The sequence below is a fragment of the Platalea leucorodia genome (genome assembly GCF_965183815.1).
Source record: "Platalea leucorodia genome assembly, chromosome: 6".
NCBI classification, from domain to species: Eukaryota; Metazoa; Chordata; class Aves; order Pelecaniformes; family Threskiornithidae; genus Platalea; species Platalea leucorodia.
In genome coordinates, this window is record NC_138828.1 from 3,339,724 (window position 1) to 3,482,819 (window position 143,096).

At 43.8% G+C, this 143,096-nt stretch overlaps 3 protein-coding genes across 6 annotated transcripts; 1 reads left to right on the forward strand and 2 right to left on the reverse strand.

The window, feature by feature from the left end:
* Positions 1 to 3,859: 3,859 nt before the first annotated feature.
* NEUROG2 (neurogenin 2) lies at positions 3,860 to 4,564 on the reverse strand (the record flags this gene model as incomplete). The annotated part of the gene is made up of 1 exon (XM_082315133.1): positions 3,860 to 4,564. The coding sequence occupies one exon, from the start codon at positions 4,562 to 4,564 to the stop codon at positions 3,860 to 3,862; it is 705 nt and encodes a 234-aa protein (XP_082171259.1).
* Positions 4,565 to 11,351: 6,787 nt separating this feature from the next.
* On the reverse strand, positions 11,352 to 36,476 carry ZGRF1 (zinc finger GRF-type containing 1; the record flags this gene model as incomplete). The annotated part of the gene is made up of 28 exons (XM_082315086.1): positions 36,401 to 36,476; positions 35,728 to 35,808; positions 35,529 to 35,609; positions 35,348 to 35,404; positions 34,698 to 34,883; positions 32,121 to 34,332; positions 31,720 to 31,802; positions 30,893 to 30,991; positions 29,464 to 29,569; positions 29,271 to 29,377; positions 28,914 to 29,064; positions 27,310 to 27,968; positions 25,964 to 26,102; positions 25,245 to 25,429; positions 24,582 to 24,769; positions 23,803 to 23,942; positions 22,466 to 22,612; positions 20,284 to 20,398; positions 19,217 to 19,476; positions 17,840 to 17,999; positions 17,099 to 17,176; positions 16,097 to 16,244; positions 14,978 to 15,105; positions 14,523 to 14,646; positions 13,911 to 14,087; positions 13,661 to 13,795; positions 13,027 to 13,288; positions 11,352 to 11,467 (listed from the first exon to the last, which is right to left on the reverse strand). Exons 2-28 carry the CDS (start codon positions 35,746 to 35,748, stop codon positions 11,352 to 11,354), a joined length of 6,264 nt encoding a protein of 2,087 aa, XP_082171212.1. The 5' UTR covers positions 35,749 to 35,808; positions 36,401 to 36,476.
* A 1,175-nt stretch (positions 36,477 to 37,651) lies between these two features.
* Positions 37,652 to 67,541, forward strand: LARP7 (La ribonucleoprotein 7, transcriptional regulator). Of its 4 annotated transcripts, none has more exons than XR_014228490.1 (14): positions 37,652 to 37,830; positions 42,436 to 42,651; positions 44,121 to 44,221; positions 44,335 to 44,418; positions 47,601 to 47,765; positions 48,234 to 48,342; positions 49,964 to 50,338; positions 51,407 to 51,536; positions 54,551 to 54,708; positions 55,637 to 55,755; positions 58,581 to 58,740; positions 61,099 to 61,190; positions 66,128 to 66,427; positions 66,820 to 67,541. XR_014228490.1 is itself a non-coding variant. In XM_082315104.1 (14 exons), the coding sequence occupies exons 1-13, from the start codon at positions 37,674 to 37,676 to the stop codon at positions 66,206 to 66,208; spliced, it is 1,947 nt and encodes a 648-aa protein (XP_082171230.1). In that variant the 5' UTR covers positions 37,652 to 37,673; the 3' UTR covers positions 66,209 to 66,241; positions 66,820 to 67,541. The 4 variants fall into 4 exon arrangements, 2 of the variants coding, with proteins under 2 accessions (XP_082171230.1, XP_082171229.1); XM_082315104.1 differs by having other exon boundaries at positions 66,128 to 66,241; XR_014228491.1 differs by lacking the exon at positions 37,652 to 37,830 and adding an exon at positions 37,960 to 38,276.
* The last annotated feature ends 75,555 nt before the right edge of the window (positions 67,542 to 143,096 follow it).

Genomic DNA, 143,096 nt, shown 5'->3' on the forward strand with positions numbered 1-143,096 from the left:
TAACAAAGCCATTAGAGCGCACCATAGGACGCCCCATAGCAGGTGAACCCTCAGCTAGTTGTTTCCCAGCGTCACGGCATTACTTTTCCACCGCCACGAAACCCAAGTACCACTGTGACAAGAAAATCATTTAATTAATAAAACCTGGGGGGAGCAGTGGACCCTGAACCCCCCAACCTGCGGCACCTGAATAAGGCTTTAGGAAATTTGGGGTTTTTTAGCTAGATCCTTCACGCTGAGCCTAAATGCCTTTAGATTTATCTAGAAAGCTACCTAAGTTGAAGTGACAGTCCTCCCGGCTTTTCTACCTTCATTTTGAATCTCGCTGAGCACCCAGGGGCTCAGCAGCGAGGTGCCCGAGCCCGAAAGGCCGCCTCTCTGCCTTGGCTCGGAGGTGTTCGCCTGAAAAGCTGCGCCGAAAACCCGCCAGCCAGATGAGGGCCGTGTCGGGAACGCTCTTTTTAATTATGGCGATCCGTTGCAAGATTTATGGCGATCCGTTGCAAGATTTATGTCTGACATGAAAGCGAGCAAGCGCAAGCCCTTGGGGTGCGGCTGCTGTCGCACCGGCACTAGTTTGGCTTCTCGTGGCTATTCTTATGCCAAGGAGGGCTGTAAACCCCCTCGGGGGCCACAGAGCTGCCCCTCCAGCTCTGACGGCGCGGAGAAGCTTTTATGCCAAAATACAATACACAGAAGGATCATAAACACGTGTTATTATGGGAAGGTGCTGCCATGGAAACCACCTCCTGGTTTTCCACTTCATCCGAAGAGGTGCTTGCCCATCCTGCAGCCCCCGGTCCACTTCCAGGTCGCTCTAATTGTTTCTGGAGCCGCGGGCTGATTTCGTGATGCTCTGGGGAGCCGCAGGTCAGCGCTGGGACATCCCATCACCTCCAAAAATCGGTCTTCTGAGAGAAAAGAGGGAAAGAAAAAGAAAAAAGGAAAGAGGGAAATAAACTCTTTCAAATTTAGAGGGAAGAAAGAGAGAAATCAACTCTTTTGGCCGCATTCAAAGGAAAAATGGGGGTGTGGGCGGATGGGTTGGGTAACAAACCCAGCCTCTCTGGCTCATCCTTTGCCGGCGCTGTCCTGCCTCCCCCTCCCCGCCTTCCCAGCTCCGGCCCGTCTCTTTCGAGGGCATCTCCAGCCCAGCCCGGCCGTGCCGGCAGCCCTGCCCGGGGACCAGGGAAGCTTTGGCTTGCATGGCTCCCACCCCAAACCCCGCAGAAAAAAAACCTCTCCCAAACCTCCCCCTCTCCATCCTCCAAAGCTCCGTGTGCTTGTCCCACGGTGGTTCCCGTTGCCGTAGCCCCAGCAGGACGAGGGATGCTCCTGCTAACAGGGTCTCTACCTGGGACGGAAGGAAATACCTCCGGGATGCCGAACCCGGCAAGAAGCGGCGTCCCTCCCCGAGGACTCTCGGAGGGAGCATCCCGGGAAGGAGCACGGCTCGCCATCGAGCGAGCAGAAGCGCATCCCATCCGTCCATCCCAGCCATTTGAAGAGCCGAAGGCACCTACTCCAGCGCCTCTTAGAAGCCAGAGAGAAACCGGGACGGACAATGAGACCCGACCAGAAAAGACGGAGAGGGCGAGCGAGGCGCTAGCCTTCTTTTTGGCATTCCTGGAGTTTAATCATTAAAAGGGGTCGTTAAAAGAGAGCGAGAGTGAAAAAAACCCGCTCCCGACGGGCTGCCCCACACACCGCCAGCGGATTGAAAGGCTCCCTCTTGTTTTGTTCCTCCTGGCCCATGGCAGATTTGGGGGGACACAGCTTCATCTTGCTGGCCACATCAAAGCAGTGATTATGCAAATGCGGCCACTTTTTTTTTTTTTTTTTTTTTTTTTTTTTAAGGAATTATTTATCACACAATAACCCCCCTGCCAGGGGGGGAAACAATAGATCAGGCTAGATAGCGCTGCTCGCCCGAGGCTGCGGGGCTGGGGGGGCGAACCCCCGCACGTTTTATTGGCCTAACCTAATTTCACTAATTCTCTTTTCACACGTTTTGTTGGGGTTTTTTCTCTCCCCCCCCCCCGCCCCTTTCAGGGACGTGGCTCCGAGGGCCGGGTTTCACGCTCCCAGGATGCTAGGGGGATTCATGTGCCGCGTATTTTATTTAATTAATACATTCAGGCGCCTCCGCTGGTTTTTAATGATTTCCAGGTGTTTGTACCCAGAAGTCACAAAGTGCTCCCAGGCGCACGGGGGGCGATGATTGAAGGGCCTTGGTGGCCTCCGGCATCTCCCCCTCCGCGGTGACATCCCTGGCCGTGCGCTGTCGGTACCCGCGCTGTGACGGTCCCCTGGGACAGCCGAGGGGTGCTCCCAGCCGTTGGCCCTCACCCCCTGCACTTGCCTCTGACTTGGGCTTCACCTGTCCCTCAGAGAGACAGAGAAAGGAAATTCTTCATCTTAAAACCCAGGCATATTTTTTTTTATTATTTTCTCAGTAACGTTTATTTCCTACGGCCTTCTCTGCGACATCCAGGAGCCGTCAGCCTGAGGAAGCGCGATAATTATCCCTCCGTCACGCGTTTGCCGTGCGGCATCTTCTGTACCGTTAGGGAAACGCAAACGATCAGTAAACTTCCACCAAACTTTTATATATATATATATATATATATACTGTGCTTAATGCTGTTTTCCTTCGCGACGTTATCAGCCACACGAGGAACCCCAGAACAGAAACGAAACGCCGTGAAGGGAGGCAGAGGCCGAGTCGTGCGCGCGTTTCTGATGGCGCCTGTCGCCTCTAGATCCGCTCCGAGGCTTTACCTGGCTGGAAAAATAAAGCGGTTTTGCGTGGCTGGGACCCGCTTCCCCCCCGAGCAGCTTTTCACCCCCCAGCCCCGCCCCGGAGCATCCCCAAGAGTTCAGTCTTATTCCACAGGGAAAAAAAAGGAGTTTTCTTTAAAGAAGCACGAGGCGGTTTTCGGACACCGGCTCTGCCTGCAGAAGCGGCTGTTGGCCGTGTAGCCGGTGCCGGCAGCGTTCGTCACCGTAAGGACCCCGGTTTCGCCGGAGGCGAGGAGGGGCGCCGGCCCCCCAGCCCCGTGATTCCCGGTAGACGACACGCGAACCCGAAAAAGCAGCAACCCGCAAGTTACGAAAATTAGAGATTTTTATTTATATTTTATCACAAGAACAATCCCTTTGCTCTGCAGCTGTAAATACATACTAGATAAACTCTGTAAATTATACAAAAAAATACATATTTCCCATGAAATCTTTCTTTATAATAAATAAATGTGAACACGTGTGTGGCTGATCGCTGTAATGTTCCGTGTCTGTTGAGGTTTTCAGTCTGTTGATTTATTTTTAATCTCCTGAAAGAAGGGGGGAGTTCCTCGTCCCCTAAAGGTCGAAATAAATAATGCATGAGGAGGTCCTCCCTCCCCGTTCCCCCCTCGCTTCCCTCTATGGGGTTTTTTTTTTTCCCTTTTGATAGAGAGTTCAGCCTAAATTTCCACGCTTGCATTCAGCCCTCACAAAGCCTACAAATTATACAATGACTTCTAACCTGCGCCTCTAACAAAACAATTTATTTTTTCTTGCTTTCTTGCTTTCTTTCTTTCTCCCCGCTGTAAATCGTAAGGGACAGATGGCAAAAGGGGGAGCGGGCAGAGGAAGGGGGCGGGGGGGGGGACACACAAAAGCCTCGGTGACCGAGCTGGGAAACCGGACAAAGTGCACGTCGGAGCGGCCGGTTTGGCCGGGCAGGTGACGCTGCCGCCGCCGGCCGTGGGAAGCGGGCAGATGCCGCTGCCCCCGGGGGCTGGGGGCTCGGCGACCCCCGAGGGCTGGGGGCTCCGCTGCCCCCGGGGCCGGGGGCTCCGCTGCCCCCGGGGCCGGGCTAAAGGCAGCGGCGGGGCTGGGGAGGCGGCGGCGGCGGGGGGAAGCGAGGCGGCGGGGGCGGCCAGTGCTCGGCCTCCGAGGCGGAACCGGCGGGGCTGGCGGGGGATAAAGTGCAGGCGTACGGGGAGGCGGAGGGAGCGGGGCTGGCGGTGCCGCCGCTCCAGGAGGAGCCGGGCGAGGGGCTGCCCTCGCCGGGAGCGGGACCGGTGCCCGCCGCCGCCCCGTCGGGGCCGAGCCGCGCCGCCCCGGCCAGCCGCAGGGTTTCGGTCAGGGCCCAGATGTAATTGTGGGCGAAACGGAGGGTCTCGATCTTGGTGAGCTTGGCGTCCTCCGGGAAGGTGGGCAGGACGTCGCGGAGGGCGTCCAGGGCCGCGTTCAGGTTGTGCATGCGGTTGCGCTCCCGGTTGTTGGCCTTCAGCCGCCGGCTCCGCTTGATGCGCTGCGCCGTCTCCGCCGTCCGCACCGGCCGCGGCGTCCCGCGGCACCGGCCCGTCCGCCTCTTCCCCTCCAGCCGCCGCAGCCCCCGCGGGCCCGCTGCTTCGGGGGGTCGCACCGGCGAGGCGGCCCGCAGCTCCTCTTCCTCCTCCTCCTCCTCCTCCTCCTCCTCGGTGCTGGACGGCAGCGAGGGGGCGGGCGAGGCCAAGCCCAGCAGCACCAGCTCCTCCTCGGCCGGCGCCGCCAGCCCCTCCGCCTTCACCAGCATCCTGCGGGACGGTTTAACGGTTCGCCGGTTTGACGGGGCGGGGGGGGGGTGGGGGAAAAGTACCGGGGGAAAGGGGGGGTGGGGGGAACGGGGGGGTGGGGGGGCGCGGCGCTGGCACGCGCCCCGGGGCGGCGGCGACGGCGGCGGGAGCTGCCCGCGGCCCCGGCGGCTGCGTGTCTGGCACACGACCCTCCTTAACACCCCTTATATACCCGGCGGGGAACAATCAAACCGACCCCCGGGGTCTGTCCGTCCGTCCGTCCCCTCCCGCCGCCGCCTCCCGCTTCCCCCCCCCCCCCCCCCCTTTGAGGGGGGCCCGGGGCCGCCGCCGCCGCCATTGGTGCCTCGCGCTCGGCTGGAGCGTGCCGCTAATTTATTAATGAATGGCGGGGTAAGGGGAGGGGAGGGGCGGAGGGGAGGGGGGGTGGCGGGGCGCAGCTGGCCAATCAGGGCGCCCCGCGCGCCACGCGCGCCGGAGCCGGCTCCCTTTCAGTCGCTCATTAAGAAGAAGAAGAAGCGGCGGCGGCGGCGGTTGCGATCGTTCCCGGCCTCCCCTCGCCTCCCCCTTCGGGGGGAAGCCCCTTCGCTGCCCTCCCCACGTCCCCCCGCGGGGGGAATCGAGGGCAATAAGGCGTTGTGCTGGGAGCTGGTCTCCCGTGGTTTGCAGCCCCCGCGGGGCGGGGGGGAAGGAGGAGGTGGGTGCTGGAGGGAGACCCCCGAGGGGATGGGAAAGTGGGGGGCTTTGGTAATACACGGCTTTGGGGGGGAAAAGCTACTTTTTGGGGCTGCAAGCAGGGATACCGGACCCCCCAGAGGCAGCGTGCTCCGGGGGTGCGTCTGATCCCTAAGGGTGGGTGCTGGCCTTGCCTTTTTCCTTGCATTTTCAGCAAATTTTGCAAGGCCAGGGAGGGAGAAGCCACGCGCCTCTGACGTCTCTGTTTTGGCAGCCAGGAAAGCTGCAGTCCCGGCACACGGGCTGCCGTTCTTGCTCAGCGCTGACAAATACAACACTTGGATGCAAACATAGGCTCAAGAAGACTTTAAAAAAAAAACAACAAACCCCTAACTTGTCAATCCACCAGGAAAGCCTTCCTCCCCCTTGCTTCTCCTCCAGACCACCCTCTGGGGCAGAAAGCCCCAGTGAATAGCTGGGCCTGGCGACATGCCCCCGGGGTCAGCAGGCTGGCTCTGCCTGACAGACCCACGGGGAAGGAATGACGGCCAGGACCTACAAACCGAAAACCGTAGCGCGGCGCCCTCCCCCTGCAGAAACTCCGTCGCCGAGGCGCTTTGGGGGAGTCGGGTTTTGAAACAGAATTTTATTTGCGGAAAAAGCCCCAAATAGATAAAAGAGTTAAAATCTCAGCGAAAAGGGTCTGGTAAAGGCTGGGCTCCTGCCCTCCTGCCACCCCCCTAGCACCACAGCTGCCTTCCCCACCACTTCACCGCCTCCGCCTAACCCCTCCGTCACTGTCACGGCGAGGATGGAAGGACGGAAATCTCGGTGAAGGGGGTGGGGGGCATCGGGGTGCCTTTTTGGGGTTTGGCCCGACTCCTGCCACCAGCCCCCTGCCCTGACGCAGCGGTTTTCTCCGCAGGGTTGAGCGCAAGGTGACGGAGGACGAGGCGGCTACCGAGCCCTCGCAACCCTCCCGGTGCGGCAGGTCCAAGAGGCGCTTGTGTGGTCCGCGAGCGAGGGCCGAGCTGCTCCGGCGAGAGCCGTGGGGCCGAGAGCGGTGGGGAGAGGGGGCGAGGGAACGCCGCCGCCGCTGCCCACCGCCTGAACTGTCCTCCAAGGGTCAAACTGTTCAACTTCAGCCCCTTTGCCAGACTCAATCCTACTTTACGGGAACAAAAGCCCAAAGTAGGCGACGATCAAGAAATGGGAGCACAATGATTTAAGCTTATCACACAGCCCAGAAATAAAGGACAGTGAGCTTGTGTGCGGGAGAGGGGGAGACCTTCAGAAAGGCTTTGTTTGCTGTAAGAAGATTGAACTCTGAGGTGACCCAATAGCCCTAAAAGTTTAGGGTCTGTGTTGCCGAGAGACCTTTGGATAGAGCCCATCCACACGTCGACCTCACAAGTTGTGAGCCGGCATTAATGGCTTGCCTGCCCCAGGTGAAGGGGGCTGCGACGGCCCCCGGGGAAAAGGGGGGACAAAGCCGCGGGGACAGGACCCCTCCCGGCTCTGCTCCCTCACGCCCGCCGCGTCTCCTGAGGGTTCGGGGGGCTGGGGTACCCCCTGCACCCCGAATCCTGGGGCGCCCAGCCCTACGGCAGCACCCCCAAACCCCACCAGCAGGATGGTTCTGCTCGTAAACTGGGGGGCCAGAATAGTTCCCTGGGGTGCTCTGTGCAGGGGGGGCAATCGGAGGCTGCTGCCGTGTCCCTCGCCCCGAGCCAGCTCCTTCCCGCACCCCCCGGGCAGGGAAAAGCGCTGCAGGGAGGGACGGGGACCGGATTCCCGAGCCGCACTAGCGAGTTTGGGGTTCGTTTTGGGATGGAGGCAAGGAGGGGTCGCCCCCCTCGCCCCCCCTCGGAGCGCTGCCTTCCCTGGCCCCCCCCCGGGGCGGACGAGCCCCTCGTCGGGGGCCGATTGTTCCTGGCGGATTTGCATGGCAGGTGCAGGCCTGCGGAGCGATTTTGCCGTCCCGAGCCCCCCCCCCTCCCCAAGAGGGTTTGCCTCCCTCCCCTCCCTTGTGAAAAAAGGCCGCCGGTGCCTTCCTTTCCCATGAAGAAGAGAAGAAGCTTGAGGATCGCGTGAACACGCTTCAGTTTTCTTATTCTTTTCTATAGATGTGGGGAAAAGAACAGCCGATTGTGTGAAAAACCCGGTGCCTGCAAAAAGGGACATTGGCCATCCAGGCGAAGGTGCGCGAGGGAGAGCACTAATCGCTGAACCAGGAGACAAATACGATTACCAGCTCCGAGCCTTGAGTCAGAAAGTCTCATAGACTTTAAGATGTTAATCCCCAACATAATCCTTCCTTTGGCGTGTAGGAATAGTGCAGCCACAAGAGTTGTTTTGTTATTTATATTGGCGTTTAATAAAACTCAGCCAGTGGTGAATGGGCTGCCCACTCTCCAATGGTAATTAATTCCCTATTTCAGTGACCCAATTGTGCTGGGATAGAGCAGTGGGACAGTCCCACTGCCCCAACCCGCCTTTGTGCAGCTACACGGCTCTCGTGCTTCAACAGCTATGGAAACTCATTCTTTTGATGTCATTCAATGAGTTTTCCTTGGGCATCTTCTAAACTTCAAGGACCCTTTTCTTTCTCCAACGCCTGAAAAGCAGGACTAGCTTGACCACCTCTGTAGAATTTAATGATTTGGTGAAAGGGCCTTTTTGGGGGTTTGTGTAAGGAAAGAGAGAAAAAGAAAATTTGGCAGGCTGCTATCAAACAGGGGGCTATCCAAACTCGAGCGCACCGAACTCATTCAGCTCCTAATTTATACAGGTCTTAAAAGCCACTCTGCCTTACTCAAAATTCTCGGGGGCTGCTCCTAGCCACGGCGTTTCGCGAAGGGTTTTGCTCGAAGCACACGCCGCAGATTCAAACCGGCCTGCGGACGGGTACGAACAACATAAATCGTGTTTTCAGAAGGCGTTTCCATCCACCGGAGGGAAAACCAACACGATCCCCGGAATCGGTTGTGTTATCGTTAAAAAGCGCGTCCGGGGTTGTCTCTTTTGGCCGGTCGGCAGAGCGGGAGCGGCGAGGTGGCTGCGGGAGGGACGTGTGTGAAACGAACACGTGAAGGACATGTAGGAACCCTGCAAAGCCGCTCGGGTACGGGCAGCCTCTTCTATGTCTTTATACACACTTCCCAAAAAAAAAAAAAAAACACCAGCCCCAAAAAACCCCCTTTCGCAAGTCACAAACAATTCAGGATTCAACTAAGAAAACACAGAGTGAACCATATGGCCGGGGTGGCTCGAGTTGGCTGCATTTTCCCCCAGACAAAGAAGGGATTGAGAGTTGAAGGAAAGGAGAAAAAAACCAACTTTCCGGCTGATGAAGCTGTTGTCTGGAGGCAATGATCCCAAATCTCAAGGCTTTATTCCAGGCTCCGACTGAGACGTGATATGTCATATGATTAGCATCTTTCATATTTACAAGAGTAGTACGGGCTGCCAGTCTTTAGAGAAAGGCGAGAGAAAGAAGGGGCATATGCTGAAATGGATTTAGCATTTGAAAGAGAGAAAAGAGAGCGGATAAATACACTTAAACGAGGATTTAGTTTTACTCCCGTCGCGTTCTAATGGGTTGTTGATTGAGATTTTAGGGAGCTGTAACAGAGGTGTCAGCAGTAATTTAAAGGCGCTATTCAACCCTCCGCTGCTCCTTCTTTTTCTCCCCCCTCCCCGCTTCGCTTCTCCGCGCCCCAGCGCTTCCCCAGGGCGAGGTACCGGTTACCGGGGCGGCCCCGGCCCCGCTCCCGGTTCCGCCGCCCCGGGCGGGCGGGCGGCGGCCGCCACCTGGCGGCGGCGGCGGGGGTGGAACCGGTCACCCCCGCTCCCGGGGCGGCTGAGAGGCGAAAAGCGAAGATTCCCGGTGTTTTTTACCTCGGGGCGGGGATATCTTGAAGTTGGAGCGAGGTGCTCGGAGCCCCGTCGGGTGTTCGCGGGGATGGGGCGCCGACCGCCGCGCCGGGCAACCTGGGCCAGCGCCTCGCCGCCCTCAGCCTAACCGATTGCGTCCTTGTATCTAGTCCAAATCTGCCCTCTTTGAGTTTAAAACCGTTACCCCCTGTCCTATCGCGACAGGCCCTGCTAAAAAGCCTGTCCCCATCTTTCTTATAAGTACCGAGAGGCCGCAATGAGGTCTCCCTTCTCCAGGCTGAACCACCCCAAACCTCTCAGCCTCTTCCTAGACACGTTCCGTCTCTCTGAGCGTTTTTGGTACAACAGGCAATGTTAAATCAGACTCAGATGTTAAATCAGGTGGTGAAAAATGGAAGAATTAGAGTTAACGAAGAGAAGGGCATAGTCTTTGGGAATACAGCATGTCAACAGAGCAGGCAGGTAAAGGTTTAGGAAGTTTTCTCACTGCAGAGCACTTTGGCATCTCACACTAACGCGAGCCTCCCGTGGGAACTGTAATTCAGTGCCAATTTGCTGTAGGAATTTTTCCCCCAGACTTTTTGCTTGTTCCAGGTGACAGCAAGACGGAGGACAGTCAGCAGGACCGCGTCTGTCCTGTGCTGGGGACCCCAGAGCTGGACGCAGCGCCCCAGGGGGGGGTCTGACCCGAGGGGCAGAATCGCCTCCCTCGACCTGCTGCTGGCCACGCTGCTCTTCATGCGACCCAGGGTAAGGTTGGCTTTCTTTTTTTATCTAATAAAATACGAGCATAAAGCAACGGGCTCTGTTTCCCAAAGGCAGCCTCTGCAAAAGCACCGGGGCAACAGCCTGAAAAAGCCGTCTCCGACTGCCAGCTCAGAGCGCAGACAGGGTTTCAGGCGGATACTAAACACCACGTTTTGCCTGTTTCCGAACACAGCGATGAGGTGGCTTAGGGTTTTTACACATCTGTTAGCCGTCGCGGAGAGTAGGTGTGAAATTAATGCCGAGAAGCTGACCCACGCAGTCCTCTTGGTCCTGCGGGTGGCAATTTTTATCCCGATTTTTTTGCTGTCCAGCATGAGCTGCGACTTCTCAGGGACAGGAACGGTGTGTTACGGCTCGTTACGAAGGGTAAATGCCACGCTGAGGAAGGCACGTTCTGCAAGAACTGCAGCCTTTCTAGCAAACGGCACGAAAGTGTCGGTTCACGGCTGGAAAAATACACTTGCACATCACGGGCATAAACTACATTTTTTTTCAAGGTAGGTACCACTGAATCCCTAGGAAACAACTACTGTCCGGGATCAAAACCATAACCTAACGACAATCCAGTATCCTCTCGCTCAGCCGAGGACCATCAAAACACAGAAAGAATTAAGGAACTCCGCAACAGGATACATATTTCGTCCCTCAGCGAGACTGCTCCCCGCCGGTCCGATTCACTGACCGCTCCATTTGAGTAGCCTCAGGGCTGTTGGGACGCCTGCTCTACGGCAGGCTCTCCCCAATGCCTCAAAATCTCTGGAAGAAGTTTAACAGCGTGGCAACACCTCGAAATTTTACAATGCCCGTGCTTAGCCTGCTTCTCCCCACCGTTCGTACGTTTGTGCCTCCTCTGCGCACCTTTAGGACAGCCTACGGCCAAACTTTTGCCGTGATAAAGATGAAGAACTGTTTTTCTTGTTGGAGTTTCTGACACAACAGCACTCTCCACACCCAAAATCATTCCGCTTTTTTGCCTTTTCAAGACACAGGTGAGTGATCTTATCCTAAAACCTGTAAAAAATCCGTTCTCGTTTCATTTTGTCGGCATCCAAAGAGTTAGTAGACCAAGGACATGTAATATTTCTTTGAAGAAATTACTCTATCCTTTTAATTGTTAATTTAATTCCCAGATGTCAGCGATTTGTAAACGCGCAAGATGACAGAATTGTTCTAAAATATGGTGCTCCATGTATATCTCATCTGAAGACTAATGAAACACTAATAATGCAATTGGGTACTTTGTAAGCAGAAAAGGATTTCAGTTATCGAGCAGATAAAGTCACTTTATTCATTTTTGGTCATACAAACAAGGGGTCAAAACAGAACTATCAGTGCACCGAGATACAAACAACAATTTCCCACAATAAATATTTATATTAGATTTGCAGTCGTTCTGATAATTTTTATAGACACGCAGGTCGTATTTTCTTCATAAAACAGGCACATGTGTTATTTTTCCTTTTTCTTATTCTGCTCCTCTTCTTTCCGTTTCTCCAAGTAACACTTAAGAATGTCGTTTAGCTGCCGCTCACACTGGCTTACGTGTTGCAATCCATTTTCCCATCCTAAAAGCAGCAATAAACAGGATAATTACCTCTCCCTTTAGAGCATCCACCACGGCATTAGTCGGTGGGGATGCCAACACCCATTTCCCCAAGCCTATCACATGGCTATAATATTTCTACTTGGAAAATTGTTCCTTCTTCAGAGCTCAGCCGTTAAGGAGACCCTTCCTTTGATATCAACCAAGCAGGTCGATAAAATAATGACTCTCTTGGCACCTCTTCTTGCAGTCATCTGTTGCTTTAGAGACTGAGCGCTACCCTTCGTAGTGTCTGCTAAGGCAAGGCCCTACCCCCTCCAAAAGGGGAGGCGCCCCGCCACGGAGGAGCCTCGGTGGGTACCGGGCAGTCGGATTCAGCCAGAATTTATTGAATGTGCTTCAGAGACGGGGAGGCTATTCCCTCTCTCGCTTCTCTAGTTCAAAGGGAATCACCACAGAAGGATTTCTGATGAAATATAACTGATGCTTTGAGATACGAACTGTTCCCCTTTCAACGGGGACTGATTCAAGTGCCGACCAAGGGAGAAACCACGACCTCTCCTTCCAAAGTACGCGTACCGCAGGGAGGGAGGAGACGCAGAACTAAGGGGCTGTTCGGGCACTTTACACCCCGCCTAGCAAAGCTGCAAGGGGTGGAAACAGGCACCATAAGGTTTTTTGGCTGTTTTTTTTTTAAAGCAGGATTAGCTTTTGGATGTGTAAATACTCAGCTGCGGTAAACTTCACAGCAAATACGTGGAAACTGTAAAAAACTGGATTTTCAAAAACTGGATTTTCAAAAACTGGATTTTCAAAAACTGGATTTTCAAAAACTGGATTTTCAAAAACTGGATTTTCAAAAACTGGATTTTCAAAAACTGGATTTTCAAAAACTGGATTTTCAAAAACTGGATTTCCCTCTGTGCTCCAATAAAACAAACACATGTATTCACAAGACAGTGACGTGTAAACAAAAGCGATCAGGAATTACTCGGCAGAGTTAGCTGATTTCCAATAGCACTGTGTTGTTTTTTTTTTCTAGCAGCTCAAAATTTATCTTCCAAAAGCAAGCAGCCCCTAGTTGCCGAAAGATGCTATGCATTTCTCTTCCTCTTATTTAAGTACTACCTATTCAGAAATACTGCTGTATAGAAGAATTGGTGTGTAATTTGTTTCTGCCGGGGTCTACCATGTCAAAGCAAACCGGGAAAGGACTAGAAACGCAGGAATGGGTTTCAGCTCTCCTTCCCAGCGTGCTCTTTGTGTAGCTATCGGATGGCATCACAAAAAGAAAAAACAAGTCCCATTACTGGATAACAAATACCCTTCAAGGGTAAAAACAGTTTGCAGGTGAAACTGCAAGCATGCAACTTGCACGCTTGCAAATACTTGCATTTTCCTGCAACATCCTGTATTTTATATGTAATAAATATACTGTTTTATATCATAAGCATACTATATACTTTATATATTATATAGTATGTCTAATACATACACACTATACTATATAAAGTGTATTATACGTCGTTTGATTAAAGATGAGCTGCCTGGTTTCAAAAATACAGGAAAAGTAAATATTACCTTTGCAGTGATGAATTACTCTTCCCCACAGCCTGCTCCTACTTAAACAGGCCAGGTTTCCAACAATCAACAAGTGCCTCCTCGCTCTCGTTAGCGCAACGTTCATTCTCTTTTCGGAGTCTATGAACCCAATTTGTCTTGTTCTGACACACGACAAAACAACGATCTCCTTCTCCGCTCCTTGGAAGGCGTCTACAGTGGACACCTGGACGGCTTTAATTTCCAGAGCCTCAGAGCGTACGTCAGTAAGCACATTCTGAATCTGTGGACAGAAGAACAGGGGTGGTGACGCGTTTCACACGCACCAGTTTGTAACAGCCCCTAACTGGTTTACGAAATTTATGTACTATTTAATTTGCCGATTTTCTGAGTGTGCGTGTGGAAGGAAAACAAATGGAAAGGGTTTTTTTTTGTTAATCATATGTTTGAATTAAAAGATTTTGACTAATTTTAGAGGACAAATACAGGGGGGTTTTTTGTTAATAAGAGAGTAATTATGGTAAACTCTAGTTCACCTTTCCAACATTTGTTTCTCACTTCTACTTGACTCTTCCCGGTTGAAATGGAATCCATGTTTAGAATAAACAAATACATTTTAGAAACCAGTTTTTTATTGATGATACATTCCACAAACCTTACACATCTGTGATTTATAAAGAGTGATCACACCAATTGCAGACCCTTCTATTCCACTTGCAATCAGAGACTGGATGAGCTTGACTGTAAAATGAACTTCTGCCATGTTATAAAAGCTGTTGTCTCTTTCAATCTGGAAATAGGGGAGAAGATTTCCAATTTAGCTCTCACAAAGAACAGAAGGCAAAAAGAAATGGAGGTAAAACGACAATATTGACTGTTCATATTAAAAATGTTTACAAACTTACTTGCTCGACTCCATTAACACTATAAAAACATAGTGTTGGAAGCCAATCCAACAGAGGACTTCTGTCGGTCGCGGAAACACCGTCTATCAGATTTCCTTCATAGAACAGCTCGTTGGCTATGGCACTAATAGCAGGGTGACATCGGTACTGCGTCCGAAGAAGTATTGGTTTATGTCCCTAAAGAATTACGGTGACGAGGAAAAAGAAGTACTAAATATTTTGCAACGCCAGCTAGGTCAAACAAGAAAGAAGTGGACACAATTCCCGCACTAAGCTGGCTTAACCTTCATACCTTCACTTCAACAGAAATTACAACAAATACTGTAGCCCCTGCTGCTTCTACCTGGCTTGAAAACGGCACAAAAAGATCAGCAGGCAGAATCCGTCCGTGTTTTTCAATCCATTCTTGTTTTACATTCGTTACGCTTACAAATTGCTGCCCACCGTGAAAATAACATTTACGGAGAAATGTGCTAGAAGGGAATCAGCTTAATTACAAAACAGGCCGAAACACCGAACCTCTGCCATCTAAATCAGAACTCTTTTAGTGACTTCAGCGGACCTACAGTTTCACCCTCCATCTTTCCTAACGCCGTGGTTACTAGTACCTACCATTAAGCAAAGCCGGTCAAAGAGCGTCTGCTCCAATCCCTTTTCGTGAATACTCTCAGACCCTTGAACAGTTGGTGGTAATTGCTTAGGGTCTCCGACGAGGACTAGCTTTTCGCACTGAAACCTAAATGAGAATGTTAAAAACTAAGAAAAAAAGGTTCTAAAAAGGATGTCAAACTATTCATAACAGAAGTGTGGGCTGTGTTTATATATCACAGATTGCTTTCCATCAGGCTCCCTTCTCCATCAGCCTCTTTCCACAGTTAAAAGAGCACGGTAACTCAAGAAAGACACCTAAAAGCAGGCCTCGATTTATAATTCTTCTTCTTGCTTTCTAAGGCGAGACCTCGGAGTTCACGTTCTTAAAAAGACGGGCAAGTTTGGCAATTATTTGCGCTTGTGTCGCTGCTAACGAAAAGCCACGCCTCTGCTGGAACACAAAAGGAAGGCCGTACCTTGCGATAGGAAGGAGCGAAGCGGGTTCAGTCATCTGACTGCACTCATCCAGCATCACTACGGGGAACTTGAGAGAGTTCAGACAAGGGAAGGGGCAGGCAGCACAGGTCACTCCAACCACTTTCACCTGTGTCGTTAGCGAGGGGAAAACGAGTAGATAAAAAAGTCAAGATCATTTAATAGTTCATCTCTGCGCAGTACATAACTATAGCTTCAGCAAGGAGAATACACCTACGTTCATTTTTAGCAGTTCTACAGCATGCTGCGTCGTACTCGCTGGGTCTCAAACAATTACATTCTAACTTCCAGTAAAAGGCACTGTGTATGCACGGCGATGGACCCAAGGTTACCATTTCTGATGGTGGTTATACATTAGAATCTTTCACAGATTCATGTATTTTAAGACCAGATCTGGTCTGATACAGAGAAAGTTCAGATTACACAATCCTCCAAAACCTTCTGAGCCCCAGCAGCCAAAGCGGCAGCCGTGACCACTAGGAATAAGCACAAGAAACAAATTGCTCCCATCTGCTTTGTTACAATTGCTCTCCAACAAGCTGGGATTTTTTGAGTCTAGGACTGAGGAGAAAAGGCAAATAACTGGAAAGACCAGAAATGGAGAATATTTTTCTACAGGAAGCAGTAATCTTAAAGTGTAATACTTTGATGAAAAATTACTTAAAATATATTGGAAATCTTCTTGGCAGTGGATACTCAACTCTAGGAGAGCTTTAGCTCAGTCCTTATCTTCGACCTTTATGACTACAGACATCTTTGTTTCAAGGCAACAGTGCAGACTAGCTGTGCTCAGAAGTTTTTCTCTCCCCACCTTGTAAACTAGATTGGTAATATTAAATCAGATTGCAGTAAAGTTCAAGAAGGGTTTCTGTCTCATATCACTCAACAGGAACTGCAAGTTCAACTCGGAGAAGTCCTACGCAGGTAAAGCAGTAAGCTATACCTGTGGAATCAAGCCTGTCCTAGTCATAACGTTCATTTTATTTTTCAAAACTAGGAGCTTGGTAGGTGTGCAAGGGGATTCCCCGTTCCCCTTTGCTGGGCCTTGTGGGTAAGATGTAGCGAATCCCCACTTTCCCATCCCGTCACTTTGACTGTACCTGTTGCAGTATAGTTTTATTGGTCCCCAGTTTGTGTTGCTCAATACTCTTCCTGACGTACATTTTTTCAACCGGAGTTAAATCTTCTTTCATGAGAGCAAGCAGCTCTTTTAACTGCTCGTTTTCATTTCCCGAGCCAGCGTGTAAACTTGAAAAAGATGTTACAACATGCATTACAATGACTGAAAATAACGGTGCTTTCAGTGTTGCGTGAACACCCAACATAAAAAAACAATCATACTTTACACGTAAGAGTACTTGACAGCAACGTGCTAACCTATCCCGAATCCAGCTGAGAGAGACTAGTCTAATACCTGTTTTAAAACAGCTCTTTATCCCACCAGCTGGGATCCTACCAGCCCAATCAGAGCCACACACGTAGGAAATGACTTCTCCAAGTACAAGCCTGATTTCAGAGTGGAGCAGAACCGAGGAGTTGTTTTTCGTTCTTAAACCATTTTATACCCTTGGGGTCCTACTACTACCAAGGAATGGAAATGGAATCTTTCTTCACCTCAAAATTTACTTTGTTCTCTCAAATTGCGTCTACAGTACTACGTAGATTGCTTACTTTTAAGTAGTTAAAGGGCAAACCCCAGAGCACTATAGCAAAGATAACTTGGGTCAGTAGTACAGAATTCATGAGCTGTTACCATTAATTCTCTGAACATCAAATTTATGATTACTTCCTCCTAGTTCTTATCGCTACAGCAGTACATATCTATTTCCAGGCTGTTTTGCTTTTCCTCCTTGTGTAAACTCCCAAATCTGTAACTGCCATTATTTTGTTCTCTTCTACTATTTCCCATTTAGCTCTCGTCAGCAACAAGTGACATTCCCAAATCGAAGTAAAATTCCTCCACTGTACAGAGGGAGGAGGAAAGCCTGGGACAGGCGTATTACAATCACATTTTGAATTACTTCAAAATAGTAATTTTACTGCATGCATACTATCATGAATCTTAGAATCGCCTCAGATCCCTCAAAGATGAGGATTCTTACCTGTGGGGAAGAATTGCTTTGGTGATTTTCCTAATACTTCCCACTCTGATAAAATCCTCAAATCCAAGATCAAGTAGACTTCAAAGAAAAAAGAGATGCTACATGTTACAGACACGTAAAAGGAAACTTTGAAAAATTTAAAAGTGGTCCTAAAAAGGCTAACGGACACATCAGAACACCAGCTTCTGCGATTAAGCAGATGAAGTAACTCAGGCCACAATTCCAGTAAATCGAAGTAATTGTGATTTGCCTCAAAGATGCTTAATGCCTTTCTGATTCTCCTCTCATAAGCAGTCTTCCATTTGTACTTTCCCTTCCTTCCTTTATCCTTCCAAACAATGCGTTTTATTTCATGTTAGCTTCACGCTGAAGCTTCCCAAGCCTGACTCTCTGCCTCTCCCTCTCTCTCCCCATCCCTCCTTCCCTTGCCCCTACTGCTACTTCCTAACCATTCCCGAGCAATACCACTTTCTGTCATGGTGGATTTTAAGCGTAAATTTGATGAGACTAGAGCCCAATAATAGTCTCATGTCAACCTGCGCAGCTAGGCTTAGAGTCTTTTAGCGCATGCGTGCTGTGCAAAGGAGCAAGGGTAAAATTAAAGCCCGCGTGTGACGCTTTCTAGGGGAAGAATGCAATCCGTTTGAAGTGCTATACTGGAAACATCGACGCAGTTATCTTTACCATAGAAGTGCGTTATTGTTTTTGGAACAATAGTCTGTAAAAATGTCTGTAACCTACCCCAGCAGTATCCTGTCAACAGCAACGTTAGTGGAAGAAGCGATCAGAAGTTTCCATGGAGCTGGCCTTGGACCCTCCGTAGCTTCGCTGCTTTCAAAGAGCTGCACTAGGAACAAGATCACAACAGACAGCAGATAGCTCTTCCCAGCTCCAAAAACCCCTGGTATATTGGAAGAAAAAGCCAAAGTTACAAGTGAAAATCTCCTAGAAAGTACAGTTTTAATCAATTGTTATAACTTCTCTTATCAAATATTATGCTGCGATCCCTGTAAAAACATTTCATGTGCTTGCTCAAGCAGCTCTAAGTATCCATGGGGAACCAGGTGCCTTGCGCCTCACATTTACTGCCTGCAGTAAGTTGATAAAAAACTACAGAAGAGGAGAAGCTAAGGTATTTTTCCTACATTTTCTGGTTGAATACATGCATTACTTGCTAAGGAGTCTCATCATCACATTAAATTACACAAGTATCTGCATGCACATCCCTCATACCATGTCCTCAGGTACAGAATAAGGAATTTGAGTGATGATTATTTTGGAATGACTAATAATTTTCACTAGATTAATATGCCTGACAGCCTAACAAAAGCTCAGGCAATTTAAGTCCAGTGGTATCTGTACTAAGAGTGTCATTATTGTCAACGTATTTGCTTTGACAGGATCTCAAAACTTACGTTTACGCTAACTGCTTTTCAATACCGATTTAAAAAAAAAAATATCTTTGACCTAAGATACTACTAGCCTTTTTGTACATGTTGAAAAGGGCTAAAACAAAGATAGAGGGAAGTATAAACCAGCAAGAAATAGTGTGTCATAGAAAAAAATGTTATATGATAATTTAGCAAAGCTGATACATGACAAAAAGTGGTTTTAATATGAAAAGAAACAAGCAGAAGACACCAAATAACTCTGATTTTGTGTATAAATCTTGCTGGGAAAGAACTCCCTACTTATGTAAAAGCCTGCAAAAGGCAGGATGCAAACTGAAGGATGAAAAGCTCTGTGCCGATAGAATGGATGTTATAATGTCAAGGTCATTAGCAGAGGGGCCTCATCCAAGAAATGAATTTTCAGGAAATGCATGAAGTAGGTGAGGACAGCAGTGTTACGAGAGAGTTTAAAAGGATATTCCATACACAGAGGCTGTTTATTCAAGCTCGTCTTTTGCGCTACGTTTAAAATAAGTCAACATTTACTTAGACCTAAGAATCTTCCTTTAAGTCTGCCTAGAATTGTAAATATATGATTAAGGAAACAAATCTACTGTTTCATCACTGAGAGAATTTAGGGATGTGTCACTAACACTGGCATTACATATTAATTAGCATTTTTGCAAAGATACAGTAGCAGCAAATGTCACAATTATTGGCTATATACCACGTATGATCGTGATAGGGAAGATCTGATGTTCTTCCACTGGTTGGATATTTCCACGTGAGGTCATCATCTGAGCTATCTGAATCAGTGACGTAGCTTGATCTGGGTTCAACGAGAACGTTTGGATCATCTTTGTCGCTAGTCCCATGGCCACTTCAGCGCCGACAGGCCCGTACGTCATCGTGCGTTTCAGGCTGATGGCAGGTGGAATAAATTTCCTTTTGTTGACTCTCTTAGCAGCATTTTCAGAATCAAAATTCCTAAGAAAAATACAACGGTCCAAAGTTGCGGTGTAATACTGCATACGTAGAATTTGTATGTCACGGTTCTGATAGTCTCACTCACCTGACATTGAAATGCTGAGGCTTTATGATTAACAGCTGACATAATTAAAAGTTGCTGCCCCTGCCCCCTGCCATACACCGGGGCTGTATATTCCTGCCCCTTACTACTTCCCTGGGTGCCAGCTGGATCATAGGAAACAGGCTTTTGGGTTTTCTCCTCCTTGCTGTATGTTAACGCTGTCAATCTGACTTCCTCCAAGGCCGCGAGACTGACAGAATTAAGGGCGGTAGCAGGACGTAGTCAGAGGTAGCAGGGATTCATTTAATCCCTTGTTTTATACAGTGAATCGTAAGCAGTCTTGGAAATATCCCTATATTGCTCCGATTCTCCAAGAAAACGTTTTATTTTTAGGTTGTGCCTCAAGTGACTCTAAAAATTGGGAAGGAAAAACAGTTCCGCTGAACCCCTGTGAAGCTACCAGTCTAACGGTCATAATAATGCCCGATATTAATGGCTAGGTTGTGAAACGTGGGCTGCAGGTAAGTTTTAAGAAAAACACCTTACGATCGACTTAGAGGTAAGCAACGTATATATTTTCATTTCCATATAAATGAAAATCGCATTGTCCACAGTTCATTCCTTGCACCGTTTTTCTGATTTTATTTTTCCTCATCCGCTTTTTAATCAGGCAAACTCAATGGTATTTTTGTCGTTTCTTGTTTTTTTTTCCTGTACCTATTGACACATTATAGGCTCACAGTATCACCGAAACAGCGACTTACATTTTTAGTAGATATGGTGTTAGTGGTAATGTAGATGGATTGAAGTGCTCCTCCATATTTCTTAAAGATGTAAGCTCACCACTAGCATTACAAACCAGCAAAGCATGAACAAACACTGAAAAGGCCACAGAAAAATACAATTAGGAAAAAATGAAAATAGCCAAAATTTCAAATCAGCTAGATAAAGGAATTACAAAATGCCAACAAAAGAGTAATTAGCCTCCTATAACAGAAAGCAAGCTAACCCGATTACCACTTCTGACTGAATGTTATAGATGAGGAGAGACCTATTAGCCTTTCTTTTCAAGGTGCGTTATTTCGAAGTATTTGTGAGCCCAACATTAGGAACCTTCTGGGAAGGAAGCTTAGAGAAAAATCCTTACTCACTTTAGAAACACTCGAGATATTTAGAGGGCTTTGGAATTTAGGAGGTGATTTTTTTTAAGTAAACCATCTGTATCACAATAGCTTAGCAGATGTTTAAAAAAGACAAGACGGGAACATAGGAACACCTCGAGTGGGCCAGACTCAAGTTCCATCTAACCTGTTTCCCAGGTGTACAGAAGCAGATGGTTCGGGGAGAGGATTAGAACAGAACAAGTATTCAATTATATTTTCCTGAATTCACTGCCAGTCTCCTAAGGTTCTGGGGCTCAGGGACTGCCTAAGTAACAGGTTTCTAATATGTTCAATAACCCCCGTACCTCTATTTTGCTGTTTTTTATCACTACCAACAACTAAACATTACCTAAAGCTTTATTTTCTTACAACTTAGGCGTCCAGTTTTGTACTGGCTCTAGAATTACGACATAATCTGTATTTATGATCACAAGGAAAGTTAGGAACCAACAATTTCCTAAGAAAAAATAAAATGCCGTGATTTGACAGCATTAAGACTGAAAAGCTATATATTAACTCTTCCAGACCCTGACTGCTCGAAAGATCCAGTCCTGCAATTCACACTCGGGGAACAAACAAAACTCAACCTCCCGTTGCATTTGAAGCCCAGGATTTTGCTAGCACGTACGCCCACAAAGAACTTGGGTGCCGTTGTATTTTTTTTTTCCCCCTGTATTTTTTAGTCTTCTGAAGGTAATTCAGAACAGGAGTTTAATGTAGTCTCACTGAATTGTGCTTTGCAGAACTCCCTCTCTAATGATTACACAGAAAGCCTAAAAAGACCAATTTGTTAACTTAAAACACTCAATTTACCTGCTTAAGTGCTACGAATAAAGCCTTCTGCGATTAAGCACACAATTTTCATATTGCATTAAAAGAACGTAAGCAGACGTATATCATTACTAGCTCCGGAATGACTACATAAAGCCTTCTTTCTCTCTTTTACCAAAAAACCCAAAACAAACCCAAAACTTCAGCTCAATTCAACAGCAAAAAATGAAACTTTTGCATTATGTTTGGCAGCACATTTGTCATTTTTCTGTGACATCTGTAGCAGACCCGCACTCTCTCTCTCTGCACTTAAGGCCTGCTAACCGTACTGTTTCCAAAACACTGGTGACAAAAATCTTACAAAAATACCCCAAACAAAAATGTTAAAACCAAAAATAAGGATGGCTGCAACGTAGTTGGGAACAGCTTGCTAATGAATAAAAAGGTCAGCGGTTCATTAAAAACCATCAGGGCTAGGCTTAGTAATATTTTCTTTTTAAAATACAATGACGAAAATAACTAAAACTAGACAGATTCGTTTCTTCTGAATTTTGAAACACCAATTTTTTTTGTCATTCTAGACTGTAGCAACAAAGGCACAGAAAGGAACGTCAGGACAGGCAAATCACAGACTTAATACGTGGCTTTTTATAGAAATACAAATTTTCCGTAGTGAGTTGTTTGGGGTTTCTGTTTATTTGTTTTCCAAGGACAGTAACAACATATTGCTGTTACCTATGCTCTGACAGTCAATTTGCATTATTTACTAGCTTATTTATATTATCCTCATTTCTTCATCGCCCATTTAGACTTTCTTACCCGCTACTTTGCGGGTTTAATTGCATTAGGTACTGTATTCAAATGACATAGTCCAAAACACAAGGGAAAAAAATACTGTGAATAAAATCAGATATTAGATTTCAGAAATTCTAATCTCATCCTTCATGGCTGGCCAGATTTTTCCCTCAATAGTTGTTTCCCACAGTTCTGACTTCTTTGGCGTAGAACTCACTATTTGATCGCCAGTTTGAGGGACAGTAGCCTTTCAGTGGTAGTAATTCTACTTCGTCGTTGGAGGATGGTCCAAAGAAAGCACTACTTGCAATGAAAGTATCAAGGGGATCGAAGTTCAGAGTCTTCGAAACAACCCAGATATCATCTGTCAAAAAAAAATACAGAGTTCTCATAAGCTGCTTTTACTGCCGTCTTGAAAGAAAATGAAGCTGGACAAAATAGCTCAGCATTTACCATGCTGCAAATTAAACCACCGCTAACGTGAAAGTAGGGAGGATTAGAAAGTCCTAAACAAGTGTTGGTTCAGTTCTAAAAGAATCAGTGAATAATTGGCAGTTCTTCTAGTACTGACTTGCTGAAATTGGGGGTAATTGTCAAGTTCTCTCCTGGTGCGCTTAGCCGCATTGGACTTCTGACAGAGCTGAAGTATTATCCATTTTGAGAGTATTTGGAACAAATCACTGAAGCGTACTACAAATCTGGTTAACCAGGCTTTTGCCAAAGAATAGCAAGTGCTGAAATAAAGGGACATTTTGCCTTCCCTTTCAAAACCAACACATACCGGCGCCCGCGAATGTTCCGTTTTATTTGGCACAGCCGATGAGACTAAAGCTCACTACCCTGCTCCTATTCCACATACTGCAGAGCGCAGCAAGGGAGATTTCAAAGCTAGGAGCAATAACGGTGCGTATATATTTGCCCCTAACAAAAATTATCGAAACCTATCATACACGAGGGAAAGTTTTGCCCATGCAGAGCTTCAGAATTTCAAGTGGCAAACCCCTGATTTGTTAGAACGTTTCAGCCTGCAGATAAAGTCTGCGCAGACAAACACGGTTGTTTCTGCCCAATTTCCTTCGTATCATTTTCAAGAGCCAAGTGAACAAACTAGGAAGATATGGGTATCAGTTCCAAAATTACTGAAGTCAAATGAACTATTGAGCCTGTCTGGATCAAATCACCGAATGTCCTCAACTCTGTGACATCTCAATAATTTAGAAGAGGCATGCAACAACTACTGAAACACCCATTTTTACATCAAGTTTTCCTTAAATATCATCTATTTGAACACTGGGCTTTCCTGAAGCGTCACGATTCACAAATTTAATACACTCCGAACCCAAGGACGTGGAATTTAGATTTTTCTAAGGTAGCTGAACATTTCCAAGAAAAGATGAATTAATGAGATACTTCGTTGCCCTTCTAGAATGAGAACTGAATTATCAGGGTTGCCAGGAGTTTAAAAATAGAATCCAGTTTTTAGGTTACAAATTAAAACTTGAAAAAAGCACAACACGACACGGACAATTCTTCTGATGCTTAAGATTTACTTACCTTTGCTATAGAGCGAATAATGCTCCTTTCTGCTTAGTTTGAGGTATAATTTTTTTTTGGAATCACCATCAAATCTGGCAGGCGTATTCATAAATTTCTTGAACTTACTACACCGCTGTGTTTGAATTTCAAAGGCTTTCCTGTTAAATTGTAATTTTAAGAAGTAGGATGTAAACAATTGGCACATTTTGGATTCACCACCAAAAATAAGAAAGCTCCACAGATTGGACCAAATTATACAGCGCAGATCTCGGTGGTGGTCCATCGTCTTACATTACCAAGTTTTAAATACATTTATCTTGACTGCAAAAATACTTCTCTTATATTCAGCCATAATTAAATTGTTTCCCCTACAGTTAAGCAGCACAGAATAGCCTTCAGTACAACTTCTAACATTGAAATTAGAATCAGTAAGAGAATAAATCAAATTCTCTTATGAAAGATTTAATGAACAGTAATTCAAACGCAAGAGTCATAAGGGATGTCGTGAATATCAAGTTGCTGGTAAGCAGTTTTGATTCTTGCTGAAAAGAGCGCCGACCTGAAATGCCATTGCTGATATTCACAGTAATATTCATAATATTCACAGTAATATTCACAGTAATATTCATACTCCTTCGCTAATTTGGCTTTTACATTTCTACAGGGAACTGTAGCCTCTTTAAACATAGTTAGTGAAAGCATCTGTTAAATGCTACTGCAATCCAGCGCTACTGGAATATGCATAAATCCTGCAATTCACACAACACTTGAGACAAGGGCACAGCGTTTCAGAATACCTCACCAAGAGCTGGCATCCCTCATAGAGAGAAATCTTTTGACTTCTGAGGTACGTCCCGATACTTTTTATATCGCGAAGCACTACGCTAGGTCTGCATTTTATCTGTGTGGGGTTCGCATCTTCTATCCACTGGAAAAACGAACACTGCTCAGCTTTTGGGGCATCACAGGTATAGAACAAACGACCCTAGGAAGGGAGGGGGGAAAAAACAAACAAAGATGACCATTAGTACATTAAAACAAACAAGCAAACCAAAAAAATGTAAAGCAATGGACCGGTACTCCCTGCTACAGAAATAATCAAATCAACACCTGTGTTTTCACTGAGTTTTTGGCTGAAAAACACAAGTGTGTTCTCAGAACTCTCAGCTTCTGAAGCCAGTGTATGTAATCATACCTTGCAGAAATCCCCTGCAACCTAGAAAATTATAAATTCAAGTCTTCCTGCATATCTAAAGCTGTCTCTGTATGGAGAAAACTATTACAGCAACAGTTCTGGACATTGGTGGATACCACAACTGATCTTAAAAGCCATCTCTCTAACACATCACTTTAACCTGCAATTGTAAATCCTACAGAGCTGCCCTGTAACTGTTCGCACAATACAGTCTATATGCCAAAGAAACACCCCAAACTGTAAACAAACAAGGAATAAACAGCACCTTGTTTTGACCTTCTTTTTTAACCATAACAAGCTTAGCAGGATGCATGTGACTGCAGAGCGGAACGCAGCTTTCTTTGCTCTCACTTTGCCCGTCTTTCAGTGAAGTGCAAAAGGATATATCCGCTTTTGAAAGAGCATTGTGTAATCTTTGTGACAACTCAAATAGCATTATGTTTAATTGCTCTTGACATAGAAAGGAGAACGAAAGAATAATTAGTACAGCCTTAAAATGGTTACGCAAGTACCTAACATTCAAACAAATACATTTTCATTTGAAACTTTCCATCCCAAACCTAAATCAAAATATTTCATGAGTCCTAAAAGAAACCATATGACCTGCAAAAATTCACCTATTGCACATGCAATTAATTTGTTCTAATTGCCTTATTTTCATTCAAATCACGTTGAAGTATAACGCCAAACGATCCAAACACTAAATAACTGTAAAAAAAAAAAAAGCTTAGATAGGAATCTAAAGACTGGTAAACAGGCACAAGGTTACACAGTTGAACAGAAGTGTACTGGTCTTTTGGTTTGTCTTTGCAATTTTGGGTATAGACTGAATATATTTCAGTATATATATCCAAAATCAAAAGCGCAGAGCTGTTGCAATAGATGATGTTTCTGTTTTCTCTCCCTCTCATTCTGCTTTGTGAAGCTTCAGAAATACACTGTTTAGAAGTGACAGCGTTTTACAGAGCGTGGCGTTAGACCTACCTGTCAGCGCAGCTTTAAAAACCTGTTTGTAGTGAACATGAGACTGAAACACCGTTGGTATGGAAATCTGTCTTTTAGGAAGGTTAGCGTATTTTACTTTATCCACATTAGGAAAAGACAACTCGGAAATCATGGTGTCCTAAAAAACAGAAAAATAAGCCATTAAAACTTGCAAAACCCTGATTGAGCCAAGTTTTGATAAATGGCTACTGTTACAGATATGCCAAAACCGATCCGTTTTTCTTCTCTTTTTCCTTTTTGCTTTTATATATTGTGCTCTCATTACTAAGTACAACTAAAGAGAAAAAATTCAGGGCCTCATTCTGCAACCAGAAGGTTCAACATGAAGACAGTCAACAAAGAATCAGTTTTCTAAAAGCAAAATACAAATCCCCTTCACGAAAAATGTTTGCGGGCTTTCTTACTGTAAGTACAGAAGCACGTATTCAATAGGACTGCTCACAGGAGTAAAATTAAGTACACCTGGAGCTACACCATAGAGCTTGGGCTGCCATTTAGGATGCTCCGTGAAGTTAGAATTTATATATATATATATATAAACACACACAATGTGTATACCAGTGTGTATATGAAATATACTAGTTATTTCCACACCTCTATTTCACATTAATATTTTATGGTACAAACAGTTTTAAAGAACTAGAAAACACAGCATACTAAGTTTGCATTGAAAAAAAAAGGGAAAAAAATCTAACATTTTCATTAACTCTCAAGCGCAGCCATTTGACAACTTTTAGAATTTGACTGTGGTTGGTTTGTGGTTTTTTGGGTTGTTTTTTTTTCTTCCAGTTGACTCCATTTGTTTAAGACAGTCTACTGGTCACAAACAGCTGTGCTAATTTTTTAGGTGCTTATTCAATGCTATAACTTACTTTTCCACAATGAAAACTGAAGAAATTTAAAATATTTTGAAATCAGAGACTATGCTTTGAAGCAAGATAGGAGTGTTCATAAAAACAATGCTGATTTCACAATTAAGAAAAAGACTTCTTGCAAATACGTTCTCACCAATTACAGGTGACAAAACAGCCCAACAGCTTTTATTTGATCTTCCTGCCATCAACATTCAGATTAAAAACCTAAATCTGGCACCGTGTGCGCCAAGGAATTACACCTTTGCAAAGGATTAGTCACGGCACTTCAAAAAAATACATTAACAGCTGCTGTTCTGTAGCTGAGACTCTTTTGTGTTACTACCTATGTGGAAACATTACATCCACTCATACAGATAATATCCTGCAGGAAATCAGATAAACGCAGTTACTTTGTCCAGAAAAATGCGTTTCTGTCAGTTATTAACTGTATTGGCTTGAACAGTTACGCACCTGGCCGTCTCCTGTTACGGTGCGGCAGCTCAGATGACTTAACACCTTTTGTGTCGCTTCAGCCAAAGGCGTCTGACTTAAGTGCAGAGAAAGTAACTTCCTCTCCGAAATCAAATCTGGGTTGCTGGTATTCGCACAGCGTTTACCAAGCACCCTCTTTGCTGTCAGGAGAGGCGCAGAGCCGGGAGCACTTTTATTCACAGCGCCGCTCTCTCCTATGTCGCCCGGCGGCATTCCGACGACGTTCTCGGCACAGATGTCATCAGTCACTTCGCTATCATCGCTGTTTTGAGTTACCAAGTCACTCTGAGCACTGTTTTGATACTTTAGCCACTTGCTTTGTCTATATTGTGAAGTCACATTAGGGAACAGTGGTTGCACAGATTCCCTTTGTCCGTCTTCCGTATACTCTCCAAACACAGAGGTTTCATAATTTCTGTCCTCGGGGCCAAAAGCACTAAGAGGAAATTCCGCTGACTCGTTGCATAAATCGAGTACTGAAGAGCCGAAAGATTGCCGGACCTCCTCGCTGTCAGTTGGATAAACTGCGTCAGGAATCCTCACAGTGGCAGGAAGAGTGACAAATGGAGTTCGTGGCTTAACTGCGGGTTCGAATCTTGAGAGGCTGCATTCCTCCGGAGAGCTGGATTTCTCCTGTGCTGTAGGGCAAACAGACCTTACAAGCAACTTGTAGCACTTAGGGATGGCACATTAACTTCGGGTGGACAAAAAACTAAGATAAGGAAAGAATTCCAAGTTCTTCCTTTTACATCCTGTCTAATTGGCAAGCTCTTTATATCATGTCTATGCAGTACCGCACTAGATTTCCATGACACGAGTGATTTCGACTGTGATTCTTTTAATACTTAAATCCCAATATTCAGAAGACATTTCTGTAGGCATTCTACTTGTATAACAGAAAATGTATAGTAGAAATTGTTTAAACGTTACTGTGTTTTGGAGGTCATGAATCTGATAATGCTTGGTAGGTCATTAACAGCTGCCAATGGGAAAACCAACAGCTTAACATTTGCTCCTTTCTCCAAAAAGATCGCCCATAAAACTCTGTCAATTAATATTAACCAATGTAGATAATCAGGCTTCCAGTACCACAAGCATCCTTTTGACTAAATTCACCATCAATAACAAACGAGTCATTGATAGGCGTCAGCTGGAAGTGGGTCAGAGGACAGCTGAATACGGAAGAAAACTAAAAGCCGGGAAATAAATGAAAACTTTAGTAGGAATTAGAAGCTTAACTTACAGCCTTTCCCGCCCCCCCCCAGACTAAAAGCTGATTTTTCTTTATAAAATTAAATCACTCTTTTGAAGTCCCTTTCAGGAGAATATAATTGGGGGGGGGCATGGAATTCAAAGCAAATTCAGCTGATTTGTAAACACTGCTTAAAATCTTGCTTCAAAAAAGTAACACACCCTCCTATGAAAAACGTGTGACAAACACAAATCAAACTCTGTAGCTACCCAGGCATATCTCAGCATATTTCAGCACCCAGGGTAACTTTTATAGCGCAACTCACTCTGCTTCAAAAATCCTCAAACATTTTCTAGCAAAAATATTGTAAAGTGCAATTATAATTTCTTACTGAAAAAAATTTCTGGAAGTTCCGGTTCGCTTGGCAAGATCCTGTGTATCAGGGGCTCCTGGATGTCTCCAACAGTTTCCTCACTTCCTGAAGCTGGAGAACTTGTAGAGTCTGGATCAAGTGCGGAAGCCAGTTCTACTGATGAAATCATCTACAGATGAAGAATTAACATGTCAAATGAACGACTGGAAAAAAAAACTTGATTATAGTTCTTCTGTCACTATTCTCTCTCTCATCATTCTAAACAACTGAAATGTCTCTCAGAGCCGAGAGAAAAGTTTCAAAAATAAGAAATGGCTACCACGAACACACAGGAAATAAAGCCAAAAAGCTCTAGAAGAGACAGTCAATACACACCTTGTCAGGTTCCCATGGAGTCCGCTGCGTTTGCCTCAACTCCGAACGTGAAGGCGCGCCTGACACCGTCCACGGTGGAACTTCAGAATACGCCTTCAATGCCAATGCTAGGAAAAATACGCGAAGGACAGGAGTCATGCAGAACAATCGTTCTGAGGCCAACTGCTGCCATTCTACTTTTACTTCCACTTACAGGACTCATCTATTCTTGACTTCTCCATAACATCAGACTTCTTTTGAAAATTCTCTTCTCTGATCAAGTTGATATCATCCTCATGAAGACTTCTTGAACCTGGAGACTTTACCAAAAAAGTTTAAGCAAAAACTTATTAGAAATTAAACCTCCATTTAAATATTATCTTTGTCTGAATCTCATTTCTAAATATCTTATTTCTAATTCTTTTCTCTAGATATAATTCTTCAATATCTCTAGCCCATTCCGGAAGTAAAAAATTAAATATCGATTTTCCTCCATTATTGTAAATACTAAAATATATACCGCATTAGAAAAAAATATTTTATTTAATGTTGCATGCCATGTTTCTTAGCATCCAGGAGGAACAAACTCATAACTCAAGAAAAAGTTTTAACCCTTGCTTTGGAACTCTCTAACAATTATATACCAAATTTCAAACCCAACTGAGGTGAATATTATACCGCTAACACCAGGAAACAATCATTATACAAGCCCTCTGCCACTCTTCTCTAGAAGAAATCTCTCTCCCTTTATTAGCACACGTTAAGACCATGTACGGTTTTCAAAGCAAAACTGATCAGAGGAAAAAAAAAACAAGTTACATCTTGCAAATGCATACTCCTATGACAAAGGTAAGTAAAAATAATGGTCTAACTGCCAAATTTTAACCACAAAGCACTACGTTTGGTTCTTACTGGTTTCGGTGTGATTGTAATATTCTAAAAACAAAGTCTCTTCTATCCTACGTTTACAGGATGCTTTCTGGCACTAAGGTTAATAAGAAGAATTTTGAAAAAAATTGTTACCTGTCTGAAGTCAGAAAGGACATAATCCCTTGAAAAGAGGGGTGAGAAAAATCTCTCAGCTGCAGACTCCATATGATCTGGGTACTGCTGCCATCCTAGCTGTGAGCAGGGAGCTCTCAACATTATCTCACTAGCTGCTGATCCCTTTACTTGGTGCCCTTGAAACGCAACAGGCTACGCAATACATTGGAATTATCATTAACTGAACATAAGTACTGTTCTGGAGCTATCTACAGGCAATACAGATACTTTTCATATATACAACAAAAATAATCTGTTGGAAACTGCAGAAGAGAAAATAAATATCTATGCTCTTTTCTCTTTCTTTCTCTTGCACCCCTGCAACTCGGCAGCAATAGTTTTTGCACAAATCTCTGTCAACCGAAAACTGATATTCCGATGTCGTATCTTTAGTCTTCTTTTTGTATTGTAAAATCTGAGTTTCCAACTCTCAGTGGGAAACTTCCCCCCGACCAACGTACTAACAACTGACGAGAACCCCGTTATGAGACTGGTTAAATAGTTCTTAGGACTTACTGTAATATACTGCAAATAGTAAACCATCGACTTGAAATTTAAGGAACATTATTCGTTATACTTCAGTTCCACAGCAACTGTACCTTCGGCTGGCAGTCAGATGTCCTAGCGCCTCTTCGGGCCGCTGCTACTGGTACAATACATGCCTCTCTCTTCTGAAATAAATTGTCCACACGGTTGGGCTGTGTATAAAAGTATCAAAAGCTAATTAGTCTAACAAATAAGTAACGACTTAAAGTGAAAAATTAAGCTAAGAAACCTCTTTTATTTATACAAGAGAAAGCATTTTCAATTACAGACTTTTTACTTGGAAGCCAGAACAATCCATGATCTGATCCAGGATCAGAAACTACGTTTGCTTTTCAAATGGGACAGGAAAAAGAGAAGAATTTAATTGAAAATCTTTCTTTCCTTTGGACAGATTGGAAGAAAAAAACCTATTAATAGCACTGGACAAAAATCAATACGAAGCATCAAGCACAAACAGATTTGCCAGGATGTTTCAACCCAAGTGCTAAAATTCCTAGGAAAGCCATGTATTCAGAAAGATAGTGAAAGAAAAGAAAAAATAAATGGTAAAAGAAGATGAGGTAGGGAAGTACCAGACATACTAATGTGGTATTAAACATAACTAAATATTACACCAGACATACTAATGTGGTATTAAACATAACTAAATATTACAATTGGCATTAAGTTTTTGTAATACACTAGGCCTCCTGAACATTTATTGGAGTTAGGGTCTGCCAAGAGGACTTCTTCTGTTTACTATCAGCTTCTTAGCTGATGCCTCTAAGCAATTCCTAGCTCCACCTCTACAGTTTCATAAAGCAATAATTTTATTCAAGAAGCCTGGTGGAAAATGAATTTATCTTGTACAGATAGATATACATAGTCAAAAACTGGTTACCATAAGGCCAGAAGAATCAAAGTATGAACAGGAAGATGCCTGTATACTTTCTGAGAAAGGCATTTCTGTCAACTGTTTTATAGCTACAAGAGATGGAAAAGCATAATAAGTTACAGTTAGAGCGTTCTTTTTACATGAAAACATCTGAATATTTACTGGGCTTGCAAACCTTACCCACGCATATAATTGCAGCCAGGATTTAACTGAACAAAAGCAAAGACACAGACTTGGAGGCCATGTTATTGCTTTAAACACTAAAAATTGCCTGAGGGACCCTTCGTAACACATCACTCCAAAAGTGGGATTTCTGAATACGAGTTGTCCAACAGGAGAGATCAAAGTACAGAAGTCAAATAAGTACAGTCATACAGAATTCACTTTAAAACAGAAGCTGACCTAACCTTCATCTTTCACAAGGGGTTCAAATATCTCTTTAGAAGTCTCTGCTTCACATAATACGCTATTATTTTCCTCCATCTTTTGTAAGCTTTCTAATGCTGTGCTATGTTGAGTCAAAGCTCTTAGAAGAGCGATATTGTTTACCCAATCCAGAAGATCTGATGAACTTTTTTCAGCCATTGCTGTGCATTTCAGGCCACCCAGTCCTATTCTTTCACTTTTGCAGGCTTCGTGAAAGGCATTTACGCTCTCTACTTTTTCAAACTCTGTTTCACCAATTGCTGGTTCCTCTGGAGATGAATGGCCTTTTCCTAACGGACAGATAGAACTTCTGGAAATGCGGCTATCTTCCTTATGTGAAATGCCAGATACCTTTTGATGGTCTTCTGCAATACGTCGGAATGAGCCATAGCGAGGGTCTGGTTTTTGTGACAAAGCCAGCAAAGGACTACCTGGTTTAACATCATCGCTTTTGGTACCCCCGAAGCGTTCCAAATGAACATCTGGGGATTTCACGCCTCCAAGCTGTATAACGTCGTCTTCAGTCCTTTTGTCCATTGCAGAAATTATTCTGCTGGTAGAAATAAATGAAGTACTTTCAGTTTTCTCAGACATGCTGCTTTTAGGGTGACCTTCATTAACATTTGTGTCACCAGGCCGAAGGTCAGTGTGCTTGCTTCTTATCCATGACATGCCATTAATGGTATGCGCTGCACAGCCGCCAAGATCCTTCTGATGGTTTGTGGCGTCGATACTTAATTGACTTTCATTCATCTCTTTTAGGTTGTGCCCATCGCCCACAAGTCCCACTTCAATTCTGCTCTGGTTTGCAGAGTCTTCTGCAGTTCTCCCTGCATCTCCGACACTGTTGTCACAAAGCTGAGATGGCATACCCTCAGCGCGGCCGTTTCCATCATTCTCTCCGACAAACGTTGAACATGTGGCTTCTTCGTTTTTACTGTGTGTCACTACTTCACAGCAAGAATAAAGTCTCAACGCACTATTTTGTGCTACATCTTCTCCTTTTACACCATCTGGACTTTGTGAAAGCACGTCTCCTTCGGTGAGCTTATTCACATCTCTTTCACACAGGTCATCATTGTCTGTGTCATTAAAATCAAAAGCCTCCATTAGATTAAAGTTAACCTCCATCACCCGTTCATCTGGACCACAGTCTTTGCCACGCGTACTTAATTCCTCCTTTACGATTCCAATTTCAGGCAGTGTGACACCCACAGAGCGCTCCAGGTCACCAGGCACTCTTTCTGAGCGCTGTCTTGGCTGAAGCTCACTTTGCAGCTTCACAAATAAATTCTCCTTAAGACCGTCAGTCACCGAATGCTCCCTGTATCTGGAGAGACTTTTTTCAAAGGTGATCGGGCTTGCTGAACACGAAATGTCACCCGAAGAAGGGACAAACTGATTGTCACTCATTCTACTTACAGCGGATTCGGGTAGGAAGCAACTATTTGTATTGCAGGGATCTCGTAAAGCTTGACTTAAATTATTTGCCTTTTTGTCATGTCTCTGTCCTGTGACTTCTTTACCACAGGGCTGTTCAGCTGAATGCAGAAGCATTTCAGCATTCCATGCCTTTTTATCGTTTACAGTTCCCTTCGTAAAAGGCAGGTGCTGAATATTTTCAATGACTCTTTTGGCAGGATTGCCTGAAATAGCAGGTAGGATTGTGCTTTTTTTGTAACATAAACTATCTGCATTTTCCGATGCCTGAAACCCAGAAAGACACTCTGTGACTTCAGATGATGTTTGCTCTCTGCATCCTTGAGCTGGTTTAGACTTCAAAAGCGCTATTATCTGTGCTGTGCTCCTGATGTTGTGCGACGCTGCTCCTTGAGCGGCTGTCTGACTACTAGATTTGGCGTGCCCAGTAATTAGAGGAGATTCTGGCTTCACAATGGACTGATCGGAGTTTTTCTTCTCTGTCTCCTCACATCTGTCAAGAAACGGAGCTGAAAGCTGTGAGGAGAGAGACATGCGTCCTCTATCGTTATCCGTACGCGCATCTTCGTGAAAGTCTGCAGACAGATTTGTTTCTGCATCCTTCTTGCAAATCGTCGAAAATAACGGAGAGGTAACATAAAATTTGGATGGGAAAGCATCCCGACACTGCTGCGATAAAGGCAACGTTGTGGGGTTTTCTCCATCTTCCACTGTCGATATTTTCTTTTCAACTTGGCGTGGCCCTTGGAAACCCTAGGAGAGAAATTGTAAATTAATTCTACTCAGAAACCAACTTCACATTTTCTAATCAAGTGTTGAAAATAGGGCACGCTCCGTCAAATATATTGTCATCAATTAGCACGTGACTGTTCCACAGGTGTATAGAAACAACCTCAAGCCCTTGTGACTCTCACTGCAGCCTTAGCAGCAGCAATCCTGCTACACCAAACAGATTTGGGAAACTCTGCAAAAAACAGCTACCGGTAACACGTTCTGGCTTACAGTTCCAAAAAAACAGGAAGACACCATTTATACATTTACCACTCATTAAAAGATGTGCCCCTTGTGTTTTAACATGCACGTTAACATCAGACATAGCTTTTGAAACAAAGACGTACTGTAAACTTCCTTTTCAAGCCGACAGACAGATGTCTTGGAGGCAGAACACCGGGTTTTACACCATTTCTATCCACTGCTGGAGTTTCTGCTTTCCTTGGCTGATCTCCCAAAGATTCCTCATTCACTTTTACTGCTTCAACTGTGATCAAATATCGTTCACTTTCTAAATTATCTCCAGCATTCACCTAGAAAAGAGAAAGCAGTAGTGTGTACCATAATAGCGCCATGTAAGAAACAATCACAGTATTCTAAATAAATACAGTCTTCCCAATACTCTTATGTAAAAATTTCAGAAGTTCACACCCAGTATATCACAGCTGCCATATAAATAGGTTAAAATATACATATATTAGTAAGCATTAGCACTTAGCTTCAAGCTATGCTTATTTGAAATATCACTGTAATACACTGCTTTTACTCAGACGGAATAAAATTCCACAAAACCTCTACACCGGTTCTGGAAAAACAATAAGACTTATCAATAAATAGAAGCTGGTTTTGCTTTCCATTATTTGCATTGCAGCAGACTTCCATACCCACAATAAGAAAAAGCACTACCTTAGTTACTAAACAAGAGTTTGAAACGCTTCCGAAGAACACAAACCCCAATCAAGCATAAAAATAAAAAAAAATTCCAAACAAAATATACCTGATATCTTATAAAAATACTCTCCAAACATTGTCCTTTATCATCAAACAAGAGAGCCTGCAATGAAAAAATAGAATTGTTAAATAGCTAATTTTATTTCACAGATCAACTAGATTGCCACTGACAGTCCAGCAGCAGCAGATGATATTAAATCCAACAGTATTAAACCTGAGTTGTTCACCTTATTTCCGCCAGTTCTAATCCTCAGAATTCCATCTTGCCACGTTTTTGATTTTTTCAGTTTTTGGTGAGTGTATAATACCTGTTTCAAATGTGTAAAATGACAAAATAATAAGTAAGAAAATGTTTAAATAATAAGCAGCTACAGCGGCTTTTAATTTATTTCTACTTAATTGTACACAGTGTTAAAAGTCACTTACAGTAAATTCTTGAGAAGCCATTGCTTTGGCAAAACAGTCATCCGACAGCTTATTTCCCAAATATTCACATCTTCATACAGCCTGAGAGACGGGGAAACGTTCAGAATCCAGCAGAGCCGAGAAGGAAATGTATGGACAAAAAAATAGATGCCAGTTCACTCCCCCCCTCCCCCCCCGAAAAACAGAGAGCTACATGCAAGACAACATCAAAACAACGGGGTATAGCTGATGTGGGCATTTTAAAGAGAAACCTTGAAAATAATTTAACAGAAAAACTACTGGTAAAAAATGGCTTTTTTATAGATGCCAACATATTTTCTAACTTTCAGGGGAATTCAGTCATTTAAACAAATGCCTGGCAACTCTTGAAACCCCAGTCATCATACCAATATTCATAATTAACAAATTATCCTAAACACGTTTACTTGCAGCAAAAAAAATACCACAGAAGCTATTAACAGAATAATTTTGTTGCAAGTTTATTGACTCTGGACTTGGTCATGCATGCTTAATTAACGTTCAAGATAACTGACTCTCAAAACCAGCTACGCATGAAGTCAAGCCTTGTTACATATTTAAAGTTAGATCACAATAACTTTTAAAATAGCCTTTGATGATGAAACCAGGGACAAAGCGTTATAAAAACAACTCAGCTGCAGAAGCTGTGACTTACTGCTGTACGTGCTGGCTTATAATATTGGATCAGCACTGCGATTTGCATCTGTGTTTGGAGAGCTGCACTTGCGATCTTAGTTCAACCTGTTCACAGCACTGCAATGAAAACAAGAGACGAGATAAGATTGCCAACTACTCTTATGCTGTGGATTAGCCAGAAATAGTTTATATTGAGAAGGGAGAGAGGTTCATGCTGTTTCTTATGGCTGTCACCTTCTTGGCAGTCCCTGGGTGTTCAGTAAGGTGCGAAACTTTGGAAATGGACGCTCTGAAAGGACACAGAGTTACTCCTTTAGCTATTAAAAGCAGCTGGATGAACGCAAACGCTTACTACAAATCGATATGGAATGCCATGGGGATAGGGATGAAGAGGGACGGATAGGGATGAAGAGGGACGGATAGGGATGAAGAGGGACGGATAGGGATGAAGAGGGACGGATAGGGATGAAGAGGGACGGATAGGGATGAAGAGGGACGGATAGGGATGAAGAGGGACGGATAGGGATGAAGAGGGACGGATAGGGATGAAGAGGGACGGATAGGGATGAAGAGGGACGGATAGGGATGAAGAGGGACGGATAGGGATGAAGAGGGACGGATAGGGATGAAGAGGGACGGATAGGGATGAAGAGGGACGGATAGGGATGAAGAGGGACGGATAGGGATGAAGAGGGACGGATAGGGATAAAGAGGGACGGATAGGGATAAAGAGGGACGGATAGGGATAAAGAGGGACGGATAGGGATAAAGAGGGACGGATAGGGATAAAGAGGGACGGATAGGGATAAAGAGGGACGGATAGGGATAAAGAGGGACGGATAGGGATAAAGAGGGACGGATAGGGATAAAGAGGGACGGATAGGGACGCTGCCACCACACACCCACACAGACCTGCTAAACGCCCTTTCTCCACACAGCCGAGACAAACTCGGTGAGCTCTTTTTACCTCATCAACCACAAGTATTTCCTTCACCACGGCGGCCTTTGATGCAGGGCCGCCTCCCCGGGGGCCTCCCCGAGCTGAGCCGCAGAAGCACGCCCCTCGGAGCCGCCCGCCGCCGTTGCCCGCCCCCCCCCCGACCCGCGGGCGGGCTGCGGCTCCGCCCGAGGAGCCCAGCCTGGGTACCTGTCCCGGCCGGGCAGGCAGGATCATGGCGACCGCTCTCCTTCCCCCCGTTCAAAGCTTCCCGCCGCGGCCCGCCTGACGTCACCGCGCCCCGACGCCGGAAGGAAATCACGTGCACCGAGGCAGGCGCGCCGCTGCGCTGCGCATGCGCGGGAGGCGCCGCGGGGCTTTTCTCCCTGCGGGGGTCGCGCGTCGCGCCGGGACTGACGACGACAACAACGACAACAACGACAGCGGTGAGGTTACGTCCCGGTGTCCCCGCCTTGACGTCGCCTGGCGAGCCCCCGCGGGCGCGGCGGCAGGTCAGTGGCTGGCGGCGGCGGCGGCCGCGGCGACGGGGGAGCAGCAACCGGTCACGGCGGCGGCGGTAGGGGGCGCTGCTGCCCCCCCGCCCCGCCGCCGCGCGCATGCGTCGTGCGCGCCTCGTGCGGGCCGGCGAGGCGGCGGCCGTTGGGCTGAGGGGGCCGCGCGCGCCGGGCGGTTGGTTCCCTCAGGCGGGAGCCCCCTTGTCAGGGCAGCGGCGCGCCCTGCGTGTCGCACCCGGGGACGGCCGCTCCTGCCCCTTCACCTTGTCCTCCAGCCGCCCTCTGCTCCCTTCCTCCTCCTCCCTGCCCGGTTCCCGGGCGTCCTGCCCTTCCCGACGTGTGCGGCGTTTTCCTGAGGCTTCCTAACCGCCCCTGTTCCTCAGCGTCTTCCTGGGCCTCTGCCGCCGCAGCCCTTCGAGCCCGACTGGTGACTTTGCCCTCAGGTGAAGCGCAGGTCGCGGTGCTGGCTGGGGTGGTCAAGCCCTGAACACCTGTAGCTGGAGGAAAGGGTCCCACGTTGAGGGGGGGGTCGTGGGGAGTGGCTGACTTTGGGCTTGCTTTACTATTTTTTTATGCGTACAAGGTCCACGAGCAATCGCAGCAGCAGCGCTGAAACCTGCAGTGGTCAGTACTTGTGCAGCTGGCAAATGCATGGCAGCCGGCCTGCTTGGGAACCGGGATTTAGCCCGTTGCTATGCTAGTAAAGATTACGTTGGGGTTAGAAAAATCTATTTTTCTAAAAATCTTTTCTTTTTCTCTAAGTCTCTTTTACATTGTCTGTTTCCTCTTTGTTTGAAGGGTAAAGAAAACGAGGTGCAGTGCTTCTGGGCCAGTCTGCCTGCAGCTGCTAACAGGGCAGCAGAATGTCTTGCTTTTGTACCCGCCTCTACCCAGCTCCCAAGTACTTATTCCTGCTGCTTCCCTTCATCAGCTCTGCTGCTTATTCAACTCCTTAATGAGGTGGCTTAACCCACTCATCCAGCAGGGAAGGACCAGAAAATAGCAACTTGTTTCTCAGGTCACAGAGTTGAACTGACTTCCCAGAGGGTGAGATACCCTGAGGGAGGACTGTATAGCGAGTAAGATGAGGGAGCTGGGCTGTCCTTTTGGTGTCAGTAAACTGTTGGTTCGTACAGCTGAATCCATCTAGTCATAGTCTTGTGGGCCTGCAGGTTATTAAAAACCCACTTTCCAGCTTTTGTGATGACAAAGGAAAGGGTAACGGTGGCAGGACTGACCCAGCAGGGTCTGCCTATGTCTGGAAACAGCCTTAACACCCAGCCTTAACATCGCTGTCACATGGAAGCAAAGCCTTTTCTGTTTGTGAGCACGTGGGTTTTTAGGTTATGAGGAAAATTGTGCTGGTCCCCATGTAATAACTTCTGTCCGTTCTTAGCTTGGTTTCCGTAGAGCGAAGTTACAAGGCAGGATGGGAACTTAAACTGCTGCAGCTCTGCCTGTGTGTGTATTGGAGTAAGAATACCCAAGGTGGATTACAGAATGCCTCTTTGAAAGTAGTTTCAGGTTTGCTGAATGCTTGCATTTATTTTGGTGTAAATGTCCGGAAGAGGAAAGTGTTGCTACTGACTATATAGAAACATTTCCATAGTATAAGAAGTATCTTGAAAGATTGATCTTCCTGCCCCATCCTGTCCCATGTTGCTATTTAAAGTGCCGAAAGCAAGCATTTGCATCAATGCTTAATATAAAAGAAGAAAGAATATTTTATAACTGGAACCCTCTTTCTTCCAGACCCTGGATTACAATTAAATTTGAGTATGTTTTCCTAGGTCTCTATAATAATAGAAGTTGGGTTTGGAACTTGGCTGCATACGGGTTAGCACCGACACGTTTAACGTTTGCCTTGTAAAGTGTATAGATAAGTTACTATACGTTTATGTGGACCTGTGTTATTTTGATTTACGTTATCTTCGCTTTCTCTGACATCCCTCCCCCTGATTAATTGTCCCTCCTTTTCCTGGTTTCACTCTCACCCATGGAGACACTGTGCTTTTATTTCCTTTGAGGAAAGCTAAGGGGTGGCAGCTGTTTTGCTTTAACAGAGTGAAATTTTGACGCTGCTTTTGCTTTCTTCTGATTTTAGTTGTTTATCAGAATAGTGCTTGCAGCTGTCAGGTGGCAGTGCAAGCGTTGACAAGTCTAAAACACCAACTACCTTGGCGTTGCAGCTTTCACTGAGGAGTTGAGGTGTGCAAGCGTAATTGCGAACGAAGAGAATACCAACCCAAAAAGCGAGTGCTATGAGTTACTGACATGCTTAATTATAAACAGTATTTCCTTAAATCCTGAGTTTTAATCTAGTGTTGTCTCAGGTATGGGTATTTCACTACTAAATGTAAGATTGCGTATAGATTCTAATGACAGATTCATAGCCGACATTTGCTCTGACTCTGTATTTCTGAGCTTTTCCAAAGTCATTTTCTCAAAGCTTCATTTCTAAAGCAAGTAGCACAAAGGGGGGGGGGGGGGGGAGCCCAGAACACAGGTCGCAGCTGTTTTTCTTTAAGCTTGAATGAGAACCTCTCTCCTGGCAAGGCAGTCCCAAGGCTGAGTGACTCAAAATGCACACAACGCTTAGGTGGCTTCTTGAAATAAAGCTTTGCTGTACGTAAGCCACGTTCATTATATGTCAGTGTGGTCATTTAATGCTGTTCAGCCACTAAAAGTATCCCATAATGATGCTTTACCTTTAATGGTGCAACTCACTATAGCCTTCAGCTTAGTGTATTGTTCTGCTGATTATTAATATAAATATCTTGCTGAAGGGCTTGAATGGAGCTCCAACTTCTGCTGCGGTTGGGAGCTTTACCTGGCTTATCTTTTCAAGGTAATTGCTGACCTTTCGCTATCTTGAGTGGTCAGCTCACAGCAGGGAGAGAAACTGATATCCGGCTAAGGGAGCCTGATTTGCACAATAATTTGAAGACCATTTCCATTTTTGTCATCCTGTTGTAGAGGTGGGCTTCCTCTCTGATGACTGTACTCACGTTTCCTTCTATGATGCCTTGGCAGAGAGCTGAGAAGTCTTTCATATGGTGATTGCTACATTAATTACTTGAATTTTTGTGTTAATTTCATTTTCAAAAAGCTGTCTGCTTTTGGCAGTATCTCTTTGTTTTACTCAAGTAACGTGCAGTACTGTGGTGACTGGTAGTTTTCAAGGAGGACTGACTAGCTACAGCGAATGGAAATGTGAACAAAAAAGATGAACTGATTCATTAAAAAGGTTTTATATTTTTCAAGGTAAATCTGTATATTCAACTCACTTCCCTCTAATTAGCCCTTAATTTCTAGGGGCCCGATTCTGAGGTTCTGACAGAACTTGGTTTGCCATTAAAATCAGTGGCAGCTGATGAAAGAGCCCTAGCCAAAGAAAGGAAAAATGTCTGTTTAAGTGTAGCATGCAGTGGTCGCCGCATGGACTTGCAAGTAAGAACGTGTCAGAACGCATTCAAAGGCGGGATGGGAAGATTTTGAATTACTGCTCTTTGGTACGGCCTTGGCGGTTGACAGAGGGAGTGGTTTGCATTTTTGACATAAGAAAGACAATTTTTAAACACAAACCTTGCTGTTACCAGACCTGCCATGAATATCGACTAGGTGTTTAAGTATATCTTCACGTTGTATTTATTGATAAGGATTAATAGATGCTTCTCATTTGGAGGCCCTACCATAAATTTTTGCAGCGAGCTCTTCAGCTGCGGTGTGTGTGTCAGTGTAACCTGTTTGCAGCCACTGGATTTACGATATATCCGCCTGTTGAGCATGGTCCTTTGGCCAGCCTTTTCAGAAGTCTTCTATATAATCCAGCTTTTATTTTTTTCTTGCTTTGCCTTCTACACAGAAGGGTAATTTCTGAAGTGTATAGTGCTCTGGGGGTTTTGTGTGTCCCTTACAATGGTTCGAACTGGGAGATACGGGGAGTGGAGGACAAATAACTTCTGTCTTTTTTTCAAGTCTAGGAAAATGTATTTATCGGGAGGGCAATTTTCTGCTTTTCAAATATAGTTTTTGTAGGCTCTCTTTAGCAAGTAGCTTGCTTTTCTGGTACCAGGGAAGTTATGTATTATTAAAACACACTGTCACCTGCACAAGTGCTTTAAAGAAATCACTTTTAGATATATATATACATATTTTAATAGTGCTGCTTGTCTGATAACTTGCACAAGCACTTGGAACTGTGAATCCCGTAACTGCTGCTGAAATTCAAAAGCTGCTGTTAGAAATCTAGTGGGGAGGGCAGACTGTTCACAAGGCATTCTGGATTGACACAACAGTAAAATTTTAAATGAAAAGCCTGCAGTTTGGTACCCGCTTGCCTCTGGTGAATCTCCGTGGCTAAAGGGCAATACGAGGTGCCATGAGACATGAGTTCCAGCTTAGTCTTCACCGCACAGTTATTGTGTGAACTCATTTTCCTCATCTTCTCTATGCTTTGGGTTTTGTCTACGCTACAAATAATGAATGGCGTGTAGTCTCACAGGGGATGCGTGAAGTTTTTAATGTAAGGTAAAATAAGAATGTTTATTCCTTGAAATACGAGTATTTTGGTTTTTCTCAAAGGTTATATTTAACTTTCAGCTGACAGAATGACAGGAATGGAGACTGAAACCGCAAGAGACAAAGCGATGGAAGAAGAAAATACTGAACAGAAAAAGGAGAGAGAGAAGAAGAAGAGGTCAAGGGTTAAACAGGTGCTGGCAGATATAGCGAAACAAGTGGATTTCTGGTTTGGTGACGTTAATCTCCACAAAGATAGATTTCTCCGAGAACAAATAGAAAAGTCCAGAGACGGGTGTAAGTTTCTATTCAGTATATTTCAGTAAACAGATATGTTTAACTTTCTTATTCACTGTCTTGCTGAGGGTTGTATTGACAGTTACAGGTTACTTGGAGGTGCATGTCTGCTCCTGGGGAAGGCAGCAGTTTCATGCTGGAAACCAGCATTGGGATTAGCAGCTCAGGGGGCAGAGCCTGCTACTAGTTTTTAGAAATCGTATTTAGTGTTTCTGTTTTCCTGTCCTTTACTACCAGCCATAAGTTAGAGGCGTCTGTCAGGGTACAAATGACTGTTTGGGAGACCTGATTTTCTTTTTTTGACTTTGTATAATTTTAAGAATAAGCAAACAAACGAGGGTTGTGTTGCCCTAGGAGGTACAGTACTTGACTTGTAGGGTAGATATATGCACAAGTTCAAATGTCACTTGTATTTGCGGTTAGATAGAGATACTTTTTTTTTTTTTTTCATGTTTTCTGCACAAGTTTGATATGTGAGAAATTGTGTATTTGCATGTAGGGCTACTGGGGGTCTCTTTCCTTTAGCCAGTTTTAGACAGGGTTGATTTGACTTAGAGTAGGAAATTGAGCTTCGTTCTGAAACTGTCAGTTTCGGAAGAAATGAATTGACACATTAGCTGCAGTGACTAGTGAGCTTTTGCTTTGAAAAACAGCACGTGTGGGGTAAATACAGTCTATCACTATAACTGTTCAGTTAAGTTGGACTAGAAGTGTGGTATGTCTGTAAAAAGAGGCGGCCGTTTTCCATTACAACAAAAAAAAGGCAGCTTTCAGAAGTGCTTACTGATTTTTATTTTCTTAAGGAGTCCATATGTATTTAAAGCGTAAATCATTAGTCCAGTTGCATTGTGTGAGAAGTGTAGCCTTCTAACTGCTTGGTATAGTCCTCAATTACCTTGAACTTGAAGCCAGTTTTAAAAAAAGGGCCTTCAGAGGAATAAAATTTCCTCTAAGTGTTCTAGAGATATTAGAGCTTGAATGTCTTTAACTTTTTTATTAAGACTTATACTACATAATTTTCTGTCAAGGTTTTAGCAGCATGACTCATTGCAACTGAAGTGCAAGCAGGGGCTCTTTTGTGTTGGGAAGACTGGGTTAAACACTTAATTGAGTACTTGAAGGAGAGGCACGTTTTCAATGCAAATTGTTTTTGTATTGTAAAACTACATCAGAAAGGGGGTTTTGGTCCTTTCTTTTCAAAGACAATGGTTATCAGTGGGGAGGTAGAAGAACAAAATTCCTTTGATAAAGGTTAGCACAAAAGAAAATTAAATATAGGTTTACTTGAACCTTGAGTTGTGATGGTAAAAATTTTCTCTAAATCCTTGGCAGCGTGGTTACATACTGCACTTATGACTTGCAGATTATTTTACAAAAATACTAGCAGAGTCTTAATGTCAGGTTAGAACACATAACTAATGCTTTCTAAAGGACCCTGATTTCACCATTTGCACCTTTTTTATCCCTAGATGTTGACATATCGCTTCTTGTTTCTTTCAACAAAATGAAAAAGTTGACTACTGATGGAAAATTGATAGCTCGAGCAGTTAAAAGTTCATCTGTTGTAGAGGTATTTAATATTTCACTCTCTCGTGTTTGTTCACGCTGGAGTAATAACGATAGTGGTACTGTAGTAGGCAATAATCTTAGGGAAAACGTTTTTTCGTTTCTTGTTACTTTTAGTTGGATTTAGAAGGAACTAGAATCAGAAGACGCCAGCCGCTGGGTGAGCAACCGAAGGATGTGGATAGTCGCACAGTCTATGTGGTAAGGTTGTACTTGTTGTATTTGCCTCGTGTCTGACAGAGGGCTTTATTTCTGACTACGGAAACTCTTTTAAACTTTCCTGCTGTTAATTCTTTAAAAGTGCAAAACCCACTGTGCGTTGTCTATGACAATCTCGTTGCATAGTATTGTTTACTGCATTAAGAGCAACAAAAGCAACATAAAGCAGCCAGATAGTTTTACCAGCATTAGAAGGTAGATGTTCTTTGAGAACATCATGGATTTTTAGTACAAGAAATATTTACATAAAGTATAAAAGCTAATAGAATTTGATTGCCCTTTTTCCCGCCCCCCCCAAAAGAAAAGGACATTGTGAGGGAGGGAAACGCGTTATAGATGTACTGACCCGGTAATGCTAAGGCCCATAGAGTGGGGTTAATGTACAACTTTAATGCAGTAAATATCTTCTGTATCAGAAACGTATGTGTGCATCAACATTCTTGGTAATACAGGGAGGGACTGGGCAGGTGGCTGGTTACTGTTGCTTCTGCCGTGTACGTAAGGGAAATAAATTCAGCAAAGGCAGGTGAGCGCTGGCAGTGACTGTGGCAAGAAAGGGATTCGTTTGGTAAGCTGATTTCTTGTACCAGCTTAAACCATTTTAAATGCTGAGCAAAGAGCTGCTTCACCTGCTAGTAAGAAAAGGTGCACTTTCATTGAGCTATTACCGCTTTCACTGGGCTTTTCTAGTTAATGTCATTAGAGGAGCATGGCTGGTACCAGGAAATATTTACCAATTACATTAATATAGTCAAAGCTTTATAATAATAACTTCATTAGTTTTATCAAACAGGAACTGGCTGAGTTTGCAAGATAATCAGGGGTACTTTATAAAGTACAATCTGTTTACAAAATCAGAGGCAAGTGCCGTGACACAAACATCGTTCTTTTAAGGGCGGAATGTCCCTAAATGAGCTAGTCTTGTGTTTAGGGGGTCTTTTAAAACAAACAAACAAACAAACAAACCAACACCAAAAAATTCCTCCTAATAGCACACTATCCTGTAGCTACCTTGATACTGAAATGATTCCTTAATTTAAATGAAAATAGCTTGTGCTGCTAGAAAAACTCCACATCTCAATACGATATTTCAGATCTGTCAGAGTGGAACAGTGGATATTGTTTATCCACTTAGGTGGCAGCATGGCAAGAGATCTGATGGTTGAACTGTCACTTATTTAAAATCCTGTGCAATTTTTAAAGTAGAATTGAGGCCAGTGTGCAATTCCCTTTGTCTCTAAAGAAAGCTTTTCATGGCTACTGTCAATTAGGTATATACCTGTAGCTGTTAGCAGCTGAAGTAGTAATTTCAAGCAGGCACCAAGCTTTCTGTGATGCAGACACATAATAATCATGCCCAAAATGCCGGCCCATCCAGATAAAGAGAAGCTGGATTCCTCTGATGATTACGTTCTTTAACAAAAGCCCAGAAAAGGTTCTTAGTTTTTTAAGTACAATGTGCCAGTCGTGGTATTTCCTTAACACGATTACAGGGACTGCTTAGAACTTCTCAAATACTTTGTCTATATCATTTTTGGAAAATATTCCAAATTTGTTGAGCTACATAGTCTATGCATAGCATAAATACGTAGCTAAATGGTTTTTAATTTGAAGCTTTCCTGAGAGACCAAAATAGATAACTGACGTGTTTTGTAAGTTACTGAATTTGTAGAGATCTTTTTTAGAGAATATGTAGCAACCTGTTATCTTCTGGTATTGCTATCAAAAAGGGTGGGGTGTTTTCCTTTTGAAAGACTAGCGTATGAGGTATCCGCTCTTCATACCGCAATTACAGAAAAGTTAAGCCACGTTAAGTGACTGGTATGTAGCAATGGGGGGGAGCAGAAGTCGTCCAAGTGTTGGTGAGTTGTGTTTGATTCTGGAGTAGGTGAGAGAAAGATTTCTGTCGGATTAATACAAGGGTTACAGTTAAAGGCTCCGCTTTGAAGCGTCGTCTCCAGCAGCAGTATGTTTGCTGAATTTGTGCGAGAAGTCAAAGCTTTGTTTCTGAACTAAGAATTGAGACTTAAAGGTGTGTTTCTTTAAGGAATAGTAGCTTCATTACCTCATATCTTTTACAATCTTATTTAATGTAGGGGAAGTGTTCATTAAATTCCTCTGAAATAATCTTACGGTTAGTGACTTTTTTATATGCTTTAACATAAACTACACTTTGACATACACTGTTATTTTGTACTCATCTCATAATATTTTTGAAGCTTCAAGTATACTGGCTTTTCAACTTTATACTAAGCCATAATGAAATGTTTTTCTCAGGCAGGCAAAGTTAATGCAAAAATAGTTTTCTACCTGAATGTGATAAATAATGTTTTCCTACAAGGAAAACCTTTTAGTGCAGTAACTTGCCATGAAAAAAATGAAGTATTGCTGACTCTCCATTGTTGTTCAGGCATGAATTTGAGAGTAGGATTTTGAAGTGTTCTGTGGAGTCTATTTAGAAATCGATATGACAGGATTTCTCTTCGATTGGTGAAGGGAAATGTTTAGGAACTGAGACGCGATGTCTGCAAGCTGCTAAAACGTGTTTCTATATTAAGGAGTTTATAGAAATAAAAGTCAGACAGTTTTGTCATCCGAGAAGCTGGCTAAAAGTTCTGATCAAGTAGGCCGTAAGTGCTAACCACCAAGCTTTAAAATGTTAGCTGCCATCAGGAATTTATCCGTTTGAGCAGTGACTCTTCACTGACCTACAAGAATTCTTTCTATGATACCTGGATTAGCAACAATAAAAAAAAAATGCTTGTGCTTTGCAGTGGATGGGTTGAGACAATGCAGAATTACGTTTGCTCAGAGGTCTCAAATTTACAAAGGTATTTCATGTTGCAAAGATGCAGCTGCAGGTGAGGTCTTGGTATCTGTCTCAGGAAGGAGATAAACATCTAACCTAAATGTATAATGTATTTGTTATAGGTATATGAATGATTAGAGATCCATTTTCAGATCACTGGTTTTATTAATTGGATACTGTGACCTCTCAACAAGAATACTCACCGAAATAAAACAAGTTTCTCAACGTTGTCACATCAAACTTAAATATATTTTGTTGTGACAACTTTTTAATTAGCAGATGTAGTAAACCATCTGATACAATGGTAATACAGTAATGAGAAAATGACCTTTCTTTCTTTCTTTTTTTTTTTTAGGAGCTGCTACCCAAAAATGTCAATCACAGTTGGATTGAGCGGGTGTTTGGGAAGTGTGGTAATGTAGTTTATGTCAGTATACCCCGGTATAGAACTAGTGGCGATCCGAAGGGATTTGCTTTTGTTGAATTTGAAACTAAAGAGCAAGCAGAGAAAGCTATTGAGGTGAGTGGTGGTGCCTCTGGTCTGTTAACATTCTTCCTGATTGGCACTTTGTGATATGGATGGTGTAGTCTTTACTAGTTCACCTACTGCATCTTAGAGAAATTCCTAAAATACCATAATTCAGAAACTTAACTTAGCAGGAGTTATGTTCCTGTCTCCTACCCCAGACCTCCAATCGATTCCACAATTCTTTGAAAGTGTAATTCTGTTAATGAAAGTGTAATTCTGTTAATAACTTGGAGACTTAGTAGAAGCATAGTGGGTATTTTTTGGAATAATTTGCTTAGTCGCTCTTGGCATCTTTTACAGAAATAGAAATCTCTGTGCAACAGTATGATGGCTATTAAATTGCATCAGACGAGCATGGTCATACCTAATTTGCTGTATTTAAATGTGATTTGAAATTTTAAAATAGAATGTAAAAGTAATTTTTAGTAATGGTTTGTGGATTTTAAATTTTGTTTTTAGTTTTTGAATAATCCACCAGAAGAAGCGCCACGGAAACCTGGGATTTTCCCCAAAACAGTAAAGAATAAGCCTGTTCCTGCGCTGAATACAAGTAACAGCAGTGTAGTAGGTAAGTGTTATTAAGGTAGTGGGATCAAGAAGCAAACTGTTTCATGCCTCAGCTTCTGAAGAGAAAGTTTTGAACTTCTGTGTTACTGCAGTCTGATGTCATGTTTCTTAAAAACTTGCATGTTGCTGTTTGTTGGTTGGCCAATGTAAGCTTAAGAATGAAAGTGTGAAACTAAAATATAGTTAATTTCTGCCTTTTTGTTTTCCTGCTTGATAAAGAACTTCATTTCTTTTTTCCTCCGTTGCCAGCTACCACCATTAGTCATTGTTAGGCTGGCAGAGCAGCTTTCAGACCGTAGAATAAATCGTTATCTAAGCATTTAGCATTAGCAAAAGACAAATTTGACGTGGATTGTTTTAAAAAATTTTAGTATTGAAAGGAAAGATACAGGCATAAGAGCAAAATTGTACTTAAACGTTAGTGCTGTTCAGATGAGTTTGTGATCATCTGACATATTTCAGAGCAAACCTTGTGGTATTCTTCTCTCTGCTGAAACTTCCTGTGGGAGAACTATGAAAACAGTGGATTTGTGCCTTTTTTCCTCTTTGGAACTCTTGCTATTTGAACAGAGCACTGTATAGCAGAATGAACTTTTTAGAGCATATTTACAATTCCACTTCACATGATTCATAATTACTCGTAAAAACCTGGAGGATATTGCTGAGAAAAGAATCCTGAATTCACAGTTGAGCATGTTTCCAATAAATACATAATCTACTATAACTTACAAATCAGCATCCCAGGATTATGTTGCAACTTGGATCACTGAAACATTTTTCCTTGTTTCTGGTGATGTAATACAATTTCCCGGACTTCAGACATCTTCCCATCTTTTTCATCTTTTTCATGATGATGAATCATATCTTACATTCCTCACTGTTATCACTAATTCTTTGTTACACTGGTAACTATTAGGACAAAAAAAATAAAATCAAATAAAACCCATGCTTTTTAAACCATGCTTTAAACTCACTTAAGATACTCTCTACTGCTTCATGCTGCATCCTGCCGATTTTAACTTTGAAGCAAGTAGACAGTATTGAAAATAAAATGATACCTTTTTTTTTCAGATTGGTTAACATTCTTTAATTTGGTAGGCAAATAGTTGTTCATTACATAAATAGTGTGATATATTCGGGGGGGGCTGAGTATCTCCTTTTATTCTAAGAATATGAATCAGCAGTCTTTTTTTTAGTTTCTTGTCTTTGTTGTTTGGCCTGGAAGGAAAAAGGTATCTCTTCTCAAAGGCAAGTAAGGGGTGACATAGCAAAACGTGCATGTGTTAAGGAGAAGCAGAGAAGTCTAGCTCCTTTCTTCTTAATTTGAAAGTACTTCAGGAATTCTGTAATCAGGCTGCCCTTGTGACCCAGAGGTCTTTCGCACTTCGTGAGACTGAGAGTCTTATCTGTGTGGGTTTTTTTTCTTTTCTGCTTAAAATGCCTAGGAAGAAATTTGGGAGAATGTATTGCGTCTCTCCTGTAGTTAGAGATGGCAGAGACAGGCCTGTCATTTAACATCCCAGATTATCATGACATGCGGCATCGTGATTGTTTACTTAGGTCAGTTAACCTGATCTAGTTTGTAATCATTGGCAGTTTTAAATATTGTGTTTTTAATGCAGAAGAGAAGAAAAAGAAGAAAAAAAAGAAATCCAAAATCAAGAAAGAGAGCAATGTACAGGCAGCTGTAGAGACAAAGGAAGCCAACACGAACGCTACAACAGAGCAAGTACCCAAGTCAAAAAGACATAGGACCTCATCGGAGTGTTCGGAAATGGAGGGAACTGAGACTCACAGGCCGCCCTCAAAGAGAGAGAAGAGGAAATGGGACAGAACGGAAAGCTCAGAGGTACCTTGGGAAAGCAGGCCGGGGAAGAGAAAAAGAACCAGCTCTGGAGATGGTGAGACATCAACTCCAAAAGTCAAGAAAACTGCTCAAAAGGACGAAGTTCATCCTGTAAAGGAAGAACCAACAGAAGCTCCGAAAGATTCCAATGGTAAAGTTTGGTGCATCTCTTTTTACCACTTTCATGATTTCTATGCATGAATGAAATCGAATGGCAGATGTAGCTCTTAGAGCTCACAAATGGGAGGCTTAGCGATGAGGGACAAGCCTAGATAAGGAGAAAAGCTTGAGTTAAAGCAACCGCGTTCTTTGCAATTGAAATCGTATTTGTAGTGGCCTAAGTTACGTAAATAGGAATCTTGATATGCTAGAGGGTAACAAGTGAGGAAAGGGGGTTGCAAAGAACATGGCTGGAATCATCTGTGTAATACGAACACGTTAGTGAACTGACTTTTGGCGGCTCATAGATTTATTAGGTGGATTAAAGATTATTTATAGTGTAAAACTTTCAAGTGCTGGTGAAAGATTGAGACACTGTATTTCTGTCTTTGAAAGACCGAAAACTTAGCTGGTAAAAGGTTTTTCTGCTTGGGTCAGTAGGTGAAAAACAGTTGACATGGTGGAGGCATAACAAGGTCAGTTTAGGAATATGTGGTGTTCCCTGCAGTTAAATTTAAACCTGGTAATGAGTCATTGCAAGGAGATAAGCTGCATGGAGACTAGGAAAGAACTTTCAACACTGAAGCAGGTAAATCTCATCAGAAGTAAAAATAGGTCACAAAGAAGTTAATATCTATAGAACTTCACTGCAGTAAAGTATGGATTAAACAGTCAGCCTAGGCAAATGGTGACAGTATAAGAATCTAGATAAGCAAGGTTAAAATACAAAAGAAAAAGCTGATGATTGCAGTTTCTTACATGAGATAAGGAAAAAAAAAAAGGCAATAGATGGGATTAAAAGCTGCATTGAAATCACATTTGGGTTGACAAAAATCCACGATGAGAGTCTAAACTCAGGGAATTGAGAAAGTGGACTAGAAATAGGTAGTAGGCTCTGATTTTTGTGAGGGGGTTTTTGTTCAGATTTCGATCAAAGACCCACTGTTCATTAAACTATTCTTGGTAACAAATAAATATTATACTATTGTATAATGCTATATCTTTAAATATCTGTCAATGTTAGAACTAAACATTTTTCTTTTGGACTTTTTCAATGTAGACATTTCTGTAGAAGATGACAAAGACAAAAAAGACACATCCCTTTCAAAATCTAAAAGGAAACATAAGAAAAAACACAAAGAAAGGCACAAAATGGGTGAAGAAGTCATTCCACTCAGAGTACTCTCCAAGTAGGTTATGGAACTAATCTATGCGACTAGCTTACGGTACCTGGTGGATGGGGAGGTATTTATTGTTTAGTTGCTTCGTCGCCTTTTTGTAGCATGAGAGCGTTCTGTTTTCCATGGTTTCACTGAGCTAATTTGAATCTTTTCCTCAGCAATACTGGGTACTGATGCGGAGCAATTCCTTTGCCTGTGTAGTGGTGGGCTGGCACTGCCTTAAACTTACTCTCATAATTTGAACACCCCAAAAATAAGGAAAGCTGATCTACTGCTCCTGAACAATCCCAGCTTGTTCCATTTTATACACCGCCTCCAGTCCAGGATAAGGCACAGACTGGGTGGGCTCAGCTGCCTTGTTTGTTCAAATTATGCAATAAAATACAAAAATTTTACATACACTTTTGCTTTTAATCGCAGTCTGCACGGGGGTCTCTTTGGCAGTACAAGTTTGCATTTAGTTTCTTTTAACTACAAAAGGCAGTAGTGATGGCCTTTGGGCCTAATGGTGGCTATTTTTTTTCAGCTAGCCAACTTTTTGCTTCTCTCCAAACCTCAGGCATTGTTAGTCTTGTGTGGTACCGTGTTTTTAAATTTTTTTAAGTGTTTTAAGTATTTTCCTGGAGTACGCAGTTTTTCTGGAAACTTTTTTTCGAAGTCACAAGTTATGCATGCTTTATTGAATTTTTATTGTAAACAGGCTCATATACAGTGATTTCACAAAATATTCCAAAGGTTGGAAACATTAATTCAGACTATTTAAATCTTCGTATGTCTGACAGTCCATCACCATTGCTAAAGTGCAATTCCAATTTTTATACAACAGAGTTGCATATTAGCAACAGTATTAGCCTGTAGCTGAAAAGGTTCAAATACCAGAGTTTAAGTCTGACTTAATCTGCCTAGGAAAGTTCTGCCTGTAAGAGTAACTGCAAATCACCGATTTACACCGGGTTCCTCGGTAGTTACCATTCCAGAAGTTTCACAAAAGTATTCATGCCTTTAACTGTTGGGCTCTAGGAGTCACCACAACTAAAACATGGAAGCACTTACTTTTTAGGCATCCAGCAAGTACCTCCATGTTAAAGTAGAGGGGGTCCTTGCCATCTTGTGCTATACCGTGATGCAAAACTGTGCTTTTATGTTTATATGCTTAACACAGAGGCCGCATGTGCAATGCAGATACATCTTTTGTTTCGGTATCTGTTTCGATATTTTCTAGGAAGAAGGAAGTGTTTTCTGGTGAGAAAAAAGGATTCACCATCACTAAAACATGGAAGCACTTACTATTTAGGGACAAAGCAAGCACATCCACATTTAAGTTGTGGGGTTCCTTAAGTGGAGAGACTAAATCCTAACTAAAAAAAAACACATAAAAACCAAAACAAAAACCAAACAAAAGGCACGGTGTATACAGAGTTCTGATAATGCAATAATAAAAACCATACACATATATTGCTGTAAGTAGGCTGCTTTGAGCTATAGCCAATTTCTAGAAATTGCACTCCTCAAGAACATTAGGATCCACCGCCACTGAAACATGGAAGCACTTACTTTTTTAGGCAGCAGGTACCTCCATGTTAAAGCGAAGGGAGTCCTTTAAAATTCAAAAATTGCTTCAAGTTTTTTGAATATACAGGCCACTGAAAAATTTGTCTTGTTCGGCAACACTTATGCTTTCAGTGCTTGTTGGAGAAGGATGCCTTCATCTGCTTACAGCCAAAATTCTTCATTTTTCTTTCCCCGGAAAAAACCTTACGACTGAAGTGTAGACAAAAGAAAAATCCTGGATGGTATTTCAGTATTGCGATCAGGATTCACCTCTACTAAAACATGGAAGCACTTACTTTTTTTAAATTACAGAAAGCACCTCCATGTTAAAGTAAAAGGGGTCCACAAAAAACGGTAGTTAAACGACGCTTGTCCTCTTCCACTGAGATTCTGAGACTACTGCAGTAAATACAGAGAAAGAGTTATAAATTTCGGTAACTGTAGCAAAGGAGGTAAAAAACAAGTTTTAAAAGAGCATAAGCCTTGCAAATACTTGCCTGACTCATTCCCCATGGTCTTCTCTTCCTTCCAGTCAAGTTAACAAGCACCTCCTTGAGCTTGTATTTATACCATACCTTGCTATGGAATGGTGTTGCCTTTTTATCTCAAAGAATCATTACGTGGGTCTTTTGTTATTTTAATGTCTTTGCTCTGTTGAGAATGTATGATCCTGGGTGAGTCTGGATGCTTTTTTGAAGTATACAGTTGTCAATGTTAACAGCTAAAACCATTACCACAAGATATCCTCCTCTTTAAAAATCCTCTATCAGCTTGTTTGATAGCACAGATTAGGGTAACAATGAGTCGTTCTCACAGTGGCACTATAGGCATTGTGTTGCTGTGGAGCAAAGCTCTAGCTGTTTGCAGAAACATCTCCATGTTAAATGTATGTAAATATATAAATTGCTTCCATGTGGTGGTATTTTTTAACCAAAATGCATTTGAATAGTAAGGAATGTTCTTATCTCAGTAGGTTTTTGGTGAGTTTAACCAGTTGTTGATTTTCCATCAATGATTTTTCTAGAAAATAAACGACAGAGTCTTAATATAGTAACACAGGAGCGGGTTCACTGAACTAATTCACTGAATTCAGAGTTCACTGTCTCTGCATTAACTCTGAATTTGGTGCCTGTGCTCTGTCTAGGTCCAGTAGAAAAGATTTTACCAAGCTGTTCTATATGTTTTCTGAACCTGTAAAACAAATTTGGGAGTCACTCTATTGAAATGGTAGGTTGATCTTGTTAGAACTTGCCCGGAATATTAAAAGCTAAAGCAAAATCATAAAAATGCAGATCTTGACAAGGCTTAGTTTAACCTAAGTGCAGGGAGATCTATAATGGTAAGGGTCTGCCGTGCTTACTGAGGTCAGCTTAAGCTATTTGTAAACTGTTTTGTCTTAAGTTACCATCGAGTTTCTAAACATTATTTTCTTGTCTACAACTGACATCCTATTGCTGTGTTGCCGCTTCTAGGACCGAATGGATGGATTTGAAGCAAGAATATTTGGCCCTTCAGAAAGCCAGTATGGCCTCCTTAAAGAAAACCATGTCTCAAATCAAACCTGAGCCTGTGGGAGAGATGGAAACGGAATCTTGTGCACAGAAAAAGCCTCAACCTGAAAATGACAAACGTAAACCTGTTTGCCGTGTTCTTTGTGTTATTTTCTTCATGATTCTAGTGCGCAAGCATAAGCGATTTAAGACACTGGTCCTCCAGAAACACTGCAAAATGGTTTTGTTTTCGATAATGCTGGTGCTTTCTTTGAATGCCAAATATTATTAAAAGCAAACCTCCCTCATGTAGATAGATTTTGGACTAAGGAATTTTATAAGTACAGACTAAACAAGTAATTTCAGCATATTCCAGTAGCACTTCTTATGCTTAAGGATATTTTAGGTAATTGTAATTATGAAAGCCTCAGAGAGGTAAATCAAGAATCAGCTTTTTTGGTGATGTAACTTGGGCCTGATATACTTAGGCTTAACTCTAACTGCAGCGACTTACAAAACAATTTCTCTAAGCAAGGCATTCAAAAAATGGCTGGCAGTTGGCTTTTATCAGCTTTATGGTTAAAAGCAGCTTTGTAATTATGCCCTCTTAGTTAAATTTCTACAGTTTTCATAGATAGAATTGCTCTTTTTTGCTCTGGTTCCTCTGTACTTCGCTAACTTCAATACTGACATTTCAGTGCCTGCCTGCTTATTTTTAACCACTCTAGAACGGAGGGTTCAACTCTTAACTGTAATCAAGAGAATACAAATGATTCTTATAAGGAGACTCTGTAGGCTGTAAAAACTTTTGTAAGGTTCTGTTCTTGGAGCTGTTTTCTTTTTCCTTTTTTTTTTTTTTTTTAACTCACATTGACTTTACTTTGTGAACAGTCTTCATCCTAGATTAAAAAAAGAAGACTGAATCTGCAGTAGCAGTATTTGATGCCCGTAGTTTCATTTCTTGTGTCCATCGCGTCGCTTATGTGCTTTCATAGCATCTTTAGTTGGTCAAACTAATAAATGTAAAACTTCTTCTCCCCCCCCCCCCCCCCTTTTCAAATTGAGTAGCCACCAGTGAAGATTCCGCCCCTCCTGCCAAGGCCAACACAATGGGGCCCCAGTTCGTGAGTGGAGTAATTGTGAAGATCATTAGCACGGAGCCCCTGCCGGGCAGGAAGCAGATCAAGGTAATGCCTTTGTAACCTCAGGGTAGCTGTTAGCCTTTCCTCTTCCAGAGCCCCCCAAATGTTTGAATATGGAATACCATTTAAACGAGTCTTACTGATTTTTTCTTTATTTATTTGTTTGGCCAGTCCTGTGTACAGATTCTTCTCTGGTGCCTGTGAATGGCGGACTTTACAACGGCAAAGTAGCCTCAAGAGGATGTTTTGAAGCAAAAATTAGCCTTTAGAGTGCTTCAAGCCGTGTCAAGTTTATAGTGAAAAGAATGACAAAAATAAATAATGCTCTAGAGGATGCGTAGTTCTTTCCAGTTTAAAAAGAGAAGTTGAAGGCAAAGCGGGTGCAGTGTTCGCGGTGTGTTTGTCATTGTGCCGGTCATTCTGGCACAATTCAGATCAAGAAATCTGTAGTAGTGTATTAGGGGTTTTACCATTAACAGGAATTTGCGGGCAAGAAAATGCTCTCTGCATGAGAAAACCATTCTCTTTTTTGCAGTAAGAAATTCACAATTACAAAAACTCCAGTTCAGCGGGAGTGACAGCAGTAGAACTTCTCCAGGAATTTGTTCACCCATTTCTGTCTTTTTTTTTTTTTTTTTTTTTCCTATGGCAAGTGCTCTTTTTTCTCAATTTTAAAAAAGTGTTTAGAATAACTTAAATTTTATTTCACGTCATGATATGAAAGTTACGCATGTTAAAAGGAACTAGTCTGCTTAAGGAAAATGGCAGTTTTAAGCTGCATCCTTTTGAAATGGAAATATTAGGTTTTCCAAAGGAAATAACAGGCTTTTTCCAGGTACTGAATTTTCCATGAATGTGACACAGGACATGTTCTTTCACAAATTGCACTTTTGGATGAATAACAACTGGAAAGAATTTGGACAACTTGAATTCAGGTTGGAATAAACATTCAGACCACTTAGGGCAATGGTTCAAAATGCGAGTTGTGAGGTGACTTATCAAACCACCCGGTTTTATACCCGACTACTCCATTTGAACTCACTGGCTGCTTGCAAGCGTGAAGTTTAGCGTGTGCATAAATCTAAGGGAGACGAGAGACGTCTCTCTCGCTGAAAACAAACTGAGGATAGGGTTTCAGCTTAATCATTCTTATCTGCCTAGGTGTATTTGTAGGCAGTTGTCTGAGCGCTGGAGCCACCGAGAGAATGCAGTAGTTGTCAGTGTAAGCTCTGAGGGCCCCTTTGACTGCAGCATGCACCTTACTGTGTTAGGTGTGTGCCACAGCTTAACATCTTGTGGTCGGGAGGGAAGCTTACTGTCCCTGCTGTAGCTGAAAACAAACTTGGTTTGGTATTTCCAGGTATTCACCGTTATTCTTTTGGTTTAGTTTTACGGAAGCGTTTCAGGGAAAACTAATGCTTTATGAAAGTAAAGGGGGACAAAACAAGATTGGGGTGGCCTTTGCCATTATCAAGCATGTCTTTGGTTCCCATAATAAGTAGACAGGCAAAATATTTCACAAAATGTTAGAAACAAATAAGGCAAGGGTTTTAGAGAGACACATGCAGAATATAGCAGTAGTTGGAAGGAGCAATCATCCTTAGGGTGTACCAGCTCTTTTGGGGGTCAGCAGTAGAAGCTGCCAAGTGTACTTGACACTTACTGGATTTTTCTGGCCTTACTAGGTGCTTTTATGGAAGGTGTAACTCTCTGACAAAACCTCGCTTTGCCTGCGTTCCTGGACTGTCACAGCTACAGCAGACAGCGCCACAAAGCAGTGCACCTAGGGGCTTTTTCCTTCATCAGCTTCCAGAGTCGATCTGTACTTCTGGTTGTGTGGCAGGCTTAACTACTTCCACATGCTGGAAAGGTCTTTGCGGAGTAGTTTTGATATTATTTTGATGTTTTAATTTTTTACTTCACTACTTCCAGATTTTTCTATAAAGGTGCTTCTCGGAGATCATAACTGATCATAACATAGCTGGCAAACGCCAACTCCAGTAAACTGTTTGGGTCAGTGTAGTTTTCCATGTAAGCATGACTTGGGGATACCAGAGAAAGTAGCTTGGGTTGGCTGTCAAACGATCTCCACGGTATTGGCACTTAAGTTTTGGTTTCAGGCTGTCCTTGGTAGTGGAGGGTTAAAAGCAGTGTGTAATTCTTGAATAGAAGCATCTTACTGGAGCTGCCTGCTGTGAACAAAATTGACTAGGAATGTGTGGTGGTAGTTCATTTCCCTAACAGCAGGTATTACGAGTGAAGTACTTCATCTGAAAGAGCATGTGTGACTCTTCTTCCTTCAGCTGTTAGTGAAAATTTTCAGACAGAGGTCACTTCGTAAAGATAGGAAGGGTTGGTTTGCTACTACTCATTTCTCAAATAATCTGCTGTGAATGAGCTTGCTTTTATATATTTCATGCATAGAGTGAAGTTAGATATTTTTCTGTTGGGCCGACATTGTGTATTCTAACAGTGATGTATAATTTTTCTTTTTTAAAAAAGTCCATGCAGATACAGTATTGAAATGAATGGATAATTACTGGTGCTCCGTTAGTAAAATTACACTTATGCAGAAAAATAGCATCTTCAGGAATTACTCCTTGAATTGTTCTTGGAGGGCAGGATGGGAGATAAAATAGATGTTGTAGGCTCATAAATCAGAATTCAGTTATAACCGTCTTAGGAAAATATATTAATTCAAAACTATTTGACAAGAGATTCATTGATCAAATAAAAAAGTTCCGTTATTGCCTTCTACTCCATGACCTTTTTGAAAATGTCAATGACCTACAAATTGAATAGTCAAAAAGTCACTCTTTATATTCTTTTTTTTTAAAGCCTGGTTTGTGTTCTCTCACATGCTTTGATAGGATGCCTTGGCAGTGCTGGCTGACGTTGCTTACGTTGACATGCTGGAGGGAGACACAGAATGTCATGTCCGTTTTAAAACTCCTGAGGATGCGCAGATTGTCATGAAATCATACAAAGAGATACAGATCAAAAACAACTGGAAATTCGAAGTTCTCACTGGTAAGACTACTTTTTTTAATGGTAGTACAGGAGAAGACTTGAGTACTGTGAAAAGGATTGAATCGCAAGGTAGCTTTATGGATATCTTCAGATATCTTGGTTAGGGAAAAGACTGCATTTTTTTTTTTTCCTGTGAGTCTTCTCATTTTGCTATCACAGGGAAATTGGTAAGACAGTAAGGGTTTTTATGCCACCGTTCAGAGCACAATAACAGTTTTGCTTGCCTTTATCAACTTAATTCTCTTCTTTTGAGATTGATTTACGTCACTTTTACTGGCAATGGACTACAGAACTTAATTCACATTTCAGCTTTGTGGATATAACATTCTGATGATGCAAAAGAATTTTAAATGAAGATTTTCTTGAAAATACTGAACTTAGGTGTGAAATAACAGCATGGATAAGCTTCCAGTGGTTTTAGCACTTGCCTTCTAATTAATCTTTCTTTTTTCAGGAAGTTGAATAACTTATGCCAGAGTAATGTCTTTTTTTAATTGTATTTACACTATAATTTTTACTGGCTTACTTTGGGACTTCATCCTAATGTGTGTTGGTTTTTTTGGAACATACTCTGCTGTTCTAAATTCATATCTTGTATTAGATTGGACCAGTCTTCCAAGTGTAGAGGAGCCTCTTTATGGAAGCGAGGGGTAGAAGTGGGGAGGAGGGAAGTCTGTCAAACTTTGCTACTGTATTCGTAAAGCTTTTAAATTCTAGCCATGTACTAAAAATCCTAAATGCGCAAAAAAAACAGGTAAAACAATCCAGATGAGATTCTCTCGTTTGTGTGTTTAAATATTTTACCACACTCCTGCACAGATCCTCACGTAGGGTCCAGTTCCACGCATGCTGGGATGTAAACCCCCATAAATGTCAATTAAGGATTGCAGAAGGAAGAGCTATAATGGAAGCATTAACCTTCCTGATTAAAGTTAATTAAAGTTTGAGGCTCACTGGATGCTGCTAATGTCATTTGGAGATAGATTTGTCTCCGGAGCGTTCTATGTTCCAGAGATCCAGAAACAACTTGAAATGCGGCTTTTTACAGCTGTGTGCTCTGTGCGTATTTGTCTCTGGTTTTGCATCCTGATATAAAAGAGTGTAGCAGTAGATTAGGAGTAAGTACTGCATTGAAGGAGCGTTCCATTCACAGTCTTAAGATTTTTTTTTTTTTTTAAACTGGTTCATTGAAATGAGAATGGAAAGGCTTCTGAAGAATGCACAAGTGACTCACAGTAAGGATATCAGATTTTCTTGGTGGCATAAGGTGAGAGAGAATAAGAATAAAGAAAGAATCTTTAATGCTCCCTACTGCAGGGACTAAAGCTTTCCCAGGAATATTTTACTTTTTAGGACTTGACTTTGAGTAAATGTCTTCAGCTTTTCATCTAACAAAATAGCAAACGTCTATGGTAATGTTTAGGTGTTATTGTGATTGAATGTATAAATAATACTGTTAAAATGTATGCCAAATTGCTTCTCATAATTATTAATTCCATAACTTTTGCGGAAATCTTTTCCAAGATCACTTGGAAACTTCCCTGTAACCGAAGATTTCCCATGAGACGGTACAGCATTATATCACAAAATTCCCATCGTGACAGCCACAGCACAAACCAGAGCAAACAGTGGCAGGCTGCTTCTTACCGCAAAACAGCTGCGAAAAAGCTGCAAATTATTTCCTCTCATATCGCCCCCCACGCTCAAATATTCCTAACTGCCTGTGAAGTCCCCGGAGTTTGCTTCTAACAGTGGTTTTGATGAAACAAAATTATCTCGGTCATTCTTACATTAATTTCCCCCCCCCCGTTTGATAGTTGTTTAGAGTCGGTCAGAGGTTGAGTACGTCAGTAAATCAAAGAGCTTCCGAGCGCTATGGTGGAACTTGAGCTAAAACTGAGCTCCTTCTGCTAAGTACATGTAGAGAGTGGTGTTTGCATATTTCCTCAGTTCTTGTTAAGTTGGTAAAACTCCTTGCTCAGGAAAACCTAGTGAGATATCTTGGGAATCCAGTCCTAAAGTTAATAAAACGCGTAGGACCCTGATTCAGGTTCTGTCCAGCTCCTACAGAGCAGAGACCTCGGTGTCAGCTTTAAGCTGCTTTGGACAGAGTTTTTTCTTTTCTTTGTTCACCTCGGTGTGTGGTGTGTGTTGGCCAGGTGTTGCAATACCGTATGACTTCTCTGACTATGACATTGAAGACTGATGGGGAAATAGTTGTTAGGTTTTCCTAACAGGTATTTTTACATGTGTTTACCTTAGTTAGAAAATAGACTTTCTCATCACAGCTGAAAACACGGCATCCATTTGTATTGAATACTTTTGTTCATGCACTGTAATGTTAATTTGTTTTTCAAGGTGATCATGAACAACGTTACTGGCAGAAGATTTTAGTGGACAGACAAGCTAAACTTAACCAGCCTCGAGAAAAGAAGCGGGGTACTGAGAAGGTAATTTGCAAGTAAATTTTTTTCCTGTACAGCCATAGTTGAAAATATGACTCTGTTTCTGCGTGGGTCTATGTTTTTTGATACTTTAACGTTTGGCTCTGTAATTAATCCAGTTAAATCACTTTCTGCTGACTTCGCAGCAGGGTTTTACAGCCACAACATAGAGAATGTGTGGCTGTCCCGGTCCTGTTGCCAAATGCAAGGTTTGTCTTTATGGAGTCAATTGGGGAAAGTTAAGTCCATGAGTAAAGGCACGAAGTCAATTTATAAGCTGGTTTTCCTTTAAAACCCTGTCTGGATGAGCTCATTAAAAAGTTAAGTCATCTTGATTTGCTCTAGTGTGATGAAGTCTAGTGCTTTAGTCTTAATTCTCAAGTTTGATCAAGAAAATGGTTTTCTTTGGAATTTATCTCTTTTTTTTTTTTCCTCAAAATTTACACAGTTTTTTTAGTGTACAGTGCTGTGCTATGGTGAGCGCTGGTGTGTTCCTAGTGTTGTCAAGAGTCTATGTACCAACGTGTCTGCGTTCTGATCCAGACAAATCCAAGTACCGCTGCGAGCATCCATAGCTGAGCAGCTCCCAGACCAAAACTGCCCCACATCTAGTCCCGTTTCCTTCCAGCCTTGACCTTGGTGTGCCTGGCAGGCCACGGTGTTGAGGGAGTGGTGCAATGAACTTGCAGGCTGCAGTCCCCACTTCTGCCTCAGAAGATCCTTCCAGGCATGAAGGGTTCTTGATTAAGCCAGTCAGATCCTTCACCTGACAAGAGGGGAGCCGAAGAGTATTTCACAGACATTTTATTGCTAGGTTTACTTCACACACATTGCAGATAAGGCTTCTGAGTTGACGTTAACCTGAATCTTTACGCTGTCCCTTGCAAAACCTCAAAATCATCTGACCTTAATTATTTTCTGGTGACTTTGGAGACTTCCTGTTTCCTAGATGCTCCAGTGATGCACACACTATCAAAAATTTCCTCGTTGTTCCGTATATAACTGAAAAGAAATATTACATTGACCTAAAGGAACAGCAATTGTACAGGTCAAAAGAGTGTCTTGTACAAAGCGTATTCTGCATGTATTATCTTGTTTGTCTAAATGTTCTTTCAGAGGTCCCGTAGACAAATGAATCTAGTTTTTCTAAACAAAGGTGTGACTAAAGAATTTCCCAAAATGACTGCTTTAATTTTCTTAAAAGCATAAAAATGGCATTGGCTCTAGCCATTCTTTAATATAAGCAGCAAGGGAATGTGAAAGTTGTACAGCTTTAGAGCCTGAGTTATAAGTGAGTGCTGCCAGTTTTTTCTAATTTTTTTAAAATGTATTTTTACTTTTTTAAACAAAAGGTGCCACCTTTGCCTTTAATTTGGACTGTAGGTGCCCTGCTCTCCAGTTTCAGTTCTCCGTCTTTTGAAGATTGGTATTTGTTGACCAAACTGGTGTAAATTGGCCAGTAATGTACCTCATCCAGGCTTGCAAATATAAACTGTCTCGGTTCTGCCTAACAATAGCAGCCGCAAGGGTGCAAACTCCTGCTCCTCCCCCTTACCCATCACCTTGCAACACTGGGAGGTGTTAACTTCAAAGCTTAGTGAATGCTATTTAAATGCTAACACTGTTAAGCAAAACATCAAGAAAAGAATGCCTGGCTGTAGTCAATAACTCTTAACCCTTTCCTTAGTTTTTGACAGTCTGAATTCCAGGATTACAGACCGATAATAAGAAAAACAGTGTTTCTGTGTCTGGTCATCGATATTAATTTCAAGCTTTAATTTGAAAATTCTACCAAACTGCTCACAAGTTGACTTCTTTTGAAGGTCACAGTAAAAGGAAGGAAAAAAAGTAATAGAATGATTCATGATTAAACACGTGCAGCTGGATATGCCATTGCTGTATCTTTCTTGTGAACATCTATTCTGCTCAAGGTTTCAAAGTCCCTTAGAAGATCTCCCTTTGAAGATGAGCATTTGCCTATTAGCTGTTTTATACTTACAAGAAAGACAGCATCTTATACTTTCCTTCAGTTAGTGTTTAAATGTAGGCTTAAAAGTTAAATTCATATAAGCTACCTAGCTGCAGTGATGTCAATATGAGTATTTATAGTAATAACGAACATCCGTATTGTTGCATGGACTGCATCCCATTACAGCAGTGCACAGAACAGAGCACAGAGATGCTTTTGAGCGTAACTTTAGGCAGGTTGAGATTCCTCTTTTCCGTGTGTTTTAAAAAGTATAGGCTCAGTTGGCGTTCCTGCAGTGGGTCCTGTGGCACGCCAGGGTAAGGGTTAATGACCCCTTCAGCAGAGGCTTTTTGGGGTAATGCCTCCCCCCCAGAATAAAAAGCGGTAGAGATTTTACTTTCTCTGGCATAGTTCTTAAAATAAACTGACTGTCCAAAAAAGGCTGGGTATCCCAAGGTTCCCCCGAGCTTGTGACTGATGCCCAGCCATCCTTGGGAGTTCAAAAGGTGTGCGGTGTCAGGCTTTTCCCCCAGGGCTGGTCAGTCATTGGCACCTCTGTGCTTCCCTCCGCTGCCCCTTCCAAATCCACGTTCTTTTTAGCCCGTCGTTCAACTGCATGCTAAAACAACCGTAGTGATTTAGCGATACAGATTAAAAACCTCCTTGCCAGAACTGTTTCTTTAGGGCCGTGCCAGCTTATGCAGACCTAAAGCAATTAATCAGTCTGTGGCCGTAAACTCGACTGATGGAAGTCTTCTGGTCACAAAGGCGTGAGTGCCTGCAAGCCTTCCCCTTGGGTGCTTGCCTCCTGGGAGGAGGTGCTGCTGAACCTCGCTTGCACCTTCCACACCCGCTTGCATAGAAGGAAAGGGGGGAGTTTAAGAGGGTGGGAGTGGTGGTAGAAGTGAAAGGCCTTTGGGGAGGAAGTGAGAATGGGGTATTTGCGAAGGGCGGAATAATTTGCAGAATATATGGGAAAGGAGGATAGTGGGAATGCCTGGGCACAGCCCACCCTATTTTCTTCTGATTGTGCCTGGGGCTCGGGGGCTGTGTCCTTGCCAGACTGACCAGTTCCCTGTCTGTGCGGGTCCCACTCCCCGCAATAATAAGCCCCTTTCCCTGGTTCTCTGAAGCTGGTAACTGTGGAAGGGCTGGGTGCCTCTTTGGAGACAGGAATAGTGGTGCTGATGCTGGATTGATTAGCTGAAAATGGGAATCCTTGAGGCCTCGTGCAAACTCTCCAGCTCTGAGGTGCTGGTATAGAAGCACTCACCAATATGAACTGGGCAGTTCACATCTTAAAGCTTCCCTTCCAGTGTTTGTAATTCTCCATCCCACATGTTGAATGAATGAGCCACTGCACTCCTCACTTCTTCTTAGAGCTTAACTCTTCTAATCCATTTTTCAGATACCAGAGAGGAAAAGTAACTCTTCCTTACAACTTTAGACCAATTTTATTTCTGGAGAACAGTTGAGAAAGTCATCTGCCAGAACTTACGGTCTGGTGCTGTTGAGAACATGTTAAGGATTGCAAGCAAGTTAAATACTGGGAGGCGCGGGAGGACCAGTAAAACTGTGGTAGTGTAATTGCACTGCAGCACAGCGAACAATCCATCCGCGCAGCATCAGTGCAGGGCGTAATTCCTGGCTGCCAGAATCAGTGTGGCAGCGTACCTTGCACTCCCATGCTGTCTGCAAGACGCAATGCCTGCAGGACATAGCTGTGACCAGAGTCATGTGGATAAATAGTAAATAATTAGATTTCTGTGTGAAACTTCTCTAATCTAGCGGGCTCTTCACTGGGCTGCCTGGTGAGCAAGTGCCCCTTTACCTCAGCACCAGCTAATGTGTTTTAGGAGTCTCCATCAGATAAGTTAATGTGGATTTATGCTGGTGCATTGTGCCTAGATTCACAAGAGTTTCCTGCTATCTCGCTTTTTAGTCAGTTTAGGCAGCCTGTCTTGTGCCTTGCATTTTGATTTTGGTTTTTTATTTTATCTTATTCATGTAACAATTATCTCCTGAGCTCTTGCTTACAGTTAAGGAATCTTGGTGGGGCATCACAGTATCAAAGCTCGTACCTTTGCGTTGGGTATTGGTATGACTTTGTTGCGGAACTGTGGCTAAATCTCTGCAAATGTTCTAGTATGGATGCTTTAAAAACAAGTGTGCTTTTAGCGTTGTTCTCAGTGTTTTGTTTTCTGCCTGAAGACACAGTACACAGAGGCTGAAAATTAGCAGGGTAGTGATGTTCCACAGGAGCATTTCTCATACCTCCGTACTGGGAGCAGCTAGCCAGGTACCCTGGGAATTCAGGCAATCTCCCTAAGATGCAACTGAAAAGAAACAAATCCCTGGTCAGGCAGGGTTTGAGTTCGGGATTCCTAGCATCAGTGTTCCTCCAGACCGCACCGTTATTTCTCGAGATCAATTCTCAGCAGGGTTGTGACATGTATTGCGCCGTTTTCCCAGCCTGAAGGATGGTCCCCATCTGGATTTCAGCGGCTTGGTTTCCCTGCTACTGAGTGTACAAAATGACACAGTGTTCCTAAGGCATTTTTTGTGGTCTGACCTTGTTTTTCTTACATCAGTTAACAGCATGAATCCAATAAAAGGGTAGGGTTTTTTTAACTTCCTGTATGAGACTGTGTTTTGGGACTTTTGAAGTTGTAATTTTGTTCTCTTCAACCATGTTAGGAGGAAGAAGGGATGGAATGAAAGATGCTGCACTGTCCAGAGATTGAAAAGATGCCTTACTACTTTTGATGGTTGTGAGGCAATACTGAAATAAATTATATCAGGGCTGCTTTAACTGCTTTTTGGTCTGATGTACAGGTTAGCTCAGCTGCTCCAAGTTTAGCTTTTTCTTACAAAGTTGGGAAAATCAGTGAACAGTACATTGATGACTGTGAGATAAAATCATAACGCTATCGTTTTCCTCTAATCTTTTCTGCAATATTTTTCCTGTTTGCAGTTGATTGCTAAAGCTGAAAGAATGAGACTTGAAAAGACTCAACAAACAAGTAAACATATTCGCTTCACTGAAGATAACTAACCAAGACTGACTGTGATCTTGAAAGTGAACTAGGTATTTAAAAAAATAACCATCGAAAACAAACCCCACAAACGCCACTGCTTACGGCAACTAAACCGTTTTTAAGAAGGCATCAAAACCTGGTCCGTTTGAGTCATAATTCTGCAGACTGCAAGTGTGAAGATTGTTCTGAATCCCATTTTTAAATAGGCTGAATGTTTACTGCTTCTGAGCCTTTAGGTAAAGCTTTCTGGAAAAAAATGTATTAAGAGGTCTTGCTTTAGTTCACTTCGGGTTTTGTTTGGTGGTTTTTTTTTGTATGTTGAAGTTTTATACACTAGGTTATGAAATAAAATGCTTGAGAAATTTTCAGTTGTGCATCTCTAATTCTTCAGTCTGCGTTATGACACTATAAAAAATAAAACTGGTTCACGCTGAATAAACCCCTCTAGGCCTGTGTTTAGTCCATCAGACTGCTCAAAAATACAGTGGAATGACTGTATCATCTTCCGTGTGTTCTAAAGTGGCTAGGACTGTTAGAAAAGCTGTCGTTGAGAACTCTGGAAGAAAATTTGCTCGCATGAAGTGCACACTAAACTGAATTCAGACTTTTTTTTTTTTTTTTTTTTTAGAAGAATCTTCGGGGGAAGAAATAAGAAAACCTTTGTTTGTTACATCTGGTAACTCTAGCTGCAGAATTAATTCTCACTTACAGATAAGTGTTACAGTTGTGTAGTTGACAAGTTCAGATGGTGATCTTAATGCGCTTTGAAGTAGTTCATTATAGGCTGGCAATATTACAAAAAAACCCCAAAAACCTAAACATAAAATTGGAATGATATAAAAGGTTGAACTTCTGTATGACTAAGTCTACTTTTAAGGCTCTCCCCGTTAATGTGAAGATAAATTCACAGCTTTATTTGTGAGATGGTTTCAGTGAATTTTATTGCAGGGCAAATAAGACGCTAACACATTGGTTTATAAAATGTGAAACCTCCTTATAAATAGAAGGATGAACAAGTTATTTTGAAGCTGGAAGTACATACCTAAAATACCATCAGAGCCTCTGGAAGGAAACTGTGTCAATGACACTCTAGGTGTTTTTGCAGCTATAGATTTTGCTGGTAAGATAGGTTAACTGTTTTAAATCCTATGCTATCAAATTACTGGAGCAGTCTAGGTATTTTAATGATACGTATTATAATAAAGTTTGGTGACACTGCTGTATTTTTGCTATCTGAGAAAAGAATCTGCATTATTTCCGCTGAAAGCTTGGAGGTGGTGTGGGTGTAATACCCACGGTGGCTTTGGAGCCAGCGAGAACAGGAGGCAAAGGAGGGAAAAAAAAATAGGAAAAAATGCTTTTCAAGAGATTATACCAAAGCGTATTAACTGTAGTCAAACTATCCAAGATACGAGTAAAGTAGAGAAGCAGCACAGTAAGAGCAGAGGAATGGTTACGGAGCACCATTTATGTGCTGCTACTTACGACGCAGCCTAAAGTCGCAGCAGTGGGAACTGTTTATTTGTACGGTCCCTAGGCTCAGGTACCACGAGCGTCCGTCCTTCGCTCCCCCAAGAGTGGGATCGATGCTCATCAATCGGATGCCACCAGCGGACGGCATCCCGCTCCTCGGGCGGGAGCCGGCGATTGGAGAGGATTGCCCCAGCTCAGCGGAGAGGGTACAGCGGTGATCAAACTAAAGATCGCAGAAGTACAGAGGGGGGAAGAGCGCAAGATAAGAGACAAACTTTTGGGGGTGGAGGGGAAGAGCTTGCTAATGGTTCTTGGAAATGGCGTAAGGACAATTCCTCCCAGGGGACTGGGGGGGAAGGCTCGGAACTAACCTGTACGCCAGGCGCTGTGTGTGGACTTCAGCAGCATTCAGACGTTTAGTGCAGTTGGAGGATTTTTTTTTTTTAATTGTTATTTAACGTTCCACTCCTCTGTTATACTAGGTGGGTAAGATTTTTGATGATGCAGTAGAGAGGACTGAGATACCGAGCTATGAAAAGAATTGATCACTGAATGTCTTGGAGGCATCCTACCTGACAGACAGGATTTTTTTTTTTACCCATTTCTGTGATGTGAAGGGGAAAAAACCCAACAGCCGACTCGAGGTAAAATGTTTTGGATTTTTCTGCCAAAATTCATTTAAGTCAAAAATAAAACCATGTTAATAATAATTCAGATCGTAAATGATTCAGACTTTTTATGTTTTGTGGAGATGCAGCAGAATTGCAAAAGCATAAGTTTTGGAGTCTTGCTCTTTTATTAATAACTCCTGACTTGAACACATAGCAAGAGAAGTCACCCTTCTGTTCCTTCCCATATTTATGTAGGTTAGGTATTTACAATTAAACATCAGTTTTCTTTTTCTCCTTTTTCAAACTAGTGCGGAAATCTGCTTCAGCAGGGGAGGGTGCTCTTTAGCTCTTTCTAAAGAAGCAGGTAATAGAATTTTTGCCACTTACTTCAGAAGTCACGTACGGAGAGTATGGTCTGTGTGCTTTCACAAAAGCCATTTGGATTCTTAAGTATGCCAGAATGGTTTATGGTTTTTTTGCCTTTAAGCACACATGACAGTTAATATCTGCTGCTGTTCTCCCTCCCCATCGACATATGCTAAGAGGACGAGTCCGTCTGTTGAGTTTTACCATCCCAAGAGTCGCATCCCTAAAGGTACTTCACGTTTGACCTGTAGCGGAGTTTGGCACATTTACCTCCAGTGGTTTGGGTTGTTGCTTACAATTAAATTTTCTCGTCTCTGGTTTTTCACTAGGTTCATCCACTCCTAGGATCTTCCAACAGTGACCTTTTTCCCTTTTTTTATTTTTTTTTTTCCCCCCAAAAGAAATTCCGCATTTTATTTAAAAATTCAGGATAGTGTAAAATTATAGGAATTCATAACCCTGGACTGCTGATTTGTTTTTGCTGATTTTTCTGTCTCCCTTGACTGTTGAGTGTTTTGAAAGAACATCATTACACATAAATCTGCCTGGAGCCAAAAACAGCATTGATTCTGCTCTTCATCACCCAGCAGAGGGCCGAATCTGAAATTATTTTTAGCGCTCTTATTTTTACTTCTCTCCCACTAGTTGCAAGCTCTGCATGGCAGCAGCAGGACTGTAACTCCGACCTACGCGAGGCCTTTGGTGCCAGCAGAATGTTTGTCATTTGGGTCTTCGATTAAAAAGAGCGCTCTGTGTTTTTAAAAAAAATAAGAGTAACGTTTGATGATTGTAGATCTTGTCGTCTGTGATCTCGTCCTCCCGAAGGCCTCTTCGATTTCTCCTCTGATGCGGCATTTCCAAGTTTAGAGATTGGCCTCGTGAGTACCGTTGCCTTTTAGCGAGGGCTGTTGCGGTTACGTTAGTGGTGCCGACTTGCTGCCGGGGACCTGGGCTCCGTTGCGTTGGCCTTTGTACAGACGAAGAGCTCCGAAGCGAGGAGGAGGAGGATGGGAATGGAGGTGTGCAGTGGTTGGTGTGATGGCAACGAAGAGTCATTTTTAATGAGCAAGTGGAGGACCTGAACGCTGCCGAAAGAGAGCAGCAGGGCCTCCTCGCTCTCAGCCGCAGAGCTGCTGCACATCTCGCAGGGACACTCGCGCCACCCGCACCTTCAGATAGGTGCCTCCCATTGTGTGACTGCCTCCCACCCGCCGCGTTTGTGCAGTAAAAATGCTGGAAGGGAGGACGTGGTTTTCGTAAAACACCCGTGCTCAGAAGCAGCAGCCTGACGCTCCGCGATGACTGGGCCTGCGGGTTCTCGGTAGCCGGCGGGCCGCAGCCAGTGCAGTACCCCGCTCACGGCCTGATGCTTGTACCCTGTTGCCCTTCCTACCTGCCCCTCCGGCGAAGAAAAGCTCCCCTGCCTTTGGTTTTGCACCTTGCGTTGATTTGTAAGTCTCCTGTTCGACTGTCCTCAATCTTACTGTCACCTGGAGCAAGCAAAAAGTCAGGGGGGAAAAAAAACTTCCCAAACCTTTATCTGCCTGCTCTGTTGACATGCCATATTCCCAAAGACTACGTCCTTCTCTTCGTGAACTCTTAATTCTTTCGCTTTTTTACTATCTATCTGACCCAGTCTGATTTAACATTGCCTGTTCTACCTGGTTTATCTTACACAGCTGGTGCTGGTGTTCTGTATGGGTTTCTTTGGTTTGGGTTTTGGTTTTTTTCTCTCCAAAGAGGTACCGTGTATCCTAGTTTAAATCAGACTTTAAAGCAGTCCTTGAAAGCTAGCAGGTAAGGAAATTATCTTTTTTTCTAGAGAGGCTCTAAATCAAATTAGAAAATTACCCTCTGATAGATGACAAAGGCACTTGCCTGGTCCCCTAGAACACAGGTCAGTGTCGTAATTGCTTGCTTACGGTACCATAGTGTCTAATGATCTCAGACGGGATTAAATCATGGGAATAATGCTGCGTAATGCTGTAAAAAATAATTAGATAAGGTATGCTTGGGTGACTTTGAAATGTGCCTGAGTGGGGAAGTAATATGGTTATCTTACCTAGCAGTGATTAAGTGTCTGCGGATGGTGTTAAGGAAGTTGCTCTCGACCAAAAGTAAAACGTTCCTCCTAGCATTAAATGCGCTTTCTTCATGTCAGCTGTGGCTCTGTAACGGAGGACTGTGGCTTGCTTACCCGGGACGTCGGGGGCGTCGGCTAGTTAGATTCGTACCGGTGGTATTAAGGCATTACATTCCGACTGCGTTTCCTTCTCTTGCAGCAGGTTGGGAGTTTGGTCCTGCAAGTATTGAAGAGCATTTATTTGAAATGCAAGCGCACAGCTGTCATGTTTGGGTTTTTTACCTTTACTTTTTAAATAGGCCGGTAGGTGTTTTGTCAGTGTGTTAGAGAAATGGCTGGGAGAACATACTTGATTAATTTTACAAAGGAAAAAAAAAAACCAATTCTAGCTGCTTCTCGTTGTGTTGTGAAGATGGGATTATCAGCCTGTCTTGGGCGGCAACACTGGCCGAGGGTTTGTCGGGTCTCTCACCGGGGGCCGCTCGTGCCTGCCCCTGCTGTCCCGCAGTCCCTGGGAGCCTGCTGTAAAGTCCACGATTCCAAGGATCTGGACAAATAACGGTGGGAAATTTTAAGCTGACTTCATTGCTGAGGAAGACGTGATGTGTAAGACCACCCAAAGTGCGCGGCCGAAGCACCCACGCTGGGCGTACGTTGTCAGGCATTAACCAGAAGTGCTGCAAACGAGCACTCGCTGCGTAGCGCAGGACTTGGGCTTTGCAGAAAGTCACCGTGTCTGAAATGGATGGTCAGGTACTGGTTGAACACATAATTAAACCAAGCATACAGATCTTCTCATTGCGTCTTCGTCTTCAAAGGGTCATGGAGCTAGAAGTGTCGGAGAACTCTTGGACTTGCCATCAAAGCGAGCGGTCGCTGTTGGAGCGGTAGGCGAACCCTTTAAACCTGCCAGCGCCGGGAGGCCAGGCGATTCTCCGGGGAGCATGGCAACCCACAGCTTGTTGTGAGTTTACAAGCGGAGCCGGGCCAGCTCTCCTATTCACGCCTCCGTTTGCTGGCACCGGTGCTGACGGCATGCTTAGCATGCGTAGCTGTTACCCGAGTCGCGCCAAATCGCTGCACAACCAGGAGAAGACGACGGCGGGAGAATATGGGAGAGCTTTGCTTGCCGTTGCCAAGGTGACTCGTTTGGGGCTGGATAAACCCTCGCTCATCACCGCTGAGGTTTTATTGCCTGACGGCATTTTGTGTGGAACCAAACAAACAGCCAAGGGTGAAAAGAAGTGGGAGAAAGGTAAAAGGGAAGGGACAAACCAGCCCTGGCACTTGAAAGCAGACGGCGGCCGCGTGGGCAGGAGGGCTGCCTGCGTTTCGGCAGCGGGGTTTCTGTTCCCAACCTGTGCGCACCCCTCGGCGGTAACGCCGTCTGCAAATCTCTAATTACAGCGGTCAATCCTAACGATTTGTGCAAAAGAGAGGACCTGGAATAAAGCGAGGAGCGTGATGAGTCTGACGGGAAAAGCCTCCCCAGCGTGGTGTGCTTTTACTTAAGGTCATTTCACCTACCCCATTTCTCTCCCACCTTTGCCAGGGCTGAGGCAGGGGCTGCAGCTCCATCAAATTTAGTGGTTTTTATTCTACTCTTTTTCTAGACTTTTAGGTACGGCCGCTCCCAGTGAGGGGCCGCTACCCACTAGCGGATGTCTCGCCGAGCCTCTTGCTGTTCGCTGGCCTGGGGAAGGCCGTGGGCAGGGGTGGCAGCCCCGGGGGGTGGCCGTGGGGCTGGGGGGCTCCTGCCCGCCCGGGGACCCCACGGAGGCTCTGGCCAGCAGAGGGCAAAGCCGCCGCACGCTGTCCTGCGCTGCGGGCACCACGCAAGGCTTAGGGCAGCTTTGCATCCCCTGTGTTTTGCTATTTACACAACGGCTGATCACATAGAGGAAGCCGTATACGTGATTTTTGGGGGAGAAAAAGTCCTCTGTGTACGGAGGTACCCTGCGAGGTGGCCAGGTGCTGGGGCGCAGGGTGCCCGGGCACCAGCCACGAACCCTGGCTCTCATCTGCTGCCTCTGATGGAGCAGAAAGATGCTTTTCTAGTACATTCAGGAGAGTTTTTCATCAAGATACTTCTCTGAGGGTAGCTAAAACTACTTGCATCTGGGTTGAATACCCACCCTGCCTCAGATAGCAGAGCTATCCACGGAGAAATTTGGGTAGTTTGGCACTGAATTACCCTTCACAGTCACTAACAGAGCAGATAAATGCAGCAGTTTCATCAGCACAGAGATCTCGGCTAGCTGCTGGTGGGAGCACGCATCGTGCTATGTGGGATGCAGGTTACAGGCGTTCGTCCTTGTCGCCAAAAGCGAAAGAGCATAATTAATATAAAAGTAGGAAGCTCCCCGACTCCTCGTCTCTGTGGAGGGAGCGTGTGCCGGTTCTCCCACTCTCTGAATATTGTATGGAGCGGACGTGGTTGAATACCTTTTTGCTTTCGTGCTTTATGCAATTTTCTCCTTTGGTTTGGTTGTTTTTTCCCCCCGCCGTGGCTGGTATTTCTGTTTGCTTTCCTTTCCCTTACCTGCTACACACTGAAATGTGGTTTTGTTATGAAAAGCGGGTTTTGGTTACCTAGCGTTTTGTTTTGTGTAGTATTTGGTGAGTATTTTGGGAATACGGTCCCTCCCTCCAATCTTGCCCATCATATCTGGTGCCTCCGTAGGGAACTTGTGGCAAGGTTTAGCCTAGAAGACCTCTTCCACGTGCACAAATGCAAAGTGTAGTCAGACTAATAAAACCTCGGTTCAGAAAGGGCCTGCGCGGTCTAGTCTGAACGTCACACTTGCCAAAAAGAGCCTTATTCTAAAACCAAAAGCCCTGAATTTCCTCCGTTATGGCAAGTAATATATACCAGTTATTCTTGTATAAAAATAAATTCAATTTTATTGCAAGATAACTTACAAGGTGGGAATTTTCTCTCACCGATTATAAGCTCAAGTCTCTCTTCACAGTGGGTTTTACCTGGCGTAGCCTCAAGAAAATGTGGCATTTTTTTCAGCGCAGACAAGTTCTGCGCTGAAAACCGACGTGATTCAATCAGCACGACCCGCGGGCCTGTCCTTTCGCCTCTTCTCCCTGTCGGTGCCGAGTGTTAGCGGGAGCCCGGGTTGGAGTACAGCTCCGAAAGCAAAGTTAGGTCCCTGTTAATGAAAAGGCAGAAGCCGGTTCCGTCTGCCTTCTTTCGTGTTACGTTTTTCTTTGTTATTCCCCATGTTGTAGCTGTAGACTTTCTTGCCTCTAGTGTCTTACGCTATGGCAGACACAGAAACATCCATCCATTAATTTGGCTGAAGTTTCAGGCAGGATTAATCTCTTTCATACAATGCTGCTTTGATATCATAAATCACTTTTTCTCTTTTTACTCTGACATTTCACACTCTCGCAACTGAAAGCTGAATTTTGAAACCACTGAAATTCCTCGACTTGCACTGAAACATCCACTGTAAAGCTGATTATTTATGCCACCACAATTCATCCTCAAATAATTTCCCTCTGAGGTGTTTTCTGGTCTGTGTTGGATTCACCTCGCGTGTCAGATGTGAAAAGGTAGATTAAACTCTGAGCCTAGAGCGACGGAGAGAGTATCAAACCACCGCATCTCCTGGATTTTCCACTTGACGGCGGTTTATTTTGCTCCTAGAAGAGCCAGGTGGTTGAGACTCTCTTGAAAACTTTAAGCAAGAGGGAAATAATTTCCCTTTTCCTATGGATTCACATAATCTTTTTTTTTTCCCTTTCCTGTACTTTTTATGCCTGTTCCTTCTCTTTGTCACTGGTTTCCTGGATGCCAGGACTAAAGGTGAACCCCTTTCCCTCTGACGCTCTCAGCGCCTCCTTACCACAGGCGTGTCTGAAACCCTACTGCTCTCTGCCAGGTCCATTGCCACGCTCTTACGCTGATGGAAAAAACCAGAATAATACAATTTGAATCGGGGGCAAAATATTTAAAGTTATTTGGGTGTCGAAACATGCAGCTGTGCAGCCTAATTGGGTTTAGACTATATCTCTATATATAATTTTATAGCCATATATATCTCTCTCTGGGCAGCTATATATAGATACAGCTGCAGCAGCAGAATGGGTCACGCGCGGCTTCCAGCAGGGAGAGGAACACAGAGTCGTTTTGCAGCTTTTAAGCCCGAGTTTGGCACCATCCCCTGTTTCAGATGCCCTGATTACGACTCCTGTGCTGTATTTTATATCCCGTTTGTTGTCAAAGCATTTTACCACGGCTGGGGACACGTCGCTTGCGGCTGGGTTGGACTCTTTCCTTTAGGGAAACCTGACAGCGTGGCCCGCTCTTTTTAAGTCGTACTTTTTGCCTTTGTTGGTCAGGTACTCCACGTTTATATTGTCCTAAATTGTGTATACTCGCCTCTTCGATGTCCGAAAGCAACCATTTTAAGGAACGTTCAAATACGTTAAAGCAACTGGTAGCTGGCAGGCATTGAGCGGTGCGCGCAGAAGAGCGAGTCCTTCCTTAGGGAGCTTCCTGAGGAGTTCGTATCGGGAAGGAACGGCTGGAGCTTTCCCAGCGGGGAGGTACGGCTGCGTGGGCTAACGCTGAGCGCGGTCACCCCCTATGGGGAGGCGATAACTTGGCTTTTGGGTGCGAGGGGGCAGCTTTTGTGGGGAAAGGGAGGTATTCCTGTTTGCAAACTGGTGGTAGGCGAGGCTGAGAGAAGGGTAGTGTTTTCTACAGTGTTAGACTGGCATCCCACGCTGGAAAAAGACAGCTTACCCACCCGGGAAAATGCTATTTCTCTCCACTAGCCCGATGTGAAGGCTGCTGGATGGCAGGCGATGCGTCCTGCTGTGTGGGCAGACGTTAACCAAACCGTCTCGCGCCGGTTGTTCTGCTGTCGGCAATCGCGACCTTTCCAAATCGCGATGGCTGTCTCATCCGCTGCTTTGCCGCTTTGGAGAAAGGCATGAAACGGGCTTGGAAAGAGGCGCGCTGCTGTCACGCTGCCTGTGGCCGAACGGAGTCGGAGTCAAAGAAGCCGTGTCAAAAATTCAACTGAGGACCGGAGTTTACAGTGAAAAGTCTGAGTACCTGGCTCGAAACATTTTCTAAATGTAGTGGCTTTTGCTGTCTCAGTGCAAGAGGTAGGAAAGCAAACGCTGGCGCTTCTCTTGCGTGCAGGTGGAGTAGCATACGCGGGTTGAAGCTGGCAGTGGCAGGAGCAGGACGAGGGGATCGGAGCTGGCTGCGGACGGAAGGCTGGAAGCAGGTCCGGGGACACCACCAGGAGGTCCCAAGCCAGGTTGGAAGAGTTAATTTTAAAAACTTCCCCCCCCCCCCCCCCTTATGTCTCAGCACTGTCTGGTTTTAGCCATGATGGGAGTTAGAAGTGAATTGTCAAATGCATTGCTATGGCCAAATACAAACAGATATTTCCAAAGTAATATGGCTGTTAAATAACGATATGTGAGATAATAGCAATCTAAGAAGCGCAAGTGACAAAAATCTAGCGAGACCAAATACTCGTTTCGGTCAAAATTTGAGTGTTTTGCTCTGATTTTAAATGCAGAGATTCAAAAAGCCTTTTCATGCAGCAGAGAGGTCTCTCTTGCTGTTTTGAAGCCTACCACAGAAACCTGATAGAGACACAGAAGGTGCAGCTTCTTAAATATATCTTCCGCGTAATACCAGAATCAAAACAAGGATCCTGACGTTAGGACAGGACAAGACGAAAGACCGAAGCTGCGTGTCTTTCGATATCAAAATACAAAGCCCAGCATAACGTGACGCTAATCTATGCGATACCACGGGCAGCTTGAGGCCCATCGGGTCCAGCTGATGAGGTTCTGCCACCATCCCATCTGGTTTGTATTCAGCTGTCACCGAGACTCAGAGCCACCGGAGAGGAAAAAGAACTGGCGATGTCACGCGGTGGCTTTTTGACATCAAAACAAGCAGTGTGGGAATTGCTAGGGGTTGTTTCCTGGTACTTCTATCACAGCCATCAAAATGTAATGTGGGGGAAAACCCACGAGTTCTATAAATACCACATCATCTCCCACTTAGGAGTAAATGCAACTGTCATTCTTCAAAATTTCTAGACCGAAAGCTACAGTTAGAGCGCGTTTCAGCTGTTCCCTAACAAAAGGAGACAACGCGCGTCGGACTCCGCATGTCAGCTTCCCGCCAGCGCAGTCTGAATCCTCCTGTAGGCTCCGCTACGACCACGAGACGAAAAAGGTACCGGATGGACTCCGTTAGCTGCAATGAGCTGGTATCGCTCCGTACGATTGTCTTAGAACAAATTCGATCGCGATTTGGCTAACAGCGGGTGTTAAAAGGAAGAACAAGTTAAGAGCAGCCGTATCCCAGTGGGACTGAGGTTTCCTTTAGCTCGGCACCCCGTCTCCAGCAGCACCGGCCGTTGGTACCCGGGGGAGAGGGAAAAAAAATGGCTAAACAGACACCGAACTGTCCCTGAAACAGCCCCCGAGCCTCTAGGGTGCAAAGTACTTCTTTGAACTCCTACTTTATTATCCCTTCTTAGTAGGCTCTTTTGCAGTCCTCGGTGACGCCTACTGAAGAGTAAATGCTCTTTCTCTGTATTTCCCGCGGGCTGCCCTACTTTACATCATCACCTTGGAGAGAGAAAACACAATTCTGTGCAAAACCAGGATCTGCTTGTCCCGGTTCCCGATTCGTTTTCTTTATCGGAGGCGAGGAAGCGAACCCCCGACCCCGCTGAAATCCCTGGGCAGGTCGCGGCTGGGTTTGGCGCGGCGGGGGCTGCGGCTTGGGGAGGTGAAGGCGAGGCGAAGAGAAGTAGTTTGGGCATTTCTCGCAGGTCCCCGCTCGCCGTTTCCAGCCTTTCCACGGCGCCTTTGTTCTCGACCAGTTTCCATGGTGCCCCTGCTTTGTCTGCAGACCTGTCTGCGGGCAGCACTCTTCTCGAACATGCCGCGCAAGATGATGTTATGAGGCGGTGCCTCGCGCTGCGTGGCTGCGCCGCAAAGCTGGAGCGCAGCCTGCTAGGCATCCGCCGCCGCAAGTATCTTGCAGGCTGTCTCACGGCCTCATCTTCAGAAAGCAGGGATTGATGTTTTTTTAACTGATGGGAGTGATATAGATGATGTTACCCGAGAATGCAGCTCAGCCGTTCGCCAGTCACGTTTGGCAAATTAAAATAACAAGAGCAGGGCTCTTGTCCAAGGGGATTGTTACTGGCAATGTCGCGTTGCTGTAAAAAAAAAAAAGGCAATAGAAGGCATAACAAGAACGAGCAGCCATGCTGCTTGCTGCAGCACTCTGCAAATTTTACCTTCATCTGACGCGGGTGTGAAAGTAGATGATCTGTATGTGTAAGACAGCATCGCTCCCCTCGCGTAGAGACTGGCAAGGATGAGGTCAAGCTCGTTTAGCCGTTCCCCAGCTGTTAATTCTCGGCTAACCGTGCTGATCCCGGAGCGCTGCCCCCCTGCACTGCTTCGGCAGGACCTCGGCGTTCTCCCGCCAGGTACAAAGGCAGAAGGGCTGGGTAACCTGGCTCCTGTTTTTTATACCCAGGAAGAATATCCCTCGAGAAACCCTCAGCTTTGAGGGGTAAAGGCTCAACGGTAGCGTCCTTATGGCCCAATACTAGAAATATTGCAGCAGGAAAACTGGTTATATGGATCTTACAGGCTGTTCATCCAAAAAGAACTGGAGTGTAAAATCACTGCCCGAGTGAAAAAGCAGGCAAAATGGCAAAGCTGCGCTAACAGGGAATTTTAACTCCCAGGCACAGCAGAGGGTACAATAAATGGTGGAAATAAGGCTGGAGGTCTGTTAGCAGGCTGTGTACAGGAATGCGATTTAATCCAGGACCTGCAGATATCAAAAAGAAATGGAACAATATTAGAGCTAGTATCAAAGTACAGAGAGAATATAGCCGAGGACACAAGGGCAGCTTAGAAATAGAGATGTCCTAGTCACAAACACTCAATACTTTGGGCAGAAAAGAGGTTTTCTCCGTTAAGGTGAAGCTTATACTGTGTGTTGGGGTGGAACAGCCTGCTCCCCAAAGCCGGACATGAAAATTAATGGTTTGTAAGTCTTGGCAGAGGTTTTCAAAGATGCCTAGAAAATGATAACGCCCAATTAAATAGGAATCGGTCATCCAAGTTCCTTAGGCGGTCCTGAAAATCACAACCACTCTGCGCTGCATCTAATTTTCGGTCAGATTTTTCCCCTCTGCTTCTCTTTGCACTCCTCTTCCAGCACCACCCCAAGCTCCCGCTGGCACAGACGACCGGCTGCAGCCGAAGCCAAGGAGCAGGGCTTTGAAACACGGCATTTCAGCAGCCTCGGCGGGGAGAGGAGCGAGGATCGTCCGTCCCTGCTGAGGCCGTTCAGAGCTGAGTCTGTGGCAGCCCGTACACACCAGGCGACCGCCGTTTCCCCCCAGACACCTCCCTCGCGCTTTTGGCCCATTTCTGACGTGGAAATGTGAAGCCGGATCAGCAGCAAAAAAGCGGGCTGCGCTCCAGTGAAGTGAAGCAGTGCGAGATACAGCTTCAATGGGTTTTTTTTCCTTGGCTGATGTTGGCATCTCACATGCACGTACCGTGCACCTGAGCTGTTGGGGCTACAGCTTCTGGGCTACGTGTCGGGTCTGGCGGAGATGACAGGGGGTTGATGTCCTTCAAGCCGGAGGACGCTTTGCAAAGGAGCGTTGGGCGAAGGACGGCGGGCGCTGAGCACGCCCTGCGGAGCCGGGCGCGTGGCACAGAAGGTGGGACCGTGGAGATGCAAGTCCCCAGCACACGTGATCCTCTGCTGAAGCCAGGTCCCCAAAGAGCTTTAATTGACGTAGATGAATGTCGTCCTTCCCTGCTCTCCTCAATTATTCCAAGCTGAATCACTGTCTGCATCAGTATCAGCCCTCCTCTTCAGGCAGGGCGCAGGCCGGCTGGGAAACCATCCCCAAAGCGCTGTCGTTGTAAGAAAGACAACAGAGGAATTGAGAAAATTGGCTCATTCCTTATATATCTGTATGGTTTCACCCTGTACACTGGGGCCTTGCGCTGGTCGCCGGCAGGACGCAGGCTGGCTTCTCCCTCCCCTCCTTGCTGCCGGGAGGCACTCAATGGCTACCAGAGCTTGCTCTTTTTTGCCTCTGAGAAATTTGTCGCGACCGCAGACACAGAATTGGGACAGGGTGCCTTGGGGCTCTTCTGGGCTGTCCCCAGGCCCAAGGTTGAGCCCCTCTGGATTATTTGGGGTCAGGAGAGAGATTTTTTTCCACAATCAGTCAGCGCTATGGGCCATACCAGTAAAAGACCATAGGGAGCTTCTCTGCACTAGATGAACTTCCTAGGGTCCCCTGGGAATTTTACGACGTCCTTGATTCTCCCCACCCGCCCCCAGCAACTCCACATCGGCAATGGCTGTACCCGAGCGCAGAGGTGAGGGAAGTCCTCCACCCGGCAAAGGCCTGGGAGATAGGAAAAGAGGAAAAAAAGCCTCGTTATTTTGGAGGTAAGTGGTAAGACTTGCAAGAAAACAGGAGGGAAAACCAGCCCTGAACGTGAGCAGGGTCACTGGTGCCATTTAAGACAGGAACAGCGTCGCAAGCTGCCCTTGGAGCCGTCCACCAACAGCACCTGGAAATACCGCGGACTTCAAACTGAAACTTAGTCACACCGCGGGATCCAAGGAGGCGATACGGGCAGGTGTTGCTTCTGGAAATACTAGGGAGAGTGGTGATGGAAAAAATACAGGTAAGCAGGGTGAAAGCTCTTGTAGCGAACAGAAAGGCGTATCTTGCGGTTGTGCTTGGCTTGAGTTTTACGTTCCTCTAAGACTAAACTTTTGTACAGGTTTGTAAAAACGTCACATGCACCTGCAACGTTCCACAAATGAGAAATAACAGCTTTCCCCACCCGACAGCCGGCGTCTCGTGTTCGGTAAAAGACGCGGCACGTTTTATAAAAAGCTGCGGTCCTCCTTTCCAGTCTGCTCTGAAACACAAAGACTCCTCCAGCCTTTGTTAGGTGCTAGGTAGTGCTTAAGTGAAAATTACAGCGCAGAGGCACAGCCTAGGAGCTCGGTAAAAATTAAGAATGCGTGAAATAAATGTAATACATATGCTGATTATGGGAGCAATAGAGATGGAGCGAGTGCCAGCTCTCCCAGCTGGCTGGAAGATGTAAATTAATTTATTTGTGGTTCTGACACGAAGGGGCCGTGTTCCGCGGCGGCGTGCGCGCGGCGCCTTCACACCTAACGAGATGTGACGATAACCTGAACCAAGTGTCCGTTCACAGGGAGGTTTTATTCTCCCTCCGTCCCAGGCTCCCACCGCTCGCCCCGGGCTGGCACCGGCGCGCGTTCCCGCAGCGGGGCCGGGAGGGCCCTCGGGCCAGCTGGCAAACGGCCCTCCGAAAACATCAGCCTGCAGCTGGATCCGGCTGCCGGCCCGGCTGCCCAAGTGTCAGCAAGGAGAGGATGCAGGGGTATCGAGGTGGAGGGGGGGTGAAGGTAGTGGCTAAATCCCGGCGCGAACAAAACCGAGTAGTTTTCAGATGAATTAGCTGTAGGAGTCCATTTAGCATCTCCCTAATGCAATAAAAATGATGGCGATTTTTGGGTCTGCGCTTCCGGAGACGGATGTTAGCTGACAGCACTAGAAAGCGGGAGGGCCGAGAAGATTGCACAAACTTGGAGCAGGCTCTCGCGTTCTGTAGAGGATTGCTTTTGATGAGCGGTTTTCCTACACCTTGTATTAAAGAACAAAACCATTTTTGGACAGAAGCGTGAGCGAAGCAGTGAATCTCTTCTCTGCTGAATAAGGGGATCGCTTTTTTTACTACGCTAGCGGGCAGACGGCTATATGACTAGACAGGTATTTCGCTGAGGATTTCTGATATGGTGCCACGCTTGAATGCAAGCGAGCGGAGGTTGGGCAGGCAGGGGTGTAGCAAGCTCCCGTGGCTAAAATCCGGAGATAAGTGGGTATAATTAACCTTCAGAACCACTTGCCTGGGGATATAATGGATTCATTTTACCTCGACGATTTGAAATCGTCTTTCTGATATGTATATTGTAGCTCCACCAGCTGTTTGGGGTTTGCTATAGGAGCCACCGAGGGAAATTGTATTCCCAGAAATTCCTGTCTTATGCGGGAGATCAGACTCTCTGATTATAGGGTCCCTCGTGGCCTTAAAATATCTGAACGTAGGCAGCGAGGAACGGTTCTTCCCCCTTCATTTTCCACCCAGATAAAGACCAAAAGGCATCGACAGCAGTTTGAAGCCCTGCGTGCGTTTCTGCGCAACCCGACGGCGGAGGACGACGATAATCGCGCCCGAGAACACCCGCATTTTTCTAAAACCGTAAGGCAGAGTTTTATTCTTGTCTTTTGAAAGTTAAGAGGTGGCGGGGGACGGGGTAAGGCGAGGGGGTGGTTGGGGAGGGAGTGGCGGGGGGCTCAGGGCGCGGGGGTTGCGGGTGGGTGGGCAGGGGGGTGTGTGCGGGGGTGTGTGCGTGGGGAAGGGCGAGGCGGGTCCTCCTCCCGCGGCCCCGCCGCGGAGCTGTCCGTGAGCTCATCGGCAGCCCGGCCTCCGCCTCGCCCCCACCCGCGGCCGCGCCGCAGCGGAGCCCTCCCGGGGAAGGTCACCCCCCCCCCCCCCCTCCTCCTCCTCCTCCTCCTCCTCCTCCTCCTCCTCCGGCGGGGCCGGCAGCGGGCCGCGGGGCCCCGGCATGGTGGCGGCCGCGGGTGGCCGCCGCCGGCCGCGGGGCTGAGGAGAGGCGGGCGGCGGCGGCGGGAAGGAACGGCGGGGCGAGAAGATGGCTTCCCCCGCAGCGGCAGGCGGGAGCTCGCCCCCCGCCGGCCCCCCGCGCCTTCGCCAGGTGGGTGCGCGCCCACGCGTGTCCCCGGCCCCCCGCGGCCGGGCGGGGCTCGGGGGCCGGGAGGCAGCGGGGGGGGGGGGACACCCCGCCGGGAGGCTCCCACGCCCGCCCGTGGGACGCGGGGGGGGATACTGGGAGGCGAGCGGCCCGAAAGCACACCGGCGGGGTGGGCGGGTGGGTGCTTTTCTGTGCACCGCTCACCGTTCAAGTAAAAAAACCCCAAAACCATAAAATACCAACCCCCCCCCATCCCCACCCCAGAACCATTTCGGGCCGCGCACCTGCGCAGGTGTGCCCCTGCGCTCGCCCGCACGTGCGCGACTTGACGCGGTGGCGAGCCGCGGCGCGACGCGTCCCCGCGGCGCGTTCCTGCGGGAGCGGGGCGGCTCGATGGGCACGAATAAAATCTTAACGAACGTCACGCAGCAGGTTTCACGCGGCTGCTCCCGCTCTCGCCGCGCGCAAGGCTTTTTCCGCTCGCCTCCATCCCCTTGCAAGGAGAGAGCCCTGGTGCGCAGCGGCTGCTGCATTAATTTCCATTTGGAACGGTGAAGTTGGAGTTGTTTGCCGTTCTCTGCCCGGCCGAGGAGCTGGGGGTCCCCCCGGGGGGGTTCGTGCCATCAGCGCTTCGCGTCTCCGGAAAACGGGAGAGGCAGAAAAGGAGGGACGCCGGGCTGGGGTGCTCGATTTGCTCTTCCCTGCTAAGGCTGTGATGTTACTGTGGTAAGGTTAATAAATAACAAGCTGTTGCAAAGGAGGATTCCCGGTGAGCAATCAGATTAGCATAGTATGTATGTACTTAAACATAAATCCAAATATAAATCCCATCCTGCTCCTTTTTTTTTTTTTTTCCCCTCCCATTTTTACTGAGAGGCCGGTGCTGCCCTTGACGAGGAAATCTTGGGGGTCTGCGGTTGGGACGGGCATCTGAAAGTTTGGAGGAGTATCTAAACTTGTCAGCCCCCTTCCACGCTGGAAGTTTGGGCTGGGTAGCTTCAGCAAAAAGGCCTTTGTGTGGGTTTGCCTCTGACCCCGGCTGGAAATGCCACAAGAACAGCTGCCCTCCTCACCCCCACGTATTTTGGCATTTCCCGTTCCCTTCCCCGCTAGAAACTGGAAGGAGAAAAAGTGTCTGATTTTAGTAGCTACGTTTGGTTTTAGGAGGGAGAAAAATGAGCAGGGACCTCTCCAGTTTGTCAGCTCTCCGTACTGGGTGCAGTTGGCAGTACCAGCAGGACAGACGGAAGAGCGTCGGCGGGGGGAGAGAAATTCCAGGTTGTAAAGGAAAGGCCTGGCGACGAAGACCCCGGGCACGGGGGATCCTCCCGAAACCTGGCTTCTCTTTGCACAGAACTTGTTCCGCGTGCTTCCTGGAGCCAGGTAGGCGGTATCCTTCCGAGCAGCGACCGAGACCCTCAGCGACAGCTTTCAAATCTGCGGTTCGCTCCGCGGCAGCACGGGAAACACGAGGTTGCCGGTTATTTTGAATAGCAAGCGGCTGTCGCCGTTAATAGCGCTTAATAACAAGCAGTTGCCACTAGCCACGACGGGGGGGCCCTGCTAGACCAAGACGCTGCAGTTTCAAACGCGGGGACAGTTTGCTTTATTGCAAAGCAGAGCAGCCCCTGGCCCGTACTGGAGCACAGCGCCGAGGAAGGATCCAGCAAACCCAGCCCGCTGCGTTCTGCGGAGCGTTCTGAATTGACTTCTCACGGGGTGATTAATTTTATATGAGAATGAAATGACAATGTAATATCCTGAATCAGTATGCGGAAATGGCTCGTGAAAAAAATTGGCTACTCCAGTTGTTTTACTGCTTTCCTATGCATTTTGTCCACTATCTTTAGAATTATTTTTAATGGCGTTTAGAAGATCACTCGCCAGGTGTGCTTCTGAACGATGGCTGTGGTAGAGTCTAGTATTTATGTGTATTTTTGCTGCCCTTCAATAAGATAGCATACATACAGCTCATTGGGTGACCTTCACCGGAATTTCAAAGTCCGTGAATAAATGCGCAAAGCCACTCAAGACCAAGGTAAAGAACGCAATGGCTGAAGCCAATCAATTTTTCTATAAATCACTACCAGCCTCCCACTTTACCGAGCATCTCTTGCATCCTTAGGAGGGAAGGAGAGTAGATTTGGGAGAGCGCAAAACAAAAGGGAGGTGAACACATCTGCGTGAAACCACTGTACTGACTGTGTTTCGGTATCGCAACCAACGCGTTTATCACCGTAACCCTTAATGAAAACTGAAATCAGCAACGTGCTGAATTCCCACTACGCTGGGGCCTCTCAGAGGTCCTTGAGGCTAGTGCCCTCTTGCAGCTTGGTAGTGAAAATCACTGAAGAAGCTGGTCTTTCAGTTAATTTAAGAGATCTGTGAATCTGTCCTTTATGTTCAATACCTATTTGCGGGCCTTTTCCGAACTGAGGCCATTTTTTGCATCGGTGAGCTGTGAACGTGCTTAGGAGGAACTGTATTTCCCCTTAAACACCCGAGTTGTGCCGTTTAAGTTGTGCTCGAGTACACCTTGCCGAGTCAAGTGCTGCAGTCAGATACCAGTGACATTTGTAAAGCTTAAGAACGTACCCAACAAAAAGCCAAGCTGTTGTAAATCGCACCATTGTTGGAATAGGATGGATGTTTCTCTCGTTAGTCACATGAGTTATCTCCACTTTTTGTCCTTCTGGTTGTCAAGGCTGTGCTTCTTCTGTCGAAAGAAAATTTAAACACTTATCCTCACGTTAAAAAATGTATTAATAACATTTGCAAACCAAATACGACGTGTCTTGCGTCAGAACGCTTGATCTGTAGAAGAAACAAAGCACCAAAATAGTATCGAAGGGAAGGACCGGGGTGTTGGGTTGATGTCGTGACACGGCTCCGTGATCAACTGAACCCTTTTACGGATCTCCCATTGCCCGTTTGGCAGGCAGATCCCTTCTTCCAGCCTCTGTGGAAGCTATTCCGATGTTTGAACTCCACATGTGCAGCAGGGTCTGCTGCACCGGCCTGCCCTCCTCGGCCACCACACGCGTATCGGCAAGGCGCGTTCCCATTTCTGATGACCCTCCACGCCGTAAAATAGAGTTGGCTTCAAAGGAACAGACTCAGGCTACTGTATTAGGACCTGACGGATGCAGTAAAAGTTGTTCAGAGTAAGAAAGAAAGGACTGAAGGTGCAAAAGGACAGAGATCGCACTAGGTTCAGTTCTGGTCCTTTGAACAACCGAAAGATTTCGGTGAGGAATCCTGTTTAAGTTGGCGTTGTGACTTGATGCGAGTGTGTCTCTGGGAGTAAAATAGGAAAGGGGGATACACCCCCCTCTTACTAACTGTTCCCTAGGAAACATTTTTAAACCATTGAAATTGCAAGCTGCCTATTCATTAGCGGGAAAAACGTACAATAATAATTGTACTGTTTATGGGGCAACATAAAATTCAGGTAGTTCAGTGCTTTGGACTTGAGCTGAGTATATGTCTGGTTAAACAGAAACAGGCCAGCAATACTAAAACTTGTGAACATTGTATTAGACAATACTAGCTTTATGATTTAGTGAAGAATCTAAAGAACACCTTTACTAGAAGAGACGGAGTAGCCTCTCGCTCATGTTGTAGATGCTTTGAAGGGCTGAATTATATCTTGTGACTTTGCTGCTCTCTAAAGGGAAAAGTGGAAGTCAAACTGAGGTACGGGTATCTGAATATATGATACTGTGCAAGCAGCTCAGCGTATAGATAGCTTAGACATGACAATGCCAGCCATAGAAATAAAGTCAACGGTGGAGCTAGGCGAGAAATAGTTTTTCAGTTTTGGGGAGGTATTGGGTGCTCCAGCGTTTCGCTGCGTTACGGTAGGACAAACCTTTCAGCATTTTTCACGAAGTAAAGAGAAAGATGCGTCAGCAGGCGTTGCCCGCCTTTCCCGGGCTGAGAGACGTGCGGCCGTAACCACTCTTTCTGCCTCGTTTGGAGCAAGAGACTGAGACGGGGATTCCCACATCGCTAACCCTCAGACTGGTCTGGGGGCCTTGTTGGAGAACCAGTTCTCCTGCTGTAAGTGTCCCGCTCCATCTTACCCGCCATGGCGCTTAACTACTGGTGTCGTGCTGCGCCGCTGAGCATGCGTGAATAGATCGGTGATCTTAATCCATTACCTGATATGAAAGGAAAGTGTGCAGGAGTGTCCTTCTCTCTGATTTAACTGATCTCAGTCAAAGTTGCTTATCGTCGAGCGATGTGCAGCAGTCACACGGTAATTTTACTGGTGTCATGCCATTATTGATCCCCCTGAAATCCCTTTATTCCATATAATTCTCTTTTGGTAAAAGACCTGTCTATAAAATGATACCTGGAACTGGAAGTCCTCCTTTTCCTATTCAAGCTCTTTTTTTTTTTTTTTTTTAATATGGTTGGATGTATTTGGAAATCTAAATATGTCCAAAAGGACATAAAGGGCTCTGGGGTGCCGAACTCACGGCTTGGAGGGAGAACCAAGACCAGAGAGAGAGGACCCACCATGGTGTTCAGAAGAAGAGTGCTGATGTGCACGTGGGAAGATGCAGAACAGAGCTCCTGTTTCTCTGGGGATGTTTCTGTGGCAAAATTGTGCTGTATTGCAAATCCACGAGAGCAAGACATTCGCCTGAGAGTGGAATGCGAGACCTTCGGATTTTACCCGATACCTCGTTACTAGGAGAGCCAAAGTCACCACAAGTGGTTGAGATCGCTGGAAATAAGAACTACGTCTGGCCTCGTGTGCTGTGCCAAACGTGACTCTTGGATGCAACAGCAGTTCATCTCCGTGCTCAAATTATACAGTTTTTCAGCCTGTCAGATTACATAAACTCTTAACAGATGTGATCGACTCGGTATGAGGTCTCCACCTAGGGCTTGACAAAAATCTGTTACAGGGAACGCTTCCATTGGTGTCTGGGACTGCAGGAACTCGTTTTCTTCTTTTTATTTTCTTTTCTCAAGAAGTTTCCCTCTGTAACTCTGCTGGATTTTGTCTCTTACCATTTTTCTCCTGTAAAGGAGGAGAAAACAAACCCTCCTAAAAACTTGTATGCCACTGCAGTGTTAGAGGTTGTCTTCTGGACCACTCATACTGCTGACTATTCGTATGCCACTGGCCGGCTTTGGCGCTGCCTTTTCTAGCCCACGGCTCTTTATCCCACTCCCCAGGCTTGTCCCCTAGTAACAGCTGATGGGATTTGAGGCTATTTGAAGCTTCTCTTCCATGGGTGGTTTAGACCGATGCCCCTCGCAGCCCACCCTTGGAGTAGCTTAGCTTTGGACAGTATGTTGTTTGCCATCACCTCTTTGCTGGCGTGGATTCAAAAATTGGATTGGTTTGAATTCCCCATTTTCAAGGTTTCTTTGAACTTCAATTTGATTCAAGCTCATTTTTAATTTCACCTTCTGCTACTATGAAGGATTAGAAGTCATTTGTTCAGAACTAGAATGACTTGAAAATCGGCGTAGTGAAGTAATCGCTTAGGCGTCACAGCGCTGAGTAAAGAGACCATCTATCAAAATGAACATTTCTGTTTCAGTGAACCATGTATGCCTTATCAAAGGGAAAAGGGTGCTAGAAAATATCTTCTCACTGATTTGCAATGATGAAACATAACGCGTAATGAACCTGTTGCATAATAGATGTAGGCTAATGTACGAAAAAGTAATTACAGCTAGCGCGTAAATGACTACATGTATCTAGATTACATACAAAAATTACTACACCACAGTGTTATTTAGTTTGCAAAATCAAGCACTTAGTACTTAGAAGCTAATAGAATTAAGGACTGTGCTATCTTAATTCTGTCCCCTTCTGTGTCTGTCCTTTGCACTGAATTGGGCTCTGGAAAAAAAGGCATATAATTAGCAACTGAATCACGATGTATGATAACACACCGTAGGATAACAAACATACTTCTGCCACACTGCCAGGTTTTTTTAGGCCCACAATCAAGAAAAGGGAAATGGTAATTTTGGAAAGCTTGCTTCCCAGCCAAACGTGAAGGGAATTTGCAAGCAGAGATTAAAGGTACAGCTCCGGCTCCAGGTCTTTACCCCGGCAAAGTTCTCCTGTCAGCTGGAGGCTGGGCCTTGGCACAGGGCTGGGCTGCATGAAGACTATCTAATCCCCGGAGGACAAGAGCGTATATATAAGGGAGGCGAAATCTTTTACAATGCTTGCTTTCTGTAGCACTCAGCGAGGGGATCCCGAACGGTTACGGTAGGAAGAGGTGTGTTGCAACGGATCGTGCGAAGCACATAGCAGGGAGGCTGGATGGGAAGAACGACCAAGCTAATTGCTGGTAAAGCCGACGTTTGGTGTAGAGAAAGCCTAAGAGGGATGCTTTCTGAAAGCAAATGCCACCTCAGCTGGAAGGTTAGTCCGCTGCTTAACAGTTCAGCTCAGTATTTGTGTTTCAGTCAGTTGAATACTCTAAACGCAATAGAGGTACTGGGGCTTTTTTAAGAAGTAGCAAAAATTCTCCATAATAAAGATCTGGTATGTGCAAAATTAGAGCCAATCTTTGGTATTCGGTCCGGTTCCCGTGACATCCGGTAGCGGAAACGTAGAGCCTGCGAGAGCGCGTGACCGTGGGTTGGTTGTGGTCAGCCAAAGGAGTGCTCTGAAATCCTGGGCATTAGCGGATCCTTTCATCACACGTGAGATTCGAAAATGAGGGAACTACGGTGAATTGTCCCGATTTACGCAGAAAACGTCTGCGAAGATTTACCGCTGCCGTGAAAAGCGCTTTAGTTCGGGTTTTTAGCCTGCTGGGGAGGGGAAGAATTAAAGTTTTTAATTCCATTCGTGTTCCATTCGGGTCTTTCCTTAGTTTGTAGAAAAGAGCGTGGAAAAGTCCAAAAAGAAAAGGAAAAAGTAAAGCGAGTCGCAGAGCATTGCCTGTCAGTGGGCATTAAACCTGTTCCCAGATTAAGTTAATTTAGTAAACACTGCCAGGTGCCCTGAGGTGTGCGTAACATTGGGGTATCTAAACCAGGTGGAAAGGAAAATAGACAAGGTGTGTTCAAATATTTTGACTTACTCCCTGAATGTATAAAAACAGAAGTTGATGAGTTTGTATGTATCAAAGGGACAGCGCTTCCTGGCCTGCCCCGGGCTGGGACACCCTCGAAAATAAACCCAGCAGGAGAGCTGGGCTTTAGGCTGGAAAGCAAACCCATGGCAACCCAGCTGCTGCTGGAATGGAGAGGGTTTTTGGGGGGAAGGCGGGTGGGCTGAGGGAGGCCCGGCTGTGGGCAGGCAGCCCTGGGGCACCGCTGGGCCTCGCTCTCCTCCACCAAAAGTCAATCTAGTGCAAATAAAGATTATTCTCTCTCGCAGGCAGGTATGTGTTTACGGTTAGCTCGGGTCTTTAGGGATGTGGAGGGAGATTAGCTAGTGACCACGCAGGAGGATAACGGACTGCGAGGGGCATCATCCCTCCTAAAGTCCCAGGGAAAAGATTTCCTTCATCTCCTCAGGCTTTTATTACCTTCCAGTTGGCCTGGCCCGACGCTGCACCCCCCCCAGCTGCTGGGGGACAGCCTCCTCCCGCCCGGCAGCCGTGCTAATTACCCCCAGCTGGTGCTAATTGCAGAGCGGGTCCAGCAGGGAAGGGTCCTGTACCCCACCTGCCCACCTCCCCAGCAAGCGGGCAGAAGGTGCTAGAAGCAGCCGAAAGCCTTGCTTTAGCGAGGCTGCTGCCTCCCGGGCTGCAGGGGAGAGGCTGCTCCCGGGGGATCGCAGAGGTAGTGGTTTATTTTATTTTTAATAAGTGTTTAAGAAGCAGGGGTTGAACTCGGGATTGTAATTTGATGTTGATTTTTGTGTCAGTGTTGGATCTATTTTATTTCTTTTTCTGATGCTTTGTGGTTGTTATGAAGTTTCTTTGCATGCTTCCAAACTTATATGTATGTATCCTGTGAAAAGAGTGTTTGGAAGAGGCTTTTTTGAGTGGTTTTTTTTGTTTTGTTTTGTTTATTTGTACGTGCTAGTGTTACCGAAGACTGACTTTTGGCTGTTGGTGTAAAGTTTTTGTTCAGGGAGGTGTCGGAGGTGCCCCTCGCTTCAGGGGCTGGGGGCGAAGGAAGCTGCTGGGCTGTGGGGCTGCCCGCCATTTTGTGGGGCTGCCCGCCATTTTGTGGGGCTGCCCGCCATTTTGTGGGGCTGCCCGCCATTTTGTGGTGAGGCTGTGGCCGCTTTCTCTGGTCGGGGCGTACTGGGATGGGAGTGCGAATAAATATTACAGTTTGCTCTGGAAGAAGCAGCTACTGCATGCCTCGTGTCCAAGAGGATTTGCTTCTTAAGGTGGATGTTAAATGTTCTTATCAGTCAGTAAGTAAAAAAACTGAAAATAAACAAAAAACCCCTAAAAACCCTCAATACAAACTTTATGAGCCTTTCAGTCATCTGATTGCTGCGTATGTGTTGTGGAAACACAACTTGTTGCTCTTAATATCGGTAGCTTTGTTGTCTCCCGAGGTTAGATCTTTGTAAAGTAATAGTAACGTTTGCTGTGGAACACCACAAGGGTCACGGTGCGTGTGCTGTGTTTGTATTTAAGTTTTATTATCAAGTATTTATTGTGAGGTTTTCTTTGTACGGGACCGTAGGCTTTAAACGAAGGTGACTTGCTGTGTGGTTTGCCTCGGGAACCCCGATGAAGGCGTCTCTGCCTCTGCGTTCGCGCCTCCCTCGCTGGTCACGGCTGGGCTCCGTGAGCCGCTTTGGGCCATCATCTTCCCCTGAGGAACCAAAACAGCCCCCCCGAATGGGTCGCTGTCCCGTGTCGTTATCACACTACGCTGTAATCTGTCGCTGCGTGTGATGTCGCCACGTGGTGCCATAAGTGAAAAGGCTGACGTCATAGCAACAGAGAAGCAATTTTGGCATCTGCGCTTACCCTCAGGCGTCGGTTGTGAGCTACAGTCACTGAGTATGTGCCCCTTGAGTGGTAAATAGGCTCTGCTGGTGATCAGAGAACTGCTGGTGCCTGTTTGTGTTGAGAGAAATCTCTGCTATGTTTATCAACAGTAACTGGTAAATGGGTTTGAGAAGTCTCCTAGTTAACTGTCAATAAAGAACTGACTAATGGAGTGGGGAAAACACTTGACTAAACACAATATGTTCTGTTCTGATGGCTGTTCTTTCTTTCTCTTTCATCCTTCTTTCCTAAGGGCCTGATTGTCCTTACTGGGATGGTAAGCTGGGAACTTAGAAACAACTGTGGTATCTAGCAGGATGCAGGCTTCAAGATGTTACTGTGTTCTGTGCTCTGTGTTTACATTCTTCGAAAAATATAAGTATTTCAGTAAAGGGGGTGTATGAGCTAGAAATTGCTGTGCCTTACGCTGTGGAGGTTATGTGGGGAAAACGGGCTGTGTTCAGAATGGGTTGTTGATGCACAGAGATTTTTAGAGCAAGGCAAGCAGGAGGCTGGCTGAAAAAACCTGGTAAAATTTCCGTCAGAAAGCCGTAGAGCTGAAAGCTGGGCCTCGCTCACTAAAAGTGCCAGGAGTAATACTGTACAGAAAATGGCTTACCGGTGCAGTGCTGCAGATTTTCAGAACTGAGAATGCATTGAGGTGAAAATTTTCGTTCAATTTAGCAAAAATTATTTCTTTTCTGATCATGATTTTAATGCATTATGATGAAGCAATGCGGAGTGCCCGATGTCCTGATGCGCCTCTGGTAATTGGCTGACCATGCAAACTAGGCTAGTGGTTGCTAAACCCTTGACGGACAGACAGCAGCAGCAGCATTGCAGCTTTGCTAATGAGATTATGGCAGTAACGTCAGAGTCGTGCTTCGCTCTCCCCTGCCTCAGAACACAAAATTACAGCCCTGAGAGCTGAAGTGTTTGCGAAAGTCACTGCGGGGAATACTGTTTAAATATGTGCTTTCTGTAAGTTGTCTAATAATATCCTAGAATAATATTTGTATCTGTTTTCTCTCGTTCTGTGCCATAACTGCTGGTATCAATTACGTGCAACTGCTCTGCGTTTTTTAGCTTTAATCAAGTTAAAGCTCTGGTCAAGTTGTACGTCACACCTGAGATTCCCAAGGTGAAGAAAAATGGGCAGCGTTGAGCTGTGGGATTGCGCAGTAGTTACAGCACAATTATTTGTTGTCTCTGCTTGTGCAGTTTGGGTTGGTTTTTGTTTTGGCTGTCTAGTCTTGAAGTGTTTTGGTTTATCTGCAGAACTTGATTGCTCCTATAGAGTATTAAGAGTACAGTATGTAACTGGGCAGCTACTCGGGACTTCCTATATTAAAGGAATCTTTGTTTATGCAACAAGGATTCATTCATCAGCCCCCCCCCCAACATTTTGGAAAAGTGTTTGCCTTGTTAACTCCTTGTGTTCAGTTCCACTGGTGTAAATAAAATGGCAGCTACAGGGGATGAAGTTGCTGACCTGTCCCTTTCAGGGGTTCTCTTTCAATGGTGTTTTGACCATTGATAACCAAGGTGAGTTTCCACAAATTACGCGCCGTCTTTGGTGTTAAAATTGTACTTGCTGAAAAGTCGTAAGAAACTTTATGCAATGTATCCCTTTCTTAATTTGAGCTTTACTTATAAGTTGCTTTCTTTATTAAAATAATCTGGATGTTTTAAGATGATGTATCTGGGGTAGGAAGAAGAGTCTGGCCAAGGGGCTACTGTCCTTTTGTGGAGCTTGCGCATCTCCTTCCATGGAAGTGACTGGTCCCTGTATGCTGAGCTGCTAGTGCGAAGGTCCAGGCTGGGAATGGCCTCGCTGTCATCCTGTTCCTCAGTGCTTTTAGTATTTGTACTTCTTTAGGCATCCAGTTACTTCTGCTGAAACCCTTGCACTGGGTATTATATCCATTATTGCTTATTCTAAATGTGTTAATGGTTATGAATTAAATAAAAATGGTGGATGTATTTCACAGCAGGCTAAACTGGAGAAGCATTTGATTCCTCTGGCGTTGCTCTTTGCAAGGCGAGTAGAACGTACGCATGAATGTATTCATGCAACTGCCGTGAGTGGCATGACTTCACGTGGGGTGTGCATGTGAGGCACAGATTGACGTGAAGAAATGGCGTGTGACCTGAAGTCCTGGCAGTCTTGCAAAAAGTTGTATGTCCTGTTAGAGGACTTTTATCTCACGGGACGCTTCCAAACATCCGAAGGATGGGAATGAGTTTCAAGCATTCGAACTGGCTGGATTCAAGCTGGTGAAACGGAGTGGTAAATACCCTTATCGTTTATGTTAGGTCTAATGGTGACGCACTGTTTTATGAGCTTGCCTCTGAAGAGATTGAGGGTGTCCAGATTTAATTCATCTTCTGCAATCTTTCTAAATGTCGCGGTTCTTTTTCTTTAAGAAAAGTAAATGTAACCCTAGATTACTTGCCTACCTATGTGCGTATATTCAGAAGATATCAAACTGAGGGCAATTTCCATTTTACAACTCCTATGCACCATTAGAAACAGAATGCACCCAAAATCTTTGGTTTAAAACAAACTGACACAAAGATTCCCGCCCCACATAGGCAACTCCAGGAGAAGAAAATAAATTTTGCAATTAATTCTGAACGAGGGTGTTGTGTATGTGATCTAATCTAGTAACTGGCTGTTAGAGCACGTGATTCTTCTGAAGTATCCTTTGTACGCTGTTTTAGTGTGCTTACAGCTACGTGAATCCTCCGAGACTTTTTTGTTTATTATTTTATCTTTCTAAAATCTAGCTCTCCCCCCTCCCGCTGGCGTGGAATGACTGCCAATACTTGGTCATCTGTGACCCTCAGCTGCTGCTGCTCCCAGGAATGCGCGTTTCGTTCCAGCGGCGGTGGATGACTGAGGCCGCGGTTCCCTCTGATGTGTAACTGTGCATGTACGTGTGGGTGGTGCAGGAGCCGGCAGGGAAAGGGGCAGGACTTTGTCATGAGTAGAACTCTCTCGTGACCGCGCAAGAGCTTTCTGGGAACTTGAACTTGCTCAGGCTGGATGCTAATATCCTGGCCTCGATTCAAGAGGATATTTTAGCTCTTGCCGAGAGCAGCAGCTGGTCAGTGCACAGAAGCCAAAGCCTGTTGGTTCGCCCGGGACAGCGGACGGGAGCGTCACATGCTGCATCTACATCTCCCGGAATGCTGTAAACTTTGAGAGTTTTTAGGTCCAGATCACGTCACTCATAATTTAGCCTTAGATTTCCTACAAATAGCTTCTTGTATCTGAAACCTGCCCTTTAATGAGACCATTTCTGAGAATTGTTTCTGTAGCAGTTGGAGATCTGTACTGGAAATGCTCTACCTCGAATCATTGCTGGGTTCACTGTTGTCTTGGTGTGCATTCTCTGCTGTCTCCTGGCTGGCTGGTATTTGACAAGGTGGATGTTCCAAGCAATTTTAGGACTCTCTAATGTGGGCAACATTGGAGTATACCTGGAAACCAGAAAATAGGGCTGATACCCCTCCTCCCGGTCTGAATTTTTCTTCCCTTACCAGGGACCAGGAGCACACATGATTTTCCAGGTGACAGTACTTGCTGAAAAGATGCCATTGTAGTCTTTATTTTTAGCCCCCCCCCCCCAAGCGAGTATGTGTCGGCACAACCTTCTTCAGACTTTACCGAGAGCAAGAACGGGCTCTTCCTGAGGACCGTGATATGCTGGGAGAAATGGGTGATAGACTCTGCTCCTGCTGGGTCAAAACGTTGCATGAGCAAAGTGCGATTCCAGGGCTGAAAGTTTCAGAATAGCCCATTTGAGTTGCCAGATGAAATTTTCTTGTGTATCTGTTGGCCAACGGCTGTATGATCTTAGGAAGGTCTTGAGAGCAAGAGCCCACATTCCTGCTATTTGAGCACTCCTCGTCTCATTTGCATTACGGGAATACTGAGCTGTTATGGGTGTCAACTCGCCATTAAAGAGGAAAATTTATGTTCAGCAAACGTTTGCTTTATATTAATCATCACAATGTATCACTTGCTGAAACAAGCAAGAAACCAAACCAACAAACTTAATTTTCATTAATTCTTTTATGGTAATTATGAGGTTCTAAGGATGCAATTGGAGAAAACTACTTATTCATGCAAAAAGGGGCAAGAACAACAGAGGATTTTAAGCTCCTGTGGCACTGAAATGCAAAAGGAGGAAGCCCTATGGTTCTCATAATGGTGATTGGGTAAGTCAGAGCAAGTAACAAGCAAGAAGAGTTGGGTATAAGTATTTAGAAGTAAAAGTACCTCTGCAAAACTCATGTTGGCTCCAGTGGCCGCCAGTTCCCCTTCAGTTTGTTCAGCTCGAAGAAGAGAATCTATATTTAGTAAAGCAAATGTGTATGAAATCTATGTAAAAGCATTTTGTCTGACATGTTTTGGATGTGTTCTTAAGATTTGGTAAGTCAATGGACAGGCACCGTAGGAACTCGATCGATACTCTATTTTTATAATAAGAAATTGCTTACTCAGCATGGGCTAATGAGTGATAACCTCTTCTCACCCAGACTAATACTGCTACTGGCAGGTGATTTATTTGCCTAAGGGCCCCTCGCTGGCTGGGCTTGGCTCGGCAGCTTTCTAGCCTACTGTTCAGGTGGCAGCCAGATGTACCGATGGATACGAAAGTCCCTGTCAAGGGTTTACGTTATTGGCTGCACTTGATGAAACTGGGGTCTCCTTTGTCTGTAATGATATTCTAAGAAATATCAGATTTCCTGAAAGGTTGCTTGTAATACGGTATGGAGGTGAGGTGCAAACCTTTGCATCTGCAAGTGTGTTGGTGGGGTGGTAGAAAGCTCTGGTCCTATGTAATGTGACCTGACGCAGCCTTCGCTGCAACTAAACATAGTTAGGTATTCTCTGCACCTGTTAGCCCGCTTGTAACTGTGCCCGTTTCGGAGGGGTGCATCTAAACCTAGGCCTTTACCTGGAGTTAGTTTCTGCAGATGTGAAAGGGGGTTGGCTTGCCTTTTAAGTTTTGCTAATGTCAAATTATTTAAACCTCTCGGAGGATCTGTCCTCTGAGGCATTTGGAGGTTGAGGAGACGGCCAACCTCTACGCCGTCTGTTGTCCCATTGAGCATTAGTTTGACTGGTGCCTGCGGGAGCTTTTGACTTTGAGCTTTACTGGTGCAGCACCAGCACGCAGTAACAATACAGCATACACATCTCTTCCCCGTAACAGTTTTGCCTGAAAGTATGGGTGTATTGTATCTCTGATTTTTTTTTTTTTTCTTTTCATCAAGGTTTTGTAGAGGTAGTCTAGAGATTCATTTCAGTCATAGAAAGTTGCTGAGCAACAGCATCATGGGGGTTTTTTAAGATTAATAATAGAATGTCCTGATGACTCTGACAGTAATGATCTATCCATTTGAAATACTAGAAATGCCATGCACGGTAAAAACAAGCTGCAAGTCAGCTCTCCAGGTTCCTACAATACTGTTGCTGTGACAAACCCCAGAACATAAAGCAATTATCTATTCAGTCCTGCTGCTGTTTAACAAGGAATCGAGGAAGTTGGTCACTTCAGTTTCAGCTACAGCTTAAAATCCCTTATTAGCCTGTATTGCTTCTGCAAAAGTCACAAAATCAGCATTTGCTTAAGGGCGGCAGATTTCAGGGCTGCATAAAGAACGCGTTATTAATCCTTTTTAGTTAAGTTCTACTTGTGTAATACACTGCCAATGATTATTTAGAATAAGCGGTGTAAGCTTATGTTGCAAAACACATCGTGATGTAAACTGAATCCGTGTAAGAAGCTGGAGAAATAATAGTATATCAGTACTCATTTTGTCTTGGATTTTAATTCAGCTGCATTTCAAATGGAATTGCTAAGGCTCGCACATACAACCTGAAGAATTAATTTGTAAGTGCATGGAGTGGCTCGTTGCGGAATACGTAGTGTCTTTGTTAAGCAATTCCCAAGAGAAATTATTTCGTAATAATAAATGTTCTGAAGCGGGCTACTTAAAACAATAGCTCAGCTGTAGAATATACACTGTTGTGAAAGAGGCTATATCAAGTCTTACTCAAAAGAATGTAATGCTTTTTGTTGAAAGATAAATGAAGGTTTACTTGATGTCTATTCTTTTGCTTTGGTAATATATATTTTTAAAGATCTAATAGGACACGTATATACTAAAGAATTTATACTTAATGAAGAAATTGTGATGAACCCTCTAGACTTGCTTTTCTAGTGAAGTGGCTAGAGTAGCACACGATGATGCACTTATATGGAAGAAAAAAATTGGAAAATACTGGCTTAAGGTACATACTAAAGAAACTTTTTTCATATTGTAGGAAGTTGAAAGGATTAGAGCAGGAAAAGTAAAGTATTCATGTATTGTGAAATCAAAACCAATAAACATTTCTTATTGTAATTGGGCCTTTTCTTGAATCTTTGTTTTAACTCTTAATATCTGTAGTTGTCGTAATGACTGTAGTTGTCATAAAATAATTCTGACCTAAATGCAATTAAAAAGATAGGTGTGTGTTGAGAAGCGCACTTTGATACAGGAATGAAAAATTAAATCTTCTCATTTAGAGATGACAAATATGTTTTTTTTGGTCCCTGTTTGTAGGAAGATGGAATGGTGTACGGCAGAACGCTTACCATGGTAACATAGATTATGATAGCTGAGCCATTGACTTTTTTTATACTTAAGATCCAGTGGAAGCCATGGAATAACTGAAAATGTGATGTTTCTTCTGCATTTTTGATGATGTTAATGACTATATATTTCACTCAAAGCCCGCTTAATGTATAATTAAAATAATAATTTTCATGCAATTTAACTATCAAATTGAGAAGAACATAAATATGCTTATAGAAATCAGTGTGCTTTTGGAGAAATCCTTCTCTTCTAACATGCAAGTACTGAATAATGGTTTGTACAGGGTGTTTTGTGTTGGTTCCATACACCTCCTGTAGATGGAAAACCTGTACGAACCTAACTGGGGATACTGTGTAGCCCTTGATTGTAATTAAATGTCTCTGTTGAGGATATATTCTGCCAAAAGTGAAAGCGGTCTTGCGTCTAGATGTATATTCCTTGTATTAAACCAGTCATTAGACTGAACGCTTCTTTTCCCTCCATTGTGAGGCTGTAAAGCTGATGTGAAAATGTTACACTGGTGACCAGAACAGTTGGAAAGAAGGAATTGGGAAAGGTGGGAATCTTCTCTTCTCTCCTCTTTTCTAAGCCTAAATGAAATATTGCAGCTAGCAGGTGAGGTTAACTTTTGTCTTGGTTTAGGCAGGTTGAATGTGTTGAGCTTTTTATTTGTCTGTATCACCCACAACAGAGGATACAACAAATGTAACTTTTTAAAGGGCAGATCAGCATCTATGTCAATTGGGAAAAAAAAAAAAAAAAGTATTTTAAGAGGTCTGTTTCGATTTTTTGAGATGAGGTGTCATCAATCATGATTCCCTGCCTGATAAAAACTCATGTCTCGCCTCCTTGAAGAAGGAACATTCAGTAATCCTGTGTTACCTGACAACTGATCTGCTCAGCTGGCACCGAGCTGCGGCTCCAAAGAGAACAGTGAGCGAGCTGTCAAAACCAGCTCTGTAACGTGGTGGAGAGAAGCGGGTGCATCATCTGCTACCCCAAATGCAAGCTCCACAGACTTGTGTTGGTTTGGTTCACTTCATTTTAAAAACTGCAGCAATGAAAAACCAAGTAGTGTTACTGAGTACAGGAAATAAGCTATTTAAAACCAAAAAACCCAACGCTTGGTATTGCTACCAGAACCTGATATTTGACTGTGTTGCCAGACAAAAATACTATTGAAAGCTGGTTATTGGTGTATGTGATTTGACAAGACAAATACTTCACTTCTGATTCCAGCTTTACGTTATTGGGATTACTCATGAGGAATTTGGACCCCAGTAGACATGGGAAATGCTTGTGTTTACCCAGATGCATGAACTTTAGAAGAAAAGTCGTGTAACTCAACTAGGCAACTATTTGAACAAAGTACACATTTCAGATGTCCTGTGTCCAAATGTGTTTGTGGATCATAGACTGCCTTCTGTGCTTTCCTCGGGTTTTTTAACTGCCCTGGCAAAAGAAGGACTATAGTTAAACAGCTCTGTTGCATGAAGAACCCTCTGGGCGCTTGTGTAGGATTACCTTGTTCACGTAGTTGGGTAGTCTCCGAAGAGATAACTCAATAGGAAAAAAGACCCCACCGTGTTCAGCTACTGATCTGCAGAATTATTGCATTTGGCCCCAAGTGCTTTTTAATTTGATATGTTTTGTATTTCCTAAGCTTTTTCATATATTGGGTATCCCTATGGGAACAGAAGTCTTCATTTACTGTAGCTTTGCCAGAGCCAGCAAAGGTTGAACCTATTAAACCTGTATGAGAAGACCGTTCAGATAATGAGATCTTGAAATTAGTGGCCTGTTCTTCATTGTTGTTTCTTTTTTCATCTTATGAGAGGTTGAATTTACAGCTATTGGAAACCAGATGTTGATTTCGCATCTCTCTGCAAAAACTTGTCAGGTAGTTTCCCATACTGAGAAAAATTGCTGTAGCTGAGGTAAGAATATAAAAGCTTTTGCTTTCAAACATCTGCGTCTTGGCTGCGCTGTTTCCCGAGCGTGCCGGTTTGTATCCTTCTCGCCTCTGGAAGTTGCCCTGGTGTGTTATCAACCGTTTGCAGGCACAGTTGTATTGGAAGCGTGGTTAACTTTCCCGTGCCGCTTGTGAGATGGAAGTGTGAGATTAAAACAATTGAGCGCTTTATCCTGGTATCGTATGCATTAATGCCTAAATAACTGAGATACAGGAGTAGTTTTAAACTAGTAATTTACAGTTTTATAATAAAACTAAATATGCAGCTTCCAAAGTCAGTAGCACCATTTTTATACCAGACGCCCTGTTGGAGCATTGCTTGTTCTACAGCTTTTGTGTATTGGCGAGACGTAACTGTGCTATTTGCTATATTGCTTGATGATTACTAAAATAGAACATTCCAGTACTCTGGGGGGAAAAAAAAAAATAGACAGTGATTGAGAATTTGGGTGGTAAGTCTCAAGCAATGTCATTTTAAATGACTGCTCTCCCCCCACAGAGCAAGAAACAAACAAAACGCTTGGCTGAATGGGCCTTAAAAGCAAACCTGATTGTGTCAGCTCTTCAGCTTCATGTTTGGAGTGACGGTGGTTGTCTATATTCTCTATTTACCACATATGTCAGGACAGTGTTAGCGTGTCCAGAGGATAAACTTTATTTAACTGAAGATACTTCCAGTAATAATGTTGTTTTCTTGGAAGTGCCTGTCTGGCTGGTTTTTATAGGCTGGCTCTTAAATGGCTTATCAGAGAAATCAAAACAATTTTTGAAAAATGCACTTGAAGTGTGGGCCGTGCCTCCATACGTGCTTCCCCTCTTGCAGTCAGAACATGAGCAGAGAATCTGATCAAAGCACATTCGTCTTGAAATGTTTGATTTTGTGAAAGATCAAATACAACATTTCTGAAAGGGAATTATTATCAACTAGTAAGAACTGCTGAGAGAATGGAGGATATCTGTAACTCTTGACCTTAGTCTAATGGGAATCTATGGGAAGAAGAGTGTCTAGACACATTTACTGTGGGAAACGGTTTACTTGGAGTTTTCTCTTTATTAGATGCCTAAAAATTCATTTCAGACAGTGTTTTTCCTGTACGGATTCTTTTAAGACTTGAGAGATGAAGTCATGTTGCAATCTGAATGTAATTCAAATAATTGAGGCAGCTCCTAGAGCAATTCTGGTGGCTGCAAAGCTCTGTATTTCTTCCTCTCATTTCCTTTTAATGCTTCGGCAGCGTAGATTGCGAGGTGCTTTCTGCTGGGGCGCAGCCTTAGGAGTCGTGCCAGGCCAAGGCGCTGATGCGTTCAGGCCGCCTGGTTTGTCAAAATGGCTGTTCTTTCCAACTGATAGTAAAACAAACTTGGATTTTGTGAGCGTCAGCATAGGAAGCCCAAACTGAAAGATTTAGAAGATGTCGGTGTGCTTACGTTTTGCCAAAAGAATCTACTCCTATTTGGAAAGTAGCATCTTTTGCCATGCTGGTATCGTGGTCGGGCAGGTGATTATTTTGCTGTGCCTGTAAAAGCATCCAAACTCTTCCGCTGTCTTCCATCTTTCTGGCACTGCCATAAGGAGGACGGGGACTTTGCCATGTAGAAAGCATCTGATTATCATTGACCTCCGAAGTGAGACTTCTGATGGGACAGCCTCTTAATTTGTTCACCAATGTAAGATAGAAATCTCGGACTTGAAGTGCTTTGTGAACAGTTTTGGTGGTATTTGTCACGCATCTGATACGAGTCCAAAACCTATGAAATTCTTCTTCAAAACAAAAAGTAACTGGCAAACTCTTTTTTTCTGAAAGAAATGTTTTCTGGCTTCTTTTTGCACAGCCGTGTGTGTTAAGAGGTTATTTATAAGCACTGATGAAGGCTGTACTGTTTACAGAGGGAGCCATCTGTAAAAACTGCATTTAACTTGGAGCAGTAGGAAAAGCAAGAGAAGATGATAGCTTTTGTACAGGGAAGTTGGGAAAGGCCCTTTTTTATGGGAATCGAAAGAAAAGGGGAGAGAGAGAGACGAAGAAAAGAAAACTGATAGTGGGAAAGAAGTAGAGGCAAGACAATGGAAGACATCAAAGGAACTGGAAATGAAAGCAGAACTCTTTCAGCTTTGTCCAACAGTTTTACAAATTACAGCCCAAAATACCTTTCTTATATGTGAAAGCTCAGATGTTTAAAATATGCTGTTCTTTTGTAAAATAACTATGTGGAGGTGATACTTTGCTAATGAACAAATATATGGGAATCAGAGGGGCTGGTTTCATTCACAAAAAGATTTCCTCAAATTATGTTTCATTGGTGGAGAGCAAATGAAATTGTGTTTTTTATGCATGTTGCAAAGTATTTTTTTGAGATCTCTGGATGAGTCGCAGGATGAAAATGTCAGAGAGGGAGAGAAAGGAATCAACTGTCATTTGCCTGCCAGTGGTTGTCTTACCGGTGGTAGTGGTATCCGAGAAGCAGCAGGGCATGGGCCGTTCTGGCTGAGATGGCCAGGTTAGCATCTCTGCAGCGCCTCTGGTTCCCAGGGTGGTCTTTTGGTAGCAAATGACACGGTAAATAAGAACTCCACGATGTTGTTTCTTCTCGAGGGTTATTTCAGAGAAGATCTACTTAAGATCTGACTTTCTCATTCAGTCTTTGAAATCTGTACTCTCAATACATACTATAGCATGAACCTTGCAAATTTTGAGGAAAAAAGTATAAGTATTAGATTTAGTGGGAAATCTTTATCTTAAGCCTGTCCTACTATATCTCCAAATGACAAATAGAGATGGTTCAGGAGAAAGTCAGAATTGTGAGGAAGTTATGAATTGCTAGCCCTTGTTTGTTTCCTTAATGTAAATAGCATGTGTTTTCCATCTTTGCTGTTGCTTAATATAGATTTTTCTGGCTGGGAATACAAAAGTAAAATAAATCAGATGTGTGAAATGTTTGCTGATACAGAAAGCGTTTTCCCAGGGACGTGCAAAGTTGGCTCTGTCTGCCTGCTTCTGCCAGGTTCCTGCATTGCTGAGCTTTGAACACACCCATGTCTTCAGCCACAGTGCTTTACCTTCAAGTTCGTGCAAATCCTCGCTCGTGGTGGTGTACTTGGTGCGCCTTTAAGAGACGCTTGAGCGAGTTCGCTCCTGCAGTGCGCTGTGTGCCTTCTCACCGCTTCGTTTCAGTCCCTTGAACAATTGGAGCCCAACAGTACGTGCAAGGGAGAGGGGAAAATACGAGATTTATTGTGGAGCCTGAGTGTCTGTTTTCCCAAAACAGGAGCTTTCTTTTAGTGGTATTCAGCGAGTTCCCTTTCTCACAGGAACTGTGCCAGAAGATGGCATTGCTGTACGCAGAGCCCTCATCTCCATTGCAACAAGTCATTAAGAGGAGTGGAAAAACTGCAGCTTGAAAGTCCATTAGACTGAGTCAGGCTGACAGGAAGCGAATTTGCCTTCATATCACACGTCAAGGACAGTTCCATTAAAATATATAATGTGCTGAGTTTTTTTTTTTAATTGTTGTTGTTTAACAAGAAGCTTGTGTTTAAAAGGACAGATTACTCTGTAGGCTGAGGGGGTGTTACTCAATACCCAGAGCTCTTTTTCAAATGGAAATGGAAGACACTATAAAATCCCCCCTCCTCCTGCCAGCATCTTAATCTTTGGCTTCAGGATCTGCTCGTTTTCCTCAAAACACTTTCTCCCAACCATCCCTTAGGTGCAGTGGAAAAAGTATTCTCAATAAATCCTGCCATTTGGTTTTGCTGAGGTCGATCTGCAAGGGCAGGTAGCACTTGGCACGCTCCAAAGGCTTCTGCAGTGAGTTTAATCCCCCAAAATAATAAGCAGCCCTTGGGGTAGGCGAAAGCCTGAGGAGAATTTGTACTCCATTAGCAGAAATGTGATTCCCCCCCCGCCCCAACTGTGTGCTTTGTAGCAAATTCTGTTATCTCGGAGGCAGAGCACTGAAGCTCCGATTTCCCCAGTCTGTAGGATGAATTGGTGTGATAACAGACTATAGCTTTTCTTGGGAAAAAAAAAATCAGAATCTAAGTTTTGCTGGGTACCATAGAGTAAATCCAGTCCGTGTGGATCTGTGCGTTTGTAAGGATTACAATGTTTTCACCTCTGGGCGTGTCGATGGAAGCTACCTGCTGTGGTGCCGGTTCCCCTGGGAATTGTGAGGTTGGTTTGAAAGCTGCTCGTTCCTGTCGTGAGCTTTGGAAAACCTTTAGGTTGGCTCATGCAGGCTGAACTGTAGGAACCACCTCCTTCAATTATGTCCCGAACACTAAGCAGAGATGCATAGAAATTCAATTAGAAAGACATAATGCTGGAAATTAATAAATACCAGAGAACTTCCTTTTGCCTACACTGTAAATGAAGTTAGATTCCCTTACCAGTAAGGCTTTGAGCAGGAGGAAAGAGAAGGCAAAGAACACTGAAGAAAAATGGAGAGAGTATAGAACAACTCTTTCAAGTTACCCTTTCAACCAAAAAGTGCGTATCTAGCATCCGTCACTTGTTAGTTTGGCCATATTATGGCTCCTGACTCTCCTCCCTTCACACCCACCAGGTTTTGGAAGAGGAGGTCAAGGACGAAGTGCTGTGCTTTTTCTTTGCTTTTCCTATTCCCTGATGACAGTGACTGTGGGATTTGGTTTGGGGTTAGTGAGGGATGGGTAAGGTAGGGACAGAATTGGCACCAGGAAACAATAATTTTTTTTTTTTTTTTTTTTTTGAGGGGCCAAGACCCAAATGGGTGGGTAGATGCCATCTTGATCTTACTACAGGTGGGGACTCCCCTGGGCAGAATATGGATCTGCTTGTCATGTAAAACTTCTGATTGATCCCTTTAGCAGGAGTCTCTCTTGAGAGGGATCTCCGGGCTTGCTGTTGCCATTATCTTCATGAAGCAACTGTCATGAAGAATGGAACTTAAAAAAAAAAAAAACCCAAAATAAACCCAAACCAACAAACTCACCTTGGAAATACCCAATACTGAACTACAGTAGTTCAAAGCTGTTATGTAGACATGGGCTAATGCGCATTTGGCAAGCGCTTCTCGCTGTCTGTGGCTGGCTCTGCCAGGAAGGTGAAAATTGTCCCTCGTTCAGTGGTTTAGGAGATAGCACCTGAAGGGCTCTTCCGAGTTGGCCTTTGTTAGCTTATTTCTGAAGGATTTAGTGCTGGAGAGAAATATTTTGCTTTGCTTTAGCAGTCTGTTACTGTGCAGAAGAAAACTCTTGATTTTGTGGTGAAACCCTCGAAGCATTCCCTAGCAGGAGAAAACTGCTCCTGTGCTGCTGGTTGGTGACAGGTTGTTTTGGCCACTTCTTGTTAGTTATGTTGTAATGCAAGAAAGACTTTAACTCCATGATGGAAAAGACATTTTCAAGTTCAGTGGATTTGAGCGTCCTCCTTGAAATGCATCTTTGGGTAGTGACCTGTTGGTTTGGTTTTTTCCTTTGTTTGTTTTTTTTTAATTTGTTAAGGAGCTGAGTCACAAATTATCAGCCTCAGAAGCACAGCCTCTGGCTTGAGCTCCATGGCATGTGCTGTTCTGCCCATGGCAAGGCGACTGCGACTGAGGGAGACTGGACTGCTCAAATGTCAGGAAATGAAGCGTGGAAGAACAGCTTTAATTAGTGAAATGGCTTGCTCTCCCCCAAGAGAGGAGTCTCCTGCTCAAGCTGCTTTGACACCCGGTGCAGTCTACTAAGAAGCGTTAACGTTGCTTTCCCCATCCTTTTCAGAGCCCCAATGTGTGTGTATGTATATGTATTTACTTATAAAAAAAACCCTGGGCCTGCTCCAGCATTTCTTTTATGCTTGGGATTTGCTCCTCTTCAATTCCGGAAGGGGTTAGGTTTGAAAGGGGTGCAGCATTATGCTGAAGTCTCTAGGTACTGAGCTAAAAGCATTATCGATTTCATTTGCTATGAATGAAACAACTTAGATGTATCTGGAAAATAAGAGAAGGAGGAATAGGGGGAAAAACAAATGAATGTTTCATGCCACATATTTCAATGCAGCAATTTCCTAGCTTGCTTTATTCCTGGCTTCCTTCGTGTTCTACTTGGGGCATGTTTTTGTGCTGCAGGATTCAAAGTACCCCGCCTCATCAGGCTGCACAAAGAACGCTGCCGCTTGCTTTGGTCTCAGAATGAAGTTGTAGGTTGCTTCAGTCGTTTTATGTCGGTGGTGTAGAAGCATAAAACAATAAATTTAGGGGGGGGGGGGGGGGAAGTACAGAGAGATCTCTCTAAAAAAAAAAAAAAGGTTCCAACGTAACTATCATAACTTCTTTCCCAGTTTTAATGGGAGGAGTATTGAGAAGTGTTAAAGCTTTCTCAGAATCAGTTCCAGATAGCACTGACCAGAGCTAATGCATACAGCATCACAGAATAGTTTGTTTCTGGTTTTGCATTTCTTCCGGCTTGCTGTTCTCTTTAACCCTCGCTCCAATCTTCTGATTTTAATAGCACATCAAAGCCTGTCTTCTGTTACTTCTTGATGTGTGGGTTAATATTTTCTTACTAAAATTATGAAACCTTATGTGGCTGAAACAATTCAGGCTTCAAGATGCATGTGCTTGCGCTACAAGATTTTGTATGCTTAATATAGAGCTGTTTTTTTTTTTTAGTTAGAAGACTGCACAGCTAGGGAAAATACCCGGTAGCCTTCACTGTTAGATCTTATTCTTGCACTGAGGAAGCCCTAAAATTGTAAGAGCACTAAACTGTGTCCATTCTATGCTGAAGTGATGATATATTAGAAGAATGAGAGGTGTTACTTGTCATCTTTGAACCACATCGTAAATGATGGTATTTTCCGAAACCCCTTTAGAAAATAAATCCCGGTGTTGCTGACCCAGAATATTTCCTTCTGTTCCGCAGCGACCATTACCTCACCGGCCTGCTCTGGTCTCCGCTGCAGCAATGCTCTGCCCATTTCTTCTGCCCTCAAAAGGGAGACGTGCATCTCTGCTTGTAATATGAAGGGTCGGATAGAGTAGCAAATTTATTTGAAAAATCCATTTGATTGCTGTATATGTGGTTATGAGAACATGGCCCTCCATTAAACTGGTAGGAAATCCAACCATTTACTTAGTGAGACCTGGTTAGGTCTTGAACTGAAGTTGACCTAAATCCTTGTGATGAAATTAGCTTCTGCTTTCCTGTATTAAGCTTGTTCCTAGAGGTTCATTGGGGGAAAAACCAAAGTAATAGGTAGCAAGGCATGGAGGGGAAAAAATAGAAAGCAACTTTAATGGGATATTTATGTCAAGTGACCTTTTTGATGCTTTATAAGCTTAAGCTCCCTTTTAATCTTGTGATAGTTACCTTTACAGAGACCAAACAAGCCCCCCATATATTCTTACTTGAGTACCACTGTGTTGTGCGCTTTTCACAGTCCGTGCAGCTGAAGACTTCTCCTCAGACCATTTGAATTATCATGTGGAGAAATACGACGTGGAGCTGTTGAAGCAGGGGTCCCGGTGCTGTGTTTCAGGGCGGGCGGCGGGGGTGACGTGCCGTTTGCTTTCTGCCAGCCCCATCCCATGACGTGCCTTTCCTTCTGTCCCTGGTTCTTCCAGCCCTTCTTTTCCCAGGGTTTTCCTTTTGGATGCTACTTGAGGTACTGGCTTAGACTTACTGTCTTACTCTAGCTTTGCACCTCTAGCAGAGCTGTAGTCACAGAAGTGTATTATAAAGCAGCAGTGAAGCAGACTTAGATACCTTTTTAAGCAAAACTAGCATCGTTTGTCAGCTGGCCTCCTAGCCGGCCCAGCAAAACTGTTTCGAAGCAGCTGCTTTTCTTGGTTTCCCTCTTCTCCCCCGCCTCAGCTCTGGCACTGCTCCTGGTGCTAGCATTGCTGTAACTTGCCAGCCCCTGTCTCAAATGACCTTTTCTGAAGTCAAGGTCGTACCCCCTTCCCAGCTGATGGGGGGAAGAGGGGAGTGGGGGAATAAAAAGCATCTCTGTGTGTCCATGTTGTTGCTGCATGCTGTTTTATCCGCATCTGCGTGGTTCCTCTCTCTCCTCCCCCCTGTAGGAGCTAGCACCCTGAGAGCGAGTGGCTCGGTGCCGTCCTCCGTGCTTATGTTTTGGATTTGGTGGCTTTGACATCCCGGGAGAGGGAGGGCGGGGAGGAGGGAGGGCTTCCCTGCTCGGCACTGTCGCTCGCAAGGAGCAGCGGGAGGCAGGCTGGCTGCGGCAGCCCGGCTTCATCCGTTTTATGAAGGGAGGCTTTCTAAATGCGGCGCTGAGAAAGGAGATACACCCGCGCGTAAGTTATCCGGGGTCCCTTTCCGTCTAGAGCACTTGTAAGGGTGTTCTGGTTGTGGGCTGTGGCTTGGGTGGTGGGCTTTTTTATTGGTATTTGTCGCTGGCAACCCCAGAACTTGCACTGTGTATGAAAGGATTAAAATAAATAGCGGGGAGGGATAATCGGAAGTTTTTTTCCCCAGTAGAAAGAGCAAGTCTGCCTTCTGGCCAAGTAATACGTCAGGCAGACGGGGGCATCGCATAGTAAGCCCCCATTTGAATCGCTAGGTGCGGGGAGATTTTTCTGCGACGTCCCGGAGCAGCCTAGGCATGGTAGATGCAGGTGCTCTTGCTGCATCTTTGGGAGAACCGTGTGGAAGGGGGCTTGCCTCGGCTGTGTCAAAGTCTGCGTGTCTGCAGTCCTTGGGTGAGAAGGATCGTTGTGAGGATCGGGAAGATGCAGAGTCAGATCTGTCAATAATTCCTGTATCCTCTGTGAAGAGCCGTCCGCAAGATTTTTCCACTCGGTGTGATGGGAGGGGGTTGCTAGAGGAGATTGTCAGGGTTTCTGATTCTTCTGTTTAAATGAACGAGGGCTCGAAGGAAGCAAAAAGTCCTCAGTTCCTGAGGTTTTCTTCCTTTTCTTTTTCCCCTTGAGGAGCCTGAATAGTAGAGAAGCGTGTTAAGTCCTTTGCTTCCTATTTAATTTCCCTCATAATATGATGAAGCAGCACTAGATAGCGTTTGTGACAGTAACCGGCTGAATTTAGAGGCTGTTGGCGTGAGGTGCTTCACCAAACAACTCGCGGGCTTAGGGCTTGGTTGGCAGGAGAGTGCAGGTTCTGACTGTGCAGAAGCCGAGGACGGAGCACTGAGTAAGGCCCTTGGGCGTGTCAGCTGTTGGAAATACAGATTGCTTTAACCTTCCCTTTTGCTTCCAGTTTCCTATCTTGTCATACAGAGGGAGAAAAAAGGAATTACCAGTGATGTAAATTCATCTTTCCTAATTTAGCCTCAGTTATGCCTAACTAGCCAGCTGATACATGTTACTTCGTGGTAGAGAAGAGGGAGGACCTATTCTAAGAACACACTTAAACTACTCCGAGTGACTTTATATGGGGTCGTGTCTGTGAAATACTCCCGTGGCCATTTGCTCCTTTCATTTTTCTGCAAAACAGGCTTGATCTTTGTGGAGGTGTTACTGGAAGCACAGTAGCACGTAGTAGCTGCTGGAAAATGCATTCGTGAGTCTAATAGCACTTTTTGCTCAGTAACATTCACTGTTTTTGGTAGCACAAGGCGGAAAAGTTAGTATAGAGAAGCAGGAAAACACACTTTAACAAGCTCTTTTGCCATTCTGTGTTCAATGCTGCTTTGTTTTAGCTTTGTATATCATTCTTATTTCCATGTTTTTGTGCTTTCAAAGAGGCAGAGCCATGCAAGGGTTGGCACCTGATGGTAATTAGCACTTGAGTTTAAAGGATAAGCCAGTACTAGCCAGGTCAGTACTGGCCTTCTAGGGCTTGATCTGAAGGCTGCAAGGATGGATTAAAAAGCACTCCGTTGACCTGGATAGGTTGTGTTGGATTGGATCCCTAGCTGCCCATCTGGGTAATTAGTGACTCTGGGTTCCAGCAGGGTGTCTTGGTAATGATTCCTGAACTTGTTTCTAAGCATTTAAAAATAAACAAAATAAAAATCATATCTTACCTTTCTCTTATTTCACTAAAAACCAGGAAAAGCCAAGTATGGTGGCGTTATAAATCTTTCCTATGGTTTTGTCGGATGGCTTCATTGGCTTGCAGCAATCTGCTCACCCTAGCAAGCTGTGGGTAATTCAGCGGTCCAGATACAATCCTTGACTTGTCTTTTCGGTCTGCGCATTAAGCTACGCTGATCTGGTCAATAAATTACCACTGCTAATGCTGCTTGGGTGTTCTGAGCGTAATTAGACCCCTCCTAGGCCTGCTACATTTGTAACTCTAAAGAAAGAAGAAACGCCTCTTGTTGCTGAATGGCGTCCTCTCCCACTGAGTGATTTACTCTAGTACCTGTGTGGCTGTGTGGACTCCATAATGGGTTTAAACAGCCGAAAAAGCAGAGTTTTCCATGCTTTTCCTGTCTTGCTCTCCAGCAGCTTAAATCAAGGGTGGCTTCGCTGTCATCTGTAGTCGTGTGGATGCAAGACTGGAGTCATGTTAATCCATTTCAGAAGCAGCAGGAGTGGACCCCGTTTCTAACGTTTTCTGAATAATTTTTTTTCGTGAAGGTTTTGAATGTAAATCATGATAAGCCCTTGGCTAGAAAAGAAAAAGGTGACTGTCAGACCTAATGCTTTGGAGGAATAAATACCAGCTACAGTTTACTAAATTTTGTATTAGTGGGTAGCTTTAGTCTCATGCTGTAAACTGTTCAGTAGGCTCTGTATTTGGGTCTCTTTAATTGGTATCACTTAGGCATGGAGCAGAAGCAGATATCTCATATAGTAAACAAAGCAGCAGATTTAAGTTAATGCTAATGTGCTTGCAGTCCGAGCCAAAAGCTTTTCAGGGTTATTATAACATGCTGGGCGTACAGCCCATCTATCTAAGTGTCTGAAGGAGACAAAAGTTATGGATTGACTCATTGTACAAATCAGCTCATCTGAAAGTCAGATTCTGCTGTTTGTTGCCATCGGTAATTTAGTTGTATTAAGTACGGCTGAGGACGGATGGCAGTGTGGCCGGAATATTGAGATGGGATTTCCGAGATCCCAGGAGCCGTTCCCTGCATCGCTGCAGATGTCCTGTGTGACCCGGGGCAAGTCATTAAATGTTTCGGTAACGTAGGGTTGCTGATAACTGCCGCCTTCACAGGGTGCTGTGAAGATTAATGTGTTAGAACCATTTATGAGGGGACCGCATAAATACAATATCAAGCAAAGCATTTGAAGGGTGTGTGCCCCATACATAACTAGATACTACGTGCTTTGTAAACCTATCCTACAAACGTGCTTCGTACTATAATATACTTGCATGTAAGCACTCAGGGCTAAAGGGGCTAAGTGTTCATTTTGGCAACGAATCCTGAGTATTGATTTGGGGCAACTATGAGCAGAGGCTTTGTTCATAGTCAGTTAGAAACTAGCATTCAGAGACCATTCCAGTAGCTAAATGTGACACTGAATTTTGTTGTGTCTTAACAATGACAAGGTAATGCAGACTCTGACAGGGACTTAAATATGTAATTCCTATGCATGGGGGATAATGGCATGCAAACTCCTCCTGTCCCTGCTGCTATTGTAATCTAAAATTACTTAGGCATTTAAGTTTTGGAAGGTTTTACTCCTGAACGTAGCTCAGTCCTGTTCGTTGGGAGTGCTTGATCAAGTGGAAAGAGTTTGGTTATCTTGAACAATATAAACTCTGATATTCAAATTATTACATAGATACAAAGTTCAATTTTAAGCTTCATACCCGCAGCCCTTCCGTAGGAGAGTAAACTGACGTGGTCGTGTAGATCTGTGGAACATCTGTCTGCTCGGAAGCAAAATGCTTGTGTTTCCATGGAACAACTTTATTAAGGCTGGTTAATTACGCAGAACAGAAAGTTCTTAAACTCTGTGCAGCAGCTCTAATTATAAGTTAGGCCTCCTAAATGGGTCATGATGCACAGCAATTAGTCAGAGACAGTTTAAGATATTTTTGTTATTATCTTATATCTAACTTCTTATTATAAATGGTGTTAGTGTTATGATCATACAAAATACACACCAGTCATGCAAATATGGTTCTGTTGCCTTTTTTTTATCCGTTGCTTTTTAGCACGTATTCCCACTTTTTTCCACAAAGCTCAGCAATGTTGGCTGTGTGGCTATCGCAGCCCACTCTGCTATCATCATCATCATCTGGAATGAACTTATTTTTTGACTGCTTCTATTCGAAAGAACGTCAGTAATTTTTGTAAGATAATTGGAGCTCAGTGTTTACTTGGCTAGCTATGCCATTTTAGCTTTTCAGCAGCACACCGGTTCCACTTCCAGAGACAACTTTTTGCCTTCCCACCCCCCAACATCTCTTCTCCATCCCATCTTCACCCTTTGCAGTGGAACTAGAAGCTGAGACTTGTCACTGGGCTGCCTTCCTGCGCTATTTCGTTGCCCTTCATCTCGGCCCATCGGTTACGTTTCAGAGACGTTTATATCATTTGTTTTGGTTTAGGTCGCAGAAGGCTTTCCTTATTAAACCAGTGGCTTGAAAATGTTTTTCGTGTTGTTTTAGAAACTTCGTTTCAACTTATTTTGAAATGTCTTAATCTTTTTTTTCCTGACAAAAGCTTTCACTTTACACTTTTTCCCAACTTTGCAATGTGGTTTGGAAAGAAGCAAGTAAGTTTTAAAAATGCGTATTTATATTTAAAAAAAATATATATGTGCACATGTACATATATATGTAAGATAGAAAACTTGACTTACCATCTCTTAGCTCACTCTGAAAATTCATTTTGTAAAGTAACGGAGAGAACTTTTTAAAACAAGCAATGTATCTCTCTTTCTCTCTCAAAAATAAGGCACTTAATTTTGAACATTTTCAACAAAATTCAGAAGTCTTGAAGAGCTTGGTTATCAAGATGGCTATTTCGAATCTAAAGCCATTTTTCATGTGGTAAGAAAAGCATAAGGTGGTGGTCCCGTAGGTTTATTTTGACCTACAGTACACTGATTCAACAGACACTGTTAAAAATAGTTGAGCTCTATTGTGCTTTTTATTTTGTGGTTCAGGACAGGTTTGAGTCTGTAGTAGTCCTATTCAAGTTCTTGAGCTTCATTGACGGCAGTATATTTTTTTACTTGCATAAGGAACATCACTAGAGATCTTCCCATCTGCTATTGGAAGCCCTGGAGAGAGAACCTAATGCTGTTTCTTGTTCTTTTCTGGGAAAAGGCGTAGGGCAGTGGTGAGATTTTAACACATGCAGATTACTTAAAATAAATCACTTATGGCTTACAATTATAACGTACCTAGAGGGAAACCACAAAATTAGCTGCAAAGGAATTTTGCATTTTGTGCCTTATACAGAAAATGTAGTTTTCAGGATGGTTTTGATATTAAAGAGGAAGCACCTATTTATAAGAGCTCCTATTTCTATTTATTTCTTCAACAGAAAGTTGATGACTCCTAGCAATAAGTATTTATCAATTTTTAAAAAGACGAATTGATTCAAGAGTTGGTTTGTAAGCAAGAGAAACCAATGTTATGACTTGAGCTGAAGTAAACATGGCATTATGGGCTCTTTTCATTTCTCTGTCTTTTTAAATAGTGACAGCGACTTAAAAATCTTAATTGCCTGTAGTTAGAGAGGGCTCTTATTTATACATCTGTGCTCTGACCTGCAGAGCAGCTGGGCTGATTTCGTACCACGGTTTGCTCCGTGCTTCTGGTCCGCTGATCATAAAGACAAAAAGGTACAACCGGTCCTACGGTAGGGAGCTCGGTGCTCCGCAGCCAGCTGCTGCCTCTTGTCTATCTCTGTTGAAATTCTCCGTGCCGCGTGAAGCACAGCCGCCGCTGGACATCGCGCGTGCTTCCTCGCTGTCACCCGTGGGAGTGAAGCGTGGTGAATGGCACCGCTGCAGGCCCTGCTGCAGGGACCGCTGTCGGCTGCACGCCTGGAAAGGAAGATGTCGGTTAGGATGCCTTCCAGGATGCTGCTCAGCTTTTATAGACATGCTGTTTTGATTCAGAGAGACAGCAGAAATCTTTACGAACGGAATTGCACCCATTAATCAAAGTGCTTCTTGCATTGGCGAGGCTTGTTTCAGTAAGTCATCTTCACTGGCTCCCTCCTTTGCTCTTGCGTTGCCCCGAGTGCTCGCCGCTTCCCAGGCGTTCGCGTGCTTGTTGGCTTCCTACAGTTGACACGTTAGGGTATTTGCTCTACGTTGGTTAGGAAGATAAAGCGTTTCAGCTCTGACCTTTTTTCCTTCTGTAAAATGGATTTTGAACGATTGATAGAAAGGCAATAGATGGAGCACGTACACTGATGAAACAAAATTGTCGTGTACTATGGAACAAATTATTGGTTTAATTTTGAAAAAGAGTGTTCTTTTCCTGGGAGGTGAGCAGTGTTCAGCTGTTAGTGTTCCATAATAACATCGGGTAATGGTGTACAAGCACTTAAAAGATTTCTATTTCTAGTCTTTGGAATGACTCACTAATAACGTAGAGCTGCAGCTACAGGAATTCCTATGGCATAGCATATGCCACTGCAGGAGACGTCTCCGTTTGTCCCAAGGGATGCGAAAATATCCTGTCTTTTCTACTGTGCTTTCGATACAGCTCTGTACCTTGAGGGAGTATAATGAGTGAGCCCCTCTGAAATTACCCCCAAGCCTCCCGGCTCGCGGTCCAGCACAAGGCACTAAATATATTTTGGATACCAGGGGCTGGGGGGTGTCCAGCGGGGGCATGTGCCATGCAGAGATGACTTTCAAGATCTTCCTCCTAGCCCTTGCCTTTTTTTGACCAAGAGAATGGTCACTGAGTAGCAAACAAAAAAGTTTTTTAATATGTTTAGTTTCACAAACTTTAATCTACTGTTTATGGGGTGTTTCTTTTTCCTTTTTGTTTGGTTTTTAGTGCCTGAAGCGTGTGGCCTTCACTGGGGCCCGACTAAAGTGCTAGACTCGCTTAGACCTGGTGCAGGGAAGCATACGCTTAAAGTGCAGCATAGACACAGGCTCACTGATTTGAGCTGCATTTTAGCTTTTAAGGATCTGATTCTTAACAATTTCCATGTCTGACTTCATCACCTCTGGCTAGTTTTGCTGGTTTTTAGACAATCTTTCTGTTATGCAGTATTGTTAACTGACAGTTTCTAAGAGCTGTGTATAATCTTGGGTGGTGGTTCTCTGAAAAGACCTTAGCATTGTCCAAGGGTTTTATCTTAGGATTTAATTAAAGGGGGGAAAAAACCCTATCGAAACACTTGATATGTTGAGTCTTTTCCCCACTTCATCTCTATGAATTTAGAGTGATAGGTGCATCTTATACTTGCTTAATTTCTACAAATTTTGAACCTGTATCTGAGTGGCGACTGAATGACTGCAGATTAAATGACTGCAGTCATGTTACTGAAACCACTTCTCAACAATCTTGAGTAAATTGTGTTGCGTTGCCAATTAACATAAGCTATTATATCGGCTACAAAAAAGAGAATAAACCAGTGAAGAGATGATGGACGCTTGAGGCTTTTGCATCTCAAGGAAGAGGAAGAAGTGTGAAAGGGGCACCGACGCTTCCAGTGCATGGGTTTAGTGGCTGCAGCGACCACCTGCTCTGACGGTGGTCAGAACGTTGTAGACTAAATGCATTTTCTTGAAAACCTACCGTTTTCACTAGCTGTCTGGAGTCAAAAGGAAGTTCTTGAAGTTCGGGGTGCTCTGATCTTGATGAAGGGCAGGGCAAGCCTCTCAGCCATGATTCTCTTGACCTCTCTTTACTTTATGGAAGCAAAATGTGATTATGTCTGTGCGTAGTTGCTGTCTAAAGGGTTTTAGTGTCTGCTCAGTCCTCTGCTTGTCACGCTTGTCCTATGGCTGAGAACATCTCGTCTCCGTGTCCTGTGCCCTGAGCCTTAATTGCTGCAGCCAAAGCAAAAGGAAGAAAGGCTGCAAGTTTTACAGGCTACATGACATGTATCCATCAAAGAAGTGTTTTTCTTTTAAATCGTGTAGTTAATAGTCTCTGGCAGCATATAGGTAGTTTCACTCTTTTCCCGGTTGGCTAAAGCTGGGGTTTCGTTTTGTCTTTAAAGGGCTATTTCACAGCAGGAGTGAGGGGAAAAAATACTCTTGGACAATTTGATTATAAAATCCTATGGAAAAAAATGACATAAAACCATGTTAAAACTAACGTCAAGAACTACATACTTGTAGACTGCCCAGATAATGAGTGACTTGCATTCTTTCACTATAGGATGGTAAGCAGAGTAAGCGAATGGATGACAAACCTGTTCTGTGATAACTTTCAAGGTTTCAAAACTTGGGTCTATTTTATTGTGTTTTTACTTCTTGCTGATAACTCAGCACTAACCTAAGCTTGATGGCAAAGGCAAGTGCTTGGGACCATGTTTGCTCTTACCCCTTAAGGAGTTAAACCACACTGTCTCCACTTATTTCTTAAGAGGGAGAAGTATATTTATATATGCGTGTATACACACACATATTTATATATAAAAATATTTTGTGTGTGTGTATATATATGAAGCTGCAAGATGCGAAGCCAGTGCTTTATTCTCTTCTTGCCCTTTTTTCCTTATCTCCTGTTTGTCAAATCTGCTAACAGACTTTATGTACATAGTTCATGCTTTTTGTTGCCGTAAAGGGAATCTTATCAAATGGATCTGGAACCGCCTTTCTCATATGCAAGCAGAAATGTTCATGTCGTCTGCTCTCATATGACCTACTTTTTGGAAATCGCTGCAGTATTACATGTGCAGTGTGCAATCTGTGAGATGTATCCAAATATTAATCTGTATTGTGCACAAAGTTACTGAATATTTATCAAAAATTCACTTGTATTAAAAAATAACACTGTTGTGGTAACTTCCCATTTTGAGGAAATGAAGGAGAGAAAAGATGAATATAATACGGAATGATATAATGGTATCAGTCCATCTTCCGAGATCCCCTTATGGTCCGGGTGATACGCATGAATTGGTGCACTGTCCTTCCGTTGTCACCCCAGCTTATCTTCATTCTTGTTCTTGCCGCCTGCCTGCTCTGAGTGAGCGTTTGCTGTGGATGTTAGGATGGCTTCTAAAGGCGGGGAAGTGAAGCTCATCTCGGCTGGTTTATGGCTGGAAGGGACTGTATGTTTAAATGTATGCAGGTCTTTCCTTCATGAAATACTCTTCGATGTATGCGAACGATACGCAAAATTTGAAGGTATTGAGAAATATCTGACCTCTGCCGTGTAAGTTAATATATAGATATGCTGCAAGCTATGTGGGGCATAACTATTCAAAATGTTTTTTCCATCATAAGATTGTGGTCACTTTGGCAGAGAATACTAAAATGAAACCTTAAAGAACTTGGAAAATATTACAATTCAGGTCTTTGGGGAAAAGAGCAAAGACCTATTCAAAAACGATCTAAAAATGTTTCTGCTGAAAATTAAAATTACTTCAATAAAAACTGAATTTAATATTCGGATTATTTGCTATATGTATTTGATCATACCGTGTAATTAATGTCTAATGTTAGCAGTACCAAGTAGAAGGCGAGTGTGAAATTGTAGAAGGTTTTTTGTTTTCTTTTACTGTAGTTGATATTAGTTAAAAAACCAAAAAGCAAAACACTGCAACACAGTGTTGGACATCACGTGTGATAAACAGAATTTGCTTTTGCCAATTGAATTACTGGCAAATAACAGTAATTTCTTAAGATTTCACAGCATAGTCTATTGTTTATCTATATCTTGGTATTTCATGTCCATGTTAATTTAATTCTAAGGGGCATGTTGGTAATGACCGCTGTAGCACAGGATATTCAAGCTCTCTCCCTCTCTTTAATCTTCTGAAAAATTGTTTTCTATGCTTATCCGCCCCCCGCCCCCGTACTTGGGTGCTTGTTATTTGCTTTTTGAACCATTTTATGACTACAAAATATGAGAATATCCTTAAATACAAGGGAATCTTTAGCCTTTCTTGAGAGCTAAGAAAATGCAAGCCATCTGTTTTCTGCATTAGTTAAAGTATTTTAGCTCCTGTTTATGTAATTCCTTGCTTCAGTGAGAATTAGCATAGGAACCACTGACGTTTGGAAGCTCTAAAAGGTGATGCAAACCTTTTGCCACTGATGAACCAAGTGCTCCCGCAGAAAGCCCTGAATGAGGTGGAGATGGATTGATGTTACAGTTTCCAAGCCAGTTAAGACGGTCGTGCTTACTTCATCAAACTCCCCAATTCTACGGTCTCCGTTGCCATTTACTGACTTTAAGCTAGGTAGACGCGTTCTCCTTTAAACGATGACCCACAGACAGCTGAAACACCAGGAATGGAACTTAAATTGAATAAAAGGAAGAAATCCTACTGAGCCCGTCGTGTTTGTAAAAGACTGATAACGTTAGTACCCTGACTGACAAGGTTTTGTGGGAAGGAGCAATATTTGCAAGACGTTTTGAACATTAGTAGTTTAGTTTGTAAATATGCTAAGCTGCTATTACAACTTTAACTGGCTTTTTTTCAGGCTGTTTTAGGCCTTCTGGTTAACTGTTAGGATGTATGTGATGTGAAGTCTTCAAATGTGGCTTTAAGTACTGTGCAGTGGCAATTATATTAACATGTCCTATATTTAGGCCTTGGGAAATAAAATAACTTTAGTTCTTTCCATGGGAAATTAACCACTGGTTAAATGATAACCTTGATGTTTCAGAAATGTAGACCAAAGAATTTTTTTTTTTTTTTTTTAACTAAAAATGTGTTGGACTTTTAAATTTTTTTTAACTTTTTTTTAAGTTTGTTCTCTGGCTCTCTGTATACTTGTCTGCTGAAAAATACAAATATTTAAAACCATCTGTGGCAATATGAAAGGTTGTTTTAAATTAAATATTTGAACAGGTGGATTTTTTCAAGATAGAGGGCTGTTTGTATGTAAATAAACAGCACTGGCTGCACCAATTGTGCTAACATCATGGAAGGAACTTTCACCTGCCCTGCCTTATGGTCTCAGCTGTTTATGGGCCCAGCTTCCTCAAATCAGGGTGACTGACAGCACTGCTATTACTCTGCTGCACCTCCAGCAGCTTTAAAAGACCTTTAAAAACAAAAAAAAAGGCGGGGGGAGAGGGCTGAAAAAGATCTTCCTACCTGAACTGGTGACACCAAATTAGAAATTTGCCTTTCATTTGCTTTATCTAGGTTGGCCATCTTCTCTTTTGCAGATGAAGGATGGTAAGTAGAAAGGGAAAGCAAGTAGTTAAGTGTTACAGCTTAGGCAGAAATGAGACGGTTGGTTTTAAATGTTATTGTGCTCATAGGTTTGTAGAGCTTTGTTGCACAAGTAAGCATACCATATGGGAGGTTTGCTTCTTCTGTGGGTAGAAAACAAAGGACAACTGTTGCATGTTAAATTCTCACTTCTGCTTTGAGAAGTCTTTCTATTGTACATCAGAGATAATGTGCTATCAATTTATTACTTTCAACTTATTATTCTTAAATGGGGAAAAATCTTTCCTAGAATAATTAAGTATTCAAAATTGCTGAAGAGATGCTGACATGTGATTTCTATTAATTTAAATGGGAGCTGCGTGGGCTCCATAATCACTTTAGCTTTGAAAAATCTCATCTTTAATGTAGTATTTCTCTGCAGTAGTCGATGTTTATCGTCTGCTTTGTACAAGACGAAAAATTCCTTTTCATTGTACCAAGAGCATACCTGGGAGTGCAGAACTGCCATTTTGAACTTAACAACAGAAGTGTTATGAAAAAGTACCGTTTTCTTTAAAATCGGCATGAAATACTAATCTAAAAATGTCAATAAATATTTAAAGGTGATGTGAAGTTTTCCTGCATTTTAAAGAGTAAAAAATAATTAAAAGGCTGTAAGGACTAAACTATTATAGTTAATAGAAGAGTTGTACTAACGTGTGAAATTTGGGTCAGATTTTTGGTTTAATTTGGTGAAATATGCAGAAAACCACGATGACTTCACATGAACCCCTCAATTTCTGTAACCTGGGATTAGGACACTAATACTGATGTAGAAAGAGACAGCTCCCATCCTGGATGCTGCTACGACAAACTTGTGTACTACAATGTTACTGCAGGACAAAACTCTTCTGAACTTCAAATTTATTTTTGCAGCATTTTGAGTTCAGTTTCAGACTTCCAGTATTAAAACCAAACCGTTAAGGACCACGTGCCTGACAAATTTCAAACTCTGTTTACTCTTTTACACCGATGAAATAAAAGGGGTTAAAGAAGCCCAAACAATAGTGGAAGAGAAAGAGGGAGAAATGGCTATCTGTATCTGCTAAGGGTTGATGGGTAAGATTATGAGGGATAGATCTGGATAAGGAATGATTTTTGGTGATCTATCAACCATGCGGTGGTCAGCAAAATGTTGAAGAGCCATTAGGAAGAGACCCTGGAGACATTGCAGAGTAGCAAAACCAAGGTAAAAGTTCATCTTCCGCACTAGCCATTAAGTAACTGTTTACCAAGTTGCCTCTGTATTTGTAGCTGTCTTGAATGCATGCAACCATTCCCAAGTCAGTCAGGAAGGAATATATAGTTTGTCAAAACTGAAGAATGAGACAAAGTTCTGCTAGTTTTAACCAATCTGAATTTTCCAACTATTTTGTGGGACAATTCCTGACCAATTCTAATGGAAGCTTCTCCTCAATGAACACAGAACATTAAGATATTTACTTTAAATCTAAAAGTAAAGCCGTTGGCCGATGTGTGAGATAAAGGTTTTCCTTTATTGATCGTGAGGAGGTTGTCTAAAAGAGAGGTTGAGATGTCGGTGGGTTTATTCTTTCTGAATAGCTACAGGCACCCTTTCAAAAGTTGCCTGCAAATCCTTCTTTGTGATAGCCTGCTATTCCCTTCTACTTGCTATAAGAAATAACGGTCACTTCAAATGGGAAAAGATAATCTTTTTACATGATAGATTTGCATGGCAAGCTGAGATACGTGAATACATATGCAGAGAAGCCTGCAGAAGGTGCCAACCCCCTACATACTGGAAAAGGAATTTGGCCTGATTTTGACAATAGTGTATGTCCAGTGCCACCTGATAGACTCCTGTAGCCTTTCAGAAGTGAAGTTCTCGTATCTTGGTGGCTTGTGTCCCTGAGAAGGACGTTCAAATATAGGTGGTCTTTCCATGCGTTCCGTAAGATATTTTCGTAAGTAGGCAGTGCTGCTTTTACTGCCACAGTTTTGGGGGGATCAGAATGAGGGCAGCGCTCAGGACTTCTGAACAAACCTCCTGTAAGCTGTTGTTTCCTTCCTAGGTACGAGGAATTACTAAGCAAGGAGAAATTAAGTTTCTTTAAATGGGATTTAGTATTGTGATTAGGAAAATAATTAAGGAATGTAAAGAAAGAGATGTGTCTGAGAAGACAGACGAACAGTCATTCTTTGTTTCTTCCAACTGGATAAAGATGAGATTTGACTGTTTGGGCAGATATCTGTGCCGATACAGAAGTTTAATTTCTGAAACATTAAGGAAAGCAGTTGTACTCTAGAGTCCCAGTCTTTTTTCACAGTGCTGAAAAAATATATAAAGGGAACTGAAAAATAAATGTTGGGGAAATGGGGAATGAGCTTTAGAGGAATATTCTCCCGTACCATTTTTTACAAAACTATTCTGAAATGGTGTTGTCAGTTCTGTTTTTGTCTGCAGTGTTAATGTTAGCTTAAGAGGAGATTGATTAAGATTTATTCTGTGTGGGTACTTGAAAGACTTTTTTGAAGTGTGAAGTAAATGGTGCGGTTTTGGGTGGCGGGGAATGGAAAACAAAACTCGTGACACAAGTGAGTTTGGGGGTGCGCATGGCTGGCTCGCAAGGAGAGCACGCGGTTCTCTTGTCATTGCAGTTCGGTGCAGCTGGTCGCTTAGGCGGAATCGCTCCTGGTTTCATTTCTCGAGGGGAAGTAAAACATTGCCAGCTTTATCCATTCTCAGCTTTTTTTGCCCCGTACTCTTCTTCCTACCTGGCTGCCTTTGCTTGCAGTCTCCCTTCACATCGCTTTCCTCTGAGATTCCCCAGGGCATGGCCCCAGGATTTTTGGCTGCCCTTCTGAAGAGGCTTCTGAAATTCTGGTGTCAACCTGACCTGCTTGCAAATATTTAAATCACTGACAGAAGGAAAATAAAATGCATCTTGTGTCCTAAGAAGAGATGTGGTTGTGGTAGTTATTACCTTACTGATATTATTCCTGCCCTCATTGCTTCTCCCATCCCATGTCTCAATTCATGTGTTGGCCTCTAAGGTGTTCAGAGGTGAGCCTACTGCATTTTTTTTAGTATTGATGCCAATTTACTGGTGATACAAAGCATTTGGAAGAAATTCAGCTTTCAGCTTTAGGTTTTCTCCCCGCTAGGTTGGCTGCTACTGTCTGCTAGAAGAAAGCTCACTTTCAGAAGCATAAAAGTTCATTAATAATGTAAGAACTTTATAAATTTTTATCAAGTTGAAGAAGAAAGAGGCTTACAAAGGAGTATTGGTTTATACTGCAGCAGAAGCGAAGTCTACTGTTCAAATACCAGTTCAGCAAACCAAGCCATGAAAACTAATATCAGTTAAAATGGTGTGCTTTAATATTCTGTAAATGTTATGTAAACATTGACCGCATTAATTTTATGGACTGGTTATTAACTTTCTGCACTTAAAAATGCAGATTTAATAAATTCTCTTAATATTCAAATAGAGCATAACATTTTAACTTAGTTATAGAACATCAGTGCAAAACAAGAAAGGAGTTATATTCTAAGTCTTTCTTATAACATGCAATTTTTGAGCATAAAGTTACTGCAAGTGTAAAAATCAGTTAAATGGGAAATCAGATTGTTTTTCTATCGGAAGACCTTGAAATAAATTGTATTTTGACTATCATAATTGTATTATGAGTATACTACAGAAATGTAGCGGTTTGTGCGCTGTGCTAATTATTGTAGAGCGCTGCTTAATTAAACCAGTACACCCCAAAACAGTGGTGCGGGAGGGGATGCCTCTGACAAGAGGATGCTTGCAGAACAGCGGTGAAAGGCGTCACCCGCAGTGAAAGACGGCAGGAAATATTCCGCTGGGAACGCTGGTGGGGAGAGGATCAGCCCCTCGGGCCCGCGCTACCGATCTTCTGACTCACCGCTGCGCAGCTGAAATCAGAGCGCCGTGTGGCACCGTGCAACCAGGAGCACAGCCAGTGTTTGCCTTGGATGCAGATAAAGCATACCACGGTTATGGCATCACGCAAGCATGCAGACATCTGATTTCCACATTTTCTAAGTGAACTTAAAAAAATAGCAGATTTCAGGTGGCTTTCTGGCTGATCAGGATAAATTAAATGGCAAGGCATTTCTGAAGTGGTTCTGACATTTCTTCTAAAACTCAATTTTTCCAGTTTGAAATCAAGAGTAAACCTATAAAAACTGCTGAGCCTGATGCACTACCAATGTGAGCACCGTTTTGGTGGGCCTGGGTTCAGAAGCTGAACGGTCCAGAGGTGCAGCCAGGTTCCAGACTCTTAAATGCTGTATCTCGAGGCTTTATAACAGATTTTTAAATGCACGCTTTCTGCAAGTCACTTTGGAGGGGTTGCTTTGGGTATGGTGTTCGGCCTCAGCGTACTTGAAGATGTGTCCACGTGAAATGTATGCTAGTCAAGGCAGGTATCTACAAAAGGGAGTCAAGCCTCTAACAAACTGCACATTCATCAGCTCCTGTAACTGTTTTATCTCCTAGATTAAGTCTAGATGGATATTGATGCCTGTAGGTTGTCAAGTTAGAAAAAGGTTATTATTATTAAATAAATACCATCCTGCTTACAACCTGATTCTTGGAGGTAAGAATTATCTTCTGAGCAGATCAAAATATCCCGTACCTCTCCCGGACTTAGCAGAACTTGAGGACGCGCTGCACCTTTTAAAAGGCCGTGCTTTGTTCCAGTGGCTCTCTAATTAGTGGAAAAAAGCAAATGGGAAATTCCTTTAGCACAGTTGGAGTGAATGTTGAAACACTTCATGCAGGGCTGAACTCCAATTCGTTCATGTACTGTAGGCAGCTTTCAATACAGTAATGCCAAAAACTGGGCTGCGTTGTGCCAAAGAACCAGCTATACCAGCGCGCTCTAAACAAAATCCAGGCGCCACTTTCGCTGACCTTTGCCAGCCAGCTAATTAAGCCTCGGGGGGATTTAAAGTGTCACTTTAAAATGATGTGAGAGAGTATCGGTGCATCAAGGCAACGCTGTCGGTGTCTGCTCTCTTGCTAACTAAAAACGCTTGGTTTCCTGTTCTCTCTCTGATGCGGATGTAAAACTCTGACTCTTCACAGGAGAAGATTAGATAACCTTCACATAGAATATTCTCTAATTTGGGTGCCTTGTTTTTCAGGTTGTGTCTCACGGTCGCGTTTTAAGACAAGTTGTGTTCCTAGTCCTTCCCCCATCCCAGTTTGTAGCAGGTCAGAACCACAATTTGACTTTCTAAATCATCTTAGTTGCGGGGCTCCTTCCTCTCGCACCAGCATCCTCTTAACAAGGTAGGATTTCGGGATGAGACCGTATTAGGCTGATGTAAATCAGCAAAGCTCCGAAGTTGGAGCTGTGGGGGTTTTTTCACCCCCTATTGGGGGTTTGAAATGCTGTGACCCTCCAACTTGATTTTTGTGTACATGGGTTTATTATTTCTCTTCTGAACTTAAGTTACCCGTGTAAATCTTCTGGAATGACTCTGTCATCCAAAAGAATACAAAGCCGAAGAAATATTATCTTGGTGGCTATGAGAAATGATAGAGACATCCTTTCTTTTAGTGGTGTGTTTTATGTGGTCTCTGACATTTTGGCTAGAAGAGGTACAATGTGTTTTGTTATGACCTCTAAGGAACTTGGAGTCCTAATAGAATATTTTGCAGGATCGTCTCTGCAGTTTGGAGACTGCCATCTATCCTGATTAATTTTTTGCAGCTTTATTGCTGAATGTGCCCAGATGCTTATCAGGTGGTGCTTATTATTCTGGTGATATAAATATGTAGCAGTAGAGCACAGAAGGTATCCTTCTCCATCTTAGGAACGTTTGAAAGAGGGACATGGAGGTTCACTTTAAGCAGTCAAAGTTCCGACAGTGGTGCTGCCAGCTGGCAGGAGCATCCTGCTGGTCACTTAAGAACAGTTATTTTCTGTCTTAACTGTAACGAAAATATTCTTTTGCCCTCATTTTCTTCTCCTCTTGAAATTCCCCCTTGTGCATTTACAAAGATACACTGCTGCTCCCTGCCCAGACTCCCAGAGAGATAAATCCAGCTTTTGTTCTACCAAATTCTTTCAGCCTGGCACTGACAACGCTAGTGGCCTCATCTGATTAAATCTACTTCGCTGCCATGCAACATGACAAATGCTTTTGGTTCAAGTTGAATGGCAAAGCTTTTGCAAACAGGAAAAACAGTTGTCAGCTGTCACTGTACCAAACGTGCATTGTGCTAGAACAAGCAAGTAGAAAAGCCAATGAGGTGTACAGCAGATCAAATGGAAAGCCTCCTTAGGGTACATCCAGTTCTATGAAGACTTGAGTGTATTTTTATCAAGACTTGTTTAACAACAGAGGGGAGAACATCTGTCGGCAATTCTTAATGTGGAAAAATACTGTCTTTGCTCTCAAGAAAGCCTAGAAATTGCAAAATTACATGATACTGTGTCATTTTCAAGATAGGCGGTTTTGAAATCTTAATTTGTGTTGCTTACAAATATAGCTTTTGACATAACTTTTTGCAAAAAAGGAAGTTTAAAAGAAAAAAAGCTGGGTCGAGGAGCTCTGGAGAAAGCTATTTGGCTGCAGCGTGGTGGCTCTGCTTCAGAAATGAAGATATGGGAGTGAAATGGGGTTGAAAGTGATACTTGGGTGTTTGGCGTGACCCTGGTTATTGAGTTTCATGTGCCAATGCGCACACATGTTTTTAAGATAAGACTTATCTAAGGGGCTATATTGTTCTGGCTAATGCAAAGTATTGATTTCTCCGGCGTAACGAGTGCTCAGTCACACATTATCACGCACGTGTGAGGTTCTGCTGCCCTAGTTAGCGCTACCATTGTCGTATCGAAGATCTCTGGGAATATTTCGTATTGTTCCCAAACTCTAGACCAAATCTTTCCTGGTTCTCCGAGTTCTTATTCCCCTCCACCCCCAGCTTAAGAAAGAAGTAGAGAAAGTTTGTTTATTACAGGACGTGGAAAAAACTGGGATATTTCTGAGTTACGGTTCTGTGTGTGTGTGTTCTCCACTCTCTCTCTTGTTTTCTTTGAATAGATTAAAAAAAGGAGCAAATACTAGCTTTCTGCTTTTCTTGAATGACTTGCATAAGAATTGGTAGCTTTTGAATTAGAGCTTGATTTGATTTCTTTAGTCTGGAATATTCTAGGTGAGCCTCAATGCTATGCCAAATTTATCCTTAATCCCAAGCCGGATGAGATGCAGTTGGGGGTCGCTCCTTCACGCAGGAAGTCCCAGGCGTGGTACGCTGCATGCTGACGTTTGCTTTTGCGGCTGGTCTTCTCAGAGGTTATTCATTCAGTCATTTTTTTAATGAAATACAAGCAAAGTCCAAATAGATCAACTTCCAATAGAAGTTTCTGTTTTAAAACCAAGTCGAACAGAAACTACTTCCCCGGCTATGTTTTCCACCAGATTCCAGATTCAGAGCTTTAATATCTGGAAGGTGGCGGGGGGGAGCAGCACCATCCTTGATTTATGGCCATCGCTCCGAATTTGCCCTTCCAAATATAGGCCCAGGAATTATCTGTGTAAATTGCTGTGCTAACCACTTAGCCGTGCCCAGGGTCTGGTTGTACAGCCTTGCCATTTACAGGCAGGCCTGCCCGCTCGCTCCATTTTGTAAGCTGGCTGGACACCAGCCAGTTCTGACCCGCAGGCATAATGGGCAAGCTAATATAATACGCGTTGCTGAGAGCATGGGGTAACCTAATGAAGCTGGCAGGGCTTTCGGAGCGGAGCTTGTTCCCACCGCAGATGCGTCAAAGCCAGGGGAGGCAGGCGGCGTGCGGCAGATGCGCTACGCCTTTAAATAGGACAGCCGATAGGCAGGCTGTCTAATGGTGAACGATAGCGCCCTTTGCTAAAAGGCCAAATCTACGAGGAAAACATGGCCTTTGCTCAAGCGGATTGTTCCGCTTTTGTTCTAAGGGATGGTTTTGAGGTTTTTCTGAAACTTTTTTGGGGGAAAACGAAGGAGGTGTGTTGCTGCTGCTCACTCATTCCTTCCCTTTTGCCCTCGTTCTTCCTCCTCACCTCGGTCTTAGGAAAAGATTTCCTCCTTTTTATGCTCCAGGAGGAGTACAAAATGAAAGAGGTGCTGCAAGCTTTAATCTGAATTTCTTACCCCTGTTGTGTTTCTTTCTTCTTCTCATTACTGAAGGAAATAAGTTATTAGTGTCCTTTGGGGACCCCTTGATTTTTCTAACGTATGTAATAAAAATAATGAATTAAAAGATATTGAAAGAAAAATGACTGGGATGGTGATGATTAAAAAGAACAATAATAATTGTAATCTCTGTTTCTGCCCCATGGGACTCGCCCTTTACACCTCCCCAGACTGTACGGAAACTTTCTTTCAGTAGGCTTTTCGACCTGAAGAAGGAAATGCTGACCTGAAGGTCATAAGCGGCTTAATCCTCAAACCATGTGTGTGGAGCCATCCTCATCGCTATGTTTTTATGATGGGCTAATGGCTTAGTAACTAGCGAGAGGAGTGAAATACCTGTGCCTGTTAGCTAAAGAGCACTAAAAGTCCTGTTTGGTCCTTAATAGAGTAAGGACACATCTTAATGACTGGCATGCCTTCCTCCTCGGCTGGAGAGCTGCGTGACCTTCCATTCAGCTTGCTTGAGATTCCAGTTGTTCAGGAATGGCTGGAGCTGCCAGCTTTGGGGGAATCGTATAACTGAAATAAAATAGTAATTTCTGCCATTGCCCCTTTGCTTCATGAGGTGTCATCCTTCCCTGCTCCCCCATAATCTCTCATCACAGAGCAGGCAGTAACTTGCAAGTCTAGCCAGACTCAGTAAGGAAGATTATTTTTCTTTTTCCCAAGTTACATTTATATTCTGCTTCCTTTTTAAAAAATTAGATCAGCATCTTAATTTTAATTAAATAAAAGACTGCTAGCTAAAGCCTCTTGAGCATGTAGCATAAAAAATAAGAAGGAAGCCAAACAGAAATAACCGCTGAGATAATTTAATCTCGCAAGTAGGGGCCCCGACTGCGCGTCCTTCAGCTTGGTTTCCCAAACCATATATCGAAGTCTGAAGCTGCCTGGCACCCAGTGAATGTCACAGTAAGCCGCGCTGTCACCCTGGGGCCCAGGAGTCCCCTGCGATACCGTCAGCACGGTCATTGGAGGACACCTGTCCTGAGAGAGCCAGGAGGAAAATCTTCTTGGGTCACATAGCAAGAACGCTAGTGAGGGGTCCCAGAAAATGTGTCAAAATATGTTAATGCTCTCAACTAGTTGATCAATAATTTGGAAGGCAGTTAGCAGTCATTCCTGCTAAGAGTTTTTTCAAATGTTCTCAGCATTACTCTCTCTGTGCTCTCAGTGGAAGCAATGGTGTATATTTATGGTGGGCAATTATCTAATTACTGGCCATTAATGAGTATCTGTAATCTCTGACCCTGCTCAGAGACGTGAGGCATGTCAGATGGATTGATTGTTCCCTCTGTTCTTTATTTCTCCTTTCTCTCTTGCTCAATATTAGAGGCCAAATTCTGCACTATGTATTATAGGCCAGGGAAAATGGCTGTTGCTGAAGATAAAGAATGACTTTGAGAGACCTCTCTCTGCGTGGGATTTACTTCCCGACGCGACCGCTCAGGTGCTGAAGCTGGCCTTGCGCCAGCTGCTGCTTCGCTGTCAGGGATGAAAGTCAGCGTGTCGGAGCAGGACTTAAGCAGGAGAGGAAGGCCGATGCGGTTTCTCGCTACTGCGCATCGGTACTGCCCCGTCTTCCGTGAGTGGGTAGCTTTGCGGAGATCCTTGTTTGGCTTGGTGTTCCGATAGCTTTTAGCTTTGATGCGGTGATAAATGAGAGGGCTCTCTCTGGAACGTCATTGTTGGAGAAAAAATGGCAGGTTTGGGGTTCAAATATTTCAAAGAAAAAAGATCTAATGGTTTGAGGAATACCCGCCAGTTTTGTGTAGTTAGCTTTCAGAACTGATTATTGTGTAATGTGGAGACCCAAAAGGTATAGAAGACATTTTGGTATTTACAACGTTGAGTCTCTAGTCCAAACTGGAATATATCCTAGCCACTTCTTAACCTTGTCTACGCTTGGATTTTCATATTGACATGACTACAGCAGAGCTTTCACAGCTTCTTTCTTTCCTCTTTAATGCCTCCACTCTTCATTTTGCGTGGCTTTTTTATTTTTATTTTTTGGAATAACTCGGTTGTGCCTGTGACTTACGCCTGTAACTTAAGCACATCTTGCATTGGGGGTGGGCGTGTGTCCTGTAGGTATGTCTCTTTCAGTGTCAGTCTGGGCTTAGATGGGTTTAAACCCAGCTGCGTGAGTAGAACCGAAATCTTCTGCATTTTTCTTGCAGGGTATTTTTGCTGCGTGCCTTTCTTGATCATCCTCACAGCTCTTGTTTGTTTCTGTCATGGCGATGAATGCAATGGTTGTCTCTGCCAAAATTAGTCTTTCGGTGTAGTATGAAAGTAAAGTGTTAACATGAGACTAACTTGACTCTTTTGTTTTAACGTCTACTGGCTCCGTTTCTTCCTCTACCATGGAATTATAACTGGTATCACTTTTGGAGTTCTCCAGAGCTTCTTCCCTCCCCACTTCAAAACAACACCCTTTGTTTACTAGCAAACTGTTGACCTCTTTCTCTAATCAGATCATGATTTGAACTTAAAATATTCATTGCCCTTCAAACCAAAGCTTTCAAGTGTTGGCCTTCTGCTTTCCTGGTATGCAGATATGTGCAAAGCTATTTCTTTTTTGGCCAGCATTCTTCTGATGGTGTTTCACCATGGTTTCTATAGAGCACGCTTCTCAGTGAGCATGTCTTATGATATTGTGTGTTCAGCCCTGATCTTTTGGAGTACAGATGGTCTTCTGCTGTGTCTGTGTTGGGCACGATGATGTGTTGGTCCTTAAGTAAAGCTTCTGGCGCAATGCTTGTAGAAATAGGCTCAACTATAGCAAGTCTTGTCCATTGCATTAGACAAAACCCCAAACAAAACCCTGAAAGATGATGACGGTAGGGGTGACATGAGGATATCTTGCCCAAGGATCTTCTCCTTGAGACCTGTGAAATAATTTGCTCCGGGGCAGGAAAAAAATAAAGCAGTGCTTCAGAATGTGTTGCCCACTTCCAAAAGAGAACGCTGGAGGTGAGCTGTTCCAGAAGTGCCGGGTAGCAAGCATATGGCTGTCAGCTTGGACAAAGCCAATGCGTGCTGTCCCTTCACTAGTGAAAGGTTAAGCTGAGGTGGAACAGCGTGGTGCAACTGTACTGCTGTTACACTACATCTACCCGCATCAAAAGAAAAGTAGCGTTAAAACGGACATTTCGTAATGGTTGACATCAGGGTAGCACTTAGTAACTGGTTTCTAGGTTTTCCCGTGAAATCTCTTTTGCTCGATGTATAGATTTCAATAAACAAAATTGGAATTAATTAATTAATTACTGTTCTAGGCGAGAGGCAGAAATTTCACATGGGTTTTCATATATCAGTTGCAAAAAGATGATGTGGAAGGAGAATGCAAGAGTTGCTTTGGAAAGAAAGATGTCACGAGCCTTTCTCTCTTGCTTCTTTTTTTTTATGTTGGAGGAGCAGAAATATTCTATCTCCCTTTCCCTAAAGGATTAAATGGATTACTTTTCTACTAATGCCTAGATTTATTTCAGTAGGTATTTTGGATCCAGATATTAGACTCTTGCACTTTAGTGCTTCTAAGAAGATTGATGTAATCACAGTAAATGAAACCAAATACCAAATACTGTGTTATAGCTTTATATATATATATAGTGTGTGTGTGTATATATATATATATATATAAAAAAGTATATTGGGTTGCCACCCCACCCTCAAGGTTTAACTGGAATGTGCAAGACCATTAATTTGCTGTTAATACAAAACCAAGGTAGATAGCTATAAGTACACGGTGGATTTATACTATTCAAAACTTACTAAAATATCTTTGATGATGCTTGGGGTTAGGAAGAAGAGAGTAAATTACTACTTTGATGCGGTTGCTACTCATATAAATAGTACCGATGGCTTCAAAGAGTTTGTAAAAATTGTTAATTCAGAATTAGACATGAGCATTTTTTTCTGAGGATTTTTATTTTTTTTATTTTTTTTTTTTTTTTAAAAACTGAAAATATTGAGAAGAGCTTTGGACTTGGAAGGCCTGTGTCAAAGTGAAGGAGTTGGTGATAGCGGTGCTTTGACTACCGGGCATATTGTGCCGTTGAGGCTGCCCCGGACAGCGCTGTATCCGTGAGCTGAGCTCTCGCTGCCTTCCAAGGCACCCGCACAAAGGCAGCGTTTGTTCGCCTCCTCGGTGCCCTGCCAGGGTGCTGAAGCTGTTTGCTATAGGGGAAAAAAAGAAGCTGGCTGTACAGCTCCTGAAGAGGAGGATGCAGAGGTTTGAAAGTGCTTAAGCACAAACAACAGGGAAATTTCTTTTAACGCATGGCTTCTAAAATTTTAGGCAGTGCATAATGATCTCAAGGATACAAATTAAGGCTTGTATTCAATGTTTACTACGCTGTAGCATTTAATATTGAACTTTGCATGTTAGAAATGGTAACTAGGTGTGGATTTGAACCACTCGGAGTGGGGGAAGAACTGAGCAACGCTAAGTTAAATCTCTCACTGGCTATGTTTTTGTTTGGAAAATACAAAGCAAAGGTACTGACAGCTGATGTACCCCTGCTCCTACGCATCTTATAGCTATAAGAAAAGCCCCCCCCCCCCGGACAAGAAGTCCACCAAGGACCATCCATTCAGTATCAGAATGCTGTATATAAATTAAGATTAATCTGTCATTTTCGCTGGCAGCTTGCTCTGTGTAATGGCTCTTGGGAGCGAGTCAAATGTGCCTCGCTGGAGTGAAAAGTATGAAGAACTGAGCGAGTTCTTTATTCCCGTAGTTGCTCCAAGTTTTTTGCTTGATGTGGTCTCAGTGATTTGACAGGGTTTGTGCAACTTCCTGATGCGTGATTGTTGGCGTTACTGTCGCGAGTATGGGCCTGCAGTTTCTTTCTTGCTTCTTGCCTTTCCAGTCAACCTGTGCAGCTATCTAAAAATCTAAGGTTAAAGGAGTGGTACGGATTTTGACTCTATAAACTAAGAGTGCTGTGATGGAACTCGGTCTAAAGGTGTTAAAACCATATCGCCTTCACAAACTTGAGTTCATATGAGGCTGCACCATCTTTCAGAATTCAGTATATCAGAATTGCTCCTTTTGGTGGTGGTGGTGGAAAACCTTTCTCCACAGAATAAATATTTTTCTTTTAATTTCATTTTCTCCCAAAGCTTGCGTTTTATCCTGTCTCAAAAGCTGAAAACTCCAAAGAAAGACCAGAAGATTTGAGGCTTCAATTTCTAGTTTGATGTGCACTTTTTTGTGCCTTTCCTGCGTGGAAGGGGCAAGAGTGAGACCGACCAAGCTGGAGGGGACAGGGCAGTGACATCCGAGTGCAGGGAAGGCGTGCGACGTGCTGACCCCTGGGCCCTCTGCGACGTCCTCCGTGGCCTCTCCCGCACCCTGCCCATCTTGCTCGTGCCTGCTGGCTTTCTCTCTCCCCGGCACCTGCTTTCTCTTCTCAGGAAGCCCCTGCTGATGCGTAGTTGTCCATGCAGCTTTGGAGAGAAATACGTGTAAAGGAATTCCACCTATTAGTGTGCTAATAAGTATGTTATCTCACGTAGTGATTGCTTGCGCGTCCTGAACTTCTATTCCCCGTAACACTTCGTTCTTGGGTTTTCTTGACCTCTTTCCTTATGCCTCCCATCCCCATAAAGTTCCTTCTGTGCCATCTTCACTCTCTTGCCTGGATACCTCCATCCTAAGTTTCCTTTTCTGGTCTTTCTTCTTGCCTAGATTGTGATAGCCATGTCTCCAAAAGCAGGAAAATGCTGCTAGCTGATTGCCTGCTTCTCCCTGTCATCCGCCCTCTCTCTGTCCCAGTGGCCCTATGTAGAAAGTTAGGGTTTGAAGCAGAGATCCTGCTTATAAAAACGTACCTAGAGAGATGCAGCTACTCCAGGTGATATCCAGTAGCCACAGACTATTTCCAAAATGATTTAGGAGCCTTCACACAGATATGTTTTCTACACAGAAAATGTCCTGTGAATCTGGGAAAAACCCCAACCCTGTGGAGAACAGTTCTGTTTCTTTCCCTCTTTCAAACTCCCAGACAGAGCTATAGAGCTTTGCTTTCCAAGGTAAAACAATTTTTATCTCCTTTATATAGGAGAAACAAAATCATTCAGACAGGTAATAGTGGTATCTTCTTCCACTTACTCTCTTTGCGCATAGGAATGCTGAGGTGAGCATTACGGCTGTGCTAAGTGTGGTACGTTTAGTACCGGAGGAATGTGAAATCTGATTTAATATAGTTTTTCTCAGGCTACTTCCTCAGCGAGTTGCGGGTATCAGCGTAAACAAGTAAAGGTATCAAGGAACAAACGTAAGGGAAGACGGATAAATCCTTGCAGAAGAGAGGGAGCAAAAACTAACACCGAATTACTTAAAATATTAGTTCAAAATAGGATTTGTAAACACAAGATATGTTACAGTGAAGGATAAAAGTTACTAGGTTGGAAGAATGTGTTTCTTAATCCCATTCTAATTTAAAAACCAGAACGAACCATAGCGTTCGCTTCTTGCGTAAGGCGCTCTAAGCAGGTGCGAGACCCTGGCTTAACGAGAATGGGCACGGAAACCAGAGAACAGAGTTGTTTGGTGGACACGGGGTGAGCCAGAGCAGTTAACAGGGGGATCGCGGTGCGGCAGTCGTCCTTCCCCAGCCACTGCTGACTCTCGGAATGAGTGCTTCGAAGGTAAGGCAGCTTCTTATTAATCTCATTTGGTGCACACGGATCCTGAAGGAAGGAGATTTGTCAGTGTTTCACAGAGCAGATGGCAGTAGACAGATTTGGACTAAACTATTGTCGTTTCAAGTCCTCTGCAGTAGTAGGAAAAATATGATTTCAGTCTCATAGCTATTTTTGTCTGTAATTGCTAGTTAATACAATTCCGGTCGGAGTTTTTGGAGGATCACTTCTAATTGTTAGACAGACAAGAGACAGCTTCATCCATTAGCACTAATCCTATTTCACAAGAAGCTCAGTGTTTAAGCTGTTATACTGATTTCCTCCCTGATTCATAATAACTATTGCATCTTTATCCTCCTCTAAAATTGGAGGAAGGTGTGGCTTAGAGTGTCCTGGATAAAGGCAATATTATGATACCTTCTCCTAATGCAGTCGTTATTTCTTTCTCTACCGTGGATATCATATTTCTCTTAAAAATTAATATTGGAGAAGGAGAAAGCCGTGCTTATTGTGTACGGTAGCATTTCTGACAGTCCTGTTGTTTGTAATAGCTGGTATGCTATGGAGAAAGGGGGAGGAGGGAGTATGAAGAGACACACTCGGCTCTTCGCACAAACGCTGGAGCCTGCCTTGCGGATTAGTCATTTTGACATCTTTTGCCAGCGCTGCTAGATTCACTTCAAATGTCTAAGGAAACAGTAATGTAGTTTTTAATGGCTCGTCAATTACTCTGATTTCTCCACTGCTTTATGACACATATGATGCATCCTCTTTCCCCAACCCAATAAATATTTAACTATACAAAGTGGAGCCGCTCCACAGAAGAAACTGAGATGCCTGTCCGGAATAACTCAGAGCTCAGTGATCAGGAAGGACTCTTGCATGGTGTGCTGGCATCGTAAAGCTCAAATGCTTGTTTTACCTGATTCAGAGCAGAATCTTCAACATAATCTCCCCAACCTTGAGCCTACAGCCTGATTTAAGTATGAAATCTATATTTGGCTGGTTTAGATGCAGAATGCTACCCAGGACCAAAGAAAAAATTTTTTTTTTTTTTTATTTTTTCTGGGGGGGAGGGAGTGGTGGAAAGGAAGGTACCCTTCAAGACTTTTTAAGTGTTCTTGGAACAGATCTGTGGAGATCTACTGCAGGCTTTGGCATGGGCTGAGTTCCTGAGAGGCAGTTCTTCTGGGGGGTAATGCACACCACAGGTTTTCACAACTTTGTTGGTCAAGCATGTGCTTAACTGCGTTCTTGAACAAGTAGAGGTTCAAACCATGTCTATATCCTATTTAATCATGTGCTTAAGTGCGCAGAATTGGGTTACTGTGACGAGTCAAGCTCTTTAGCTATTGCTGTCAGCTAGAAGTAGTGACAGTTGCAAAGCCTGGTAATAACTGAGACAGAAGAATCTAGGAGCAGCGAGCAACGCCTGCCCTCAAGCCAGCGTGCCTTCAGCTTGGCCATGGCTTGGTGTTCCCTGAAGGACGCGGTCGAGATGCCAACTGAAGCCGAACAGCTTATGGCCTGTATCGGTGCCGAACAGTTCCTGAATCAGTCCAGTCCGAGAGGTCTTGGGTTGCGAAGGTGCAAAATGAAGGATGTTCTGATCTGATCTGAATTCTCTCAGTGCCAGGAGGCACACAAGGCGCGAACATCGTTCTTCCACTTGGATCGATCTGCGGCGAAGATTTATCATCTCCACTGTAGATAACCACCTGGCCTGAGACTAGCCTCGTTCTACCTGCGCCCGTCCACCTGCACTCGCTAATGCCTAAAATGTCTAGCTGATATGCCTCCATCTCTCTGGCTATCTGCGCTGTTGCTCCTTCTCTATACGTCGATCTCACATTCCAGTGTCCGATGGTCAAGGTTTGTTTGGGTGTCACAAGGGATCTTATCGGACGCTGAGCTTCCCGAAGGCTTTGACCCATCGTCGTCATGTTGCCATTACTGGCGATCCCCGCTTCACCCTGTTTTTTTGTTTTGAAAGTTGATGCTCATCGTTTCTGCAACTTTTTATTTTTTTTCCAGGAGGAGGTAGCTGGCCTCCTGCCCAACCCCTGTGACTTGGAGGGCCAGTGGTTTTTCTGTCAGGGTAGCCTTCCCTTAGGCTGCGTTGGTTCACGGCACCTTCTTCAGTTTTATCCGGTGCACCCTCCAGAGAGGGATCCCCGATCCACCACCCAGGGGACGCGCCTTCTAGCCGTGCAGCCCCAGCCGAAGGAAATGAAGGATGTTACATGAAAGAAATGGTATGGGATTCATTATCTGCGTATGACTCACCTCATTTGGGGTCTGCCCGATCATTGTTTCCCACGTAACTCTTTTTCACTGATAAAAGAGAAATGTACACCTCATTTGAGTGGAATGCCTGCGATCTGCGGCTAGAATGGGCAAAGCACAGCCCAAGTATGTGCGCTCTTGATGATTACTCTTAATGCACAACAAGGGGTGCTTGTCTTGATTTCAGCTCTTCTGGTATAAGCCCCAGGCACTTGCATCAGTGTAACACTTGCCAAATGGCAAAGGACAAAGATCTTTTTCCGCATAAATAGGCTTTAGCCGTAGTACTTGAAGTTTAAACGTGTACTTTTTGTACGGCTCTCCCTCTTTTTAAACTGCAAAGGTAGAGTGCAAAGAAGTCACTCGAGTTTTGGTTATCGCTCAGCGTTAGCTGCGGAATGGGTATGTGGGTGATCATTGCAAACAACCGCTGGAAAACCAGCGGTGGGAGCGCCTGTGCTAAACAGGGTGAGTTGGTTTTCTTGCTAACCTTGAGACCTCTGCTTCCTCTTAAAGGGGAAAGGGGGGGGAAAGACATCAGATAGTTCTAGTCAGATGGCAATAACACAGTGAGCTGTCATTTTTAAGGACAAAAGTATATGGTAGTACATTTTAAATCCCACTAAGTACATCTTATAGTTAAGCACAATAGTGTTATAAATTCTGAGATGGGCTTATACCCTGCAGAAGTATGAACTGTAGCTGGCAGTTACATTTCTCTTGAAAAAGACTAAATGTATGCATGCATATGGACTAGAGGATCAAAATTTTCTGCTTTGAAAGAGGACGATAATGAGTTCTGCCAGGAAAAAAAAAAAAAGCGTTTATTCAGAGGCATCACAGAGCAGGCTGACAGGAGGTGGAAGCAGCACAACTTGTGTGGTAGATGTCTGAATTTGGCAGTAATTTAAAATGCAGTCTAAAATAAAGTTAGTTGAGTACAGGCAGAATTAATGTTGAGCCTGTACACGCTGTTCAGTGTGAGCGCATTATGTGAAAAAGTGAAATTTCCATCTGAGATTTTTCGGAAAGCTTGGGCAAGCATAATGCTGCAAAGTATGGGGTTATGATTTAAAGAAATTCAGATGAGGTTTTGATTGAATATGAAAGCTATTTAGTGGTTCTGGGTTTCACCTACATTTTTTATCATTTTCAACTTGTGGTATTGGTTAAGAAAACATCTGAAAAGCCAGCGTATGTCAGAAGTGGTGGTATGGATGCAATATGAAATAGTTCTCTTTTCAGAGTCAGTGCTTGTAAGGACATATTTTGGGTAGCTTAAGGATCATCTAAGACAATCATACCTCTTATAGGATGTATTGTAAACTTTCAAAATTATTTTCAGTTTGAGTATGGAAAAGAAGTAATAGTAAGTGCAATTCAATCATAGAAGAGGGACGGGTGATGTGTGGATGGGAGAAATAGGCATTGCGATTCATTTGAGATGTGCAGATGTTGCCACCTGTGGTTGTTGCCCGGTCTCCTTGGATGGGTTATGGAGCAGAACGGGTGCCGTCACCCGGATTTGAGCCAAGATGCTTCTGCCTGCGTCGTCGTGCTGGGTACCCGCGGGCCGGTTCCAGGCTGTGCCGGAGGCCTTGCCCATCCAGGCGCTCGGCCTCTGGGCAAGCGCTCCCGGGTGAGAAGGGGAGGACGGGACCTCTAGGAGGTTCTGAACTCGTGCCTGCCTGTTTTTTCAGGGCTGGTTTGGAAAGGTTTTGTTGAAAACAAGTGTATATAACGTATAATGACATAGAAAACTGTATTTCTGTGGAAGAGAGCTGTGAGCTTGTGCATATGCTGCTCTCGCTGCTCCTGACTGGAGGGTGTAGTTCTGTTTATGGTTTTGGGGGCTTATATGTACTGTCGCTCCAGTGTCTTCCAGATGGAACTTGAATTTAGTAGTTCAAATAGTCTTTGCTTTGCTGGGATTTCACCTAACAAAAACCATTACAGCTCTTCCGCCCAGAAATACGTGCTTACATGACTGTTTCAGGTTTTGGTTTTCAGATACCTTTTTAGTCCTTTTCCCTTAAGCGAAAAGCCTGAAAGACGTGATCCTCATAAAGCAAGGAAGCAAACCAAAACCTAAAACGAAGACATTCAAGCCCCCTCATACCAAACCCAGGTTTACGAGTTTGCAAACCAACTCACGGTTTTGACTCGTTGGAGGCAGGGGCCTAGTGGGACCCCTGCTTGGTAAATAATGTGTGCTGGTCAGTCTATTTTTGTCGTCGTTGTTATATATTGCTTGCTAGGGTTGCCAAGTGCTTTTTGAAAGCTGTCTATTCTGTCACAGAAGCTGTGCTTTAATTTGGGGTCACTTCTAAAAGCGCTTTAGGACAGTAGTTAAAGTTGTAAGTAACCAAAACCGTTTCTATACAGTGTAGAGAATGACGGGACTGCAGAATGGATTTATTTATTTATTTTATCATTTGGACAAACATGAAGTACAATTCCAATCCCTTGTGATAGCCTCAACTTAATCACTTAAGAATTCCAAATTTTGGCTGATTGTGGATGTCGACACCGTTATTGTTAAGAGTTTGAAGTTCGGAAGGGAAAAGCCTTGACTACAACCATTCCTTTCTAAAATGAAGCGTAGTAAAAGCAAGAAAAGAGCACTGACTGCTGAAATGGTTTTGATGGCTTGGAGGAAAACGGGGGTAAGTAAGGAGGATCAAATTATTGAGTGGTGGATGAGGGAAGAGGCAAGCATTGTTGACAGCAAGCTTTTTTCTGCTTTCTCATTAGTAACTAGTAACGAGTTCCTCAGACAGGCAGTGGTACCTACTCTTATATACACCGTTGCTTAATGTCCAGAGCTGTGAGAGACTAATGACAGAACTGAGAAGAAACTCAATGATTAAAGTATGGATCCTATGGAGACTGCTGGGAAAGCTGTACCTGAGTTCATAGAACTAGTCTGTCAGCTAGAGTCTCGTGGTTTGCTGTCCTGTGCCCTGGCTGCTCAAAATGTGTTGTTTTTTGTGTTTTGTTTTGTTTTGTTTTGTTTTTAATTTTTTTTTTTGCCAGTAGCTGTTAAGAAGTTGCACAAATACCTGCACAAATTTCTGTACTGAAGACCACGTTGGGGTGCTTTTGCTGAATGTTCTATATTTCCATTACTGTGACTGCAATTATGACTTTTTTTCCCAGAGTAAATACACGGAATGTGGAAATCAATTTATTGAGGGCATTGAGTAGCTTTTATTTAGAAATCATTTACTGGGGAGGAAAAACGCAATAATAAGAAAAAATAAATCTTAAATTCAATTACTGAATGCTTAGCTGAATCAGAAGTGGAAACATGTCATCTAAAGTAATAAAATAACCAAAACACATTACCCTAATAGTCTTACCTAATTTATAACTACTGAAAACTTACAGGGCAGCAGTAGAGAGCAAGGTATGTATTCATGATAGATTTGAGAACGTGGAAAATTAATGTATCTTTCTTTTTTTTTTTTTTTTTTTAGGTAAGTAACTGAAGGGGACATGAAGAATTGACATTTAAATGGCCAGCATGTTGCAAAAGGTATTTCACTTTAGATTGAAGAGGAATGCACGAATAATTCATTTGAGTACATATTTAATGAAGGTTTGGCTCTTTTTAGAGGGGAAAAAAAAATAATTGATTAAACCTTCTTTTGTTCACTGAATGATTGAAAGAAGCAAAAATCAGCAAGCTCGTGTTTGGTGTTCATGCTATCCTTAAGTGACATCAGCATCTAATGGGAAACTGGGTACTATTCTCTTAACTTGTTACCTGTGCCAACTGACCAAATGCCAACCTGCGTCAGTCCTTCTGCCTCTCCGGTTTGCAGTGACGCTCCTGAGCGCGCAGGTGAAGCGTTCGTGGTGCTTCACTAGCAGGTCGCAGGTTGCTTCAAAGTAACGCACGCTGCACCGTTCAGTAGTGGGAAGTAGCTGCGGGCAGGGAGTTTTCTTGAACTCTGCTTGCTGTCTCTGTATGGGGGTTTAATCCTTCTTTGCTATCAAATGACATCTACACTGGCAGGTGGTCCTCGTTTTGTCATTGCAGAGAAGGCAAAAGAACCTGTTTATAGCAAGTGGGCTAAAATTATTTTATTGACTATATGCTAAAAATGTACTAGGAATAATAATACGATGAATGACATGTGTAAGTATCATGCTCGAAATCTTTTTCTGCCCCAGAGACTTTGTCTGAGGTCAGATGAGGTATTGCTAATTTTGCTGTCGGTCACTGGAAAGTCTGTTTTAGACGCTGATCATGAAATTGATAGATGTGTCGCGTCCGATTTCCAAGAGATGATATCACGAAGTAACTTTGAGTAAGCTAAACGGGTATCTGATCTCTAAACAGCCGCTTCCTTGCCAGCCGGATGGTTACAGAGGCATGCAAGGGCTTACTCTGCATTGGGAGGCGTCTGCAAACATGCTGCTGACAAAATTCTTGAGCTTCTGCTGATGGCACCCACACCTAAGCTTCAAAGCACACCCTGCTATATTTTGTTTGCAATAGTTGTCCGACTGATTATTTTTTAAATCACTGATAATCAATAATAATTTTGTAGAATGTTTGTTGTCAAACGCGGTAGTCTCTGAAATCCATCAGGAGTGTAGGTTGATGGGAGAGCAATGGTTACATAGAGTAATTCCAGCTAATACCTGTTAGGGACGGTAACACGAAGGTATTGGGAAGAATCTTCAGAAAGGCTGGTTAAAGAAAAAGAATTCTGTCTTATAAAAATGTCAGTGTTTCCTAATTATTTCCATTAGAATGAAATTTATACTACTTAATATTTTTGACAGAAGAGTGGAAAGAGAAAGCTAGACCGTTTGATTGGGGAGTGTGTCTGGGATACGGAAAATAGACTCAATTTCTGATCTCGGGAAGGCAGAATTGAGGTTTAACTCTGAATTTCTTCTGAAAAGCTTGTGGAGACAACTGGGTTTTTGCTTGTTCTCCTTCCCTGGATTTTGAGTTAAAAAGCCAAAACTATATTGGATGCAAAAATTAAGTATTCTCTGACAAGATTTTCAGCTGAAAAATTCTGACTGGTTTTGCCTTTTGTAGACTTTCCACTATTGGCTGTGTGTAACTACTTTGTCATCTTTTTCTGCTGTTCTTCCTGATTTTTCTTTTCTCTCCCTGGGATTTTACTGACATGGAAATGTCATGGAGAAACAAAGCCTCACCTGAAGCTGATTTAGTGAACTGGAGTTTGGGAGTATTTCAACCTAAAAAAAGTCTGTCCAACTAAAACTTCGATTGCACTTGATTATTCTGATCTGCATTTCAAGCAAGAAGTATTTTGAAAGATGGGGTATAAATGTGTTGTGGCTAAGCAAGAAAACAAATCAACTTTTCTCTCTCCTGAAGCTTGCGGTAGTTTTACGAGCTCAGAGGTCCTTCTGAACAGAAGCACAGGCCTATCAACATGTAGAAGGTAGTGATGGCAGAGTTCTGCTTGTTATCATTAAATAAACGCCTTTGTGGGAACTAAAAGGTCCCTGAAGTCCCCAGAGAATCCCACAGCATCGTTTTAGCCTTTTAAACAAGAAATCATTTGGCTATCATGAAAACAAAATGCTGCTAATTGTGGGTACTTTAGATTTTTTTTTTTTTTTCTCCAATTTGAGCAGCTAAACAGTAAGAAAACCTCTAGTTATGCATCAGAGGCTAAATTTTCAGCAACTTGGGACCGATGGGTGGAGCCTGCAGTGCAGTATAGTGGTTGCTATCTGAAAGTGGGGTTCTGAGCACCCCAGATCGTTCGCCTATTCTTGACATTTACTTTCCCCAGCGTATGGATGCTGATGTGGGGGCCTGAGTGCATGCATGATAAACCCCGTTGCTTAAAACTGGTTTCAGGCTTTGCAAGAGCTAGGGTTCCCCCTTCCAAGTTGATCCTTTCAGTAGGCTGAAATGCATCCTACTTAGGGGAGTGGTTCCCCTTTGGTCCATGATATGAGCTGAGGATTCATAGTATAGCAGAGAGACAACTGCATGGAAGATACGGTAGAGTACAAGTTTTGCATTACTGGGATTTTTCTTAAGCAGCTATTTGGAACTGATAAAATGTATATAAAAATCAGCATTCATGACTCGTGCACTAGTTTTATATACCAAGCAAAAATATTAGATCTGATGCAAAGCCTGCAGAATACCTCATATATTTGCTAAGTGTAAAATTAATACAAGTTTGGCCCGTATAGATTTATGTCTCATGGGCTACATTAGGATACATTGTGGGGAAACAGATGTAATGATATAAAAAGATGAAATTAGGAGTGATTTGTTTCAGGCAATTTAGTTTATTACTTTTGACATGTTATCAGGTCTCTGAAAAATAACTGGAAGCTTCCTCTTGGAAACGTGTCGTGTCCTGTCTGTCTTAATGATCGTCTGCAGTGCATTATTATTCCTTCGTTGTAACTATGCGCTTTCCATCGGAAGCCAGCAGAGGCTCTGCTGCTGAGGAATAAAAAATTCCTTTAATATTTATGGGAATAATAATAATCCAATTTTATTATTATGCCTTTGAAAGTTTTCACAGGTCATCTCGGTAAACCAGGCATTGCTCTA

Excerpts from the sequence above, each read along its gene's own strand:
- LARP7 (XM_082315104.1), top strand. The coding sequence starts at position 37,674 with ATGCGCGGGAGGCGCCGCGGGGCTTTTCTCCCTGCGGGGGTCGCGCGT. Across the intron at positions 37,831-42,435 it reads CCCCGCGGGCGCGGCGGCAG|CTGACAGAATGACAGGAATG; the intron begins GTCAGTGGCTGG and ends TTTAACTTTCAG. Across the intron at positions 42,652-44,120 it reads AGAAAAGTCCAGAGACGGGT|ATGTTGACATATCGCTTCTT; the intron begins GTAAGTTTCTAT and ends TTTTATCCCTAG.